General features: G+C 33.2%; 2 protein-coding genes across 2 annotated transcripts; one reads left to right on the plus strand and one right to left on the minus strand.

Annotated features, from left to right (window-relative positions):
* Window positions 1–12,329: 12,329 nt before the first annotated feature.
* LOC143084337 (tRNA (guanine-N(7)-)-methyltransferase-like) lies at window positions 12,330–19,368 on the plus strand. The gene is made up of 6 exons (XM_076260749.1): window positions 12,330–12,334; window positions 13,418–13,543; window positions 15,450–15,636; window positions 16,169–16,282; window positions 17,943–18,044; window positions 19,173–19,368. The coding sequence occupies exons 1-6, from the start codon at window positions 12,330–12,332 to the stop codon at window positions 19,320–19,322; spliced, it is 684 nt and encodes a 227-aa protein (XP_076116864.1). The 3' UTR covers window positions 19,323–19,368.
* Window positions 19,369–31,746: 12,378 nt separating this feature from the next.
* On the minus strand, window positions 31,747–117,435 carry LOC143084338 (uncharacterized). Its single transcript, XM_076260750.1, has 15 exons — window positions 117,394–117,435; window positions 116,195–116,296; window positions 112,139–112,231; window positions 110,065–110,140; window positions 94,452–94,694; window positions 93,491–93,979; window positions 91,075–91,181; window positions 88,403–88,856; window positions 84,197–84,969; window positions 83,505–83,535; window positions 81,718–81,989; window positions 78,753–78,780; window positions 76,646–76,969; window positions 34,073–34,372; window positions 31,747–32,445 (listed from the first exon to the last, which is right to left on the minus strand). Exons 1-15 carry the CDS (start codon window positions 117,433–117,435, stop codon window positions 32,111–32,113), a joined length of 3,669 nt encoding a protein of 1,222 aa, XP_076116865.1. The 3' UTR covers window positions 31,747–32,110.
* Between the last annotated feature and the right edge of the window lie 26,744 nt (window positions 117,436–144,179).

Raw genomic sequence — 144,179 nt, forward strand, 5'->3', positions numbered from 1 at the left:
ATACATCGATATCCCTTAATATACAGTATTACCATAATCTAAAACATAGATAATCTAAATGTGTTACTCACTTCTGTCTGCACTCGTAAATTGAAAATTAAGTCAAGCTTATAAACTTCTGTCAAGCATATTCTATAGATTAGTCTAGTCAATTTTACTGCGCTTTATTCAACTTTTGTCTGAAATTCAGGCCAAGTGTTATCCTACTTTTGCTTATTTATTTTGCTTTTGTTTTGTTTTGTTTTCTACATTTCCATTACATACATCTTTGTAATTCAAAAACACAGATTATTGCATGAACACAGACCTTGCTCATTTTTTCAATAATATTACAGTATCACAAGATAAGTGATATCTGATATCATCAACATCTGTTTTTTATTACTGTTTCCCTTTTGTATATATGTTCTGTCAATGTATGTTTTGTTTTGTACTTTATCTCGTCTATGTTTGAGTGTCCTGTTAATCAATGTATACGTCAGCTTTCGGTTTCAAAGATTTGTCCAAAGTGTACATCATGTGCTTATGTTTCACTATATATTCATTATAAGTTTTGATAGTTTTGACTGATCAATGTTTTATTCACAACATAATCCTCCCTAACCTTTAAACAAATGTTTTTATCCTCAGTAGTTTAATACAGTTTTTATTACTGGTTGCTGGAATTGAGCGAAATCCAGGTCCAGGTTAGAGTCACAATTTGAAAATAGTACACAATAATGTTTGTAGTTTACTTCCTAAGTTAGATCTCATTAACAATAAACTACACGAGTATGACATTATTTGTATATTAGAATCTCGTCTTGACAAGTCAATTACTGATGACCAAATTAATCTAAATGGGTTTCATAAACCTATTAGGTTAGATAGAAATAGACATGGCACGTGGAGGTGTGACCATTTATATGAAAAAAATAACTTACATTTTATTATACGGGATGACATATCTGGAAGTAATCTTGAATTACTTTCGGTTAAAGTGAGAAATTGTAGTAATTAAATTTTTTAGTTGGTGTTTTATACCGTCCACCAACCTCAAATTCTAATATATGGGACTTATTTAGTGAGTCAGTAGATAAAGCACTTGATTGTAATTTGCCAATTTTCCTTTGTAGTGATTTCAATTGCGATATGATGTCAAACTCAAGTAACTCTTTTAAAAGTTACTTAACCAGTTAAACTTGGAAAATGGTGTTTGGAAGTCTACCAACTTTACAACCTAAACTGGAACTTGTATTGATTTATGTGTTACTAATCGCAAAAAACGTATTTAAATCAGTATTTGTACATACACCGATATGCAGTTCTCATTCTCCTGTTTCAGTCGAAATTCCATTTAAAACTTTTAAACAACACTCGTTTAAAGAAAAATTCGAGATTTTAAGCGTGCAAATTATGGAGGTCTTAAAAACCAGTTGAATGATACTGACTGTGATGATGTTGTTTTTAATTCAAATAATATAAATGATGTTTATATGAACTTTGTCAAAACATTCGAAAGTACTGTCAATAGATGTATACCTACTAAAACTATAATAGTTAGACCAAATAATAAACCATTTATGAACAACTTGATAAGAAACAAGATAAGACATCGTAATAGAATTCACCACAAAGCGAAAACTTCAAATAATCCAGATCACTGGACAAAAATTAGGGAAATTCGTAATGCAATCATCAGTTTAGTTAGAAAGGCAAAAAATGATTATAATAGTTATCAAAGGTACCAGGATTATAATTTAGTACGCAAGACGCGCGTTTATAAGTGCAAACTGACATCACAACTTATTGACAAAAATATTCCTCCTGGTAAATGGTGGCGCATTGCCAAGTCTGTATCAAATTTTACTAAAAACAGAGACTCCCCCTTTTTTTGGAACATGATGGCCAAATTGTTATTCATCCATTGGACAAATCAGAGATCCTGAACAATCATTTTGCTGATATAGCTAATATTGATATGGAACCAGAAATTACTGATAATAATGAGCCTCATCCATGTCATTTAAACACATTTGTCATCACTGAGAAAGAAATTTTAGACCAGTAAAACATTTTGAATGTTAATAAACCAGCTGGACCTGACGGTATCAGTCATAGAATTTTAAAAGAGGTTGCTAGCTTTATTTCTAAACCATTAACTAAGTTATTTAATATTTCTCTATCAGTTAAACAGGTTCCAATTTTCAAAATTGCACATGTTACATTGTAATCCTATTTTTAAAGGGAAAGGTAGTCCCCATTCAGCTCTAAACTGTCGTCCAATATCTGTTACTAGTATTGTTTGTAAGATTATGGAAACAGTTTTATTTAAACATTTGTATAATTATATGAGGAGTAATAACCTTTTGTCAAAGTTGCAATCTGGATTCCAACCAGGTGATTCTACTGTTAGTCAGTTAATCGAAATAAATCATAAACTTATTAGTAATATGGATAGTGGTAGGGATGTAAGGTTTGTAATTTGTGATGTATCTAGAGCTTTCGATAAAGTTTGACATAACGGGCTTTTATTTAAACTTAAACAATCTGGCTTAAATGACCAGCTCTTTACTTGGATATAAAGTTATCTTTCGGATCGTCAACAAAAGGTAGTTTCAGAAGGCTTTTCGTCAACTCTAAGAAGTGTACATGCAAGTGTCCCCCAGGGATCAGTTTTGGGACCCTTTCTGTTTCCTATTTATATAAATGATATAGCAAATGACATTGCTAATGATATTAGACTTTTTGCAGATGACACCTCTTCATTTGTCATAGAAGATGATGATCATGCTGTAGCGGCTGCTTCTTTGACTGATGACTTGGATGTTATCTCAAATTGGGCAAAATCATGGGCTGTTCAATTTAACTCTAAGAAAACTAAAACTATTGTATTTACCAGAAGGGAAAGGGAGCATCCACCTGTATTTTTCGGGATAAATGACGAGGAAGTTAAGAAAATAAATATTCACTGTTATCTTGGGATAACATTTTAGTCATCAGCTTCATGGAACACGCATATTGATGTTATTTATAAAAAAAGCATGCTCTCGTCTATCTGTGTTTCATCAAGTTAAACACTTATTAGATAGGAGTTCACTTACAATGACTTATACGTATTTATTATGCTTTTATAAGACCTATATTATGTTGTTTGGGGCAATTGCTCCAAGCATGAGACTTAGTTCTTGAAAATATTGAGATAGAAGCTGCTAGAATTATTACAGGATTACGACGTCATTCCTCCAGACAAAAACTTTATATTGAATTAGCATGATTAGGTTTAGAAACTCTGGAGAATAGACGTAATAAACATAAGCTTATACTATTCTATAAAATATTAAATGGGATGACACCTGCATACTTATTTGAGTTAGTCCAGTCATATCTTCGCAGACAAACCATTTATACTTTAAGGAATGAAAATAACACTTTTCAACAGTCTCTTGCTAGAACTACAAATGTACCTCTTATTTTAATAGTTTCATTCCTTCCACTATAAGACTTTGGAATAGTCTTCCTTTGAGTTTACAAATATCACCAGTTTGGGTACATTTAGAAGTGGACTGGATAAGTTTATAGGACTGTTGAAACGTTACGGTATTTCCGTATCTTTTTTAACAAATATTTAAAATACAAAAAAAATAATTTAAACAAACTTCGTCCCCATTCACAGGTAATGCCTGCCTCATTATATAAGTCATTGTCAACTCAGAAATAATGCTAGCAACCATAAATCTCAATTGTATAACCAGTTCTTATCCGAAAACACTTTTTGCACAAACTTAAACCATCCTGTTGAGGATGACCAACATTTCTTTTTTATTTGCCCTAAGTATAATGATGTAAGACAGATCCTACTGATTCCATTTACTCCATTGTTGATAATGTTGACATCAATATTGAATTACTCCTTTTTCGAAACAGATTATTTGCATATGATATGAATATTGCTATTTTTAAATCTGTTCAGAAATATATCAGTGACACTCAACGTTTTGTTTGAAACTAACTTAATTTTTGTTTCATCTAGTTTTATTTTTTTTTTCTACACTCCAACATTAATTCATTTGTTCCACTAAGCAAGCTTAGTGTATCTTTCAAGCCATATATATATATTTCTGATGACTTATACAGGATATTTGCATGTTTCAAGGTACTTTTAATAACTGATGATTAATTGCCTATATATTTAAATATACTTTACACTTAGTAAGTAACACTGTTATACACTGTTATCATATATTTGCTCGTGTGTACTCACAAGTAGCATGCATGTTCCACTATATTGCATTATTTTAAATACAATTGTTGTAATTGAATTATACCTTGTACATGTATTATGGGGAGAGCTTTTATAGGCTGTGCCTGTTGCTCAATCCTTTTCATATCTTAATGAATACAATATGTTTAAAATCAAAATCCTTCTTTTAAGATACTAAATGTGGTGGTGTTAATATATATAAGGAGGTGTGGTATGAGTGCTAATGAGACAACTATCCATCCAAGTCACATGTGTAAAAAATAACAATTATAGGCCAAAGTATGACCTTCAACAAGGAGTTTTTGTTCACGCCGAACAGACGCTATTAAGGGCCCAAAAATGACTACTGTAAAACATTTCAAACAGGAAAATCAATGGTTTAATCTATCTAAAAACGAGAAACACTTATGAACCACACCAACACACGATAACCACTGAACAAAAGGCTCCTGACTAAGATAAGGTGCATACAAATGCAGCAGGTTTATACAATTTAGCAGGTACCAACCTTCGCCCTTACATGAGACAGTAGTGCATACATTACAACATAAGAACAATAAATATCAATTGAAATGGCTTAACTCAAACAAAAACAAGTAAATATACACTGAAGGTGTAATACCACCATTGATTTTTCCCTATTAGTCTTTGTTAAATTGGCACTTTTAAAAAAATCGTACAGTATTTACCTTTATTTCAACCAGAGAAATACTTTGCATGTGTAAAGTTCAATCCTTTCCAGTGATACAGTGAAAATTTCACACTACATTTCATTGCATATAAGAAAGTAACCACCGCCGAGGGTAGACAACCCAATTTTTACACTGTTATTTACTGGTTACCTACTTTGGTAACTATGTAACCTTAACGTTCCAAAATATTTTATAAGACCATCAAATAAAAAAAGAATGATGCTTTCAGACACCCAACATACATATTTACGACTCAGAAAAATTTAAGTGCATTGAAATGCAGGGTTAATTTTCTACAACTGTCAAATTCAAGGGAATATTTTTTTAGGCCTACTTTCGTATGCAACCGGATGTGACGTACCATGATTTGGTGGTATTACACCTGAACGAATAAGTTTGATCTATGACACAATGTTAATACAATATTAATTAAAAATGTAACAATGTCAAAAAGACAACTTTAACATAGGACAAAATGGCGTAAAATAAGATAACGTACACGGGTAAATTTAAATATAATAAGTTTGTTGTTAGGAGTACAGAAACATTTTAAAAAAAAAATAAATAAATTTGTTGATTTCCTTAGCCGTATTTGGCACAACTTTTTTCTGCATTTTCGGTCCTCAATGTCTTTCAACTTTGTAATTGTACTTGACTTGTATTTTGATCTGAGCGTTACTGATGAGTCTTATGTTGACGAAACGCACGCCTGACGTAACAAATTATAATACTGGTACCTTTGATAACTAAGTAGTTTTTGATCAACGATTTTCAAATACACTTCTGTTATTCAATGTTTACTTATTTTGTGTTATATCTCGTCTCAATATTTTTAATATGTACCACCTTTGATAAGTATTTAGTATGACGATATTTTTTCACTTCTGTCCTTGTACTGTGATCATCAAATTTATTTTGTAAAAAATATTTGTTGTACTTCTAACAACCAAATTATTATATTTTAATTCACTTGTGTACATTACTTTATTTAACGCCACTTTGTCTTAGGTTTGATTCGTCTGTTTGACATTGTTACATCTTTTTTATTTATATGATATTGATATTGTGTCATAGATCAAACTTATTCGTTCAGTGGTTATTTTTCTGATTTTGTTTATTCGTCTCTCGAGTTAAGCCATTTCAATTGATGTTTTATCCTGTGTCTTTTTATGTTGTAATGCTACACCACTGTTTCATGTTAGAGTAAAGTTTGGTGCCTGATCAAATGGTTAACCTGTCCTGAGTGAGAAGCCTACTGTTCAGTGGATGTCGTTTGTATGAGTGGTTCATAAGTTTTCTCGTATCACGTTTTTTATATAGATTAGACCGTTGGTTTTCCTGTTTGAATTGTTTTACACTAGTCATTAGGGGTCCTGTATAGCTTGTTGTTCGATGTCAGCCAAGGCTCTGTGTTGAAGGCCGTACTTTGGCCTATAATTGTTTACTTTTTACACATTGTAACATGGGTGTATAGTTGTTTCATAGGCACTCATACCACATCTTTTTATTTATATTAGATTGTATGTACTCTAAAAGATCTTTGGAATATTTTAGCATTCGCATCTGACTCATGCCACATCAAGAATAGGTAGTTTCACAATTACTTTAAAGCCCTGCTTTGATTGCTGATACAATTGATGCTATTAATTTAGAAAGAAGTTTCGTCGAGCACTTGGAAGACCCAGTAATATACCGTTGTTTGTAAGGACACTTATATAGTTTAGGTTTCCCATATAGTGATGAAAGATCTTGTTCATCTTTGGTTGAAATTTGAAGGAACATAGACTAGACCTATGATTATCCAGGATTTCCTCTTTTGTAAGTTTCTTGAGGGTATATCTTGAGTTTCCAAGTGAATTGTTAATACCTAATTCATTTATCAAGCAGCTGATGTAATGTGATTTACACACAAAAGTGATGTTGAGGAAATTTGTGGTGACGAAATTCGTGACTTAATAATCTTCTATCATTGAAATCTACAGACAGGGGTACAGCGAACAAGTTGTGATAAATAAACGCGCTACAGGAACATCGACGCCAGAAAAGGAAAATTAACAATATGGAAAGACAATAGTTTGTTCTTGTAGTGTAAAGTTACAACATTGCCTTAGGTTAAGTGGAGAGCTAATCGTTCACGAAAATGTGTTATCCTATTATATTCTTTATGTTACTATCACGAATCAGTCATTTACGTTGGTTGCTGTTTGTCATAATTACAATTTATCAAAGCTTTTGCAATTGCTAGATAGGAATTTTTCATTTTAAATTTAACGTGTCAGCGTTCTTTTTATGTCGTAATGATTAGTACACATCTTAATTGTTCATTGAATTCAATGTAAACATACATAAGAATCTACGTTAATCATATTCAAACAGGTTTGCAATAATTTAACAGTAATCGCTGATTACTTTACGGAATTTCTTTCTTTTATTTCTTTTGGTAATTATATTTATTATACTTCATGTCAAAATGCCAGATTTTGATTGGCTATTACGATGGTGTCAATTTCAGGGCCGTAACTAGCGTCTTCAAATAGTGAGGCAAAGGCGAACACATTTTGTTGAGGGAACTAGGGCCTCTCAAGGCCCCCAGAAGCTCTGAGAAAAATAACGAAAAATCGTGCATTCTGAGCGTTTCACGGACTCTTTCTGACATTGAAACACAATTCATTTTTAGCTTTTTTTCGACAATATTCTGGTCTGAAAGCAAAAACATAGATTCATTGTTATTAAAGACTTTTAGGTTTTACGGGGACAACATTTAAAGTAGACCGATATGTAGGACAAAGCAAAATTCGTAATTCTCATAATCATTAATACCGGATCTGTCTGTCTGTTTTAGTCTTGTATTGTGTTTAGACTTTGGTGGTATTTTTATGACAAGATTGAAATATAGTGACAGTGCAGTATTATGCTTTAAATACTAGTTCTGCTTAAGTCGACACTAGGGACCATCTTGACCCTGTTTTACGGTATTAATGATTACTTTATTGTTGAAGACCCTCCAGCAACTGTGACCAAATGATTGATCATTAGTATTTTTTTATGCATTGACTTTGTGTGCGATTAGGTTTCGTGCACATTTACTCCTATTCCTTTATTTTCTGTAAAAGGGTCTGAACATGACTTAATGCAAGTTTAACCCATCAATGGAAATGGTCATATGGCAATACATTATTGCTTTTTTTTTCAAATTATTTGATACCGGAAAATTGGTGACCTTACTTTAATATAAACCATGTCAGCTATCTAGTTTTATCAACCAAAAGAAGCCAGTTGTGAATTCTTTGATATCAAATTCAATTCTCCATGCAGAAAAGACCATTTTTTTCTGTGTCTTGTATATTCTTAAAACATTTTCTCACACACTATCTGAACATCGTTGGGCATGCAACATTGCAAATCCACACGTTTACAAATGAAAATCAACACCTAGACTATTGTCATAAAGTACGACGAGTACGACAATAAATGAGCAAAAGACAAACCCGGGACACAGAAGTTCAAACAATAGACCATCAACTCTGAAAACTAAAAATAAGAAAGAAACATGGATCACGAAAAACATGCAGGGGCGACACCAGAGAGTGAAGAGAACTTGCTTTTTGTTAGACACTAATTACCATGAAAACAATTTGATATTAAGACAATCTTTTGTTTCCTTTTTTTTTTTTTAAATTTCTAACATGAGGCATTTGCCTCATTTGCCTCAATGTAGTTACGACCCTGAATTTACTCTATTACCCTTCATGCAGACGCTTGATCAAGTGTGCGCTTTATTAAATACGACTTTATCCTATGGCAAATACTCTATTACCCTTCAAGGAGACGTTTGATCAAGTGTGCGCTTTTTTAAATACGACTCTATCCTATGGCAAATACTATATTACCCTTCACGGAGACGCTTTATTAAATACGGATGGTTGTTATGTACAAGACGTCATAGTTTATTACATTGAATTTGAAATTTAATCGACAGTAATAACAGAACATTCAGTATAATAAATTAAATAACACATAGCTGAGAGGGTGATAGAGCAGATTGTTACCCCTCGAAAAAGACATTGTCAACCTTGGCTTCGCCTCAGTTGACAATGTTTTCTCGGGGTAACAATCTGTTCTATCACCCTCTCAGCTATGTGTTATTTATATAGTCACTGGGGTAAAGCTGATGAAAGTAACTGCATTCACGGTCATCCCAAGATGTCGGATGAAAAATTAGGTCAGTATCTGTATTGTCTGTTACAGTGTTTCTATATCATTCTCTTTACAAATTATACATTGATACGATGTAAATTCATAAAAGATTCACACAGAAATCACAAATTATTACCGAAATTGTTCAGGAAACTCGAAATTAAATTTGAAAAAATCGCTAAGATGCCCGTAAATAATTGTCAAAATATTTTCAAGATGACCGTAACATAAAACAAGGATGACCGTAATTGGTAAACTTGTGAAAGATGACCGTAATTTGTAAAGATTGACTGTAATTTATAAAGGATGATCGTAACTTTTAAGAACATACGATACAGTTACAGGGGAGGGAATGACGTTGCTAACGTAAAATGTTATTTTCGCGACGTCAAACTGTGACATATCGGGAAAAGATGCATTTTCGACTGATTTTTATCATTCAAACTGATTTAATTTGAAAAAGAGTGCATGGACCCCTATTTTTTAAAACTACGTTTTGTTTCATTTTGCAGGGAGATTATGTGGACCAAGTTTGATAAAACTGTTAATAGTGCAATTTTTTTTAATTTTGATAAATATAAAGCAAAAATGACGTTTTTGTTTCTTAATTCATGACCATTTGATAAATATGAGTTATTTCTGAATAATAAATCAATACATTTTTATGATACTTATTAAATACAGAAATTACAAATTACTTAACAAAAAACAATTTGTGTTTATCTTTTAAAACAAAAAGTTAAGGCTTTCTTAAGAAAGTAAATATACGGCCACAAATCCGAATTTTGAGCAAATATACAAAATTTCTACCTCATTTAACTCAAAAAGTAGCACATGAAGGTATATTTTTTTTACATTTTTGATTTAAAAATAGCCTATATGGCATTTTTCATCAAACTGTAAATACGGGATCAAAACTGTATCGTATGCCCTTAAATGATGACCCTCAATTCTAAGAATATCCGTATTTGTATTCATAGCTTTTTGTTGTGTTTGTCTCAATAGAGGTTCCCCGATTTGCTACGTATCGGGTACGGTAGGGTACGTAACTCAACGGTTGCTGTTGTTTTGGAGAAATCATTTAATGAATGAGATCATTTTATTCATCATAATAAAATCAAAAGAATTGAAATGCATATCAGCAAAAAACTAGCTTAACGTTTTATTTGATAACGATTTCAACGTCTCTATAACACTTTGTTTATGATTCCTTATGAAATTATTTAGTTATGCATAAGAGCATGAATCACACAGACCTTAAACAAACTGAGTTGACATGACCTTGATATCCTAAATATAGATTTGCTTTTTGTTTTTGGTATTCGGGTATTGTTTTTGTTTCGTGTATTTATAGAAAGTAAAATATTTTGTTTCTTATTTATATTCGTTAGCGTGTCAAAATTGTGCTATTAATTTCATTGTATAATTAGTTTTTGCATAGTTTGAAATTAGACATTTATATTAAATAACGAATTTCAATCGTTTCATCAACATTTTTTTTTTAGATGATTGGAAACCTGAGATTTTGCAATGAGTGAGAAAAGGGCACTCTTCTAATATTTTTTTTTTATCAACAACTTGAGATATTTTTTTTTGAAATGCATTCTAAACTGAAAATGTATTGATAAATAAGACATATTTCCCTATTCTGTTGTCGAAAAAAAAATATTTAAAAAGGAAGATATGATATGATTGCCAATAAGACAACTCTCCACCACCACAGGCACAAATACGTTTGTTAACAATTCATAAAACATACGTTGATATTAAGGGCATACCATGCATTATTTAAAAAATTTCAATGACGGCTCCCAGTTCGTACTACGATTGGTACGGGAAACCTCTACTATATAGGGGCTTAGTTAGCGGATATAAACATGTTTCATCAATTTATTTTTAACTATTTGCCGTATTTTGAGTTCATGACAATGAAAATAAATTGCAAGTTTCTCGTAAACAATGAAATATTTATTGATAACGACTTTAAAATTAATTTTAATACAAATTGACAGAGATACGACGGAAAGTTGAAGAAACAAGAACGTGTCCCTCTGAGGTGTCTCTAGTACATGCCTCATCTACACTATAATTTTCTATGTTTAGTGGACCGTTAAAATGGGGGGAAAACTGTAATTTGGCATTATGATTAGAAAGATCATCTCATAGAAAACATGTGTACTAAGTTTCAAGTTGATTGGACTTCAACGTCATCAAAAACCTCCTCGACCTAAAACTTTAACCTGAGGTGGGACAGACGGACGAACGACCAGACGAACGGACGAACAAACAAACGGACGCACAGACCAGAAAACATAATGCCCATGAATGGAGTATAAAAAACACTAATCAAACATATGAATATCCGGTAATAGAGCCTGTGTGTAAGGTTCCAGAGGAAGCAGATTAAAATCTTAAGTGTGTCTTTATATATGAATAACATTGCTGTATATACAAATTGACAAGGTTCCCCTCAGTGGTGGATCCAGGGGGGGGTCCGGGGTTGGAACCTCCTTTTTATTCACCGATCAGTCCATTTGAATGAGGACACATAGTTGGAACCCCTTTACCCTGGGTTGGGACCCCTTTTTTTAAATGGCTTAATCTGCCCCTGCCCCTTGTGATACGCTATACGCACAAGACTAATTTAAGGATCTATTTTGCTGGAGCTCGCCATCACTAGTTTGGTCGTAGTATTTTAAAAACAGGTTCTGTTATTTTACTTGCAAGACAAAATAGAAGACAAATAAAAGACGATATAATATCAATGGGTGTACATCCATTGGCATTTAAAAAAAAGTTCATTTATTAAATGTCATTACAAAGAATTCCAAAAACAAAAAAAAAATCTTTTGCCTTTAGTTGGAGGCTGTGCAGCACAGTTTTTTTTATTATACTTGTAAGGTGTCATTTAATCACGGTTTTGTTGCATGTTTTCCAAACTTTTTCATGTGCATGTTTTGTTGTATGTTCATTTTAAAAATTATATCCTCTACCGTCAAAAAAGATATATATGGTGACATTTGTATGTAAAGCACGTCTTATTTTCTCCTACTCTCATATAAATACGTTTTATATTTTTTTTCATCCGACATCTTGGAATGCAGTTACGGTCATCAGCTTTACCCCAGTAATAGTGTTGATCTCTTAAAAAACTTTCCACTCTTCGTATTGGACAACGTGACCGCAGCGTGATTGGAATGAGGTCAGCTGCGAAATTACAGATTTGAATACAACTTGGTTACACTGTGGCAGCAGTATCAAAGCATGTCCAATTGACATATTGTTTTTTGTTTATTGTTACTAAAAATGACCTAAAACAGTTAGAACATTTATATTCACATTCTGACTTTTTAAATGCCCATTTGATTAGGTCTGTGAATTTTTTTTCTTAATGAGAATGTGAGGCAATGTGGTTTATAGGGTAGAAAAATCAAAACTTTGAACAGATTCAAAATCACCAATATAAGCATGCAATTTATCAAGTACTTTCAACGAGTTCTTGACACTCCAAAAGTAATTAATTTAACTATTTTCGAAGACCTTATTTGAACACGGTATGTATTGACTGGGATGGAAATCTATTGAAATTAATTTTTATATAACATGGTGACTGATGCAAGATTTTTTCTTTGTTGTTATGTGGGCCATCTTAGATGTTCAAGCATGGCTGAGACACTGCTTTGATAGCTGTATTAGTTAAGTGTATACCTGGCAGCTCTTCTTTGTACCATTTAACTTTTTTTGTATTTGTTGATTCTGCCAGGGATCCCAGACGACACTACAGTATTCTATTTTTGGTCTTACGTATGTTTTGTAAGCCAGTTCTTTTGTTTTTATGCTGTTGGTTTTGACGTTTCTTTTAATAAATCTGAGTGATACATTTGCTTTGTTTGTGATGTCATTTATTTGAGAATTCCATGTCAGATCGTTTGTGATGGAAACGCCCGGATATTTTGCTTTGTCTGTTGATTTTAAAATATGATCATGTTATGGTATTTAGAGAGGATTGGTTGATGTTTTCTTGTTATGTGGATGATTTCACATTTGTCTGGGTTAAATAACCTATATATATATATATATGAGTGTATATAGTTTTAGTTATTTTGTTAGTATTAACGTTTTTGTCAATGGAGAAGCCTCCTGTTTTTACCGAGCGGTGTTAGTTTTTCATTCAAATATAAGGTCAACTCCTTAACGGAAGAAGAAGAGTAATTATTTCCATGGATAGAAAACAAGTGACTGTGGGACTATGTCAAAAGTGACTTCAGCTGTAGTTTTCACACAGCCACAGGACATTGTCTTTTTCAAGTTTTTGGTCAGACATTTACCCACAATTCTCTAGTAAAAATGGAGGTGATGAAAATAAATTGGTAGAATTTGCAGACATAGGTTGTGGATATGGTGGATTATTAGATACTTAGATATAAGTAAATTATAAACCAGTTGCAGATCCAGAACTTTTCACAATAGGCACTGACTGCCTAAGAGGAGGTCTGGTCTAGTCATGCTCCAGTATTTTCCTATATAATATCCCCAGAAAAGGTAGGGCCAGGGCCCCTTGACACACCCCCCCCCCCTAAATCCGCCTTTGGAACCTATAGTTGAGTATTCAAACCAAGAGATGTGGTAAATATAACATTAATGGTATCAATTTTGCTGCACCAGATGCACATTTCGAAAAACTAAGGATTTTCTTATCCGAGAAATAGATTACCTTAGCCGTATTTGGCACAACTTTTTGGAATTTTGGGTCCTCAATGCTCTTCAACTTTGTACTCATTTGGCTTTACAATTATTTTGATCTGAGCATCACTGATGAGTCTTATGTAGACAAAACGTGCGTCTGGCGTATTAAATTATAATCCTGGTACCTTTGATAACAATTCGACAAGCAATGTCTCTATAGTGATATTTAAGGCCAAAATATCTTAAAATCCAATGCTTATTTAAAGGATGAAGAGCTATTAACCAAAAAGGTAAAACAAAGTATAGCCAAAACCAGACAAGGAATCAGAGATTTGCATGAGGGTGATACATCATACATCCCTTAATTTTAAATAATTTCAAAAATTTCGTAACCTTAAATTTTAATAACACAATTTGTTTCATGTAAGTACTTAAGAACTAGCTACTCGGATGGTGATACACTTTGGGACTTTAAGTTCACTAGCAGAGGCATCGATCTAGTGGTAGTAATAACATAAACAGTAACAATTTTTCTGCAAATGACAGAATGTCAACCTGAAACTCACTAACTCTCTCAAGGGATGAAGATCATGCAGATGTTAACATCTATACATTGAAGGTCACCATACAGAATTTTGTCAATGAGCATTTATAGCAAACTATCAAACATTGTTGTATAAGGGACGACATAAAAAGTTCAATGTAGGATAAAAAAAACTTAATTCATATATTTTTTTCATTGACCCCCTACCTCCCTCTTAACCTAATTTGTGAAAAATTGATAGACCAATAAGGATTTATATAAAATTGATGTCAATTAAACAAAACTTGCAGCAATTTTGACCCCCAACACAAAATTATTTGAATTAAGCTTTTTATCCTTCATTGATTTTTTTATGTTGTCCCTAACCTTTTGCAAAATAATTAAAACGAGAAAACCAACCGTCCAATTAATGCCATAAACAATAAATGATAAACAGACATGACAGATAGTCATCAAAGACAACCACTGAACTACAGGCTCATGACTAAGGTAAAAAACACTGGGCTAACACTAAAGTACAAGAGAGAGAAAAGATACCAAAGGGACATTCCATCATAGGTCAAAAACAAACTGATAATGGCATGACAAAAAAACATAACAATTTACAAAAAGACAAAGAACAGTCTTTAAAACACAACCTAGAAAACCAAAGACTTAGCAACATGAACTAAGCCAAACATCAAGGTGCGATTTCATTCAAGCTGAGTTTTCGATCAAACTGACTTGATTTTTATATGAAATATCTTTCAACATTAATAAATTTTTATATACTATATACATGTATATCATGTGAATGTATATATGTTAGTTGATTTTTCATTCAGTAACTATTTAGCTTGATGGAAAATTGATTTTATAGTTTTTAATCAATGCAAAATTAAGTCAATAAGGAATGACTAAAATAGGCAGAATTTCGAAAGATAATGAAGAGAATTAAATAACAAATGTAAAGAATGCCAAGGTCAAACATTAGCCAAGGTCAAACATTAACCATGTTAAGTTTTAAATACATTTTGTACTGTCAAGTTTTGGTAAAAACTGTCATTAAAAACTTTTATTTGAAAAAGGTTAGATTATTTTGTTTTTCAGTCGATTTATCCCCCATGTTTCCTGACACTCTGATGGTTGGCATGAAGATCAGAGTTAAAGTTTCTGATTATGTTAAAGACCGCATCCAAGCTTTAAGAACACAGAACCCTGGGAAATACCAGAATATAGCATGTATTAGAACAAATGACATGAAATTTTTACCTAATTTCTTCAGAAAAGGACAAGTAAGTTTCTTCAAACTAGTTTTATTATAACTGTATATACATTGCACCTTAAAATTATATATTAAATAATTATGATTAAACATTCATTGCTTGTTAAAACTATATATGAAATGATTATAATTATACATTCATCGCACGTTAAAATTATATATGAAATAATTATAATTATACATACATTGCACGTTAAAACTATACATGAAATAATTATAATTATACATACATTGCGCGTTAAAATTATATATGAAATAATTATAATTATACATACATTGCATTTTACAAGACTATTATTTATTACATACCGTATAGCGGTTTTTTTTCGAGGGTGCGAAATTTAACGATTTCCATTGAATAAGGTAAACAAAATATTTTCGCAGTTATTATTTTGGTGGATTAGAAACTTTTATCAATACCTTTGCATGTACACTTTTAAATTGGCGGAATTTATTTTGGCGATTTTATTCTATCCGCAAAAATAAGGGAAAATTTATACTCCCCGATAAAGATCCACTATAAGGTATTCTGTATTTTATAGTTAAAGAAAATGTTGTTCTTGCTTTCTGATCCACATTTTAAAAGGACTAAACACAAATGGAGAATTATAAGCCAGACCTTGTTAGCAGAGTATGCTTATGTTATAGCTGTTTGGGTTAGTGACTAATCACAGACCAATCACATTCAAGTATTTGTAAAAACGAAAAATCATTCAATATTATAAATACAGTAATCATCTAAGAAATTGCACCTCTAAAGACACTAATCACAAGGGCGTCTAGAGGGCATCATGCAGTCTTTCACAATTTACAGGTGTAGAGTGGGGTGCTCATTTTCGCCACATCTTTTCATGTTTTCTACAGTTTATGGTCAGGTCTAAATGTTTTTGAAGTATACTGATATTTCTAAATGAAGATAACTTCAAATGCAAAATATTCTTAAACTTGAAAACGTGTTTGTTTGAATATAATCATCTGAAAAGTTGGATTAATGGGTGTTTGAAATTTCCTGATTTTTGTCAATGGGGGACACATATTCGCCGTTTTTACACATCTATTTAAAACCAAAAAAATGCAGCTTTAAACAACATTGATCAAATCAATTTCATTATCGATAAATAGCAGACATTTCAAAGGTGTTAAAAGAACTGAAATTTAGGGCATTCAGTCAAAGAATTACTTAGAAATACTTCTTTGAATTTGTGTTTTTCTTTAGGAAATTGGCCGAAAATTTTGTCTCAGTATTAAAAAATAATCATATTTGTTATATAATATCAATTACCGGTATATGTCTTCCATTTCAGCCTTCCAATGAAGTTTTTACACCTCAAAATCATAAAACCGCGAAATTGTGTCCCCGGCGAATATGGGCACCCCACTCTATTTGTCTTTACAATAATACTGTATTTGGCCATGTATAGTAAGTATAGTACGCATCCCCTTTTAATCTAAAAATAATCTTGAAAAAAAGTTTAGTAAAAAAGAAGAAAAAAGAAAAGATAAAATAAAATAAAAGAGATCTCATGTATGAAACATTTACTGATATTACAATTTATCTTACCTCCTATAGATTTATAGAGATATGATCGTTAACGGAGTTCAGTTAGTGACTTGATATTTGATATAGGGTGTCCTAAAAAATATAGGGTTAGTTACCATACATGGTTAGTTACCATACATGGTTAGTTACCATATAGGTTTAGTAAGGAGTTACTTCCCTTTCAAAACAAAATAGATGCCACAACCCTTTATAAAAACAACACTGTGTTGAGGAATAATCTGAACGGATTCAACAGACGAAGACATTGATGATGAAAGGTTGAAATAAGTTAATAAAACATAATTAAAGCTAACAAGTTGTTATTGTTGGCATTACAGAGTTACTTCCCTTTCAAACAAACAAAAAAGAAATCTGAAAGGATTCAACAGACGAAGAAATTGATATATGTAATGATTGATTGAAATAAATCCACAAAACAAATTCAAAGCTGAAAAGTTGTTATTGTTGGCATTTGTTTTCTGTATAGACAAATGGTGGTAGGATCTTAATACTAAGTATTTAAATAGACTTGATCACTTTGATAGGCCACTAGTTAAAATACCACATGTGAAGATAGTAAGATAAATTTGTTATATGGTGTGCTAGTGACCTAATATGATATATATGGTATTAGGTCACTAACACATCATGTAACTAATAATATAATCTCATATTTGTTTTACATTCTTCATAAATTGTTACAATAAATGCTGCAAAGATTTCAGAATTTGGTTTTTTTTGTAAGTTCATGTTTTTGGACATTTTTACTGTTTTAGGGTATAGTGTATACTATCACTGATGTTAAAGATCTTCATGACTGGATGGTCAGCCATTTTGATGAGTTTCCATTGTTAAAAAGAATTCCTGATACTGAATTGGTAAGGTTAACTTTTAACTCAGTGCTAAAATAACATCTGTTTTTTGTAAACAAATCCAATTATGTTTGAAAGACTTTTCAAATGTTTAATTTGGGTCCAGTGGCTTCTAGTTCATGCATATTCAGGACAAGACACCAATTTTTTTTTTTTTTATTCAAGACAAGATACTAGTTAAAGAAAAATCAATTTGAGATGAAAAAACCCAAAAACTCTAGAAAGATAACTGCTGAAAAAGACAAATCAGACATTCAAACACAGTTACCTTCCCTTCCTATAAACTCATCATATATACCAGGATTAAATTTTGTTTTTAAGCCAGACTCATGTTTCGTCTTCAAAAGGCTCGATCAGTGACGTTCAAATCCCAAAAAGTTAAAAAGGCCAAAATATAGTACGAAATTAAAGAGCATTGAGGACCAAAATTCTAAATAAAGGCAACAGTAGTATACCGCTGTTCTAAATTCATAAATCGATAGAGAAAAAAACAAATCCTTGTTACAAACTTAAACTGAGGACAACACATCAAATATAAGAGAACTACGACACAACGGAAACACAACATTAAAATTACCATTTTCCTGACTTGGTACAGAGCATTTTAAGAAAAAATTGTTGGGTTGCACCTGGTTTTGTGGCATGCAATACCTCCCGCTTTAATGGCAATGTTAATTTTAACATTAAAATGACGACAATACATTACCTAAATATTTTGCGGAATACAGCTATAAGATTGTAACATAAATATATAGCAGGAGAAGATAACTCTGACAGCATACATTATATTAGAAACAAAAAAGTAGGCATCTGAGAAAAATGTATAAATAGTAGAAACTTCTATGGTATAAGTTTCTGGAACCATGTCTTATACCTGAAAAGATAGTGTATTTTGTGTACTATAAGATAAAAAAAATCACCCTTTTGCTCAACATGTGTTAGAATTGACAATGTATATCTTTTGGTCACATGATGATGGAAGTCACATGACATATTCAACTAATAACCGTATTCTTGGAACTGGACTATTTAACCACAATTTTATGGAGGACTAACTAGACATAGTGTTATACAACAAGGAGTTTTATGGAATAATTTTTTCTTTAAAACTAAGTTTCTATAAACGTTTTGCAGGAGTCTGACCAAGTTGTAGAAAAATTGTACATCAGCACAGAGGAAGGTCAAAAGGTCACAAGAAACAAAGGGGACAACTTATTGGCAGTGTATAGACGAATTGTAGATCCTTATCAACAGAAAGACAAAAATAACATGGATAAGTCATAACATAGGGAGATAATGGGATAGAAATATCAAATTATGAAAACTTAATCGGTGTATTACAGAAATTGTGTCATTAATATAAATTATTATGATTTACTGTAAACCAACAAGTTGTAGAGATTGAATTATTTCAATTACTTTGCAAGAAGGATGAGTAGAAAATAATGTGAAATAAAACATCATGTGAAGGTCCATTTACTTTGATCTTTGTATATAAATGCATACATCAGCAGAGTTAAGAGAACATATTTAGAAATAAAATTTGGCAAGAAAAGGTTTAACTATTCTAAGAGCTCTCAAGGGCCTGTGTCGCTCACCTGTGTCTCTTGTGATTTTGGAAACCATGTAAAATAAGGTAAAAATCATAATAATTAGAATAAGATACCCCAATAATGATTGAGACCAAGTTTGGTTTAATTTTTCCCAGTAGTTAAATTAAAGGCAGGTCATCCCATTGTAGTGTAATTAAAGACCCCTTGATCAGTATTTAAATTAGCTTTCAATTGAACATGTAACATTTGCCCATAGACTTCTCCCGGTCAGAAGGGGTGAGAAATTTTTCTCATCACTTCGCAACCAACAATGTCTTTTGTCCTTGAAACTACTCGGCAACCAAACGTTTCCAAATTTTTTCGTTATAGTAGCTACTACAAATATGCGTCCACTGATCCCACCTTGCCACAAACATGGCCGACATCGCTAAAAAAAGACCATCTGGATACAATGCAAGTTTTGTCTATTATCTTTCTTATACTAATAAAAACTGCTATAAACAGAGAAAATCTGACAGGAACAGATATGTTCAAAATGATGGGATCTACCTATTGTAAATTTCATCAAGACTGTCCCACGACCTGTTATAAGTGTTCTTTTTTTTGCCCTTAAGGGGGTAGGCCTTGGTAACACTAACATTTTCCTCTCATTTAATTTTTCTTATAATTACATCATTGAAAAAGTAGGGGTTCATGCATCATCTGCCAAAGTCTTAAGGACATTCACCGTTTTATTTTATTTTTTAAGGGTAAATTGAATATGACCAGTTTTGGGGTACCCTAAAATCAAAGAGCAGAATAGCTCTGAGGGGAAAGAAGGCCCTTGTTTCTTTTCTTTTTTTTTTTGGGGGGGGGGTATCTTTTGATATTCGTTATATAAAGAATGAAAAAAAGAACAGCTAGAACATTTAGAAAGGTTGACAATATTGAAGTCAATTTTTGTTTAATGTTATTTTATTTCCTTAGTTTAGAATTCAATTTGGACCAATGGAAGAGATCTGCATCTTCTAAATCTAAACATTCAATTAAAGTTGATAGTAAATTATGTAAAATTTAACTGAAGTCTGTCATTTAAGAACAACTACAATGTTTTCTGAAATCTTAATTGTGTACCGCTGAACTGCAGGCTATGCCATTTTCCAATTTTTTGTGACAGTATTTTTTTTTTCCATTACAATGATTTATTTGTTGGTACACACAATTTAGTTTTTAATGGAAGACTACAAATCATATTCTAAACGTCACATTTTAAGTTTTATTTTAGTGGATAATTACTCATCAATTGAGTTGATCCTGATTTGGAGGAAGATTCACAAAACAGAATTTTACAGAAAAAATGAAAAAAATCGTTTCTCTCCCCAATCTCATGTATCTCCACGGACTTTGTTTACTTTGAAAGTTGTTGACCTACAAATTAAAGTATTGCATGTTGATGTTTGAATCATCTACATCAAACATAATTATGTTAAAATTTAACAAATACTAATTTAAAATTAGTGCACTAACTCTAAGAATGATTTAAATAACCAGTGAAGGATATCCCTGCTTCTGCGTAGTGTGGCATTCCAACAATGACATCATATAAAATATAATGTAGGTTGGATATATTTAGAATATCTCGTCAACTGATTTTTTCGGATTGTAAAAGAAACGTAAATAGTGTAAAGGAGAGCTCTAAATATGATAATTTCGCTAGAAATAGAAGGGAAATGTGTAAAAAAAAGTGTTTAAAGTCAATCTATTCATTTGTGTCTTCTTCTCATCAATCTCAGTAAGATTTTTTTGTTTTTTTTCCATACTATAAAAACAAAATGAATGATGTGAGGGGATGTCACTCTGGTCAACCCCATAGGGGATTGACGGCTCGAAGCCGTCTTTCCCCAAAAAACCGTCGAAAACACTTGTAGGTAAAAATCATTGATTGTTTCTGCACATGTTATTAGAAATACCCCTGACTGTTAAATTACATTGAAGAAAAATATTCTAAAGTAAATCTGAAACATGGTATTACAAATAGCCTGCATGTAAAAAAACAATGGTTTTTAGTAATTTATATGGCAAAAAGTCTGGACGGCTCAAGTGACTCATTTTTTTTCAAATTTAGCCAGAAAAAAAATTTGTTGTTTAATTCCTGCAAAAAAATGTTTAAATATTTATTGGTTATTAATCTTTAAAATTACAAAATTTTATAGAATCTGACCATTTGAAATTTTCAAAATTTTTCTACAAGTAGGCTTACTAGGCACACGAAAAAAGTAGAATTTTGGAACAAAATTCATTTTCCCCTTACAAAACCTCCTACAGACTGTCTTTGCATTCTTTTAATGTGTAATAGTCAAAGAAGTACTGTTCCAATAATAATTGTAATCAATTTTATATATATATGGAAAAAAACAGTAATATTCAATATGGGACGAGTTGACATGACTTTTTATCACAGCTATTTATTGGTTTCTTTCCCCTGACTACAAAATGCCCCGGTCATCAATAGCAGACACTTTCAGAATTTATTGTTTTCACAGTCTGTCACTATCTAAATACTATCTTTGTGTTAATGCAGATTATCTATTAGCATATGCTTGTACTAGGATTGATGTTCAGATCATATCTTCTGTTTAGTGCCTTTTATATTGGAAAAAAACCAAACACAAACAGTAAGTACAAACTCTGTTTTAATGACTTAGCACTAAAACCATAAATACTTCAGTATTTCCCAAAACTTCTAAACAAATATTATATTAAAATGATGCCACAAGGTCCTTTAGTCAGTATAGTTGCTCCAGAACTCCACAGACTCAGTTCATTGGCGTTTTTTACGCATTTCATGTAAGAATGGTAATGTTCTACTCAAATTCATCCACATCATTAAAAAAAGATGTTCTTTAGTTTAATGTTTGGTGGTGTAAAACATGTACAGCTTACTGGATCTGTCTGCATCATGCCCACAGCTAAATGTAAACAACATAATTGCTTGATCACTGTTTAATTTACTGCTCTGTTAAAACGCACTAATGACTTTCCTACATGTGAAAGAGTTGTCTCCCATATACCAGGTCTACCCCTTAAATGACAAATTTTACCAATTTTCTTTTGTATTAGTCTATAATCTTGAAAATTGTAAGATAAAGAGAAACGTTAAACATTGACCAGCTTGTATTCTCACAAGGAAGCATAATAGAATACCACATTATTTATAATTATTTGTCGAAAAGGCGTGAATCATTTCCAGAGAAAATGAGTTTTCATTCCGTTTTAATGAAACATCATAAACCATATATCTTCATTTACAGTTAACAAATTTGTGTCCCAAACGCACAATAAATGGAAGATTTAGACTTATTAAGTTTACAATGTTTTATTGTTAGCCTTTATGTAAACTTTCTGACAGCCATGGGGACCTTGCAAGTAATGTACATACATTGGGGACTTGTAAAAATAACCAATGAATCGCTGCAAAGGAACTTTTATTTTCATCAGATCTTCTTCATATTTAAATGAAGGTTTCTACTGAAAACATGAAGTTGAAACAAAGTATACCCCGTTCATTGTCATTGTAGTTTTTTTATGTTGCATTTTGTAAACTGTTGTTTGCCTTTTAGTCGTATTTTTGTGCCTGGAGTTTTCAGCATGTCTTTGTCTCATGAGTTTAAATATGACTTTGGTATTATTTACTTTATTTATTTATTTGTTATATTTTGTGGATGGTTTGACTGTCATGCTCAGCGTGTCGATGCTGCTTTGATTTCTTGACAAAATAAATAAGAACAAGAACATGTATGTAGTTTTGTTTTTACCTTTAAGGGTAGTAGAATGCACACACAGTTTATACATATATACAAATATAACTCTTATAGTGCCACAATAATCAATACAACAAAAGACACAACTTTATCATAGCATATTTAATTTTTAATTTACAAGGTGTCAGTATATAAGGTAGCACAATACAAAGATTTTGTACCTCCAATTTCCCAGTTTTAAAATACTGTAACTTTCTTTATAATGCTTCAACATTTATAAAAGTGGTCTTTATGGATAGCTAACAGATTACTCTTTAAAATTAATGCAAGTTAGTATTATACAACAATTATGTAATCAATTACAATTTTAATTGTGTCTACCAAAGACATTTTCACTTTCAATTTAAATTAGCTTTTTCATGGATACCCTGAGAGGGTTGATTTTATAACATGTTGTTCCTAGAGCCATAATCTACAAAAGGGTGTCTCAAGATTTTGGATAAAATGTACAGATAAAATTTTACACTTAATCAAACATTATCTACGTTTGTGTGGTAAGGATGTTTACACTAATTACAGATTTATGAGAGAATGGAATACGATAGTGATAATTTGAGACACTCTTTTGTAGCTCTTGCTGTGTTGATTAAGATAATGCTAAAATTTCTTGTGTAGTTTAATTGAGATGTCAGAGCTAAATTCATTCGAGTGAACTGACCAAGATTTTGCCATAAATTGCATTATAATTGACTACATAATGATTGCATAACACAAATATTGCATTCATTTAAAAGATTAATCTTTTATCTATCTTTATTTACCTTTTATTAATTTATATTCAGTCATAAGAAAGTAACAGTAAGGTTAGAGATTGGAAGTAAAACAATCTTTGTATTATGCTACCCTAAAACTAGAGGCTCTCAAGAGCCTGTATCGCTCACCTGATTCTACTTGGGTTTTTGAAATCATATAAAAAAATATAAAATTTGGCTAAAAGTGACAACACAACCTCATTTATAAGGAAAGGAACATGTTTAATTTCATTCAAAAGTCCCCCACTGGCGGCCATCTTGGATGACGGATCGGCTACAAAGTAACAACACTTGGTCAGCACCTCATAAGGAACATTCATGCCATGTTTGGTTTTATTCCATTCAGTGATTCTCTAAAAGAAGTCATTTGTATGCATTTCCCATAGGGTCCTATGTTAAACTAAGTCCCCTGTTGGCGGCCATCTTGGATGATGGATCGGCTACAAAGTAACAACACTTGGTCAGCACCTCATAAGGAACATTCATGCCATGTTTGGTTTTATTCCATTCAGTGGTTTTCTAAAAGAAGTCATTTGTATGCATTTCCCATAGGCTCCTATGTTAAACTAAGTCCCCCGCTGGCGGCAATCTTGGATAATGGATCGGCTACAAAGTAACAACACTTGGTCAGCACCACATTAGGAACATTCATGCCATGTTTGATTTCATTCCATTCAGTGGTTCTCTAAAAGAAGTCATTTGTATGCATTTCCCATAGGGTCCTATGTTAAACTAAGTCCCACGCTGGCGGCCATCTTGAATGATGGATCAGCTACAAAGTAACAACACTTGGTCAGCACCACATAAGGAACATTCATGCCATGTTTGGTTCCATTCCATTCAGTGGTTCACTAGAAGAAGTGATTTGTATGCATTTCCAATAGGGTCATATGTTAAACTAAGTCCCCCGCTGGCGGCCTTCTTGGATAATGGATCAGCTACAAAGTAACAACACTTGGTCAGCACTCCATAAGGAACATTCATGCTATGTTTGGTTTCATTCCATTTAGTGGTTCTCTAGAAGAAGTCATTTGTATGCATTTCCCATAGGGTCCTATGTTAAACTAAGTCCCCCGCTGGCGGCCATCTTGGATGATGGATCGGCTACAAAGTAACAACACTTGGTCAGCATCCCATAAGGAACATTCATGCTATGTTTGGTTTTATTCCATTCAGTGGTTCTCTAAAAGAAGTCATTTGTATGCATTTCCCATAGGGTTCTATGTTAAACTAAGTTCCCTGCTGGCGGCCATCTTTGATGATGGATCGGCTACAAAGTAACAACACTTGGTCAGCACCACATAAGAAACATTCATGCCATGTTTGGTTTCATTCCATTCAGTGGTTCACTAGAAGAAGTCATTTGTATGCATTTCCAATAGGGTCCTATGTTAAACTAAGTCCCCGCTGGTGGCCATCTTGGATAATGGATCGGCTACAAAGTAACAACACTTGGTCAGCACTCCATAAGGAACATTCATGCTATGTTTGGTTTCATTCCATTTAGTGGTTCTCTAAAAGAAGTCATTTGTATGCATTTCCCATAGGGTCCTATGTTAAACTAAGTCCCCCGCTGGCGGCCATCTTGGATGATGGATCGGCAACAAAGTAACAACACTTGATCAGCACCTCATAAGGAACATTCATGCCATGTTTAATTTCATTCCATTAAATGGTTCTCTAAAAGAAGTCATTTGTATGTATTTCCCGTAGCGTCCTATGTTAAACTAAGTCCCCCGCTGGCGGCCATCTTGGATGATGGATCGGCTACAAAGTAACAACACTTGGTCAGCACCTCATAAGGAACATTCATGCCATGTTTGGTTCCATTCCATTCAGTGGTTCTCTAGAAGAAGTTCAAAATGTAAATTGTTAACGACGACGACGACGGATGACGGACGCCAAGTGGTGAGAAAAGCTCAATTGGCCCTTCGGGCCAGGTGAGCTAAAAAACCAGATCTGCTAATTTATTGATTACAGTTTGAAAACAAAATGTATTCCCATTGGAAAAGGTTGACAAATTGATGAATAATCAGGCATATGATTTTATATACACGTCTGGGGGTTTGAGTACTAGGAAAAAATTATCAAGCTCTGGCTATTTTTACTGTTACAAAATCTAATCACTATTGAATATTATTGAATATTTAAACATGTTCATATAAAACCAATAAACACAGATAACATTGGAGTTAAAGAATAAGTGGAAGAAAATGAAATAAATAATGAAACACTGTCCTATGATAGGGGAATACTGAGCGTTCGTTTGTTTATGTGTTACATTAACCCCACCACATTCTTTATTTGTCTGTCCCAAGTCATGAGCCTGTAGTTCAGTGTTTGTTGTTGTTTCATGTCTGTCTTATTTGTTTTTCGTAAATTATTTTGTTATGAATTGTGCTGTTGGTTTTTTAAATTGAATTGTTTCATTTTTGTCATGTCAGGGTCTTTTATAGCTGACTATACGTTTTTGGTTTTTATCAATGTTGAAGGCCGTACAGTTGCCTGTAATTACTTACATCTACTTTATTATCGTTCACCAAAAATATGAAATAACAAAAATACCGACACATTTCCTTATCATGCTTATCAAATGGCAAAATCTAAAGTTCAAACACACCAAAACAAATGGATCACAACTGTCATATTTTTGACTCGATTCAGGTATTTTATTATGTAGAAATGGTGGAATAAACCTGGTTTTATAGCTAGCTAAACCTCTCAATGGTATGATAGCCACATGCAGGAGCTATTATCTGGACAACTATGTTTTGAACAAAACAAACAGACTTGATAGATAAGACTGAAGGTAACAAAAAGGGCAGTACATTGTGTTATAATCTTAATCACTATAAAATGAAGAAAAAAAATATGTCAACAAAGAAAAACAATATGGCATATAGACCAAAGCACATAAGCAAAAATGAAAGACATGCATACAAAAATGACAATAGCACAATAACACAATGTGCGATGTTTTAGTACCGAGCCACACCACAAGGATATAACCAAAACAGCATAAACATGATACATTAAAAGTAATTTACAAAGACGAATAAAACAGCATAAACATGATACATTAAAAGTAATTTACAAAGACAAATAAAACAGCATAAACATGATACATTAAAAGTAATTTACAAAGACAAATAAAACAGCATAACATGATACATTAAAAGTAATTTACAAAGACAAATAAAACAGCATAAACATGATACATTAAAAGTAATTTACAAAGACATAAACATGATACATTAAAAGTAATTTACAAAGACATAAACATGATACATTAAAAGTAATTTACAAAGACAAATACAAGAACACTATCACACATAATTAGGATGATAAACAACATCAGTAACTTAAATCTACACTCCAAGACTACCATGTATTATTTGTGCAGTTGATAAGGAATACGTATCAAGAATGTCTTGGTATCTTAAAATTAATTTTAGCAAAAGACTCATTAAACAATGACAATCGAAAAAAATGTGTAAAGGAAAATCAAGTAGGATGATGTATAGCATTGCGCTAAAACACAAACAAAAAACACATGGTGCAGATAGCATGACTTGGTAGATGCCCTACATTTGATCGGGTGTAGGTCCATAAATGTTTGTTTGACATTTAATATATTCTCAAAACACTTTCAAATATTTGATTATATTACATATGGTGTAGACTTCTCCTAATTTCATTGGATATTACGATCACGTGCTACAAAGGTTGTTTTATAAATCTGTTTCTATTTTAAATTGTATTAATGGTGTTCAAAATTACTATACATTATGATGTCACACATAACAACAATGCAAGAAGCACAACTGCAGATAAAAAGAAAATTTACAAGTTTGTCAGAGAAAAATATCTATGGTATGATGTTAAATGCTAACGCTAAAATATATATTTAATCAATTCAATTGAAATATATATTGTCATCTAAACTCTGAACAGTAAATTTGTGACAGATAGTATAAACATACACAAAATACATTTAACAAACAAAACTATAAAAGCATAACAAGAAGAATACAAGAATGCTAACGCACCAAGCTGTGAAGTTGTTGGAAGACTATTTATATTTTCACTGGCATGTTAACAATCTTTAAACAAACATCTTAAAATACACAGGAAAAACATTTGAGTCCATTTTCATAACACATTATTTAAATATGTGATACATTAAAAATTCGGTTTTCTGATAGATGAAAGATGGGTTCGTTGAACAAAACAGAGGCGTTATGTCAAATACAAAAAAAAGTTGTGAAATACCATGTTATGTAGAAACAACTATATATACATAATAAGAGCATGTCATTGCATTTTTGTTCAAAACTATATTTATGAAGAGCCATTTTTATTTACAAATGTACAAAAACAAGAGGAGCCTGAATCGCTCACCTTAATTTTTTTGGTTAAATCTCTCATCAATGATTATTTTGGCTTTTCAATTTATTTAAATGTTCTTTGAATCGTCCTATTTTCTTCAAAAGCAAAAAAAAAATCATTTTCTTCTATGTTCTATTTTAGCCATAGGAGCTATGTTTCTGACATACAAGGAAATGAAATATAAAATTTATACTAGATACTCTGAAACTCATTTAGCCTAAGTTTGGCTGAAATTGATACAGCAGTTTCAAAGGAGAAGATTTTTAAAAGTAAGTCAACATGATGAACAAATTGTGAAAAAAGTCTTTAAAGGGCAATTACTCCTTAAGGGGTCAATTGACAATTTTGGTCAAATTAACTTATTTGTAGATCTTACTTTGCTTAACATTTTTGCTATTAACAGTTTATCTGTATCTATAATAATATTCAAGATAATAACCAAAAACTGCAAAATTTCTTTAAAATCATCAATTCAGGGGCATTATACCTGAAAAACCAGTTACCCAATTCGGCTGAAAATTTCAGGACAGGTAGACCTTGACCTAATAAATACTTTAACTTCTTGTCGTATTTGCTCTAAATGCTGGAGTTTTTGAGATATAAGCCAAAAACTGCATTTTACCCTGTGTTCTATTTTTAGCCATGACGGCCATGTTTTTTGACGAAATAAAAAATAAAGCACAAACTTTATTTTATACACCCTACTGATCATTCAGTTGGTTTGGTTGAATTTGGTTTAGTAGTTTTAGAGGAGAAGATTTTTAAAAGTTAGCAAATATGATGAACAAATTGTGAAAAATTGTCATTAAAGGACAATAACCCCTTAAGGGGTCAATTGACAATTTTGATCATATTAACTTATTTGTAGATCTTACTTTGCTGATCATTTTTGCTGTTTACAGTTTATCTTTATCTATAATAATATTCAAGATAATGACCAAAAACTGCAAAATTTCCTTAAAATTACCAATTAAGTGGCAGCAACCCAACAATGGTTTGTTTGATTCATCTGAAAATTTCAGGGCTGATAGATCTTGACCTAATGAACATTTTTACCCCGTCAGATTTGCTCTAAATGCTTTCGTTTTTGAGATATATATTTGACCCCTATGTTCTATTTTAAGTAACGGCGGCCATGTTTTTTTGACGGATCAAAAATCGAAGCACACACTTTGTGCAGGATAATCTAAGGAACAATCATGCTAAGTTTCATTCAAATCCATTCAGTAGTTTCAGAGGAGAAGATGTTTGAAAAATTGTTAACGACGACGACGACGACGTCGACGGACGCCAAGTGATGAGAAAAGCTCACATGGCATTTTAGGCCAGGTGAGCTAAAAAGTAGCTGTCTGATAAACTCCATTTACAACAAGCTACTGTCAAATAAAGGCAACAGTAGTTTACCGCTGTTCAAAGCTCATAAATCCATGGACAAAAAACAAAATCGGGGTAACAAACTAAAACCGAGGGAAACGCATTAAAAATTAAAATCAAAAATTCATAAACACTATAAAGACATGAAAACAGTCTCTGAATTAGTTATTTCATATGTACATACTTTATAATTCATTAGAATTACAATTTAGACCTACATTCACTATTAAGGTAACATTCACCATCTTATGAGATTAACATACACAGCTATGACTGAAATTAAAATGTGTAATAACCTAAATAGAGCTATCACTAGTATATTGTATCAAGCTATGACATTACCTTGCACTTTGTAAATACATGTGTTTCACAAACCACGCCTCTTTTGGGATATATACTATTGCTAGATGTTTTGTTTACCTACTGGTTTCCAGATATGATATGTATGTTGCATCTGAAATAGACTTTACATGGGAACTTAACTAATATGAATGCGCATAGATAGTGGTCAAATTGAATATGAGAAGGACCAAATTTTAAGTAAGAGGAAGTACATAGTTCCGGAATAGGTTTAAATTCTTGAAAGTTAGAGTCATATATTTTATATTTATACCTGTCAACCTCTGAAACCTTCAAAGAAGGAGATCTCCCCTCAGCTATAACAGCTGAGTGAGATATTTTGCACGAACAACATTTTATATGACCTGTTTATTTATTCATCTACAAAACACAGATACAAGTTAATAGATATACTTTATTTCTTTAAATAAGGTTATATCTTATACTAGTTGTGTAGTTTGTTTCTTTACTTTTTCATCATCTTTGACATATGCCTCCCATCAGGACACCTTTGTAATACGTTATCTCTACTTCGATTTCAACCATATTGTCATAAATGGTGCATTATGTGTATCTGTATTCACTTTTCATTAATTGTGGTTCAATACATTTCTTATAAATTTCAATTCAAACATTGAATATAAGCATAATTCTGTAAATGGATTTTTAAAATATAATAATTTTTTGTGTCTTAATTGACAATAGTTGTGGAAGATGTGACTTGCCATCCTTTTGTTATTCTTTGTTCAATTTTTATTTTATTTTTATTGTTTTATCAATTCACATTGTTTTAAGAAGGATAACTAAAAACAGGACCAAACTTGAGAAGTAACTAGAAATTTCTTTGAAGTGTTTTTAATAACACAAAGCTTAATAAGTACGAAGTTTGACACCCAAGCTGTCAAGTGAAGCCATTTGATTTCTCATGGTCTGTGATTTACATGTTACATAACCCTTATCAGTGACACAAAAACGTAGTAAATGATGACTTGTCATTCAAGATTAAAATATCCAAAATAGGGAGATTCTATAGTATTCTATTCTATATATTCTATTCGAAATTTGAGCAGGAGTCTCCCGCTCAGAACGAGAGGGTTGGCAGGTATAAATATAAATATATATCGCACAGCCAAATTATTTCAGCTTTGAGAAAATAGCAGTGCATATGAACTTTCCAATTACTTGTTTCCAATAATCGTATTAAAATTCAATAAAATTATTTTCTTGAACAAAATATGTTTTTACTGCTTCATTATTATCCTATCTGTTTACGAACGAACACTCAAAAGGGGATTTGTGTTAAGGAATGAACACCCGCAAAAGGGATTAGTATATATTTTCGCTTTTTCCGTGCCATGTATGACACTAAACCATGAAAAAGTAAAATCACAAAAATACTGAACTTAGAGGAAGATCAATTGGGAAAGTCCATAATCACATGGCAAAATCAAATAACAAAACGCATCAAAAACGAATGGACAAGAACTGTCATATTCATGAAATTTGTTTAATATAAATGAAGGCAACAGTAGTATACTGTTGTTTAAAAGTCAAGCATTGATTTAGATAAAATCAATCTGAATTACAAATAACAACTGCGGGATACACATCAAGTATAAGAGGAAACAATAGAACAACAGAAACACTGGACTGCAACAAAAACTAACTCCAACATACATGATATAATAAAAAAAATGTCACTAGTATATTGTGACCCATTTTAGTATAAGAGATGGTTTAAGTGACCATATCATTGAACATTGGATCGACTATAAACTCTTCCTACTAACTGTTTACAGGTGTTTGTATTGGATGTCTTTACCATGTTATGTACAGGTTTTTTTCTGAAAGAAAATATATTCATCCTATTTCAAGCATTTACGGAGGGTTGCCATATCTCTGCTTGTTACGTCAGTCTTTTCTATTTGATCTGCTAGATCTGCATAAACTGAATCTTTTCGTAGGGCTTTGATAAATTCATTAAAGTCCTGTTCAGTTTTACGCAACATAATGTCCATTACATTCCTGTTCTTTTCCTGCGTGGTTTTACCAGATTCTATCTTTTCCCATTCATCAACTGACACTACCTCTCTTGATATTAGATGATCTACTATATTCGCATGTTGTATACTAGTGATAACCTTGAGGTAATTCTTTTGTAGACGAACTTTATACAATGGAACATTCCATTCTGATAAGCCTACAAAATATCAAGAGATTTGTTTTTAGTTTGGTGCTATTGACTTTTCATGAATAATGATGAAGCTCAATAGTTGGTACTTTGGTACTATACTGACCTGATTTAAAACAAACCTTTCTTAAATGTGTGTTTATAGATTTTAAAATTATGAAAGAACTAAGGTTTCAACTCAGTCTAAAAAAAATTGGCCTTAAATGGATTTGGCTATTTTGAAGCTCCGTTTTAGGTACGTACCTCTTCTACTGTTTCGGTTTTATTCATCATTGTCTTAAATCTTATGTTTCATGAATAAGATATATGCCCACATAGAATGTAGTATTGATTGATCATATATTTCTTCAAATAACTTGCATATACTGAATTAAGAAGCGGTTAAACATACATACTCCCAATTTATTGTTAATTGTCAATTTGTTTGTTGTTCTTTTTTCTTTCACTTTGATTTTTTTTTTATTGTTGACCAAAACTAATGCCTTTGCATTATATATGTTCACGCTACTTTTCTATAGTTGAATCTAAGAAGAGAAACTCATCTGAGGTCATAAACCGTCATATTTGCCTGATTCTTACAGGTACTTAATGAACTGCAACTTCATATAACTGTAGAAAAGAATCTTGATCTCAATGTCTGAAATCATGATTACTCAATGTCAAAATGTCGAAGATCAAAGTTACACAAACACAAAGTGAAATTCGTCCTGTAAGAATCATCTTATATGCAGGTAAAAAAAATGAAAACACCATGTTTAATAATTTCATTCGTCCGAAGCGCTTTCTTGGATTTACCTTAAGGTGGTACCCAACACCTGAACTAAAATTAATTTGGCTCGTTTAATTTTCTTTAAATTTTGACAAAGTATTTACTTTGTCCTTAAGACAAAAATATAAGAATTTCAAAAATATTTGAACCAACCGTTTAATCAGAAAAAAATACACTGGTTATATAGCAGTTTGACAAACACTTATTTTGATCATTGAGAAGCTTAATATTACCTTAACAACACAACGTAATTAAAACGTTTTGCTGATTTTACAGAGTTATCTCCCTGTAGTGTTAGGTACCACCTTAAGGAACGCTTAAAGCCAAATGATGTGTAAGTACCGAAACCGTTGAAGAGCTTTATAACAAAAATACCTTAAACAAATAACAAATTCATCTCAAGTTAACTTTGTCTGAGGATGATGAAACCTTAGTTTTTTAATAATTAAAAAAATTATAAACGGCCAATTTTAGACAGTTTGTCAAATCATGCCTGAGTACTGAAGTACTGCCTACTGAGTTGATGATACTCTCAGTAACAACAATTGGTATGCAAGAACAGTGGTATACTGATGATAAATTAAATACGACGCAAATGACCTGCTGGATAGTCTTTAGAATCAAAAACATTATATCTATTTTAAATAAATATGTAACAAGATTTAGAATGATTTGAAAATGCCTGTGCCAAGTCAGGAATATAACAGATGTTGTCCAATCATTTGATGTTTTTCATCATTCGATTGTACCATTTGAATAGGGTTTTCCTGTTTTGAATTTTCCTTGGAGTTCAGTATTGTTGTGAGTTGACTTTTTTCAGTATAAAACCTTCTTTTCTTGTGTTAATAATAAACCCTGCAGCCATACCTGCGGTTTCAGTATATGCTGATGTTGTACTTGGATTAATTTCGTCTAAATTACATTTCAAATCATTAGCGATATCTTCGTATCCATAATTACGTAATCCATCAACAAACACACTGTAAGTAGGTTCTCTCCTTTTAATCACAATATCCAGCAATGCTTTGTTCTGGTCATTTTGTCGAGGATAATGTTCAATATCACGTCTGTCGTCTGCTGATATCACCAGATGTGTCATCATATGATCTAAAATCTGGCTGATTTGTATGTCTTGTATGATTCTGTCTGCAGTATCTCTGATTCTATCTGTAATCATACAGATTCAAAATTCATTAGATATTAATCGTATGACTGTTTTACATATGTTACACTTGTCAGAGTAAAGTAGGATATAGATTCCTTTCAAACTGTCTTTTTGTATTGAAATTATTATTACCCAAATATAAGGCATCTGCGTGCAAAGGATTTCGTATGTAGGTCTTCTACTTATTGAAATATACAGCTCTTTACAAAAAGTTACTCTGCCACCCCTGTACAATAATCCCTATGTGTTTTATTATGCACATGTAATCTAGGCGAGAGTAATTGTAAAACATTTATATACCAAATGCAGACAAAATAAAAATATATACAAGGTTCTACCTTTCAGTACTTGTGTCGTCTGTTTTTAGGACTTAAGCTTATGATTTTTGGTTACATTTTGGTAAATTTTCACCTTTTTGTTAAAAGAAACACATCATATTGGGAAAACAGTACTTGGCAAGTTTTAATGGCTGTTTGAATATGTTTTACAGGAGTTTGTATAAATCATCGAACAAGTGAAAATGTCTGGCAATCCACATATTAGCTACATCACAGTAACGACTATGCTTTGATTTGCTATTTAAAGTGTTTCTTTATAAATATTTCTATTTGTAGTTTTTTGGACCATGTCTGCTTGCTGTTGGTAAATTCTACTTCAAACTATAGAGCCCATTGGTGACTTTGGTAACATTAATTTTCGACTGGTATAGCACGATAGACACAACATGATGTGAAAACCTTTCTGAGATTTTGATATTAAAATCAAGAGTCTCATGCGACTCTAAAATGCCTGTACTTCAAAAATATTTCATTTGGATATCTGTTTTTATTATTTCACCCACTTATGTGTCCTTATTTATAGTTAATGTCATATGATTTGTCTATATCTTTTATTGATAATGATGTTTAATGTTTCGTCCTTTTTTTTTTACATTTTATTAGCTTCGAGATGAGTAACAAAAACCCTGATATTAGTTGAGAATCATGATTTAAGGCTAATTATTACTTGAAAAATTATCAGATGAGTTTAGTCAGATTGATAAATTTGTATCGCTAAGCATTTTAATTCTCTGTAAACTGGTTTTCACTATCTTTCATAGTTTTAAAGATGAAAGGCAAAATTACGAAAAAGAGTAAACAAACATCTTCTTAGTAGCATATTAATCCATTGTAATGAAAATTCATAATGTTTAATAAGATTTGTAGATTTAGCTAACAAAGTCCTTATATTTGTATAAAGTAACATTCGTTTATAGTGGAAAATTATTTTAACATTAAGCTACAATTAAAAAATGCTTCCTAGTCCCCCTCTGTGATTAATACTAGATCACTCTGGTGAATCTCCCAATAAATCTATCATGAAGGAGAGATATATAATTTGACTCTCATTTATGGTCTAAATAGTTAAGATCCGACTAAATACCGATATCCCGATATCGTCAGGTATACAAACATGTTCTAAGAGCGCCAGCTCCTGTGAAGAATCATCAAGTGTGCTGTGTAATACTGCGATCTTTATAGATCTTGTACTGCTTATATTTGTTTTATTAACGTTATACATGTTTACAAATTATTAAACAAAAAAAATGTAAGCTATTACAATTTAAGTGCAATATATATATATATAGCTCTTTATGGAGTCATCTGATTTTGGTGAAATATGGAGGAAGTTTATGGCCCGAGAACACAGTTATTTCGTAGTGCATTTCTTTTAGACAATAAATTCAAATTAAAAAAATCGCACCTGCTCTTTCTCAAAAAGATTTTTACAGTGTAGTGTACTACCAGTGAGACAAATAATATCAAAATTATAGAAACTTCTACCAGCTCTAACTCAAAATGATGTACAAAGCTCTTCACATTTTACATACATCTATTAGGCCGTTCGACCATGGCCGTGAATACAAAATATCTGCACTTTTTTCTGTGATAATCTACTTTTCTTTATATCCAGAGTTCACAAATGGTTAATTAATTTTGATTTAATCATAGAAACACAAATATCAGGAACAAAAAAGCTGTCAGATAGAAAGTCAGCATGCCTCTTAGGCATAAAATGTAAACTGCTTTAAAATGCTTATTATAGCCGTAAAATGCCAAAATGGCACATTTTAACAGAATTCCTGTAAACCAAAGATGTAAATCCTTTACTTTGATTGAGTTTGACAAACTGAAACAAGCAAATCATTCAGGAAAGTTGCCAAAGTACAGAATCTAGATTTCAGGAATCCATCTCTTAGGCCCGAGAACACAGTTATTTCGTAGTGCATTTCTTTTAGACAATAAATTCAAATTAAAAAAATCGCACCTGCTCTTTCTCAAAAAGATTTTTACAGTGTAGTGTACTACCAGTGAGACAAATAATATCAAAATTATAGAAACTTCTACCAGCTCTAACTCAAAATATTGACAATTCTGTGTTAAGGGGGTGTAAAATTCAGTTTGACAGCTTCAGACGTGATAAAATTTGACCTTTTGGAACTGGACCAAATCACTACTTAACATAAAGATTCAGCACCCAAATTTTTTAAACATGTAATTACATCCCCCTACTTAATAGGTAGGCACTTAAAGTTAACCATCGAGAGACGTTAACCACCGAGAGTCGGTTTTTAGACCCGCCCAGTGCACCTAAGCACGCCTACTTTTGGAGCTCTTTAGTATGAAGATAAGAAAAATATACGAAATTACGGAACTGTATACCCTGTTTTATCCTTGTTGTTGGTGTTTCTTGCGCATGCGCACAAAGCACGGTGATAGTTACGGTTACTGACTCAGGAACCTTGTATATTATATACGTTTAATAAACTGGATCCTTGTGTTCAGTTATCGATACACTACGATGGAATTACGGACCAGTTTAACATAAACATGGTAAATAGATAGACAGCTGATAATCATAATTGATTAAGAAATAACCTGGAAGAAGAAATGAGTTAACTATTGATTACAACAGAGACGAGAATGCCATCGTGTTTGTTCTGCTAAAAAAAGCAGGAACATTGGAGTTTATGGTTAGATTTTAAATATTTATTGTCTCCAAACTGGGTAAATTTGATATAGTAACACCCCCCCCTTTTTTTTTAAATAACTCGAGAACCACACATCTCGCTCGCTTAACAAAGTAACAATAAGAAATAATTATTGTTAGTTTCAAGAATAATTAATCGTCAAAACTTATCCCCTCCCCGACATCAAAGGAAGTTAAATGTATTATCCCAAAATTAGACCAAATTTTTATGATATAAGGACGTCTTGACAGGCTATTATTTTATTTTGTTTTGTTGGGTTTTTTTTTGCTTTGACGTCTTCCTCCTGTATGAAAAAAAAACATAATAGACCCCCCCCCTTTTTCCCCATAATATAGCTTTTTAAGAAGTCATAACTATTTGGACTACCCCTGAATATATTTCAGACAGACTCTTCTCTAAAAAAATGTAAACATGATTTGAGAGAAATCTTTGAAATAGTTTTTTAAATGATTTAATTATTATGTCATGTATATAATTGACATTAACATAGTTATAAACTGAGACTACTAGTATAACACATAGTGTTATAGTAGTCTCAGATATAAACTTTCCATTGTATTGACCAATATGACTAACTCATATGCTCTTTCCCATAATTGTCACAATATCAATATATTACAGTAAAACTGATAGTTTGATGACATTGTTTAAGACTATTGACCTCAGGTCAGCCTAAACTGAGTTTAAAACTGTAATTTATTCATTAAAACAGTTCAAGACATGTACCTTCTGAAATGTGATTGCATCAAAATTAAACCTAAGGCATAACATACTTAGTATGCAGGAAGTGCCACCAAATAAATACTGATTTGTAAAATTAGATGATGATATTTGTGAAGTCAAAGATATTATAGCTAGTTATAACTGGTTTTAGATATAAATCTGAGTAAAAGGTTGATTTATATGTGCTCTTTCATATGTTTAGATTATAATTTAAATTTAATCTTTTGAAGTTTTTTTTATAATATTAAGACATTAAAATCACAATTATTTATTTATACACAAAAAAATAATTTTTGTCCTTTTTTAGTTGAATGACTGTACACAAACATTATACACACATAATTTTGATAATTCTGTAATGTTTTTTTTCTATAGCCCCAGAATGTGACAAAAGACTTATTAATCCAGATTTACAAAAAATAGAAATAGTTCAGCTACCATAAGACTGCTATGACAAAAATTTTGCAGTTTCCAGAATTTGAGGTAGAGTATAGTTAGGAATAGTTTGATTATGCAGATGCTTAGTTTGCCATAAACAATTATGCCCTTGATACAAAAGCAGAGGAAACAAAAAAGTATGAAAATAGTTGAAAAAAGTAATCATTATTACCTAGTCATATACTGTAAATAGAAAAAGAGAAAAGCACTGGTTATGATTTGGTATTTTTAATAGCATTATCATTTGTCCATAACTTGGAATATATACTGGATTGAGCTTGACATTTATTTAATATCATTGACACATGGTTGCAAGAAATGAAAGATGGTAATTTAAACCTAGCAATTTTATTAAGATTTAAAAAAAAAGCTTTTGATTTGGTAGAATATGACTTTCTTTGTTTAAAGCTCGACATGTATGGATTTAGTGAGACTACTGTTAGTTTTTTTAAGTCGTACATGAATAACAAAAGGTATACATTTGTAATGTGAACTCTGAACAACAACATGTAAAATTTGGTGTTCCCCAATGTTCTATACCTTGTCCTCTATTGTTTGTGCTATTTATAAATGACCTTCCCTTATGCATTAAAAATTGTGAAACAGACCTATATCGTTGTATATGCTGATGACACCACTATTCATAAATCAGGGGGAAACATCTAGAAAAAATAAATTATGATGTTCAAGACGATTTATACAGGGTTGAAGAGTGGTGTAAAATGAATAACATGTTCATAGATGCAAATGAAACAAAATGTTTGATTACTGGAACAAAGCAGAAACTATTCAGACTTTTCAACCAAACTTGATAATAAATTAAAGTATTGCAAAATTCATCATGTGAAAAAATATTAGTTTCAAAATTGACAGCCAACTAAGTAACTGGAGAAATCAAATTGACCAAGGTTGTGCTAATATATCATCCAGAATATACCATCTTTCTTAAATACATTTTTTTTTATATAACTGCAAGAAAACATAATACAATGGGTGTTCTGCCCCTAATTGACTACTGTTGTATTATTTGGGATGAATGTAAAAATTGAGGGATAACAAGAATTTTAAAAATCCAAAAAAAGGGCAGCATGATAAATTCTAGATGCAGATCCGTTATCCCTCTTGGTATATAGGAGCACTATATTGTATGTTAACCATCGACGGTAGGTATAGACAAATACTGTTGATAGATGATATATAGGAGCACTATATTGTATGTTAACTACCGACGGTAGGTATAGACAAATACTGTTGATAGACAGTATATAGGAGCACTATATTATATGTTAACTACCGACAGTAGGTATAGACACATACTGTTGATACAAGGTATATAGGAGCACTATATTGTATGTTAACTACCGACGGTAGGTATAGACAAATACTGTTGATAGACGGTATATTGGAGCACTATTTTGTATGTTAACCACCGACGGTAGGTATAGACATATACTGTTGATAGATGGTATATAGGAGCACTATATTGTATGTTAACTACCGACAGTAGGTAAAGACAAATACTGTTGATAGACGGTTTATGGGAGCACTATATTGTATGTTAACCACCGACGGTACGTATAGACAAATTCTGTTGATAGACGGTATATAGGAGCACTATATTGTATGTTAACTACCGACGGCAGGTATAGACAAATACTGTTGATAGACGGTATATGGGAGCACTGTATTGTATGTTAACCACCGACAGTAGGTATAGACAAATACTGTTGATAGACGGTATATATATAGGAGCACTATATTGTATGTTAACCACCGACGGTAGGTATAGACAAATACTGTTGATAGACGGTTTATGGGAGCACTATATTGTATGTTAACCACCGACGGTAGGTATAGACATATACTGTTGATAGACGGTATATAGAAGCACTATATTGTATGTTAACTACCGACAGTAGGTATAGACAAATACTGTTGATAGACGGTTTATGGGAGCACTATATTGTATGTTAACCACCGACGGTAGGTATAGACATATACTGTTGATAGACGGTATATAGGAGCACTATATTGTATGTTAACTACCGACGGTAGGTATAGACAAATACTGTTGATAGACGGTATTTAGGAGCACTATATTGTATGTTAACTACCGACAGTAGGTATAGACAAATACTGTTGATAGACGGTATATGGGAGCACTATGTTGTATGTTAACCACCGGCGGTAGGTATAGACAAATACTGTTGATAGACGGTATATACATTGTAGGAGCACTATATTGTATGTTAACCACCGACGGTAGGTATAGACAAATACTGTTGATAGACGGTATATAGAAGCACTATATTGTATGTTAACTACCGACAGTAGGTATAGACAAATACTGTTGATAGACAGTATATAGGAGCATTATATTGTATGTTAACCACCGACGGTAGGTATAGACATATACTGTTGATAGATGGTATATAGGAGCACTATATTGTATGTTAACCACCGACGGTATGTATAGCCAAATACTGTTGATGGACGGTATATAGGAGCACTATATATTATGTTAACCACCGACGGTAGGTATAGACAAATACTGGTGATAGACGGTATATAGGAGCACTATATCTGATGTTAACCACCGACGGTAGGTATAGACAAATACTGGTGATAGACGGTATATAGGAGCAACTACCGACAGTAGGAATAGACAGAAACTGTTGATAGACGGTATCAAAGAGCACTATATTGTATGTAAACCAGCGACGGTAGGTATAGACAAATACTGTTGATAAACGATATATAGGAGCAATATATTGTATGTTAACTACCGACAGTAGGTATAGACAAATACTGTTGATAGACGGTATATAGAAGCACTATATTGTATGTTAACTACCGACAGTAGGTATAGACAAATACTGTTGATAGACGGTTTATGGGAGCACTATATTGTATGTTAACCACCGACGGTAGGTATAGACATATACTGTTGATAGACGGTATATAGGAGCACTATATTGTATGTTAACCACTGACGGTAGGTATAGACAAATACTGTTGAAAGACGGTATATAGGAGCACTATATTGTATGTTAACTACCGACGGTAGGTATAGACAAATACTGTTGATAGACGGTATTTAGGAGCACTATATTGTATGTTAACTACCGACAGTAGGTATAGACAAATACTGTTGATAGACGGTTTATGGGAGCACTATATTGTATGTTAACCACCGACGGTAGGTATAGACAAATTCTGTTGATAGACGGTATATAGGAGCACTATATTGTATGTTAACCACCGACGGTAGGTATAGACAAATACTGTTGATAGACGGTATATAGGAGCACTATATTGTATGTTAACTACCGACGGTAGGTATAGACAAATACTGTTGATAGACGGTATATAGGATCACTATATTGTATGTTAACTACCGACAGTAGGTATAGACAAATACTGTTGATAGACGGTATATATGAGTACTATTTTGTATGTTAACAACCGACGGTAGGTATAGACAAATACTGTTGATAGATGGTATATAGGAGCACTAAATTGTATGTTAACCACCGACGGTAGGTATAGACAAATTCTGTTGATAGACGGTATATAGGAGCACTATATTGTATGTTAACCACCGACGGTAGGTATAGACAAATACTGTTGATAGATGGTATATAGGAGCACTAAATTGTATGTTAACTACCGACGGTAGGTATAGACAAATACTGTTGATAGACAGTATATAGGCGCACTATATTGTATGTTAACTACCGACAGCAGGTATAGACAAATACTGTTGATAGACGGTATATAGGAGCACTATATTGTATGTTAACAACCGACGGTAGGTATAGACAAATACTGTTGATAGACGGTATATATATAGGAGCACTATATTGTATGTTAACCACCGACGGTAGGTATAGATAAATACTGTTGATAGACGGTTTATGGGAGCACTATATTGTATGTTAACCACCGACGGTAGGTATAGACATATACTGTTGATAGACGGTATATAGAAGCACTATATTGTATGTTAACTACCGACAGTAGGTATAGACAAATACTGTTGATAGACGGTTTATGGGAGCACTATATTGTATGTTAACCACCGACGGTAGGTATAGACATATACTGTTGATAGACGGTATATAGGAGCACTCTATTGTATGTTAACTACCGACGGTAGGTATAGACAAATACTGTTGATAGACGGTATTTAGGAGCACTATATTGTATGTTAACTACCGACAGTAGGTATAGACAAATACTGTTGATAGACGGTATATGGGAGCACTATGTTGTATGTTAACCACCTGCGGTAGGTATAGACAAATACTGTTGATAGACGGTATAAACATTGTAGGAGCACTATATTGTATGTTAACCACCGACGGTAGGTATAGACAAATACTGTTGATAGACGGTATATAGAAGCACTATATTGTATGTTAACCACCGACAGTAGGTATAGACAAATATTGTTGATAGACGGTATTTAGGAGCACTATATTGTATGTTAACTACCGACAGTAGGTATAGACAAATACTGTTGATAGACGGTATATGGGAGCACTATGTTGTATGTTAACCACCGACGGTAGGTATACACAAATACTGTTGATAGACGGTATATACATTGTAGGAGCACTATATTGTATGTTAACCACCGACGGTAGGTATAGACAAATACTGTTGATAGACGGTATATAGAAGCACTATATTGTATGTTAACCACCGACAGTAGGTATAGACAAATATTGTTGATAGACGGTATATAGGAGCATTATATTGTATGTTAACCACCGACGGTAGGTATAGACATATACTGTTGATAGATGGTATATAGGAGCACTATATTGTATGTTAACTACCGACAATAGGTATAGACAAATACTGTTGATACACGGTATATAGGAGCACAATATTGTATGTTAACTACCGACGGTAGGTTTAGACAAATACTGTTGATAGACGGTATTTAGGAGCACTATATTGTATGTTAACCACCGACAGTAGGTAAAATATTTACAAACATTTATTTACGCTGATTTACGTGTGTGCACATATAACTATATAAACACGTGTTGACTACAAGCCGGTCATCATGGTAGATTTAGGCAAATTGAAAATTGACCTATCGATGGACAAAACCATTAATGACTATCCTCTTTCATCTCTCCCATCAAAGCAAAACAAGAGGACTGGTAAAGCAAAATTAAGCCTTTTCGAGCAAATTGACCCGAACTTGTATGATGAACATGCTAAAATCATCACATTCTACACAAACCTTGACAGAATCCAACCATGGATAAAAACACTAGATATTTACTATTATGACAATCTTGGAAAGGAACCTGATTATGATATTGAATGGTATGACGAACCCAAAATATGGGAAAACCGAAACAACAGTGGAAATTCTGTGATGATTGAAGTATTAAAAAAGGGGGAACTTCAATTTAATATTACATTTTTTGTCACAACAGGAACAATAAGAGTACAAGGCAGTCATTATTATGAGTTTGTGGATATTCATTTTCCAATTCTGAAAGATATTCTTGATAAAGTTCTTACAAACATATCACAAACCAGTCCTACTAATACATGTATTTCACACGAATGTCATGATGACAATAACAATACACACATTAATGAATTATGCCCTGTTGACAAGGTCACTTGTGTATTACCTGACTCCCAGACTGGGTTAAAATCAGTACTAGTACAAGAAGATCAACCTCAAAAAGATGATTTTCAAAGGCTTGAATTAAATTTAGTTGACACGCTGGCTAAAATAGAACACAGTCACAATGAAAACTTCAGCAAAGTATTAACTGCTGTTAAACAATGCAATGATGATGTTCTAGTCTTGGGAAAAGGTAGAAAAGACGACAATGAGATATCAACATTACAATTAAAATATAAAACCGTACAAACAGAAAAACAGACTTTGGAAGTTAAATTAAAACACGAGCAAAGCAATATTATGTTAATTAAAGCTCAACATGAAGATCAAATGAAATGTCACAATCAAATACTGGAGGAGACTAGAGCAGAAATGAAAAAGGTATTAACTACTTCAAACTCTGAGATCGACTTTCTATCGGTAAGCCTACAAACCAAAAATGAAGAAATTGACAAACTAACTGATACTCTAAAACGACATACTCAACACTTGGAGAAATTACAAGAAGAAAATATCTCTCCGCTCCCAAATGATTTCTCGATTTGAAGATTTTCATCTTGTTAATGCAGACACGAAATATATTGACAAATCTAAACTTGACATTGATAACAAACCAACAATTATTTTAATTGGTACATCCAATACCAAACGTATCAATGCAGAGAAGCTATCGCCATCATTTACAACCAATAAGGTTACTGCTTTCAATTTAGAAGAAACTAAACAAGCTATTTTGGAGATATCGGATATAATTCCAAATCTAGTAGTGTTTCATTCCCTGACGAATGATTTGAAAACAAAATCACCACAGCAATGTGTAGAAGAAATACAAGATATTGTCAAGCTTGCACTTCAAAAATGGCAAAATAGTGGTTGCATCATCTCTCTTACAACTCCTCGACTCGACAGTGTAATTTTTAACACAAATGGACAAATCATAAATGCCTTGTTGAAACAAATATATGATGACAATAAAGATGTTCTACTTGTTGATCATGGCAATATGTTGCGAAATGGAAACCCAATTGCAGAGCTACTAAGTCAAGATAAATTTCATCTCTCTGACTCTGGCGTGTCTCAGCTATCGGCAAACTTAAAGCGTGGAATACACACTGCCTTAAACATTCCCATGCCAAATTCAAGAGGTAGATCCAAATCGCGCAACACAAGAGGACGTGGACGTGGCAGAGGTCATCATGAATAACTTGTTTTTTAATATTATACATATTACCATATCATTATGTTGACTTCCTTTAACATGTTTAAAGTCATTTACATATAATTTATATATACATGTACAACTTTATATATTTCTTCTTTTTTGGGGGGGCTGATAAATTCATATTCTCATTTGAATAGATTTTTCAAATGAAACAGCCATTATGTGAAGAAGTCACACTATTACATGGTCATATATATGTAACCTCTGCTAGGTATAAAAGTTCGCCTTTTTTATTTTATTTTATTCATTTTTATTTTTAGTTTTCACATTTGAATCATACTTTTGATCTTGAATTAACCCAGGATATCAGGTTATTCAACCCAAATCAGTTTAATAGTTATTCAGTTAAAAGAGGATAAATAGAAAAGAAATTATCTGTCATTATATCATAGACTATTTGTATTTAGAAAACCATTGTAAAAACTATCCTCTAAATAAATCTACTTATTTCAAATATTTACATTTCTGAATATTTTCCTTGTTGTCTCTTCCTTTTATTTAGAGACAAATTTTTATTATTTTTTTTTTTATAGATAGAAAATCTATTCTATTATTTATACCAGATTTAATTGTATCAACCAAAATGCCAAAATCAAACCAATCATCTGTAAAATTTGGTTATTGGAATATAGGTGGCTTATTTTCAAAGGGCATGAATAAAGCAGAGGATTCCCTTTTTCTGAAACATATAGAGAATTACGACATTGTTTTTTTAGTCGAAACTCATGTGGGATATAATTCCCAAATACACAATATTGGCAAATTTCATTATCATCCAATATGTAGAAAATTATCAAATAATAACCGTCATTTTGGGGGTATAGCAATTCTACAGAAAAGTCACGTTAAACCTCATGTCAAAATATTGATTAACAGTAATCCAGATTATCAATGGATTAAATTAGAAAAATCCTTTTTTGGATTTAAAAGTGACCTATTTATTTGTGTACTGTACAACCCCCCTGTTACGTCTAAATATACCCAAGAACTCTCTTTTGATGTTTTTGAATGCATAGAAAAAGATATCTTTCAGTATAAAAAAATAGGTGAAATTTTGTTATGTGGAGATTTTAATGCCAGAATAGGCTCTGAAAATGACTTTATAGTAAACGATGATTCAAAATTTACTCCAATTTTTGATACATACCCTACTGACAAAAACATTATGACAAGAAAAAGTCGAGACCAAAAAATTGATCAAAGAGGCAAAGAAGTTTTGGATTTTTGCATTAGTAAACAAATAAGAATTTTAAATGGCAGAGTTCTTGGTGATACATTTGGTAATTTTACTTGCTATACCCCCAATGGTGCAAGTGTGGTTGATTATGTTGCTGTGTCGGAAGAAATTCTTGAAAATGTACTGTATTTTAAAGTATCCAGATTTATTCCCACATTATCTGATTGTCATTGTAAACTTGAGTGGGAATTATCTGCAAAATATTGTGTTCCTGGAGAAAATGATATTCCAATCCAGTTGAAAAATATGACACCTAATTATATCTGGACTGACTGTTCAGCAATAAAATTTCAAGAAACACTTTCTTCAGATACACTACAAAACTACATACTAGAATTCAACAACAGCATAATTCAATTTACTCAGACATCAGTAGATGACGCATCATCAAAACTTTCAAACATCTTTTTATCAGCAGCAAATCTATCACTTAAACGACCTTTAAAAAAACACACAAACAAACAAAAAAACAAAAAGTGGTTTGACGCAAGTTTACAACAAGCTCGAACTAACTTGCTTAATTATGGAAAAATTTATTCAAGATTTCCATATGATCCAATTATCAAAAATCACTTTTATAAACTGAATCGTGAATACTCCAAACTAAGGAAATATAGATACAAACAATACAAACAATCATTGATTAGTCAGCTGGACTCCTTGCACGAAGAGAATCCAAAACTGTATTGGAACTTAATTAATGAACTACAGGAAAAAAATGAAACTAAAAAAAAATGTGGAGTACAACCATCAACTTTGATATCACATTTCCAAAAGTTGTCACAACTGAAAGGTGAATTTCAAAGTAGATATACAGAGCTATGTGAAAAACTGAAACAGTTAGAAAACTCAAAATGTTTCAACGAGTTGGACTCCTTTATCACTGAGTCTGAAATATCCAAAGCCATTTCACACTTAAAATGCAATAAATCATCAGGCTTGGATAACATTAGTAATAATATGATAAAGAATGGACAGACTTTCCTTTTAAAAAGTTTTCAACAGATGTTTAATACTTGTCTGTCTTCAGGTATATACCCAACATCTTGGGCTGAAGGTTATATTACACCAATTTTTAAAAGCAACGATACAAGTGACCCTAACAATTATAGAGGAATAACAATAACAAGTGCAATTGGAAAGCTTTTTAATAGAATATTAAGTCTAAGACTGGACAAATTTCTTCAGGAACATAATATTATACATGATAGTCAAATTGGATTCACAAGGAAAGTCAGAACTGCAGATCATATGTTTATTTTAAACTGTCTTATTAACAAATACTGTAATTCAAAAGAAGGTAGACTGTTTGCCTGTTTTGTTGATTTTCAGAAGGCTTTTGATACTGTTATACATACAGGGATCAAGATTAAACTACTAGATATTGGGGCTGGGTCTTATTTTTATAACATTATTAAAAGTATGTATGAAATTAGCAAATCATGTGTCAAAATTCAAAATCAAGTAAGTGATTTTTTCCCATTAGATATTGGAGTCAAACAAGGTGACAACCTCAGTCCGAATTTATTCAAGATATTCATAAATGATTTGCCCAGATATTTGTCAGATACTAGAGACCCAGTTAATGTCAATGACAAAGATCTACATTGTTTAATGTATGCTGATGATATTGTTTTATTATCTACATCAGCTGAAGGACTACGAGAAAAGCTGGGAATGCTTGATAAATTTTGCAAAGATTTGTGTCTCAATGTGAATACTAATAAGACAAAGGTGCTGATTTTCAACAAGGCAGGCAGACATGTAAAACAGATATTCACATTTCAGAATATAAATCTGGAATGTGTTTTAAAATACAAATACCTAGGTTTATATTTAAGCTCATCTGGTTCATTCAGTTATGCTCAAAATGAACTATACAAAAAATCCCTGAAAGCTCATTTCAAATTAAGGAAAGATCTTTTATCACTTAATCCTGTTGTAAAAACAAGTATTCATGTTTTTGACCACACTGTAAAACCTATTTTATTATATGGTAGCGAAATATGGGGGATGTTTAATTCTCTTTCCTCTAAATGTAAGAAGGAAGATATATCTTTTGAAAAATTATATTCAGGTTTACCCTGTGAGAAACTTCATATAAAATTTTGTAAATTTATACTTGGGGTACACAAGAAAACAACAAATGCTGCAGTGTTATCTGAACTTGGAAGATTTCCAATATATTTTAATATTATAAAAGGAATGTTATTGTACTGGTATAGATTAGAGAATTTAGGTAATAATTTTCCTCTATTAAAAGAGGCATATACACAATCAAAGACACTACATCACATGAATATAACATCATGGTATGGTTCAATAAATGTTGTTTTTAAAATACTTGGTATTGACTATACAAATGCCATAAATGCTCCATTTTGTGAATCCTTATACAAATTTAAGAAATATATACAAACCAAGCTATCAATATTGTTTATTAGCTGTTGGAAAAAACAAATAGATAAATTTTCAGACAGTAAACTGAAAACCTACCTTTTATATAAAACAAATTTTGGTTTTGAAAAATATCTAACATTGATCAAAAATTTTGAACTTAGAAGAAGTTTTACTAAATTACGTGTATCTTCTCATAGATTACAAATAGAATTAGGTAGATATCAGGGTATTCCCCGAATTAACAGAATATGTAATAAATGTTCTTCCAATACTGTCGAAGATGAGGCTCATTTTCTGTTTGATTGTAACAAATTTGAGGATGATAGAAATTGTATGTTAGCTAGTATTGCACAATATAATTCTTATTTTAATCATATGAACAGTCAAAGCAAAATTATCTGGTTATTTAGTGTAGAAAATGTTGAGTTACTTAAAATAATCTGTAATTTTATATACAAACATCTTCCTTAGTGAAGATTAGTTAAAGGAAATCTATGTGTGTATATACATTTGATTGGACATAGAAAATTATATTCATCTGAATATCACAAACATACTAGCCGATTAAAAAAAAAAATAATTGTTAATATATATTATTTATTCAAATGTTCTCTTATATCCTTGAGGCATCGTCCCCTGGTATCAACTGCATTCAAGTTACCTATGATGCTTCCTTGTTTGCTTTTGATACAGGTAGGAAAGAGACATTTACACACATTTTACATGCCTATGGCCCATAAGGTATCGTCCCCTGGTGTCAGCTGCCTTTAGGAAACCATAATGCTTTCCTATTTGCTGCTGACACAGGATGAGTCATGGACATGTTTAATTTCTACTTTCTTTTTGGCTAATTATTATATATTTAATTGATCCAACTTTTTGTGTACTATACATATGTGGATATCTATTTTTCTTTTTTTCTTTTCTTTTTGGGCTGCTTGTTTGTTATCTATATCAACCACACTTGTAATAAAATGCATTAGTATTAAAAAAAACCAACATACTATAGATTCTTTATCTACGTATTCTTTAAGAACTTAAATAGTTCTCGTTTAACTTTTTTTTTTTTTTTTATCTCATTGTTTGTATTGTATTATGAAAAAATTATTGATGTTGTAATGTTTATGCCCTTTGGGGCCCATAATTGGAAAATAAAAATATCTATCTATCTATCTATCTATACTGTTGATAGACGGTATATAGAAGCACTATATTGTATGTTAACTACCGACAGTAGGTATAGACAAATACTGTTGATAGACGGTTTATGGGAGCACTATATTGTATGTTAACCACCGACGGTAGGTATAGACAAATTCTGTTGATAGACGGTATATAGGAGCACTATATTGTATGTTAACCACCGACGGTAGGTATAGACAAATACTGTTGATAGCCGGTTTATGGGAGCACTATATTGTATGTTAACAACCGACGGTAGGTATAGACAAATACTGTTGATAGATGGTATATAGGAGCACTAAATTGTATGTTAACCACCGACGGTAGGTATAGACAAATTCTGTTGATAGACGGTATATAGGAGCACTATATTGTATGTTAACCACCGACGGTAGGTATAGACAAATACTGTTGATAGATGGTATATAGGAGCACTAAATTGTATGTTAACTACCGACGGATGGATAGACAAATACTGTTGATAGACAGTATATAGGAGCACTATATTGTATGTTAACTACCGACAGTAGGTATAGACAAATACTGTTGATAGACCGTATATAGGAGCACTATATTGTATGTTAACAACCGACGGTAGGTATAGACAAATACTGTTGATAGACGGTATATATATAGGAGCACTATATTGTATGTTAACCACCGACGGTAGGTATAGACAAATACTGTTGATAGACGGTTTATGGGAGCACTATATTGTATGTTAACCACCGACGGTAGGTATAGACATATACTGTTGATAGACGGTATATAGGAGCACTATATTGTATGTTAACTACCGACGGTAGGTATAGACAAATACTGTTGATAGACGGTATTTAGGAGCACTATATTGTATGTTAACTACCGACAGTAGGTATAGACAAATACTGTTGATAGACGGTATATGGGAGCACTATGTTGTATGTTAACCACCGGCGGTAGGTATAGACAAATACTGTTGATAGACGGTATATACATTGTAGGAGCACTATATTGTATGTTAACCACCGACGGTAGGTATAGACAAATACTGTTGATAGACGGTATATAGAAGCACTATATTGTATGTTAACCACCGACAGTAGGTATAGACAAATATTGTTGATAGACGGTATTTAGGAGCACTATATTGTATGTTAACTACCGACAGTAGGTATAGACAAATACTGTTGATAGGCGGTATATGGGAGCACTATGTTGTATGTTAACCACCGACGGTAGGTATACACAAATACTGTTGATAGACGGTATATACATTGTAGGAGCACTATATTGTATGTTAACCACCGACGGTAGGTATAGACAAATACTGTTGATAGACGGTATATAGAAGCACTATATTGTATGTTAACCACCGACAGTAGGTATAGACAAATATTGTTGATAGACGGTATATAGGAGCATTATATTGTATGTTAACCACCGACGGTAGGTATAGACATATACTGTTGATAGATGGTATATAGGAGCACTATATTGTATGTTAACTACCGACGGTAGGTATAGACAAATACTGTTGATAGATGGTATATAGGAGCACTAAATTGTATGTTAACCACCGACGGTAGGTATAGACAAATTCTGTTGATAGACGGTATATAGGAGCACTATATTGTATGTTAACCACCGACGGTAGGTATAGACAAATACTGTTGATAGATGGTATATAGGAGCACTAAATTGTATGTTAACTACCGACGGATGGATAGACAAATACTGTTGATAGACAGTATATAGGAGCACTATATTGTATGTTAACTACCGACAGTAGGTATAGACAAATACTGTTGATAGACCGTATATAGGAGCACTATATTGTATGTTAACAACCGACGGTAGGTATAGACAAATACTGTTGATAGACGGTATATATATAGGAGCACTATATTGTATGTTAACCACCGACGGTAGGTATAGACAAATACTGTTGATAGACGGTTTATGGGAGCACTATATTGTATGTTAACCACCGACGGTAGGTATAGACATATACTGTTGATAGACGGTATATAGGAGCACTATATTGTATGTTAACTACCGACGGTAGGTATAGACAAATACTGTTGATAGACGGTATTTAGGAGCACTATATTGTATGTTAACTACCGACAGTAGGTATAGACAAATACTGTTGATAGACGGTATATGGGAGCACTATGTTGTATGTTAACCACCGGCGGTAGGTATAGACAAATACTGTTGATAGACGGTATATACATTGTAGGAGCACTATATTGTATGTTAACCACCGACGGTAGGTATAGACAAATACTGTTGATAGACGGTATATAGAAGCACTATATTGTATGTTAACCACCGACAGTAGGTATAGACAAATATTGTTGATAGACGGTATATAGGAGCATTATATTGTATGTTAACCACCGACGGTAGGTATAGACATATACTGTTGATAGATGGTATATAGGAGCACTATATTGTATGTTAACTACCGACAATAGGTATAGACAAATACTGTTGATACACGGTATATAGGAGCACTATATTGTATGTTAACTACCGACGGTAGGTATAGACAAATACTGTTGATAGACGGTATTTAGGAGCACTATATTGTATGTTAACTACCGACAGTAGGTATAGACAAATACTGTTGATAGACGGTATATGGGAGCACTATGTTGTATGTTAACCACCGACGGTAGGTATACACAAATACTGTTGATAGACGGTATATACATTGTAGGAGCACTATATTGTATGTTAACCACCGACGGTAGGTATAGACAAATACTGTTGATAGACGGTATATAGAAGCACTATATTGTATGTTAACTACCGACAGTAGGTATAGACAAATACTGTTGATAGACGGTATATAGGAGCATTATATTGTATGTTAACCACCGACGGTAGGTATAGACATATACTGTTGATAGATGGTATATAGGAGCACTATATTGTATGTTAACTACCGACAATAGGTATAGACAAATACTGTTGATACACGGTATATAGGAGCACTATATTGTATGTTAACTACCGACGGTAGGTATAGACAAATACTGTTGATAGACGGTATTTAGGAGCACTATATTGTATGTTAACCACCGACAGTAGGTATAGACAAATACTGTTGATAGACGGTATATGGGAGCACTATGTTGTATGTTAACCACCGACGGTAGGTATAGACAAATACTGTTGATAGACGGTTTATGGGAGCACTATATTGTATGTTAACCACCGACGGTAGGTATAGACATATACTGTTGATAGACGGTATATAGAAGCACTATATTGTATGTTAACTACCGACAGTAGGTATAGACAAATACTGTTGATAGACGGTTTATGGGAGCACTATATTGTATGTTAACCACCGACGGTAGGTATAGACAAATTCTGTTGATAGACGGTATATAGGAGCACTATATTGTATGTTAACCACCGACGGTAGGTATAGACAAATACTGTTGATAGCCGGTTTATGGGAGCACTATATTGTATGTTAACAACCGACGGTAGGTATAGACAAATACTGTTGATAGATGATATATAGGAGCACTAAATTGTATGTTAACCACCGACGGTAGGTATAGACAAATTCTGTTGATAGACGGTATATAGGAGCACTATATTGTATGTTAACCACCGACGGTAGGTATAGACAAATACTGTTGATAGATGGTATATAGGAGCACTAAATTGTATGTTAACTACCGACGGTAGGTATAGACAAATACTGTTGATAGACAGTATATAGGAGCACTATATTGTATGTTAACTACCGACAGTAGGTATAGACAAATACTGTTGATAGACCGTATATAGGAGCACTATATTGTATGTTAACAACCGACGGTAGGTATAGACAAATACTGTTGATAGACGGTATATATATAGGAGCACTATATTGTATGTTAACCACCGACGGTAGGTATAGACAAATACTGTTGATAGACGGTTTATGGGAGCACTATATTGTATGTTAACCACCGACGGTAGGTATAGACATATACTGTTGATAGACGGTATATAGGAGCACTATATTGTATGTTAACTACCGACGGTAGGTATAGACAAATACTGTTGATAGACGGTATTTAGGAGCACTATATTGTATGTTAACCACCGACAGTAGGTATAGACAAATACTGTTTATAGACGGTATATGGGAGCACTATGTTGTATGTTAACCACCGACGGTAGGTATACACAAATACTGTTGATGGACGGTGCAAAGGAGTACTATATCGTATGTTAACCACCGACGGTAGGTAAAGACAAATACTGTTGATAGACGGTATTTAGGAGCACTATATTGTACGTTAACCACCGACAGTAGGTATAGACAAATACTGTTTATAGACGGTATATGGGAGCACTATGTTGTATGTTAACCACCGACGGTAGGTATACACAAATACTGTTGATGGACGGTGCAAAGGAGTACTATATCGTATGTTAACCACCGACGGTAGGTATAGACAAATACTGTTGATATACGGTATATAGGAGTATTGTATTTTATGTCAAACATCGACGATAGGTATGGACAAAATCCGACAAATACTGTATACAGACAGTGTATAGAAGTACTGTATTGTATGGTAAACACTGACGGTTGGTATGGACAATTTCTGTATCATGCATCAATTGTAAATAAAAGTATCATGTGAGTGACACAGGCTCATTGAAGCCTCTAGTTTTAATATAATAATGTGGAGATCTGGTCTAATTTATCATTTTCTCTATTACATGCATGATAACTGCAACAATTGAATTGAAATAAAAGTGATAATATTTCTATTGTAGGTTATCAAGATTTAGTGTTTCCATACAAGTGACAAAGATTGAACAACAAAAACATCTCAAACTTAACAGGACAGAGTAGACTTTTTTCACTGTGCTTAGTTTTGTCTTTATGTCTAAATTATGATACCTTTGAAAAAACCAATAAAATATGGAATAACATTTATTTCTATCTTATAAAGTGGAGTGAAGAAATAAGGGGTCATTGAAAACATAAGAATATATTGCTATCATATATGCAGATCAGCAGCCCATACATTTGCTATAGCACATAAATATGGGACCAATAATTTCAAGTTGCCTTTTAAAAAAGACCTTATTAATGTTATGCGAGATACCACCAAAGACCACTAGGTGTTGATCAAATGATATTGTAAATAAGAGGGTTGTCCAAAATATTTCCATCAGCTGTTTGATATACACTACCTTAATCAAACCACAATGGTAAAAAAACAGTTTTGGTCAGTCTTAAAAGAAGCAAATATAATTTAGAAAAAGTGCAAGCTGTTGATAAAAACTACAAATAACTGCCAGTCCTAAATGTGGGTGGAGATTACCATTTAGCACAAATGAGTTTCTGGACTAAAGAAAGTAATTTAGGCACAAACCGATTATACCCTTTCAAAAACTATGTGTAGTCCCTTTTATAAAAGTGGCAGATTATCTTTCTATCTAGAGTATCTATGACAACTAACTGCTGCTCCTAGTGACGTTAGTATTTGGTTTTTGAAAAGATTGGATATATTGTCACAATTCTTTTCTAAGGTACCGGTCTGATAAACAGGAAGTAGCCAGATTAGCTACTAAATATATGCACACTGAAATATAGTCCCTTAAAATTCCCATGGCTGTGTACATGTTCAGATACGAACTATGAAAATTTTGTTTATATCTTTAGAGAAGTAAAATCAAGTATGTATGTCTTTAGTTTTGTCAAATTACTGTCTTGTTTTGTCCTGTTATTAGGTAACAGTACTGATACAATACTGTAAAAATACGGAGATGTGGTATGATTGCCAATGAGACACCTACATGTATCCACTCAAGTTCAAATAAAGTGGATGTAAGCAGTTATATGCAACCATACAGCCTTCAACAATGAGAAAAATCATATCAAATAGACCCTTGTAAATAGGTGTTGATCAAATGATATTGTAAATAAGAGGGTTGTATATTTCATGACGGTATAATACTAAACCCCTAACAGGAGGGATTGTGCCTGATATTCATATGATGAAGACATAATCTTTCAATCAGTTTAATTAAGGTCTGGTTCTGGCATGTCAATAACTGCTAGTAGTCTGTTGTTATTTATGTATTATTGTCATTTTGTTTATTTTCTTTTGTTTCATATTCTGACATCGGACTCGGACTTCTCTTAAACTGAGTTTTACTGTGCGTATTGTTTCGCGTTTGTTTATTCTACATTGGCTACAGGTATAGGGGAGGGTTGAGATCTCAAAAAACATGTTTAATCCCGCCGCAATTTTGCGCCTGTCCCAAGTTAGGAGCCTCTGACCTTTGTTAGTCTTGTATGATATATAATTTTAGTTTCTTGTGTATAATTCGGAGCTTAGTATGACGTCCATTATCACTGAACTAGTATACATATTTGTTTAGGGGCCAGCTGACGGACACCTCCGTGTGCGGGAGTTTCTCGCTACATTGAAGATCTATCGGTGGCCTTCGGCTGTTGTCTGCTCTATGGTCGGGTTGTTGTCTTCTTGACACATTCCCCATTTCCATACTCAATTTTATAGTATGATTTACATCTGCAATAATCACGAAACAATCAGAGACAAGTTTGGGTCTAAATCTGTATGTCCCACATAATCAAATTGACCGAAGAGATAGGCGAAAGATACTAAAGGCTTATTCAAACACATAAGTCAATAATAAACTGACAAAACCACGGCAAAAAAAAGAGAAAGATTAAAAAACAAACAACAGAATGCAAAACACAACAAAGAACATCACAGACTGAAAAAAACGAACCTCGCCAAAAAACTGGTGTGACCAAATGACTAATTTATCTCAGCCTTACATTATTTAGCAGACCCTTTATTATACCAAACCAATCAAAGTTCTTTATGGTACAATGTTTTTGATCCATCGGTCTGTCAGTCCTGTTCTCGTTATTGCAACTCCTCTGAAACCAAAATCACATAACATAGTTTTATAAATCTTTGTAGATAATGAGGAAATTATGAAATTATCAATTCATTGATTTCCTATATACTCCTACAACAGTTTGTCATAAAATCTGTCTAAAGACCACAACAGAGTTTCATGAATTTTTTAGATAGTTAGGACATGCTATGTAAATGTGCATATTGGCAGAAAATCATGATTAATTTTTTTATGCCCCACCTACGATAGTAAATGGGCATTTGTTTTCCGGTCTATGCGTCTGCTCCTTCGTCCGTTTTCTCGCTTCAGGTTAAATGTTTTGGTCAAGGTAGTTTTTGTTGAAGGTCAGGTCCAATAAACTTGAAACTTAGTACATATGTTTCCAATAATATGTTTTTTTCTAAGCTTAATGCCAAAGAAGGTTTTTTTCCCTATTTCACGGTCCACTGAACAAAGAAAATGATAGGGCAAGTGGGGAACGGTGTACGATGGACACATTCTTGTTTTTGTCGAGCCTGCGACTTTTGTCGCAGAAAGCTCGACATAGGAATGGTGATCCGGCGGCGGCGGCGACAGCGTTAGTTCACTTCTTAAAAGCTTTATATTTTAGACGGCGAACGACCTGGATGCTCCATACTTTAAATGCAGATGCCTTAAGTTTGGAAGTTTCCGTCTGTCACATGTCCATTGTCCTTGAACTCATTTTCATGGTTCAGTGACTACTTGAAAAAAAGTTAAAGTTTTTTGTAATTTCTCTCATATTATGGGTAACTATGTTTAGTATTTGCGTACCTTGGTCAGCATGCCCATCAGACAGTTTTCACTTGACCTCGCCATCATTTCATGGATCAATGAAAAGGGTTAAGTTTTTGGTGGTCAAGTCTATATCTCAGATATTATATGAAATATGTCTTGTATATTTGGTGTATGGAAGGATTGTAAGGTGTACATGTCCAACTGACAGGTGTCATCTGATCTTGACCTCATTTCCTTGGTTCAATGGTCAAAGTTAAGCTTTTGAGTTTTGTTCGTTTTTTCTAATACTATATGCAATAGGTCAACTTTATTTGGTGTCTGGAAATATCTTATGATGTCAGCCTCGCAAGTCTCATTTGACCTTGACCTCATTTTCGAGGTTCATTGTTCAGTGTTTAGTTTTTGTGCCAAGTGTCATCTGACCTTGACCTGATTTGTATTGAATGATTGTAAGGTGTAAATGTATTCCTCATTTTGGTCATATGACCTTGATCTCATTTTCTTTGGTCATGTTATTAATAAGTTTATGTGATAATTGTAGTAAAACTTTATATTTAGGTCAATCAACATAAATAAGGCGAGAAATTTCAACGTGTGTACTCTTGTTAGGAATTAGGAACTATGCCTTCTGAACTTAGAATTTCGGCCTAAATATACTTCTGCATATCTTCTGAAATTACACAACAGAATTTCATGCGTGTTTGAACTAAATAATCTGTTGAAATTTTGTTTGCTTAGTGACAATGTCGGGCTGTGAAGTATGTGAGCGTGCTCACAAAGGTTCTTTGATTACACACAGTCAATGCATTGTCTGTGCTTCCCAGATACAGTCTGTATGCATTTTCTTTGTTGTAAATTAAATTAAGTTTATGTATTGTACGTCGTTCTTAGTCTTTATACATTGTTTATATGCTTTGACTATGAGTCTAAGATACTTCTATTGTCGGTATATCTTAGATTTGGTCGGTTAACACTGTCTATGGATCAGAGACACAGTATGTATGCATTGTAAGTTGTTCCAAGTTGAAATAAAAGTCTGTATGTTTTGCCTGTTACTGCAAGATAAAGTGTGTGCACTGCCTGTGGCTCTTATATGCAGTCTGTATGCATTTTCTGTATGCTTTATCTATGGGTCTAATTTTTAGATTCAGTCTGTATACAAACTGTATCTCTGACCCATATACAGTGTCCAAAAAAAACTCTGTTTTAAGATCTCTAACCCATATACAGTGTGACAAGAGTGCACACGCTGAAATGTCTCGCCTTCTATACTAATCATTGATATTATGTTGATAGTCCTAAGTATAAAGCTAAGCTTTATTACAACTGTCACATAAACTTAACATTAACCAAGATAACTAAACAAAGACCAATGAACCTTGAAAAAGAGGTCCAGGTCAGATGAACCATGCCAGGCAGACAGGTACAGCTAACAATGCTTCTATACAACATATATAGTTGACACATTACTTATAGTTTAAGAAAAATAGACCAAAACACAAAAACTTAACACTGTGCAATGAACCGTGAAAATGTGGTCACGGTTAAATAAAACCTGCTCGACTGACATAAAGATCATAAAATATTTCCATACACCAAATATAGTTGACCTATGGCATATAGTATTAGATAAAAAGACCAAAACTCAAAAACTTAACTTTGACCACTGAACCATGAAAATGAGGTCAAGGTCACATGACATCTGCCCGCTGGACATGTACACTTAACAATCATTCCATACAACAAATATAGTAGACCTATTGCATATGGTATGAGAAAAACAGACCAAAACACAAAAATTTAACTATAACCACTGAACCATGAAAATGAGGTCAAGGTCAGATGACACCTGCCAGTTGGACATGTACACCTTACAGTCCTTCCATACACCGAATATACTAGCCCTATTGCTTATAGTATCTGAGATATGGACTTGACCACCAAAACTTAACCTTGTTCACTGATCCATGAAATGAGGTCGAGGTCAAGTGAAAACTGTCTGACAGACAAGAGGACCTTGCAAGGTACGCACATATCAAATATAGTTATCCTATTACTTATAATAAGAGAGAATTCAACATTACAAAAATTTGAACTTTTTTTTCAAGTGGTCACTGAACCATGAAAATGAGGTCAAGGACATTGGACATGTGACTGACGGAAACTTCGTAACATGAAGCATCTATATACAAAGTATGAAGCATCCAGGTCTTCCACCTTCTAAAATATAAAGCTTTTAAGAAGTGAGCTAACGCCGCCGCCGCCGTAGCCGCCGCCGGATCACTATCCCTATGTCGAGCTTTCTGCAACAAAAGTTGCAGGCTCGACAAAAATGATCTTTGGTTCTAAGATGCATTTTGTTTGATTGGCTGAATGCTTAGTACATATTGGTTTCGATATATGGTCTGTATGTATTGTATGAATCTTATATATTTGTATTTTTTTCCATCTGATGAGTAAGCCTTTTTCAACTGATTTTTATAGTTCGTTCTTATGTTGTACTGTTACACCAAAGTCCCAGGTTTTTGGAGGTTTGGGATCCCGCTAACATGTTTAACCCCGCCACATTCTGTATGTATGTGCCTGTCCCAAGTTAGGAGACTGTAATTCAGTGGTTGTCGTTTGTTTATATGTTACATATTTGTTTTTCGTTCATTTTTTGTATATAAATTAGGTCGTTAGTTTTTTCGTTTAAATTGTTTCACATTGTCATTTCGGGACTTGTTATAGGTGACTATGCGGTATGGGCTGTGCTCATTGTTGAAGGCCGTACGGTGACCTATAGTTATTAATTTCTGTGCCATTTTGGTCTCTTGTGGAGAGTTGTCAGTAGTGTTTGTGGGACAGAATGAACCCATAAAGGTGGAAGTCGGACGCTGACGCTATATTTGGACCTGGGTGTGAACGCCGACGCCATATTTGGGCCTTAACGCGGACGCCATGGTCGACCATGAAATCGGGACGCGAATTTGAGGTTGGACTGTATGATTCGGACATCGAGACACCGACGTCATATTTGGGCTTTAAACTTGGACGCTATACCTTAATGTTGCATCAGACTACCCTTTAAAGTGACGTCATACCCTTAAAAGTGGACGGTATATTCTCGAAAATGGACGAGAATTTGTCTTTGATAAACGCTTACCCAACCCCTAGGTAATAAGTCTGTGATAATTCTGAAAAGAATCTTCTACCTCTTAAATAATTAACTGCTTATACATGTTTATAACAACTGTAAGAATTCTCCAAGATATACTATTTATATTAATCAGAAAAACTGTCACTCAATGCAGTAGGCGGAACTATTCCCGTGTAAAGAGAATTGGATTAAAATGTTTGATATCAATACATAAAATATTTGTCTTTATCTTTTTAATTTTTGGATTTCTTATCTTATTAACATGACAATCGTGAAACATTCAGTAGTATTGCTTTCTACGGAAGCCCATTTAGGACCTCCCAAAAATATAAAATTATTTGAATTCGAAATCACGAATTTAAATTGTTATCTCGAATTTTATAATTCGTTTTAACAGATTAAATTTGTGATAATGAATTGGTGAAAATCGTTATAACAGATCTTGTAATTCGTTATTAAGAATTAAATTCCTTATCACAATTTTTTGTAATTTGTGATAACGATAAATTCGTTATAACGATTTTATCGTTATAACGAATTGTAGAATTTGTTTAAAGTGATTAAATTTGTGATAACGAATTTGTGGAATTCGTTATCACAGTTTTTATTGTAATTGGTAATTTCAGATTAAAATTCATTATCACAGATTTTTAGCTCACATGGCACACAGAATAAAGAGAGCTTTCTTCCTCACTCTGCACCCATCGCTGTTTATTACTTTTACAAAAATCTTCTTCATTAAAACCTTTTTGACAAAGTGAAACAAACTTGACCGCAATCAATTTAGTTTTAACGCATTTTACACTATACCTAGAAATTTTTGTCGTGTAAACGGGTGGGTTTATTAGCCAGTGACCCAATTTACACACCGAAACTCTCCGGGGGAAAATATGTCTAATTCTCATATTTCTTGACCGAAATATTTTTATTTTTTATTTTCTACCAAAGTTTTTTTAAGCGGTGAATATCATTCGTGTGTGTACCTGGATACATTTTACACAGATGCAACGGAAATAGTTTCGCCAACATGGTTTATCGAAATGTAAACCTAGGGATGAAAATCTTAGGTATTACACTTCGATTAACCATGTTGCCGAAACTAATTCTTTTGCTTCTGTGTAAAATATATTAATTGGCGATACACACGAAGGAAATCGCCTGTCTGAGAAGACTTTAAATTAAGAAAAAGGAATACAAATGTTACTGTCACGAATTATGGGTATCAAACACATTTTTTATGCCCCCGCCGCTAGGCGTGGGAGAAGTTTAGTCTAGCCCTTGTCCGTCAGTCCAGTCCGTTTGTCGGGTACGTTCCCAGAAATGGTTTCCGTTTGCCTCAACCAAATGTTATAAATTCAACTTATACACTATGCCAATTACTAAAACACACAGATAAAATTTGAAATTGAAGGGCGTCTCTTTTATAGTTCGTGAGTTATGCCCCTTTACAAATGGTCAAAGACGTAGTGTTTATTCTGTAATTTCCGCTCTCTACATTTAGTTTGCCTCAACCAAATGTTATTGAATTAATACACAATGTTTATTAACACAAAACACTGAGTCTGATGATCAAGTTTGAAATTGGGTGACGTCACTTTTACCGTTCTGAACTTGTGCCCATTCAGCGCTAATTTACAAAAACAAAACAAAACCAACAAACAACCAAATTAAGTGTCCAATCAATTTTGCTAATTTTTAAAATAGAAATCGTTTAAACTAAATTGCTCGTGGTCAAGTTTGTTTAAAAGAGGGACGAAAGATACCAAAGGGACAGTCAAACTCATAAATCTAAAACAAACTGACAACGCCATGGCTAAAAATGAAAAAGACAAACAGAAAAACAATAGTACACATGACACAACATAGAAAACTAAAGAATAAAAAACACGAACCCCACCAAAAACTAGGGGTGATCTCAGGTGCTCCGGAAGGGTAAGCAGATCCTGCTCCACATGCGGCACCCGTCGTGTTGCTTATGTGATTACAAATCCGGTAAATAGTCTAATTAGGTAGGTCAAATTCATGAAAGGGAAGGGGATTGTAGTTACGACGTGAGGAACATATCCGATATCATTTGTGAAATGGTTATTCCATAACGGTCAACCAACTCGTGATGGCGTCCGTAAAATTTACGAAGGGATGATTTCAACTTCACCATTTGGAACTCTTGATTTAATAGCTTCCTTGTGAGCAGTAACCCTCTATCAAGAAAATCATGATAGGAAATGCAAGCACGGGAATATCGTATCAATTGAGAGATATATACCCCGTATGCAGGTGCTGCTGGAATGTTGCTATTTAGAAATGGAAAGTTCACAATTGGAAAGCTGAAATCATCTCTTTTGTCGTAAAGTTTTGTCTTCAACCGACCCTCATTGTCAATTTCTAGATGTAAGTCAAGATATGAAGCTGACTTAACTGTATCTGTAGTATCCTTTATCTCCAATTCGATGGGATAGATGCGTTCCACATAGTCACCAAATTTTGAATTGTTTAGTGAAAGAACGTCATCTATATAGCGGAAAGTAGAGTTAAAGGATATTGCTAACTTCTTATCTTTCTTCCTAAGAAGTTCCTGCATGAAGTCAGCCTCATAATAATAAAGAAACAAGTCAGCAAGTAGAGGGGCACAGTTTGTTCCCATTGGTATGCCGACAGTCTGTTGAAAAACACGTCCTCCGAACGTAACAAATATGTTGTCAATCAAGAAATCAAGCATCTTGATAATATCGATTTCAGAGAATTTTTTGTTTGAATCAGAGTGATTCTTTACAAAGTAGGATTTATCCCTCCCTAAGACAAGATACTTGTATCTACGTTGGCCATTCTTTTTTATGAAGCAAAGTAATACCAACTCTTTTAATTTGTCTTTAAGTTTGGAATGTGGAATACTTGTGTAAAGAGTAGAGAAGTCAAATGTTTTAATACTGTTACAAGATGAAAGAGAGTTAGATTGTATGTACTCTAAAAGATCTTTGGAATTTTTAAGTATCCACATCTGATTCACGCCACCTCTAGAATAGGCAGTTTCACAATAACTTTGAAGCCCGTCTTTGATTGCTGATAAAATGGATGTTAATAATTTAGAAAGAGGTTTTGTGGAGCATTTGGAAGACCCAGCAATATACCGCTGTTTGTAAGGACACTTATGTAGTTTAGGTATCCAATACAGTGATGGAAGATCCAGTTCTTCATCTTTGGTTGAAATACCAAAGGAACAAAGAACAGACCTATGATTATCCAGGATTTCCTCTTTGGTAAGTGTCGTGAGGGTATATGTTGAGTTTCCAAGTGAATTGTCTATACCTAATTCGTTTATCAAGCAATTAATGTAATGACTTTTACAGACTTTGACCAAAAGGTTTCAGTAAAGAGAAAAAAGCTAACTTAACCCTGTGTGCCAGGTGAGGTAGTTCAAATTTAGGTGAAAATGTTTTTAATCTGGAATCACAAATTACATTAAAAAAAAATGTGATAACAAATTCCACAAATTCGTTATCACGAATTTAATCCGTAATAACCATTTATACAATTCGTTATGACGATTTTAATTCGGTATCACACATTACAAAAAATTGTGATAACGAATTTAATTCGTAATAATTCGTAACGAATTACAAAATCTGATATAACGATTTCCAACAATTCGTTCCCACAAATTTAAGCTGTTATAACGAATTATAAAATTCGTAATAACGATTTAAATTCGTGATTTCGAATTCAAATTATATTTGTGGGAGGTCCTATGGGCGTCCGTAGCTTTCCGACTTATTTGAACCACTTAATTAATATCCTATGGTCCTCTTTAACATGACATCTCAAATAATTAGATTAAGAGATAAAGCACATGTGGTGATTAAAAATAAGTATCTTTATACACTTTCTTTCAATAACATGTTTACAGGTGTACACTTTTTTATTTGGTTCTAATTAACGGACACCAATTATAAAAATATAGTCTGTGACATTAAATAATTATCTTTATCTTTTAGATAAGAATGACAGATAGATAGATAGATAGTTTATTAACGTCTCACCATTAATATACACAATACAATATTTACATATATCATAAAACATAAATATATATTAATGCCATTCTTAAAAGAATTATGAGAGACAAAAAGTAAAATTTCATCAAACAATAAAAGGACTTTATAAAACTATGTACATGCACTTATTAAAATTTCTAAAACAAATTACAAAAATTTAACAGTCTAAAAAAAATTATCGATATAAAAAACGTCTCCCTCTGTCTAAAATAGATTTGCAGGTTTTGGCACATTTGTAAATAACATTAACGTTTTGGCATCCCAACACAAAAGACAGATAAGAATGACAACTGTAAACATTGAGTAGTATTGCATTCCAACTCATTTCAACCACATATAATTACTATCATATGATTAGGATTACAACCCAAATGATTAACTAAAACCACGTCTGGTCATTTAAAATTGTTTCTCATTTAACATAATCTTAACTATATATTTGAAAATTCCACGGTCGTAGTTGGTTTTTATCTTCAAAAATACACGGATAATATATTTAATCAATCAATATTTATATACAAGGAGTTTGGATTGGGTTTACAGAATAGAGAATAATGGACGAAAAAATAAATAAAGAATGATATGGGCGAGAAAAATAAAGAATAAAGAAATATGACCAAAATAAATATAAAGAATAGTGAAATAGGGACTGGTAAAATATATCGAATAGAGAAATATACGGCTGCTTAAATATAAGGAATTAAAAATTATGGGATGTTAAACTAAATTATAAAGGAATACAAACAAATACGACTGTTACAGTATATAATTACAGTAGCATTTTTTGTTTGTTTGTGCACGTGCAAGAATTATGTCCGTGCAGAGAAACAAGAACCGGTTTGAACCGGTATAAATGAGATGATTCTGGCTCTGTAGGTGGCCGGCTCTTAGCATACGGTCCAATCAAACAAGTTTTATGTCTATATAGTCCTTAACATAAAATTATGATGAAGATTACTAAATGCTTAAGGAAGAAAGATGATCAGGAGGATTCATTAATTATACAGAAACACAAAAAATTGTATTGACTATAAAAATTATTTCAACCGTATAGAAGATAAATTAGTCTACTGTACTTATACACAACACATTTTAGCCTATTGCAAGGCAAAATTTATGTTCCTATCCAATATACCCTTTATCCCGCGGGGTGGCCTCTTTTACAAGACCTATACCTATTGTATTTATGGTTAACGTGTTCTAAACATTCATGAATTATTTGCCACTGGACGTTAAGCAATCAATTACTATTTCCGTTTATTTCCTTAAATACGGATTTGAGTATAACAAAGCTGTAAGAGAGATACTAAAGGTTTCACTGGAATTAACACTATGGACGAGTTTTGTTTATTTATTAATAGCGAAAACTCGCTTTCATCCATCGTTTGAAAATAACGTACGTGGCAATTTCAAAGTGCGCCTTGCAAAACGCTATACGTTGGATGGATCGTGGGAATGTGCATTGAAGGTGTCGTTCATACCGGAATTAGAAGCCTAAACGAGACGTATGCACTAATTGCAATATTTGCTGTAAAGTGTATGTGTGGCCGCACGATCTTCAAAGACATATAAGGAGTAAGCATTCTTCCGATGAACCACTATACCACCCAGGTGTTACCCAGCAGCAGCAAAAGCAGTAACAGCAGCCGCAGAAAAAGAAGCAGCAGCAGCAAAAGCAGCAGCAGAAGGCTTTCGTGTTTAGACACCCTTTCACCATGATTGTGTCCGGTCCAACCTCCTGCGATAAAACTTATTTTATTTTATTTGTTTCAACACATAAAAAAACTGTGAAGTCCTAGTCCAGACAGGATCGTTTGGTTGTATAAAAGGTGGCAACCTCTTTACGAGGAAATACAACGAACATGCAGTGCTTCCACGCGTTGAATTCATTCGTGGAATTCCTTTTGATCTCGAAAGGGACGATTTTTTCGATCCCAACATTCGAAACATAATCCTATTAGATGACCTCATGTCGACATCGGACAAAGACTCCAGAATAAATGATTTGTTTACGGAAGGGTGTCACCATAGGAATTTATCGGTCGTCGTTTTAAATCAGAATTTATACTTTGGCAAAGACCCCACCCAGAGACGAAACTGTCATTATCTCATTCTCTTTAATAACCCCATTGATCGACAGCCCATCGTGACTCTTGGCCGACAGATGTATCCTTCTCGAGGGGACTTCTTTCTCCGGAAATTTGAAGAGGCAAAGAGGACACCTTTCGGGTACTTTCTTGTTGACCTAAAAGCTAGAACCCCAGAAGCCTCCAGATTGCACACAGAGGTCTTGCAGGTCAGTCAAGGAGAGACACCAGACGGACAGAGGGATGACGACCGTCTCTCGAATACTTTTGAAGACGATAGTTCGGTCTCATCAGACGAAGATATTGCCGACGAGACAACACATATTTCGTCAGAGGATGCTGAAACACGGAAAGATCTCATCGCCTGTCAGGATTGCGGAGTACTTAGTGTTTGCTCACCTACGTGGATGAGAAGCCCAACGTCAGCAAGGTTGTGGGAATAAAAACGGCATTGCCTTTAACGATGACCGGGAAAGATGTAGAGGATGCTTTGAGTGGATTGCCCGTGACCGTTTGCTGTGCAGAAGACTTGCCTAGATATGTGAGCGACAGGTGTAGAAGGTTTGTGGTCAATACGGACAACTGTGATCAAAAGGGGAGTCATTGGGTTGCATTTCATTTCCCCGCATCGGGTCCATCAGAATTTTTCGACTCCTTAGGACGATTACCGGAAAAGTACCAACGCTATTTCAGAAATGTACTCATCGTCAATGGACCGAAATACTGTGTGGTTTGCAATCAAATCCAACCCGATGATTCAGATACATGTGGCCTGTATTGCATTTATTACGTCAAATTGAGATGTCGGGACTCGAGATGAAGGACATTATCAACAACTTTTCATCCACTGACACGATTCAGAATGACAGTAAACTCGTAGCACTATTTGGTTAAATGAAAAATAATGATACAAAAAAAAATAATGAAAAAAGAAAGAAAAAAAAACAGAAGAAAAGAAAAAAAAATCTTAAAACACCTACATGGATGTATAGCAGGTCTCAAGTCTTGAAAAACTCTTTCTAGGGTCACTAAAAGTATTCACCCTGGAGGGTAGCCTGGTCAAACATTAAGATATAGCGTCCAGGATTTAAGCCCAAATATGGCGTCGGCGTCTCGATGTCCGAGTAACATGGCCCAACCCGAAGTTTGCGTCTTGATTTCAGGGTCGACTATGGCGTCCGCTTTAAGGCCCAAATATGGCGTCGGCGTCTGCGCCAACTTTCGAATATGGCGTCAGCGTCCGACGTCCACCTTAATGGGGGTCATTCTGTCCCACAAACTCTACTGTTGTCTCATTGACAATCATACAACATCTACTTTTTTATATTATATATGTATTATCTATACGTATATATTTTCTATATACGAATTTTACATGTTTAGATGATGCAATGAAAATTCAGAAGATATGTGGTAATATTGCCAATGGAAAACTTATCCACCAAAGACAAACGAATGTGAATCAGCCATGAGTTACACATATGTATTCATGTAAAATGCAATTAAAGCCCATTCCTGACTAGATGTGACGAAAAACGAAGACTAACAGCCCGATTAATGCTGAAACGATCAACGTAAAATTAATATCAAAGACAGCAACCAATAACAATACAGTGCTCCTATATATCGTCTACCAACAGTATTTATCTATACCTACCGTCGGTGGTTAACATGCAATACAGTACTCCTATTTACCGTTTATCAACAGTATTTGTCTGTACCTACCGTCAGTGGTTAACATACAATATAGTGTTCCTATATACCGTCTATCAACAGTATTTGTCTATACCTTCTGTCGATAGTTAACATACAGTATAGTGCTCCTATACACCGTATATCAACAGTATTTGTCTGTACCTACCGTCGGTGGTTAACATACAATACAGTGCTCCATTACACAGTCTATTGACAGTTGTCTATACCTACCGTCGGTGATTAACATGCAATATAGTGCTCCTATATACCGTCTATCAACATAATTTGTCTATACCTACCGTCGGTGATTAACATGCAATAAAATGCTCCTACATGTATATACCGTCTATTATTTTTTTTTTCTAAAGCTACCTTCGGTAGTTTACATGCGATATAGTGCTCCTATATTCCGTCTACCAACAGTATTTATCCATATCTACCGTCGGTGGTTAACATGCAATACAGTACTCCCTATTCACCGTATATCAACAGTATTTGTCTATACCTACCGTCGGTGGTTAACATACAATATAGTGCTCCTATATAACGTCTATCAACAGTATTTGTCTATACCTACTGTCGGTAGTTAACATACAATATAGTGCTCCTATATACCGTCTATCAACAGTATGTGTCTATACCTACTGTCGGTAGTTAACATACAATATAGTGCTCCTATATACCGTCTATCAACAGTATTTGTCTATACCTACTGTAGGTAGTTAACATACAATATAGTGCTCCTATATACCGTCTATCAACAGTATTTGTCTATACCTACCGTCGGTGATTAACATACGATATAGTGCTATTACACATACCGTCTATCAAAAGTTTTAGTCTTTACCTACTGTTGGTACTTAACATACAATATAGTGCTCCTATATACCGTCTATCAACAGTATTTGTCTATACCTACTGTCGGTAGTTAACATACAATATAGTGCTCCTACATGTGTATATACCGTCTATCAACAGTATTTGTCTATACCTACTGTCGGTAGTTAACAGTCAATATAGTGCTCCTATATACCGTCTATCAACAGTATTTGTCTAATACCTACTGTCGGTAGTTAACATACAATATAGTGCTCCTATATACCGTCTATCAACAGTATGTGTCTATACCTACCGTCGGTAGTTAACATACAATATAGAGCTCCTATTTACCGTCTATCAACAGTATTTGTCTATACCTACTGTCGGTAGTTAACATACAGTATAGTGCTCCTATACACCGTATATCAACAGTATTTGTCTGTACATACCGTCGGTGGTTAACATACAATACAGTGCTCCATTACACAGTCTATTGACAGTTGTCTATACCTACCGTCGGTGATTAACATGCAAGATAGTGCTCCTATATACCGTCTATCAACAGAATTTATCTATACCTACCGTCGGTGATTAACATGCAATAAAATGCTCCTATATACCGTCTATCATATTTTTTTTTCTAAACCTACCGTCGGTAGTTAACATGCGATATAGTGCTCCTATATACCGTCTACCAACAGTATTTATCTATACCTACTGTCGGTGGTTAACATGCAATACAGTACTCCTATTCACCGTATATCAACAGTATTTGTCTATACCTACCGTCGGTGGTTAACATACAATATACTGCTCCTATATAACGTCTATCAACAGTATTTGTCTATACCTACTGTCGGTAGTTAACATACAATATAGTGCTCCTATATACCGTCTATCAACAGTATTTGTCTATACCTACTGTCGGTAGTTAGCGTACAATATAGTGCTCCTATATACCGTCTATCACCAGTATTTGTCTATACCTACCGTCGGTAGTTAACATACAATATAGTGCTCCTATATACAGTCTATCAACAGTATTTGTCTATACCTACTGTCGGTAGTTAACATACAATATAGTGCTCCTATATACCGTCTATCACCAGTATTTGTCAATACCTACTGTCGGTAGTTAACATACAATATAGTGCTCCTATATACCGTCTATCAACAGTATTTGTCTATACCTACCGTCGATGATTAACATACGATATAGTGCTACTATATATACCGTCTATCAAGAGTTTTAGTCTATACCTACTGTTCGTAGTTAACATACAATATAGTTCTCCTATATACCGTCTATCAACAGTATGTGTCTATACCTACTGTCGGTAGTTAAAATACAATATAGTGCTCCTATATACCGTCTATCAACAGTATTTGTTTATACCTACCGTCGGTGGTTAACATACAATATAGTGCTCCTATATACAGTCTATCAAGAGTTTTAGTCTATACCTACTGTTGGTAGTTAACGTACAATGTAGTGCTCCTATATACCGTCTATCAACAGTATTAGTCTATACCTACTGTCGGTAGTTAACATACAACATAGAGCTCCTATATACCGTCTATCAACAGTATTTGTCTATACCTACTGTCGGTGGTTAACATACAATTTAGTGCTCCTATAAACCGTCTATCAACAGTATTTGTCTATACCTACTGTCGGTAGTTAACATACAATATAGTGTTCCTATATACAGTCTATCAACAGTATTTGTCTATACCTACCGTCGGTGGTTAACATACAATATAGTGCTCCTATATACCGTCAATCAAGAGTTTTAGTCTATACCTACTGTCGGTAGTTAACATACAATATAGTGCTCCTATATACAGTCTATCACCAGTATTTGTCTATACATACTGTCGGTAGTTAACATACAATATTTTGTTCCTATATACCGTCTATCAACAGTATTTGTCTATACCTACTGTCGGAAGGTAACATACAATATAGTGCACCTTTATACTGTCTATCAACAGTATTTGTCTATACCTACCGTCGGTGGTTAACATACAATATAGTGCTCCTATATACCGTCTATCAGCAGTATTTGTCTATACCTACCGTCGGTGGTTAACATACAATATAGTGCTCCTATATACCGTCTATCAGCAGCATTTGTCTATACCTACTGTCTGTAGTTAACATACAATATAGTGCTCCTATATTCCGTCTATCACAAGTATTTGTCTATACCTACCGTCGGTGATTAACATACTATATAGTGCTATTACATATACCGTCTATCTAGAGTTTTAGTCTTTACCTACTGTTGGTAGTTCACATACAATATAGTGCTCCTATATACCGTCTATCAACAGTATTTGTCTATACCTACTGTCGGTAGTTAACATACAATATAGTGCTCCTACATGTGTATATACCGTCTATCAACAGTATTTGTCTATACCTACCGTCGGTGGTTAACATACAATATATTGCTCCTATATACCGTCTATCAAGAGTTTTAGTCTATACCTACTGTTGGTAGTTAACATACAATATAGTGCTCCTATATACCGTCTATAAACAGTATTTGTCTATACCTACCGTCGGTGGTTAACATGCAATATAGTCATCCTATATACTGTCTATCAACAGTATTTGTCTATACCTACCGTTGGTGGTTAACATGCCATACAGTACTCCTATATATCGTCTATCAACAGTATTTGTCTGTACCTACCGTCGGTGGTTAACATACCATACAGTACTCCTATATACCGTATATCAACAGTACCTGTCTATACCTACCATCGGTGGTTAACAGGCATTACAGTACTCCTATATACCGTCTATCAATACTTTTTTTCTCTACCTACCGTCGGTGGTTAACATATAATACAGTGCACCTATATACCGTCTATTATCAGTATTTTTCTAAACCTATCATAGGTGGTTAATATGCAATATAGTGCTCCTATATACCGTCTATCAACACTATGTTTCTAACCTGTTTCTATACCCACCGTCGGTGGTTAACATGCAATACAGTGCACCTATATACCGTATATCAACAGTATTTGTCTATACCTATCGTCGGTGGTTAACATGCAATATAGTCCTCCTATATACTGTCTATCAACAGTATTTAGTCTATACCTACCGTCGGTGGTTAACGTGACATATAGTACTCCTATATACCGTATATCAACAGTACCTGTTTATACCTACCATCGGTGGTTAACAAGCAATACAGTACTCCTATATACCGTATATCAAAAGTATTTGTCTATACCTACCGTCGGTGGTTAATGTAAAATATAGTGCTGTCTATTAAAATTATGTGTCTATACATACTGTCGGTGGTTAACATACAATAAAGTGCTCCTATAAACCGTCTATCAACAGTTTTCATTTATACCTACCGTCGATGGTCAATATAACGTATTATATGGTCCGTATATAGTGCTCATATATACCGTCTGTCAAAAGTATCTGAATTTACCTACCGTCGGTGGTTAACATACAATATAGTGCTCCTATATACCGTCTATTAACAGTATTTCTTTATACCTACCGTCGGTGGTTAACGTAAAATATAGTGCTCCTTTATATACCGTCTTTCAATAGTATTTCTTTATACCTACTGTCGGTTGTTAACATAGAATTTAGTGCTCCTATATACCGTCTATCAACCGTATTTGTCTATACCTACCGGCGGTTGTTATCAAAACAAACTATTTTCAATCGACAGTCCAAAGTTTCGTATCTATACTTCACTCTGAATGACTGATGACATTTATTTGACCAGTAACATTCCCTATTGTATTCATTATTTAGTTTTCTCCCTGAACTTGTCTGAAATATTTGCGGCTGTACTGATGGCAAACAACAATCAATCAATTTCTTAAAGTACTTCTTAATCTAAATAATATATTATTTTTTAATCTAACCAGTAATATGTGATCGGTGAATGTACGTATGACAATTACGCCAATTTTGAAAAAAGCATATTTTTTTTCATTTGCGCACATTGACATTTTTTAATTTGCGCCAAATTGATTCGAAAGGTTAGGTCTGATAAATTTAGATGATAAAATTTAACTTGTTTAACCAAACGCAGCAATTCAATGAACACAAGCTACAATATAGATAAATGTGTGTATAGACACATGTTGAGCTCATGGGTATCATCATTTAATCACACTTCTGGTAACCGAACATTTACTTTCATATATGGAACCGATGCCATAAAGAAAAAAAACAGGCTTTAACTTATAAAAATTTTGATAAAAAAGGGGATGCTTTATTGTAGGGAAGATATCACAAGGTTGCAGTTCAACAGAAGTGTTGCATGACAATACTCAGTTAAAAAAGATTTGTGCATATGCAAATGTGCTTTTTATGTCAAACTGTTACAATCTTATTTTATAAAGTGCTACTTCAAGTGTGATGTACACTTGCAATAAACTGCAATAAACTTATCCTGCTTTCAATCCCCCTCCTCCTCCTCGTCACGTGTGAGCAAGTGGCAGGTGGCAAAAGGCCAGAAGGAATATTTTTGTTATTATATAAATAAATTCTGTACATCTTATATGCCTCATGACTTGTGTTTACCTGTTAATTTGTGCAAATGAAGAAAATAAATTTGGCGCAAAGAAATAAAAAAAAATAGGCGCTATAATTAAGTGCAGATTGGCGCAAATGGAAAAAGCCGAAGCAAATCTTTTCTCGTATCAAGATTTCAAGATTTTATTCATAACCTCAGACACATACTTGTGTACAAGAGGACAATAATATATACAACCATATTAAGATAATACATAGCGAGACAGGACAAACGAAACACAAATACATAGTATATTTTAAAAGACAATTGGTATAATTAGATTAAGTATTTTATGATTTTTTCACGAAAATTGATAATTTCCTTTGAACTTGTACGTTACATATAGACAACAAGCCAGTGAATTTCTTCTTGCTTGGATTCATTACATAGTAATTTGGTACAAACTTTGATCTAAGAGCAGAAACATCAGCATTTTTACAGGTAAACAATATATGAAACTCATCCCCTATTCCCTCATTACATAATGTACATATTCTATTTTCCCTCGCGATCCCCGCCCATCTACCCGTCTCAATAGGTAACTTCAAATTCGAGCATCGAAGTTCAGATATGTAATATCTGTCCTTGGGTAATAATCGCAATAGATACGGTTCCAAACCAAACTCGAGTTTGAATTAATAAAGAATAGAATTCACCCCTATCAGATCAAATTGGTGTTTTCTTTCTTTTTTTCGTTCAGTTTCATCTAGTCCATTTGTTCATTTGACTCTGTCTCCATCACGACTAGGATGCATTTTAATTTATAATGTAAAGTCGTTCAGGTTTTTGTTTTATTATATAAAAAAAAGAAGATATAGCATGATTGCCAATGAGACAACTCTCTAAAAGAGACAAAGTGACACCGGAATTAACTATTAAAAAAAAACCTTTAACAGATCGCGGTACGCTGACGGTACAGATGTCTGTAAATTCAGAAATTAATGCGAGGTTTTTATTATTGCGACAATAATTAAGACTCGCATTTTGAAGTATTGCGTTTGAATTTTTTCTTAATCGTTGTAATCAAAATCTCATTTCAGGCTATAATGACACTCATCGCATTAAACATTTAACAATTGCACGCAACAAATTTACATTCAAAAGACTATGAATTTGATGTATATTTGACAAGATTAGTTCGTTTAAGTTGCTAAAAATTCTATAATTAGTGTATTATTCTCCCAAGTTTATTTGAAAAGGTATAATTCCTCTATACAAATGGCAAAATCTTTCATAAAATATCCAGTAAGTTGGATAAACTTTACCAAATCATCCCAATACAGTTTGATTTATATATTCACTTTGCTATTCCGTTCTTGCACAGTGATATAGTTCATTTTGCGTCATCCCATATTCTAGCAAAGGGAGATTATCTCAGCATCACCGTTACATTAGTAATAGCTGTCGTACATAAAATAGTTAGCTCGAACTGTATGATCCTGTGTGAATCTGATCTTTATATTAAAAGTGCATAAATGGTTCACATATGAGTCTTATTTAAACATTAAACAGTATCAAAACAATTAGTGCATTATAATATAACCAAATAGGCATGCAAAAAAGAATCAATAGGCAAAATATGCTTGTCTACCGTCTAATTCTAATTGCTAATATTTACTGTATTGTACATAGCTCAATTCCATTCCATTCCATTCCATTCCATTCAATTTTATTTATTTTTTAATTTTCAGCAGAAAACAGTATTTCTAACAATTAAATTGAATTAATTTGATATGACGTTGACACACGGTAATCACTCTCATGTTTTTATTTACATCGCTGTCAATCATCCGGTAAAGATGAATATTCATTACTACCCTCGGTAGTTAACGTCCCTCGATGGTTAACTTTAAGTGCCTACCTACTTAATATTTCATGCATTTAATATCAAGAAATAACTTGAGAAAGTGTATCAAATAAAACATGCAAGTTATACACTGTTTACACTAGGGACTATATTCGTAGACAATGAAAACCAAAGGACGATAACTGTGTCCTTGGACCTTATGGACATTCTGGGCAGATTATCTCTATCTATTGATGGATACATCTTATATGGTCCTCATAACTGAAACGGATTATAAGATACATTAAGCTTGCACAGTCTGAGAAGCCTTCAAATATTGAAAGAATCTTGTAGATTTTCGATTGAATATTTTGAGTTCAAATGTTTATTTTTTGTTGTAGGTTAGATTCAAAAATAGCAAATCTTCTGATTTTGCCTGCTTAGTTTAAAATACATGTAACATAAACATCATGTTTAAAAGTTGTACCGAACATAATTCATATTTCAATTGAGCTTATATGTTATTTCATTCAAATGACTACAAGACATATACAATGCAGAATAGTTAGAGTTACCTGTAATGGTTTCTACAGCTCTTAATGTTTTAGGATCAACACTCTTTACAACTTCCTCTAGACACCGTGCACCTTTTCTACTATTTACCAAAGCTTGTTCAAGGACACGTATTGTAGGTCTAACTAATCTGTCTCTCCTCCACCTAAATAAAACTTCTTTACTCTGGGCGGTCAAGTCACAATTACATTTGTCTATGTTCTCTAAATCTGCTATTGAAAATCCAAGTTCTATTCCGAGTTGAAAGACCATTTTACCAATATGTGGGGATATGTTATCTATTATTTCATCAGTAGGAATTGAATCTAAGATATCGTCTGGAATACCTTTAAGAGAAAGACATGAATTATGCTTTGAAAAGCAGAAATTAGGTAAACATTCGTAAATAATGTCTATGCAATATTTAAAACCAACTAAATATTTTGAAAATATTATAGATTTTACTAATGTAATCACTGCATCACTGCATAATTACCAAATCAGAAATTTCGTTACGATAACCATAAAGTACTAAAAACAATTAAACCGTGTTCTTTATTACTTCATAGATACAAAGATTTGTTTAGTAAATTTGACTGTAGAAAACTCATTAAAACGATGTTTCAAACCCAAAATTTTACAGTAATCTTGTACTAAAAGGGCGTATTAATCACTATGTGATCCATGTAAATTCGTCGAACACAGTCATTAGTAAAGCAAATTAAAAAATAACCAAATCTATATGTTTTTCAAGCGTGATGTATAAATACACATTCACATTAATTTGTCTTTATAGAGGTTAACTCCTAACTATCCTACAGCTTATCGATACATTTATTTTTGGCATTGCACAAATCATATCTTTTTTTTACTGTGCATGACGTTAAAATACTAATCCCCAGGATTTTAATCCTAATATGTAAATATTGAATAACAAAAACCAATACAATTGTATCAACAGTTTAAATTGACACGAAAGTATGAGTAGTTAAAAACCATAATTAATTTTTCAAAAATATTTCCATTCTCTATTTATACTGTATACTTTACAACGCGTTTAATTTTCTTTTACCTGGCAAGGGTTATAGCTAACTTTCTGACATTATTTAATATCTCACAGTGGTATACTACTGTTACCGTTATTTATTCACCCCTTATTTTATTGATTGTGTATTAACATTTTGTTATAGATCAAATTTATTCGTTCATTGTATGTACACTTGTGAAAATATGTCTTTTGATGAAGTAAAACATTTTTATTGATAATCTGTAGAGTTTTATTCTATTTTGTGATGCACACTATTGTTTCGGTTAAAGATGAAGGTTAGTACCCGTTAAAACGTTTAAACCCGTTACTTTTGTTGGCACCTGTCCAAAGTCAGGACTCTGATGTTCAATATTTGTAGATTGTTGATGTAATTCTTTAGTGTTTCTCGTTTCTTGTTTATTATATAGATTAGATTGTTTGTGTTCCCATTTGATTGGTTTTAAACTAGTCTTTTTGGGAGACCTTTATAACTTGCTATTTGGTATGAGCCAACTTGAAGGCTCTGTGTTGAAGACTGTTCTAACAAAACCAGGTTCATCATTTTGCTTGATACCCAAAAAACCAATTATGTGTAAAAATTGCTAAACAAACAAAAAAAAAACGGAAGTTCATAGGTCAAGGTCATCAATAACCTTTGAACTTTGGTAATGTATTTTAATGCACAACATGTCTCACGTGATTTTGATCCTTTATCTGTCACTGTTTTTGAGCAATTCTATTATAAATGTCAAATTCATTTTACAAAATAACAATCAAATGCTTCGCTGAGTTCAGCCTGATATGACTGCAGAGGTAAAACCCTAAACAGTTGAGGTACTTTGGACACAATTTTCAAGCTTGATACTATCTGAATTTGGATTGCGATCAATTGTTGACATACATGTAATATTGGCTTTTGACAAACACGAAAAATGTGGTCAAAGTTTTTTCTTGAAATTTAAAAAAAAATTGATATTTGAAAAATTGAAAAAAAATAATTAATCACACCCCACCTCCTTCGAAATTTTGTAATCCCCCATTGGAACAGTCACAATCATACTCAATCCCATTCTTTCGTTTGTATAGTTTTAACAAGCACTTACTAGATATAACTTGTTTTCTCCTCCTCATCTGAAAAGGAATAGGTATAGATTATCCGATGTTTTACACATTGATATCGTAAAATATCAGCCGCGAGCCACAATGTGAACCTTTTGGTGAGTAACCTGATTGCCCTCTACCAACGATTTGCCAAAAAAAAAATTACGCACACATTCATATTTACAACAAATAAATAAGCTGGACAAAGCATAAACCTAATACATAAATTGCTTTTGTATACTTGTAGGCTTTATTCTCAAACAATTCAGCAGAATTTTCAGAAACAAAGGGAGTACATAACAAATTTACCGGAAATGATGCATATTGGAAATGAACTGGATAAAAGGACTCTGATGGTCTAGTGTTTTATCAATGAATATATTTCAGTTTAATCATTCTTTATTATTAAGTCAAAGTCAAAGTCAAAAAATTGTAAAAAATGTCTTTGAAATTAGCCTAACCATTAAAACGATACGTTGTAAGATGAGAAAAAGATACAATTCAACTAAACATTGTCAGACTGCAATTATTACATCCACTTATTAGTTGGCCTATTGTGAATATCATCGTAGAATCAGACCATACAACACAATGTATATTTTCAGCAATAAACAATGAAAATGAGGTAAATGGTCAGATAAACCTTTGAGATATATATCAACCCCTAACATGTATTCCAGATATTAAAAAAAGGTAACTTATTGCTTATAGTTTCAGACAAAAGTCAATACACAAAAACTTGAAAATGAACCATGAAAATGATGACAAGGCCATCAACCTACTAGACAAGGATGCTAACTTGATTATCATTCCATACAATTAAAGTCGACCTATTCCCTTTTAATATCTCAGAAACATCTCTGTACAAGGTTTGAAGCACCTTCTGAAATATTAATCTTGATATACATAGTTTACGCCATCGATAAAGGATTACTATTTACAACATTCTTTTTTCGCAGGAAAGAAAATACAATAAAATCTCAAATGAAGAAGATTAACTCTGGGAGTGGGTCGCTCCTTATGAAAGTTAACTTAGTGTTAGTTTTGATGTTAAAAAAAACAGTTGAAGTTAATTCTTTTTTGTGAAATAAAAAAAACCATGTCGAGTTACAATGGTCAATGAAGGTCTTGAACTTAATTTTCTATTTTGAATCAAAATTATCAATGGAAAGGGTATAACTTAAACCCAAACTATTGTATTTATATATATCCAATCTAAAATCAGGGGCAAAATCAAATACATTTGACTTGAGTTGTAAAAGAGGGACGAGAGATACCAAAGGGACAGTCAAACTCATAAATCTAAAACAAACTGACAACGCCATGGCTAAAAATGAAAAAGACAAACAAACAACAGCACACACGACACAACATAGAAAACTAAAGAATAAACAACACGAACCCCACCAAAAAACTAGGGGTGATCTCATGTGCTCCGGAAGGGTAAGCAGATCCTGCTCCACATGCGGCACCCGTCGTGTTGCTTATGTGATAACAAATCCGGCAAATAGTCTAATTCGGTAGGTCACATTCAGGAAAGGGAAGGGGATTGTAGTTACGACGTAAGGAACATATCCGATATCATTTGTGATACCGTTATTCCATAACGGTCAACCAACTCGTGATGGCGTCCGTAAAATTTACGAAGGGATGATTTCAACTTCACCATTTGGAACTCTTGGTTTAATAGCTTCCTTGTGAGCAGCAACCCTCTATCAAGAAAATCATGATAGGAAATGCAAGCACGGGAATATCGTATCAATTGGGAGATATATACCCCGTATGCAGGTGCTGCTGGAATGTTGCTACTTAGAAATGGAAAGTTCACAATTGGAAAGCTGAAATCATCTCTTTTGTCGTAAAGTTTTGTTTTCAACCGACCCTCATTGTCAATTTCTAGATGTAAGTCAAGATATGAGGCTGACTTAACTGTATCTGTAGTATCCTTTATCTCTAGCTCGATTGGATAGATGCGTTCCACAAGTTATGCAAAAGTTATGCAAAATATGTCCTTCCCTTTTTTCCTATAGTACATAAAGAATGCTAGAAATGGCTGTACCCAATGCTATGAAATACGCGTGCGTGAAGCTGTTATTCTTTTTTGAACAAAACTAAGGTTTTACTTTGCAAGCTATTAAACCATTTAATAAAAAATAACACCCGTAAAATAACAAGAAAAATGGTAGTCAAACTGACTTGAACTGTTCTGTAATGAACAAAAACTGTTCCATGAGAACATCTGTTAATATCTGCAATTAAGTTTATGAAAGGTTGTTGGCATTCCTTTATACATTTACTATATTCCTCTAGTTGCAGACTTTGTCCTGTGTTGTTATGAATAACAGTGTATAGATAAACTCGGTAACTCTATCTGATTTTTTTTTAAATTGCCTATACCTTGATTACATTATTCCACATATCAGCAACTTTCTAAGTTTACTTGAAAATTTACCTGAGGGAACTAACTTACAAATTACAATATTTTTTTCTTCATTTTCATATTCAGGTTTCGCATCGATATATATCTATACAATATATTTGCAAGATGTTATTTCATTCGTACAAACATTAACATAAATATATGCATTGGTTGTAATGGTGCAAAAACAAATTCCCCAAAATCAGCTATTGATTAAAAAACCAATTATATTGAATTTAGTATTCTATTGTTTCAAAACACACAAAAGTATTGCCATGGATACAAATTTACTCTAATTGAAAATTGTGCTTCACACTGGCATTGAAAATATAATTATTCAGAATTATAACTTCGTACAAATATTTTTTCTTAATCATAAGTTATTCTCATCAAATAATAATGTAAATAAGTTATTTGAAAAAGAAAACACAAAGAGTACATAAGACGCAATTATCCAGAATCTTCTGGGTAAAGGTGGCAAAAAAGAAAAACCAGAAAAAAAAAACACGAAGAGAAGGAGTAATTCATCAGTATCATACATAGCTTACCATACATAAGGTATGCGTTGTTATCTTCATTTCTCTTAAGCCTTTGTCCAAATCTCTAAAACGTATTCCATTGTTTTCTCTCAAATCAATAAGTGTTAAAAACTTGACCATTTGTGTATTTCTTGGGTAATTCTCTACCATATCACTCCATTCTGATTCCTCCATGTCAAGATGAAGAGCTAAATCATGTATCATGCGTGTCGCACAATTAACAGACAAACGAAGCAACTCTGTGTTACTTGGGATCTGAGATAATGCATCTTCGCTCAAACCTTAAATTAATATATAACAAATATATATGACCATTCTTTACACACTACATAAACATACAGGTTTAACAACATATGACATATTTATATAGTTATAATTATCATATTTCCTACGAAAATTGTTAAACCTGTTTTATAGTAAGATAAATCTCCCATTCAATTGACAGTTGTTAACAACCGCATCATATAGACATAAATTTGATAAGAAACCAAAATATAGATAATTGGTAAAATTGATAATAATTTGTCATTAGTGTATCCAGCAGTCAAAGGATCTTCTCACCAATTTACTTACATTATTTAAAAGATCTGAGTATTGATAATAACATGAAAGTAGATAAAATATTATACTTGTTCTGGATAACGCAACTTTTCACAAATTTGAATAAAACGCTGTATATATAACTTTCTCAATTTGTGATACAAAAAAACCACCAAAAAACTTGTTTTCATGGAATTATATATTAACATACAAAATGTCTTCTGAACTGTAATTTACCAATTGCTCCCTATTCTATTATGCAATTTTAACTGAATTCACATTTGATTGGTGAATCATGCTTTCTTTTTTTGACATCTGGTATCGTTCCGCTTTGAGCTCCAGAGATTTTCTTATGATTTGATTTGTTTCAAAAATTCAACACCAGTAATCAGCAATTGTCTTTAATTTAAAGCGGATATGTAGTTCATATATATGACTGTTTTTAACGAGAAAAAAAAACTTCATTTAATGTCCCCCTTATGTATAATGCATAGATATGTATGCATGATCTGCAATGATAGTCCACACTGTCAAAATGTCACATTTGGTTAAATGACACATTTAATGACTATTTTGGTTTGTATATTATATGAAATAAATAAATGTTGCAAAAATATTTTCTTGTTGTCTATGAAAATGTTCTATGAATTATGAATCATATGATTACAATAACAGATCGCCCATTAGTGATGCATAGGACCGATGCATATACAGACGACCGATAGTTATTGATTCCTTCCCATATCTAGCCTCTGAGGGAATAGTCTCAATGTATATTTTTAGCATGTTGATTTTATTTTCAGTGTATTTATTTTTAATATCATATGAGAAGGTTGATGTCATCTTCAGATTATATTTGGTTGAGATTATAGCAGGTATTTCTTCAAAAACTCAAAAAATTGTGCGACCAATAAACAAGAAATTTGTTTATATCATTCCAATTTTTGTAAAACAAAATCATTGTTTAATGAAAAGATTACTGTGAATTGGGAATCGAACTTGGTATGAATCAGTGTCTAATAAAATCAAAAGTTAAATAGTGAAAGAAGTTTATGAAGAAACCCAAAACCATTGACATCCAAACAATTTAATGTGTTGTTTCATATACACCTCAGGTATCCAGGGGGATTGAAACCTTAGTGGTAAGATAAGATCAATGAGATATAAAGGAAGTTTTACTGCCATATCATGTTAAGTCATTATCATCTTCTATCAATAACAAAACACGAAGTTAAATACAAAACACATAACTATACCTGTACAATCCGGATCACACTGCTTTTGTTTCTATTAAAGGAAAACATATATAATTGTAAATTCAACATTCACAAAAAACAGCACTGCAGATACTAATTGTAACAAAACATACACTAAACACAACAATTTGGACTCTTAACAGTAACTATGACCCGAATTTGATTGATTAACATTGACATATCTTTCTGTAAATATCTTATTATTAAATAACTGCAAACCGGAGAGCTGAAATGAAACACAATAAGGTACCTCATCCTTGTGCAATGTAACTTATGTCTTGAAATTTATTTTTGACAAGTTGTACACATACTAGTATATTTCAATGGATACAACGTTTTCTCATGTAAAAACCAGAAATTTTTGAAATACAGTAGTTTGACCTTAAGTAACCTGTTAAGCGAATCGATTTTTTTTTTATTTGTTTGCTTTCTATTTCATGATTTTCTTTTCTGTTGGTGTTCTCGTCACATGCTTTAATAAGATAACAAGCATGTTTCCATAGTATACAGATGCTCCACTCGCATTATCATTTTATGAGCTCAGTGGACCATGAACTTTTGGTAAAAACACTAAGTTTGCATTTCTATTAGAAAGATCATATGAAACGGAGCTTTGTGTTGATTGGACTTCAACTGCATCTTGTCATTGTGGTATTAAGGGAAATTAAGTGATTCAATGTTAGTATACAAACCTGTTCCTGGTTCCAAACCTTCCAGTTGATTTTAATGTTGTCACCATGGTTACAAACGCACTCATCAGTTTTTAAAGCTAACCTTTCTACTGGAATGTAACAGATTAATCTAGAGCATGAATACTCAGTGTGGAATGGGAGGTCACAGTTAACTTTTTGCTGGACAGTGGACTGATAAAATTCTGAAATCCTCTCCAATGTTAAATGCAAGCATTCTCTGACACTGGTGGCTATCTCAGGTATTATCAGACCCTTGGAACGCTTGTGGACTAGGTACAGTAATATTTTGTTACCTTCTACAAAGACAACAATATCATGCTCTTTATCAAATGATAACCCAACAAACCCAGAAAACAAAAGTTTCCTTCCACGGTATTGTTTTAATGTCCACATACTCAGACATGCACATATGAGACGATTCGGTAAGGCTGGAGGTACGATGGTTCCTTTGAAAACAAAGGCCAAACTTACAGTCCTCTCTGGTGTACATTCTTGTGTCAAGTAATCTGTATTATTTCTTTGTGTTAGCATACAGGGTACAAAGAAATTTTCTATTTGTAGGCGACTTCCTGTTTTTGTATCATATCTACGCTGTTCAGACACGATATCTAGGTGTATCAGCATATCAAATATGTACTCTTTAAATGGTAAAATCTGACGGAATTCTTCTTGCTCCCAAATCTGGTAGAGGTCTACTTTTTTTATCATTCCATTTTCAGACATCTTTTTGAAGGTTTTCCTTGTTTTATCTTCTTTTGGCCAGAATTCCACATCTATGTTATGAAAATAAACAAATGTTATCTTAAGACATGAAATAAAAGTAAAAAATATTGATAAGGCTCACCTAGAGCAGCACAGGAAACAAACTAGTCTTGTTAATTGAATTAAATGTCCTATTGCAAAACAAATTTTTATTCCTCATTATGTATTCAAATCATTTGAGTATAAAAAATGAATATTTTTGCATTAGGAAAAATATTACCACAAACAATTTTGAAGGGAACCCAGTGTCTCGCCTACTTTTGCTGTTAATCGCAGGCCCAACACAAATGAGGAAAACAATTAATATAATGTTCCTCTCGAAACTATCTTTTTATTATTAGAAGCTTCTGTCCATGTTTGACAAAAATCCAGTATAGTTTTAATAATGTTTTAAAAACTTTAACTGCAGACTATGTTATGTTAACTGTAAGAAAAACTAAGTTTATTTACAAGTAAAATACAGAAAAAAAAGAATAAAATTTTAACAAAATTTTCGTCTAGCTACTATCTTTGGATAATAAACAAGCTTCTGTCAAAGTTTGGTATAAGTATAAATCCAGGATAATGTCAGATAGTTATTAACATTTTTAAAACTTTAACCACAGAGTGAATATAATTTTTTTGTGGCAGAAAAACTAAGTTCATTTGTAAAAAAAAAAAAAACTTCTGAATACTTTGTAATGATCATAAACAAAAAGTAAAATCACAAAAATAAAAAACTTAGAAGAAAATCATTTGGAAAGTACATAATCACATGGCAAAATCAAACAATAAAACACGTCAAAAACAAAAGCTTCTGTCCAAGTTTTGTAGAAATCTAGGATAGTTTAAGTTTTTGTGTGGACGTAGCACACGTCTGGTGTATAAAAATATTTTTTAACCTGTTACCTTTGGATGGCTATTATTTGTTTGTTTCTCTGTCCTTTATTTTCTCCCATTCATCTGTTTATTTATTGTTACTCTGTCATGTAATGTTGTCATTTTAATGTTATAATCAACACTGCCATTAAAGCGAGTGGTTTGGCATTCCACAAAACCAGCTATGTCTCGCTTTTTCAACAAAAGTCCAAGGCTCGACAAAAAGGCATGCGCATGTATTTAATAATGTGTGAACATGCGTTTTGTACGAGCAACATAAATGACAATGATGGAATGTGGTTTGAATGTATCGTTCAAAACTGCTCCTTTTCGTGATGGAAAATTGAATTTATTTAGTGATGAAGTCCCTAACCACCTTTTTGCATTTTTCTGAATGATTTTGTTGGGTTTAACAATCATTGGTATACTGTAAGTGACTGTTTATTTGAAGGCAGATAGTCATTAATAATTCTGATTGATTTTGTTGGGTTTAACAATCATTGGTATACTGTAAGTGACTGTTTATTTGAAGGCAGATAGTCGTTATTAATTCTGAATGATTTTGTTGGGTTTAACAATCATTGGTGTACTGTAAGTGACTGTTTATTTGAAGGCAGATAGTCGTTATTAAATCTGAATGATTTTGTTGGGTTTAACAATCATTGGTGTACTGTAAGTGACTGTTTATTTGAAGGCAGATAGTCGTTATTAATTTTTCTGAATGATTTTGTTGGGTTTAACAATCATTGGTATACTGTAAGTGACTGTTTATTTGAAGGCAGATAGTCATTAATAATTCTGATTGATTTTGTTGGGTTTAACAATCATTGGTATACTGTAAGTGACTGTTTATTTGAAGGCAGATAGTCGTTATTAAATCTGAATGATTTTGTTGGGTTTAACAATCATTGGTATACTGTAAATGACTGTTTATTTGAAGGCAGATAGTCGTTATTAAACCAATATATGGTTGTTTTCATTAAATTTCAACTTTGGTAAAAAATTCAATATATTGGGTAGAAGACAATCGTATAGCAATGATGCAAGTCTTGACGAATGTGTTACCATTATGACAATAACCTTAATATATTATGCCAAGTTTCACTTCAGAGTTACAAAAGATGATATTTAGCAGTAACTCATGATGACACTTTGTCAGTCAATTGTTGTCTTTGATACTAATGTTATGTTCATTTATTTAGTTGTTTTTTGGGTAAAGTTAACTACTTCAAGTACTGTAAATTCAGAAATTATTGCGAGGTTTTTATTATTGCGAATAATGCGACTGAGTTGTAAACGCAATAATTAAGACTCGCAATTTGTAATATTTTAACTGAATTAAGCATGACTTTTCTCAAAATCGTAAAAATTAAAATCGCATTCAAGTGTAAAATGACAAAATCGCAATAATAAATGCACGCAATAATTTCTGAATTTACAGTATACTAGTATTCTAGTGGAAACTTTTTTTTTTAAGAGTTTGACTTGATCTAAATAAGACATTCCATTCCTTTTGGTAAAGTTTTAGTTTTATTTTACAGAAATTGTATGTGATATTTCAACAGCTGATTACTGGATTAATCGCAGGCAGTGTAATTCTAATAGACAAATAGGATATTAACTTTACAAGGAATTGATGTTCCATTGTTAAGGTTTAGATTTCTGGATGAGATTTCTTTCTCCCAATACAACTAGAAAGTGAGTAGAGTTATACTTTTGACATTGGCAAACAATACTCCCTTAGAGTTGCGGTATGAATATAACAACGACATATTGTCTCAAAACATAATTGTGTTGGTACTAATAATTTAAAACAGGGTAGGAATACTTGCATTCTAAAAGTTTGGTGAAGCATTGTTTTAATGAATTTTAAATTAATAAGTTAGGTAGTTCTATACTTATACCTAAATATTTTAGCATATTTATTATCTGTTTCAGTTTAAGCCAACGAAACTTTTTTTCTTCAAAATTTGCAATTGTGTTTTTACAAAACAAACGTTAAAACAGACATCTTTTTTCAAATTTTTAACAACAGAATAAAACAAATGTGTGCACTTCAAAAATATTAACGCTGTGAGGACAAAAGTATAAATGTTTTAAAGCTCTGACAAACCAACAAGAACATTTGTATAGGGCACTGTTCAATTGTCCCAAGTGCTTTTAAAAATGGCTGATCAACAATATTAATTTTGGACATTTTGTTTGGACATTGGCAAACAATACTCCCTTAGGTGTAAGAGTTGCGGTATGAATATAACAACGACATATTGTCTCAAAACATAATTGTGTTGGTACTAATAATTTAAAACAGGGTAGGAATACAATGTACTTGCATTCTAAAAGTTTGGTTAAGCATTAACAGAATAAAACAAATGTGTGCACTTCAAAAATATTAACGCTGTGAGGAAAAAAGTATAAAATTAATGTTTTTAAACATGCTAAAGCTCTGACAAACCAACAAGAAGATTCGTATAGGGCACCGTTCAATTGTCCCAAGTGCTTTTAAAAATGGCTGATCAACAATATTTGGCATATTGTTTTTTTAACCAGCAAAAGCATCACTACTCAATGAAAATATATACACACCTGTAATGAAAGATCTCATAACTTCCACCATAAGAAGGGGACTTATGATAACATTATCTCTCAGCTGTGGTGTGTCAAAATAAACAATCTTCCCAAGAGAGTGTTGATAATGAAGGAAATCAGTCAGCTGCTCAGGAGACAGGACAGACACCTCGCTGATGGCATTTAATTCTTCAACTTCAACCAATGACACAATTTGTTTTCCTTCTGCTACTAATTCGGCGATCTCGAGCTCTAGTGGTACACATGCATTAGGCATTCTCTCTCCCCAACATGGGTGGCTGAATGTTAGCTCTGTGATTGTTTTCTTTAGAACTTCTATTTCTGGGTCACCTTGATCTTTGGCATTGACAAATATTAGAGGCTTAAGGACCAGATGATGTTTTCCCTCGTGGTCTTTAAACAACTCCTCAATTCCACTGTAAAGTTCTTCACGTCGTGCATCAACATTCTCCTATTAAAATATTAAGATTTGCCATATAAATACATATAAATGAGGCTTAAAGAGCATGTATCGCACACCATGATTCATGTGCATCTTCAATGATGGAACAATCCAACTAGACTATCATTAGATTTATCGTAAATTTTCAGAATAGATACATCTACTCTTAAAGGTTAAATTTCTCTAGAATACTTACATTCTCAAAGTTTTGTTAATCATTGTTTTAATAAATTTTCAATTAAGAAATTATGAAGTTCTATAGTTGTATGCTGGGTCGATGCCTCTGCTGGTTGACTGTTAGTCCCCAAGGGTATCACCAGCCCAGTAGCCAGTAAATCAGATTTTTTTGGTGTTATTAAAATTTGCTGTTACAAATTGTTAGAAATTATTATAAATTAAGGAATGTATCTCCCTCATGCGAAGCTCTGATTCCTTTAACGAATTTGGCTTAACTTTTTGGACCTTTTGGATTATAGCTCTTCATCTTTTATTTAATCTTTGGATTTCAAATATTTTGGCTACAAGCATCACTGAAGAGACATGTATTGTCAAAATGCGCATCTGGTGCAGGAAAATTGGTACAGTTAATGTCATTACTACCACTGGGTCGATGCCTCTGCTAGTGGACTGTTAGTTCCTGAGGGTATCACCAGCCCAGTAGCCAGTACTTTGGTACTGGCATGAAAATACAGATTTTTTTTTGTGTTATTAAAATTTGCTGTTACAAATTGTTAGAAATTATTATAAATTAAGGAATGTATCTCCCTCATGCAAAGCTCTGATTCCTTTAACGGATTTGGCTTAACTTTTTGGACCTTTTGGATTATAGCTCTTCATCTTCAATTAAGCTTTGGATTTCAAATATTTTGGCTACGAGCATCACTGTAGAGACATGTATTGTTGAAATGCGCATCTGGTGCAGGAAAATTGGTACAGTTAATGTCATTACTACCACTGGGTCGATGCCTCTGCTAGTGGACTGTTAGTTCCCAAGGTATCACCAGCCCAATAGCCAGTACTTCAGTACTGGCTGGCATGAAAATACAGATTTTTTTTTTGTGTTATTAAAATTTGCTGTTACAAATTGTTAGAAATTATTATAAATTAAGGAATGTATCTCCCTCATTCAAAGCTCTGATTCCTTTCACGGATTTGGCTAAACATTTTGGACCTTTCGGATTATAGCTTTTCATCTTTCATTTAAGCTTTGGATTTCAAATATTTTGGCTACGAGCATCACTGAAGAGACATGTATTGTCGCAATGCGCATCTGGTGCAGGAAAATTGGTACCGTTAATGTTATTGTATCTAAATGTAAATCTTTCAAAATATTAAATATTTTTTTTAGTTTAAACTAACAAAACTTTTTTTGTGATTTTACAAAACGAACGTTAACACAGACATCTTTTTCAAATTTTTAACAACTTGCTATTGCATTTTTTTTTGGTGTAATTTACACTGTATAACCAGCTTTTGGAAACACTAGTAAAAATAAGTAACATTATAATGAATCTTCAACAAATCTAAAACAGGGCTACTAATAGCATAGTACCCAGTACCCAGTATTTCGGTATTTGCGTGAAAATACAGATATTGTATATTTTTAAAATTGTAGTTATAAAAGATTAGACTTATTTTTAAAAAAAAAATGTATTGTCCTCGTGCATTCATTCTACAGTTTTGGCTGTATTGTTGGTCAATTTTATTTGTGTATTATGTTTTGGACTTTTAAACATTTTGGCCTCTTGCATCCTTGAAATGTATTGTTGAAAAATGCTTCTGGTGCAGTACAACTAAATGCTAAAGTTTCTTCCTGACAACATATTCGTTGAAATAAAACTACTCAAATACAAACTAACTTTAACATATAAACTGAGCAATTGTTGTAGTCAATAGACCATTACTGAGAATGGTGTGGCCAAATGAGCTCCATGAAAATGAGATATATCAAATTGAATATTGATTATTTACCTATCTACTAGTGGTTCTTCATATTTTCTACTATATTTAATGGCCCCGTAATATGACCTTAAGTGTACTACCTACAAATCAATAGGGATCTTATTCTTTCAATTTGTAATTTCACAACAATGCAGGTCAAGTTGATACATATGGTCATGACATCATTATGTAAGCATAATGTTTTATTAGGCAAATTTGTACACACTATTAAAGTATTACAAATAGCAATAACTCACTATTAAAAAGCTAACAAGATATCGCTTACCCTTGATACTTTATCCTTGTGAGTGGCAACAAACAAGATCTTAGGAATGCCTGCATGTACAACCTTACAATAGGTCAGGATGGAATTAACCCAATATTGCAAGAATACTGCAAAATAAAATCAAATCGGTCGTAAAAGAAGTATAAAAAAGTATATACATTCTGCATTTTTAAAAGTTGTGATCCTATAAAAGTTTTGCATTGTCTTTTGTCTTGTTAACCCGTTATTGAAAAAAATAATGAAAAAATTAAAAAATTACACCTGCTATATCTAAAAAATCTATAGCTCTACCTCAAATATAGAAAATGTCAGGTTAAGGTTCTATAATAAAATTTGACAGCTTTATTTGTATACATTAAATTTGACCTGTTCAAACTCGACCAAATCACTACTTTACCAAAATGGATGTCCGAAATTATTTTTACATGTAATTTCATCCCCCTACTTACTTTTTTTATGCATAAAATATAAGGAAATACATTTAACAGGTTGTATGGAAACCATTTGCAAGTTGAACACTGTCCATATTAGAGTCTATATTTAACTGTGTCCCTTGACTTGATAACAGATATTTAAGCAAGGTACTATAGTTGATAAGTGGTCTACATTTCCTAAGATTTATTTTGATTTTTTTTAAGAAGTCAAAACGGAAAACTAAAATATCAAGCATTTTTTCAAGAATTTGATCTTATCTAAATATTTCATATTAATTTTGACTAATTTTAATCAGTTATAAGAAGGTAACATTGTATATAAATATTAAATTCTATGAAATAACTGGAAACATGGATACAGAATGTGGGTTTCTAACGATATATGTTGTTCAGTACAGATTCAATAATACTTAAATCATGTAGTGAACAAAGTTCCATAACTCTGGAATTATATCATTTGAAAATTATATAAATCAATAAGAAGCTTTATTCCTTCAATTACAATATACGTAAAAGAACTGATAAAAAGAAAATTTGACTTTTGTATGAAATGTTGATGGATCAAACTACAATATATCATATGCTATGATTTGTCTAAGACAGGTTAATATGAAAGGGTTAGGTTTTGGTTCAGGCAAAGCAACACCTTCAAAATACCAACGTAATGATCTTTAGTCTTTGGGTCGATATTTTGAGAAATCAGTATTTTTTTAAAATTATCACCTTGCTGTTATAGAAAGATATAAAGATACCCTACTTGCATTATCGGTCAGTTAATATGGCCAACATTAAAAATATCTTTGTTTCCCCTCCCCGACTGAGGTTATCAGGGTATGGGTAGGTAGGTAAGCAAATTATTTTATTTTATTTCTTGATATAATTTTTCTATATTGAATTCAAATGGCAAGATAAGTCAAGAAAAGTGGGGTATTCCCTGTATTCATTGTACACCCCAGTTTTTTGGTGTTAAAAACAGTATACAGGGACCTCCTTTTTCTTATGATTCATTTTATGGTATGAATTCTACAAAAACACACATTCTTCATGTGATAACAATGTTTAATGAAAGCAAGTATTTAATTGCTTAAAAATCAAGCTTATTTCAAGTCTAATTTGATGCATAACTCACAACAAAACAATTCCTGTGTTCACCAATTCATACCTTGATCATCAATTATGAGATGACAAAAAGATATGTTAATGACTTGGAAATTAAAATTTAATGAATGAAAATTTTCAATAGAAGTGAACATAATTCAGTTATGTTCAGTTACACCTGGATCATGCAGCTTGGTCAATTAATTCCTAAACAAAAGATTTGTATGTTTTTCGAGTTCTAGAAAAAACAAGGCTTCACATATATGTTTTGTTGTTCCTAGAATACTTGAAGTATTTACAAATTCAACTCATGCAGTTATAACTTAAAACGTGCCCTTTTGTAAATTTCATGCCATAAATTGAAAAGTAAAATCACATTTAAACTGGTCTTGTTTACACCAGAAATCAGGGAGATTCCCTGAAAGCAGGGAATTCACGTATCCAACATTTTCTGACTTGTGTCCAACCTGTTCGAAGTCGAAGACAAAGTAGATTGATTCAAAGCACGATTCAGACCATTTTTACTCAAAGATTTTATCCTTTAAACAGGAACAGAGGTAACAGACATAGCCAATCAAGGTGCACTCAGTTGGTTGAAAGATGCTTCAGATGTTTAATTTTCAAATATCAAATCGTGTGGTAAGGCATTATGTTTGTTATCTTCCTTGATTCCGAATCATATAGACGCTCCAATGCAAAAATGCCTTGATTTAAAACGCTTGTTGAATACAGCATCGGAAAGATATCACCAAAAACCAACATAGCAAAAAAAAAATTTGGACAAGAATGGCCAGTAATATTTTTCGAGTCGCGGCTATTTTTCCGGGTCGGTGGTGGAAGGGGAAACAAATAATATTTTATTTTTGGCCTAACATGCTTATTACCTGCTGGAGTTGGCGTCATGTGTTGCCCTGGAAAACACATCACATCAGGGACCTGTTCATGCAAATCTTTGCTCCCATCAAATACTACAAGAAACAATGCACGAAACGTCATAAAGGTCTGGTGTGTTGTTAGATAAACATATTGTCCACCAAAGTCCCAGAAGATAAGACGTCCAACTTTCATCTTATACTTTCCACTTTTGAGGACCTTTTCCATTTTCCTTCTTATTTCCTCTTTAGTCATTCTTGTTCTCATTTTCTTTTCCATCTGTTTTACCGTGAGAGGCACATTGAAGGATTTTTTAGGTGGTAGAGATTGTGCTGTTGCAGCCTGCTCTGAGTGCAAAGAGGAAAGTGTGGCTTTGGTATAACCAGTTGGGCTTGTATCTGAAGTTTTGTTGAATTTTACGGTTCGTTCACTTTCCTCCTCTTCTTCCAGAGAGGTCATTAATACTTTATTATACACAACATCCAGGGCATTATAAGAGTCTGAAATTATATTTAATACATCATGAGCAATCCAAAACAGCTGCAGACTGTCAAAACCAAGTAAAGAATGTAAGAAAATTAGAATTAAGATAAATCATATCGTATCAGGTGTAACACTCACATAATGCTATTAACATATTTCAAAGAGAGTCATAGTTTAACTGATTGATTGATGACACTATTGATTATGGAAAATAAATGTTAATTCATCGCATAATTCTAACATTTAAATTCAATTTCAATATATAAAATCTTAACATCCTTTTAATAAGATTAATACTGATGTTAAGATTTTCATACACAAATAAGATTTTATATTGAATTAATATGGTGCGTGAATAGAAGGCACAAAATAAATGGCTACAGTGTGCTACTATTAATTCAGTGCTTTAACATGTCTGCTGATGGTGCGGTTAACAAAGTAGCGCTTTTTGAAATGTGGTCAGATATTTTTACTCATGAATTTTCTCACCTGGATCAATACAAATCCACTCTTTCGTCTCAACGTCAAGGCCACAGCGACCTTCAACGAGAGAAATGCCGTCAGTCGGCTGTCGACCATCTGGTATACAATCTCCAGCTAACAGCTTTACAAGAGTCGATTTCCCAACGGAAAACTGGCCGGTTACCATGCATCTCATATCAAATGATTCATAGCTGCCCTTCCCTAATAAACGATTTAACATGGCAGACTGTTGATATTTTCCGATGGGATCTGAAAAAAAAAATTGAAATTTAAATTTCGTTATGTTTTAGAATAAAAATGTATGCATTCACACACTCGAAGATAATTTCTCCACTTTTTGTCCATCAAACTGGACAATGTCAAAGACAAATTTTCTTCATCTTGAAAAACGTTTTGTTTCAACAAATTTATCTTAAGGTGAAGTGTACGTAATTAAACTACACAACAGATTTTTTTCAAATTTCACATATGAATTCTGCTTGTAAATTTACACCAGAAAATGATGTTTTTTTTTAAATAGGAGCCGTTGAAATTAACAGCATGACATCCCAAAAATACAAAGGATATATAGGGAAAATCATCAAAATTAGCAGATATTTTTACATTATCAAGATCTCCTATTTTGTAGGTCAATAGATTTTTTTTTAAATTGATATACGCTTCAAAAATGAAAGACAAATTCATCTGTGCAAAGAAAGTCCTTAGCAACCATGCTAGTTTTTATGCTACTCCTTATTGAAGTTTTTTTTTTTTTGGCCGTAACATTAAAATTATCCGGCGACATCATTGTCTACAGTAACATCGACACAACTTCTACGTCGTAACTTTATTATACCGTGCAATGTCGTAGCAATGACTGCGTGAGTATTACCCATCTTCATATGTATTACAAATTTAAATGATCTAGTGTTATAAATTGATAAGGAAATAAACTAACTAATTTTAAAGAATATTTCCGTCATAAGTTTGTAATTAAATTTACCGCAAATTATTGTAGACTTTAACTTCATCTTTTCTATATTAGAGTGGTTTCTGCACCTTTTATAATGCTTGCATGGATTGTTAAAAAAAAATTATGAATCAAATATTAAGTTTGAATTTATCCTGGTATACACAGAATAAATCGATCGGTTTTAATATTAGGCTCAGATATACACCTCGTTTTCAATCTCACTTCTGCATGTTTATCTAAAAAAGTAGACCTATTTTCTGCATATTTTCATCTTCGTCATTTCTGCATGGTTTTAATATGAGGATTTGCACACAATATAGTCTACATTATAAACTTATTTCACAAGTCTTGTTTACACACATGCTCGTGACGCACTTCTGCCCGTCTCAATCACTTTCCCTTTCTTTAACTAAATGACAAAGAATGATGCAATGTTTGCTGAATGGAGTTTCAGTAAGTTAACATAAAAAAATATTTGTTTGTTAAATGCACTTTTTTTTTTAAATCCACATACAAGGATTTACATTGATTGATTGATTGTTGGTTGCTTAACGCCCAGTGGCAAATATTTCATGCATTTTCAGGACGAGAACACATTAACAATAAATACAATAGGGAGGTTTGGTCATAAAAGAGGTCATCCGGGGTGATGGTCTGGAAAAAGTGGAATGCGGGTATATTGGATAGGGACAGAAATTTTGCCGTGCAAAAGGCCACCTACGGACCCCTCAACGAGTTGTTAGAAGGGTTCTTAACGTCCAAAGAGCGTGGCCCTCTGTTTACACGATGCATCCGATTTAACATCCCCATTTTGACCGGACGTGACGACGAATTTAATACATCCCGCACAGCCAAACGGACGCCACACTTCGGCAAGTATTTCACTGCCATTCGGGAGAACACCAAAGTGACCATATTTCGTTTCCCCAGTCACCCACGGGGTAACAAGGATTTAAACAATAAGCATAATGCATACTATGGCTCTTCAACTATATCGGTTCTTATACATCCGTGGCTTTGAAATGTTCGGCCTTTAGTGTTCATTAATTATCAAGGTTAATCCAGAGAAGCGCTTCGGACGCTTGAAATTTTAAAACGTGTTGATTTCATTTAAACTTCAGAATTTTCTAGGCCGCAATGCAGGCATGGGGTAATCGTAATTAGTAATCGTAAGCAGCTGTAATCGATTACATTTTGCAGTGTAATCCTATGTAATCAGTAAGCATGCCATTTCTGATTACAAGTAATCGCAATGTAATCGATTACATTGCAAAAAACAGGTGTAATCATGATTACTTTTAGATTACTTTTAAGATTACTTTCATATGATTACTTGCTGATTACAAATCTTGTATATATATGAAAATAGTTTTTGATAGATAAGATGAAAATAAGAAAATGTAAAGCTTGAATGAAAAATCATGAAACTAGTATTCACAATGATGGGACCTTAGTAAATTGTATCATCTATATAACAAATTTGTATAACCAAGTGTTTTATTTTGTTAACAGTTTACTAAAGGAAATTGCCTCTCCAATATTTCGTTGTGAGATTGATCTTTTATGATACAAGAATGTGCCTTGAAAGCATTTTTTTTCCTTGATTGAAAACTTCTAATATTCACTCCAATTTCATATAAGTTTACCCAATATTTTTTACATAACTACATTGAAATTTCAAATGCAGAAAACATTTAGTTCCTATTTGACTTTGATAGACGACAGAAATATATGAGCCCACCTAATTCAAAATGGAAGTTAAAACTATTTCATTTAATGACAAATTGAATAAATTTTGTTTTCCATAAATTTGTGTATAATAAGTGCTTTCTAATTTTTTTTTCTTTATTAACTTTAAACCTTAAAGTATAAACAAGTACATGTACAATGTACATACATATGGCATAAAATTACCAACAATATGCATAGTAAACAATAGGTGACGTCAGAGGTTTCATCAATACAAAATATCTTTTATTACAATAAACTGTTTTTTAATTTAAAGAGAAATGTATATAATTTCCTAAGTTACAAAGTTGTTTTGTGTTTTCACCTGACAAAAACTATTAATTATCAACTAGATCAAGTATTCAAAATTTTCAAACAAATAATGACAATCAACCACTTTTAACTTTATTGATATTGTCATGAAGACAATTAAAATTTTATACCCAAGCTCACCTATTGTTTGTTAAAAAAAATGCAAGTAGTGATTAACACCTGTATTAAAAAACATTAATGGATGTGTCAATTGTGTCCCAACAGACAATAAAACTATACTTTACTAATTTTTTATTATTTGTTCAAAATTTTTGTTAATTAGGCAGATGGTTAAAATTTGTAGAAAAAATAAAGTTATATATCTTTTACATAGAGAAAGAACACTTGTCTATTGGTATTTATTACACATGTTACACTGCACTTGTTTATAAATTCTTTTAAATAAGATAAATAAATTAAGGCTTTTAAAAAAATCCCCCAAATTAGCTTTTTGTGAGGTTAAAAAGTTATAAACAAAACTTTGATATTGCAATATACAATGTAATCATAAGTAATCTAAAGTAATCATATGTAATCGATTACATATGAAATAGGGTGTAATTGGAATGTAATCAATTACATTTTATTAGCAAAGTAATTGTAATTTAATCGATTACATTTTAAAGTAATTGACCCCATCCCTGCCGCAATGAGGTGAAAAAGAAGGACTCGCTTATACATTTGAACAAAATAGAAAAGGTCAGAGTATTTGATATAACTTCCCGTCGTAGATATTTCATACATGTTTATTCAATTTCATGAAAACATACACCTAATATGATACTTTTGAGATCAACATACCTTGTGCAATTACGACAGGAGTATACCGAGTGTTATGCAATAACATTGTGTATAGGGAAATGCTTTAACAATGTATATATAGTGTAATGCTTTAACTGGTGTAAAATTAATGATATAAGAATGTACCAAAGGCGACCTTATGAGAATGTACCCAGTTCAATGCTTTAAAAATTTAACTAATAAAATTTTATAAGAATGCACCAAGATTATTTATAAGGTATTGCTACACGGGTTTACCTAGCGTAGTGCCGTACGAATATAACCTCTGCATAATACAAATGATTGATTGATTGATTGTTGGTTGCTTTACGCCGCATTAGCACATAATACAAATGCATAGCTTTCCTATTTATATAATATAGAAAAAATAAGGAGATGTAATATAGAAAAAAATAAGGAAATGTTATATGAAAAAAACAAGTGAAACTGCGAGCTACTGCTTACTGATGATACTCCCACCGCAAGTGGATACTATTAATAGTGTTCAGTAAACAGGAAGTTATCGAGTGATTACTCTGAAAACGCATCACACGGTATAGCCGACTTATATAAACCCTGAAACCAAATTTCAGAAATCCTTGTATTGTAGTTCCTGAGAAAATTGTGACGAAAATTTTCAACTTGGCTATCATGTGTAAAATCATACAAGTGTTTGGTAAACAGGAAGTTGTCAAGTGATGAATCTGAAAACGCATCACAAGGTATAGCTGACTTATATAAACCCTGAAACCAAATTTCAGAAATCCTTGTATTGTAGTTCCTGAGAAAAATGTGACGAAAATTTTCAACTTGGCTATCATGTGTAAAATCATACAAGTGTTCGGTAAACAGGAAGTTGGCGAGTGATGAATCTGAAAACGCATCACACGGTATAGCTGACTTATATCAAGCCTGAAACCAAATTTCAGAAATCCTTGTAGTGTTGTTTCTGAGAAAGATGTGACGAAAAATATTCATGGGACGGACGGACTGACAGACTTACGGACTGATGGACTGACGCACTGACGGAAGGACAGACAGAGATAAAACAGTATACCCCCCTTTTTTCAAAGCGGGGGTATAATAAGCAGATGTAATATAGAAAAAATAAGGAGATGTGGTATGACTTCCAATGAGGCAACTACCCGTTACTGGTTAAATGAAGTCGATGTAAGCAATAACTAACTAGAGGCTCTAAAGAGCCTGTGTCGCTCACCTTGGTCTATGTGAATATTAAACAAAGGAAGCAGATTGAAAATTGACTACAAAGGTCAATTACTCCTACAGGGGTCAATTGACCATTTTGTTCATGTTGACTTATTTGTAGATCTTACTTTGCTGAACATTATTGCTGTTTACAGTTTACCTATATCTATAATAATATTCAATATAATAACCAAAAACAGCAAAATTTCCTTAAAATTACCAATTCAGGGGCCGCAACCCCAAAACAGGTTGTCCAATTCATCTGAAAATTTCAGGGCAGATAGATCTTGACCTGATTAACAATTTTACTTCATGTCAGATTTTCTCTAAATTATTTGGTTTTTGAGTTATAAGCCAAAAACTGCATTTTACCCCTATGTTCTATTTTTAGCCGTGGCGGCCATCTTGGTTTGATGGCCAGGTCACCAGACACATTTTTTAAACAAGAAACCCCAAAGATGATTGTGGCCAAGTTTGGATCAATTTGGCACAGCAGTTTCAGAGAAGAAGATTTTAGTAAAAGATATATAAAATTTACGAAAAATGGTTAAAAATTAACTTTAAAGGGCAATAACTCCTAAAGAGGTCAACTGACCATTTTGGTCATGTTGACTTATTTGTAAATCTGACCTTGCTGAACATTATTGCTGTTTACAGTTTACCTATATCTATAATAATATTCAATATAATAACCAAAAACAGCAAAATTTCCTTAAAATTACCAATTCAGGGGCCGCAACCCAAAAACAGGTTGTCCAATTCATCTGAAAATTTCAGGGCAGATAGATCTTCACCTGATTAACAATTTTACCCACGTCAGATTTGCTCTAAATGCTTTGGTTTTTGAGTTATAAGCCAAAAACTGCATTTTACCCCTATGTTCTATTTATAGCCATGGCGGTCATCTTGGTTAGTTGGCGGGGTCACCGGACACAATTTTTAAACTAGATACCCCAATGATGATTGTGGCCAAGTTTCAAATAATTTGGCCCAGCAGTTTCAGAGGAGAAGATTTTTCTAAAAGATTACTAAGATTTACGAAAAATGGTTAAAAATTGACTATAAAGGGCAATTACTCCTAAAGTGGTCAACTGATCATTTTGGTCATGTTGACTTATTTGTAGATCTTACTTTGCTGAACATTATTGCTGTTTACAGTTTATCTCTATCTAAAATAATATTCAAGATAATGACCAAAAACAACAAAATTTCCTTAAAATTACCAATTCAGGGGCAGCAACCTAACAACGGAATGTCAGATTCATCTGAAAATTTCAGGGCAGATAGATCTTAACCTGATTAACAATATTACCCCATGTCAGATTTTCCCTAAATGCTTTGGTTTTTGAGTTATAAGCCAAAAACTGCATTTTACCACTATGTTCTATTTATAGCCATGGCGGCCATCTTGGTTAGTTGGCGGGGTCACCGGACACAATTTTTAAACTAGATACCCCAATGATGATTGTGGCCAAGTTTGGTTTAATTTGGCCTAGTAGTTTCAGAGGAGAAGATTTTTGTAAAAGTTAACGCCGGACGCAGGACGACGACGACGGACGACGACGCCGGACGCCGGACGCCAAGTGATGAGAAAAGCTCACTTGGCCCTTCGGGCCAGGTGAGCTAAAAATTAAAACAACCATACTGTTTTCAACAATTGAAGGAAAAAACAGATAATGTGTAGGCCACAAAAGACTCAGCGGACATGAAAAATGCGAAAAATTTCAAACGAAAAAATCAACGGGCCTTATTTATAATTTTTTTTTTTACGGAAAACAAATACCAGATGTGAAGTGACGGACTTAAACCAAAGAGAACAACAAACAGTAAACCACTAGTTCTATAATATAAGACTTTATAGTTGCATATCATGTACATACAACGTTTTTTATCGGATTTTTTTTTGGGGGGGGGGGGCGGGGGCAATATTGATAGTAAAAAAGAATATTTGATAAAAAACATTGAATGTAAATGATGTGAAACTCCAAAGTCTTACATTATTAGACTATTAAACCGCAGGCTTCTCAATTATTGTATAATCATGAACTAGGTTCAAGCATAGAGCTGACCGAGTGCAAGATCCTCATTGAAAATCACTGAGGTCTTTAAGCATCCTTTGCAGTATACTTTGGTAAAATTTAAAAAAAAAAAATCTTTAAAATGCTATCAAAATGTCACAGTCTGAACTCATTTCACCTCTCATTCCACTAAATATTAAATTGCACTTACAAGCTAGTGTAACAAAACTTTCCTGACCTATTTTCTTTAATCTTTTTATACTATATTCTATTCATTCATAATCTTTAATTGATACTTGAGAATAAAATGTTACTTCAAAATTACATTCTCTAATTTTGAATGATACACACAGGCACAATAAAAGACAACAAATTTCGCTATCTTCTCGAAATTGGAATTTGATAAAAAAGAAATGACATGTTATAATTTTATCTTACAAGTGTACTTTCAATTTCAATTTGGTTCTAAATTTAGATTTAGCTTTCCCATCAATTGCGGACGGAATAGAAGACACTTGTTTATTTTCTGCACATGTAGAAAAAGTTGAAAACTGGGAGTAGAATGACTAAGTTTATACTTATTTTAAGATAAATGTAAGAGTGAGACAACTTTAACATTACTGAGTATTTATTTTTTTAGCCCAATTTGTTTATTTTTTGTTTGATTTCCGTCTTTGTTCTTCGAACTTGAAAGTGTTGCATTAGGGGAAATTCTCTTGGTATCGTCTAATTTTTTGTATGAATATAAATCATGTCCTAAAAATTTTAATTACACAAAAGACAAACATGTTAACATCTTTCTAATTCAACAATTAAATTCACATGTCCTTCATCAATTATTCGTAATATTTACCAAGTTTACGATGAGTACTTTGTGTTTTTCGTTCAAAACTATGGCTTTTTAAGACGATATTGTAGGGTAAATTCAGGTTTCATTTTAATTAATTTGATATCAATAGAAGTAGAATTGTTACATGTTTATTTGTTTTTTGTTTATAATTTTGTTGTGAGACGTTTTTACTTTCTGTTGATATCATAAAAACGAAAAGCCTTCTCCTACGCATCTAAAACAAAACCAATGTATTAAAGTCAGGTTGCACAAAACAATAGAATACTTATATTTCTAATTGGAGTAAATCAGATAATTTCTATGAGGTTTTAAGACAGTGCTAATGTTGGATTCATGATAGACCGCAAAAAGTAGTTTCTCTTTCGTGTGTCCTTTCTTGGAGTAAGGAAGATAACTTGTGTTACTAACGATGAACGTTTTTAATCCTGTATTCCGCTAGAGGCTTGCAATTACGTACACTTCGCCTTAAATAATGCAATTTGATAATGATAGATATGTATTATTGTAATACAGGAGATGTGTGATATGCAGCAATGCTTTGTGACATATTTCCTATAAAGTCACAGTGGTCTTATTCTCATGATACAGGAGATGTGTGATTTACAGCAATGCCTTGTGACATATTTCCTATAAAGACACTGTGGTCTTATTCTCATGGTACAGGAGATGTGTGATTTACAGCAATGCCTTGTGACATATTTCCTATAAAGACACTGTGGTCTTATTCTCATGGTACAGGAGATGTGTGATTTACAGCAATGCATTGTGACATATTTCCTATAAAGACACTGTGGTCTTATTCTCATGGTACAGGAGATGTGTGATATACAGTAATGCCTTGTGACATATTTCCTATAAAGTCACAGTAGTCTTAATAGCCTTAATTTGTAGTTTGGTGCCAGTAATCTCTCTGTCATTAAAATAATAAATGAGTATGTTAATGTTTTGATCAGTTAGAGTTTTGATATGTCAATGTGTTGATGTATCAGTCAATACTTGTGTTAATACCTCCATGTGTTGATGTATAAGTATGTTAATATGTTGATATGTCAGTGGTGTAAATTTGTGATGCTTGAATACATTAATGTGCTGATATGGCAGTGTGTTGGTATGTCAATGTTTCGATATATCATTTTTTTATGTAAGAGTCTGGTAATATGTGGTTCTGTCAATGAGTCGATGTATGCGGTATGGGCTTTGCTCATTGTTGAAGGCCGTACAATGACCTATAGTTGTTAATGTCTGTGTCATTTTGGTCTTTTGTGGATAGCTGTCTCATTGGCAATCATACGACATCTTCTTTTTATATGAGTATTAATGTGTTGATTTATCAGTGTGTCTATATGCCAATGTAGGAATGTATGATTCTGTTAATGTTTCGATATGTCAACTTGTTGATGTTTAAGTGTGTTGATTTGTTGATTTGTTAGTGTGTCACTATATTTAGGTGTTGATGTTTCAGTTGGTTAATATGTTAGTGGTTCAATATGGCAATGTGTTAAATCTGTCATGAGTGTCTATATGTCTATATATTGATATATGAGCCTGTTTATGTGTTGATCTGGCGAGTGCTGATGTAGAAGTATGTTAATGTGTTGATCTGTCAATGTGATGATGTATGATCCTATTAATAAGTTGATAGGTCACTGTGACGATGTAGAAGTCTGTTAATGTGTCGATGTATGATCCTGTTAATGTGTTGATCTGTCAGTGTGATGATGTGGAAGTCTGTTAGTGTGTTGATCTGTCAGTGTGATGATTTATAAGTCTGTTAATGTGTTGATCTGTCAGTGTGATGATTTAGAAGTCTGTTAATGTGGTAATCTGTCAGTGTTGATGTAGAAGTATGTTAATATGTTGATCTGTCAGTGTGATGATTTAGAAGTCTGTTAGTGTGTTGATCTGTCAGTGTGATGATTTATAAGTCTGTTAATGTGGTAATCTGTCAGTGTTGATGTAGAAGTATGTTTAAGAAATAATTCATGGAAGCCATAGATTTGTTGGAAATTTACACATGGCCTGGGCCATGATATTCGAATTTTATCCTGAGCGTTAGCGAGGGATAAAATTAACGAATATCACGGCCCAGGCCATGTGTAAATTTACAACAAATCTATGGCTTCCATGAATTATTTCGATTCTAATAGGACAAATACGATCATTAAAAAACTGAAGCGATGATGGGTATACCGTGTGTGTGGCTGTTCTATTTTACCCACTGTTCGATAAATGTAAAACAAATCTAATAAACCTGCATGAATGATTTCTTAACTAACCGCTAGAAAAAATGTGATTACTTTTTTTACTTCTCAGTAAACCCAACATTTGCAATTTTAGATTTGCATTTTTTATCGTAAGTTACCGTCAAATTCACTGTTGACACGTTGTAACCAAGGAGCCGCCATGTTGACTTGCTGAAATCAGTAAATGTGCGAATATTGCAATAGAACAGAAAACTAGCAACACCTACCTCAATACTTTATTTTAATGCAATTGTATCCGAGTTTAGAAGGTAAACGCAATAGAAAAACCTTCAGCTTTGACGTTTTCATTCGTATGACGTCATGTTTTGAGATGACGTTCATGCGCAAAAATCATTACTGGAATTTCGCGGAATTTTAATTTGTTTTGTTTTTGTCCATTTTTCCGTTCTCTAATGTGTAAATTCTTTTTGTTATGCATCAGAATCAGAATAAATGTTCTGTAGGGTTTTATTCAATTGTAATTGTTAACACAGCGAAATCCACAACCGTTTACACATAGGTTACGATACATGTGGATTTACGTGGGAGGCATATTTAAACAGCCATTTGTGTACATCTTGGAGTCTGCGCTAAGTATAGATATATCTAGAATTTTATCACGGTGTTGTTTACAAAGCGAAAGAAGCACGTCATATTAGAATAATGTGTTAATCTGTCAGTGAGATGATGTTGAAGTATGTTAATGTGTTAATCTGTCAGTGAGATGATGTAGAAGTCTGTTAATGTGTTGATCTGTCAGTGTGATGATGTAGAAGTATGTTAATATGTTGATCTGTCAGTGTGATGATGTAGAAGTCTGTTAATGGGTTGATATATCAGTGAGATGCTATAGAAGTCTGTTAATATGTTGATCTGTCAGTGTGATGATGTGGAAGTCTGTTAGTGTGTTGATCTGTCAGTGTGATGATGTAGAAGTCTGTTAATGTGTTGATCTGTCAGTGTGGTGATGTAGAAGTCTGTTAATGGGTTGATATGTCAGTGAGATGCTATAGAAGTCTGTTAATATGTTGATCTGTCAGTGTGATGATGTAGAAGAAGTCTGTTAATGTGGTAATCTGTCAGTGTTGATGTAGAAGTCTGTTAATATGTTGATCTGTCAGTGTAATGATGTAGAAGCATGTGTACGTGTTGATCTGTCAGTTTGTCGGTATGTCCATATGTTGATGCATGAATCTTTTTATGTATTGATATGTCAGTGTGATAATGTAGAAGTATTTTAATGCTTTGAAAAATGAATCTGTTAATATGTTCATTTGTCAATGTGTTGATATGTCTCCATGTTGATGTACGAGTCTGTTAATGTGTAGATATCTTAATGTGTCCCTGTGTCAATGTGTATAAAGCTTTAGAATTGTCAATGTATTAATATGTCAGATTATCAATTTGTTAACTGGTCACTATGTCCATATGTCTATGTGTCAATGTTTGAATTTGATACTCTTTTGATATGTTAATCTGCCAATTTATTATTATGTTGATTTTTTAATAGGTCAACTTGTCAATGTGTCTATCTGTCTATGTGTCAATGTCTTTATATGTCAACCAGATGCTCCACAGGGCGCTGCTTTATACAACCGCAGAAGTTGAAATCTGAACGGTTGGGGCAAGTATGGACACAACATTTAAGCTGCATTCAGCTCTAAATTTGAATTGTGATTAAATAGTTGACACAGCATAGGTTTCTGACACAGAATGAATGTGGTCTAATGAACTTAAAATATTTTTTTTGCCTTTGAGCAATTCACTATGCTGTTGAATATTAATCCTCTCAAAAAAATGTTTGAAGAAATTTTCTTTTTATTTATGAAATTTGAAATGAGAAAAATTTAACCCCTCCCCCCTCCATTTTTTTTCACATCCCCCTTTCCCTTTTTCCAAAACTGATCTCAATTCAAATTTCTAATAGAGTTTGCAACAATAACTACTCATTTAAATACATCATAAAATATTAAAATGTAAAATAAAGTGCTTAAATTGTTATCACTAAATGGTAAAGATTGTTTTAATTTATCAGTTGGTAGTAAAAGTGAATATACATTGTATATTGTATAAAACAATGATTTAAGTTGATTCAACTACTATTCTTGACAAAGAAAGATAACTCCAATTGAAAATTTCTTGCTATTGCACAATACTGTGCAATTGAAGATTTCTTGCTATTGCTGAATGTTGTGCCATTGAAAATTTCTTGCTATTGCACAATACTTAATATAATAATTTTGGATCCTGAGTTGAACCAACTTGAAAACTTGGCCCATAATCAAAAATCTAAGTACATGTTTAGATTCAGCATATCAGGACCCTTTGGACTTTAATGTAGACCAATTTGAAAACGGGACCAAAAATTAAGAATCTACATCAGATACAAAGTTAGATTTGGCATATCAAAGAACCCCAATTATTCAATTTTTGATGAAATCAAAGTTTAATTTTGGACCCTGATCTGGACCAACTTGAAAACTGGGCCACTAATCAAAAATCTTAGTACATTTTTAGATTCAGCATATCAAAGAACCCCAAGGATTAATTTTTTGATAAAATCAAACTAAGTTTAATTTTGGACCCTTTGGACCTTAATGTTGATCAATTTTAAAAACGGGACCAAAAATTAAGAATCTACATACACAGTTAGATTCAGCATATCAAAGAACCCCAATTATTCAATTTTTGATGAAATCAAACAAAGTTCAATTTTGGACCCTTCGGGCCCCTTATTCCTAAACTGTTGGGACCAAAACTTCCAAAGTCAAACCCAACCTTCCTTTTATGGTCATAAACCTTGTGTTTAAATTTCATAGATTTCTATTTACTTATACTAAAGTTATTATTATTTTTACATAAAACGCAGATATCAAGGTTTCCATTCATTAGAATTAAGCAACTATAAATTATTCCAGTGTTCAAATGACAAATATTAACTAGAGGCTCTCAAGAGCCTGTATCGCTCACCTGATTCTACTTGGGTTTTTGAAATCATATAAAAAAATATAAATTTGGCTAAAAGTGACAACACAACCTCATACGGAAAGGAACATTCAGGCTATGTTTAATTTCATTCAAAAGTCCCCCACTGGTGGCCATCTTGATCGGCTACAAAGTAAGCACCTGGTCAGCACCTCATAAGGAACATTCATGCCATGTTTGGTTTTATTCCATTCAGTGGTTCTCTAAAAGAAGTCATTTGTATGCATTTCCCATAGGGTCCTATATTAAACTAACTCCCCCACTGGCGGCCATCTTGGATAATGGATCGGCTACAAAGTAACAGCACTTGGTCAGCACCTCATAAGGAACATTCATGCCATGTTTGGTTTCATTCCATTCAGTGGTTCTCTAAAAGAAGTCATTTGTATGCATTTACCATAGGGTCCCATGTTAAACTAAGTCCCCCGCTGGCTGCCATCTTGGATGATGGATCAGCTACATAGTAACAACACTTGGTCGGCACCTCATAAGGACCATTCATGCCATGTTTGGTTTCATTCCATTCAGTGGTTCTCAAAAGAAGTCATTTGTATGCATTTCCCATAGGGTCCTATGTTAAACTAAGTCCCCTGCTGGCGGCCATCTTGGATAATGGATCAGCTACAAAGTAACAACACTTGGTCAGCACCACATTAGGAACATTCATGCCATGTTCGATTTCATTCCATTCAGTGGTTCTCTAAAAGAGGTCATTTGTATGCATTTCCCATAGGGTCCTATGTTAAACTAAGTCCCCCGCTGGTGGCCATCTTGGATGATGGATCAGCTACATAGTAACAACACTTGGTCAGCACCTCATAAGGAACATTCATGCCATGTTTGGTTTTATTCCATTCAGTGGTTCTCTAAAAGAAGTCATTTGTATGCATTTCCCATAGGGTCCTATGTTAAACTAACTCCCCCACTGGCGGCCTTCTTGAATAATGGATCGGCTACAAAGTAACAGCACTTGGTCAGCACCTCATAAGGAACATTCATGCCATGTTTGGTTTCATTCCATTCAGTGGTTCTCTAAAAGAAGTCATTTGTATGCATTTACCATAGGGTCCTATGTCAAACTAAGTCCCCCACTGGCGGCCATCTTGGATGATGGATCAGCTACAAAGTAACAACACTTGGTCGGCACCTCTTAAGGAACATTCATGCCATGTTTGGTTTCATTCCATTTAGTGGTTCTCTAAAAGAAGTCATTTGTATGCATTTCCCATAGAGTCCTATGTTAAACTAAGTCCCCCGCTGGCGGCCATCTTTGATAATGGATCGGCTACAAAGTAACAACACTTGGTCAGCACCACATTAGGAACATTCATGCCATGTTTGATTTCATTCCATTCAGTGGTTCTCTAAAAGAAGTCATTTGTATGCATTTCCCATAGGGTCCTATGTTAAACTAAGTCCCCAGCTGGCAGCCATCTTGGATGATGGATCAGCTACATAGTAACAACACTTGGTCGGCACCTCATAAGGAACATTCATGCCATGTTTGGTTTTATTCCATTCAGTGGTTCTCTAAAAGAAGTCATTTGTATGCATTTCCAATAGGGTCCCATGTTAAACTAAGTCCCACGCTGGCGGCCATCTTGGATTATGGATCAGCTACAAAGTAACAACACTTGGTCAGCACCTCATAAGGAACATTCATGCTATGTTTGGTTTCATTCCATTTAGTGGTTCTCTAGAAGAAGTCATTTGTATGCATTTCCCATAGGGTCCTATGTTAAACTAAGTCCCCCGCTGGCGGCCATCTTGGATAATGGATCGGCTACAAAGTAACAACACTTGGTCAGCACCACATTAGGAACATTCATGCCATGTTTGATTTCATTCCATTCAGTGGTTCTCTAAAAGAAGTCATTTGTATGCATTTCCCATAGGGTCCTATGTTAAACTAAGTCCCCCCGCTGGCGGCCATCTTGGATGATGGATCGACTACAAAGTAACAACACTTGGTCAGCACCTCATAAGGAACATTCATGCCATGTTTGGTTTCATTCCATTCAGTGGTTCTCTAGAAGAAGTTCAAAATGTAAAAAGTTAACGACGACGACGACGGACGACGACGATGGACGACGGACGCCAAGTGGTGAGAAAAGCTCACTTGGCCCTTCGGGCCAGGTGAGCTAAAAATAAGTTAACTTTAAATCATTCCAGTGTCCATATATTAGAAATAAGTAACTTTAAATCATTCCAGCCAGTATACATAATAATTAACATTAGATGATTGCCTTGTGTGATGAACCAGTAGGAATGGTAGTACCGCGCCATTGTAAGCAGACATCGAGGTTTCCATACATTAGAAACAAGTAACTATAAATCATTCCAGTGTCTATATATTAGAAATAAGTAACTTTAAATCATTCCAGCCAGTATACATAATAATTAACATTAGATGATAGACTTGTGTGTGATGAAGCAGTAGGAATGATAGTACCACCATTATAAGCAGACATCGAGGTTTCCATATATTAGAAACAAGTAATTATAATTTCAGCCAGTATCTGAATAATTAATATTAGATTATTACCTCCAACTACTGGTGCTGCATGTTCCTGTGATTGGGTGTCAGGAGTAACTTTTGGAGGTGTCTTTGACATGACAGTCTACAAAAAGACCCATCTATTAAACTATCATGCCTCATGTGAAAACTTGTCAAATAGCTTCATTGAAGGATGTACAGTGACTTATCGTTGTTAAATTCTGTGTCATTTTGTCTCTTGTGAAGAGTTGTCTCATTGGCAATCGATACCACATCTTACATCTTTTTTTGCCACTGACAATAAAGATTGTAAGAACAATTACAAATTTGCCCATAATTTGCATATAATGTTTGGAAATGCACTAGATCAAGAAATACACACGTCAGACAAAGCAGTCTTTATGGAGAAGGTGGGGATAAAAGACCACAGACATGTTTGTTACGGCGATTGGGGTCATCAATCTGTTTATCTAAAATAATGGACGACAAATAAAATTTTAGTTAATTTTGTAATATTCTTTCTTTTTAACATGTTTAAGATAATTAATATGTTTATTTTATTTATTTATTTTGATTTCTCTCAGAAGCAGCTATTGCCAAGTTCAAAAACAGTAATGGTATCAACCACAATCATAATGGAGAAAATACACAATTTCATATTGTTTTTCTATTTCTCCCATTGTTTAATTGCAAAAAAGCACAAATTCTGGTGTAATAAAATTGAGAATGGAAATGGGGAATGTGTCAAAGAGACAACAACCTGACCAAATAAAAAACAACAGCAGAGGGTCACCAACAGGTCTTCAATGTAGCGAGAAATTCCCGCACCCGGAGGCGTCCTTCAGCTGGCCCCTCAACAAATATATACTAGTTCAGTGATAATGAACGCCATACTAATTTCCAAATTGTACACAAGAAACTAAAATTAAAATAATTCAAGACTAACAAAGGCCAGAGGCTTCTGACTTGGGACAGGCGCAAAAATGCGGCGGGGTTAAACATGTTTGTGAGATCTCAACCCTCCCCCTATACCTCTAACCAATGTAGAAAAGTAAACGCATAACAATACGCACAGTAAGGCTGTTTTCTGATTTTTGTGATATCATGTCATTGCTTTAAGGGTGTCAGACCTCTAATTGGAAATCCCTGTCTATTACAACAATTTTTACAACTTTCACAGCCTTATAATATTTTTACATAATTATAACTTCATAGAACGTAGGTGTATACTGAATTGTACATGTATCATATATCTACCTGCCAATTATAATTCATGTTTAATGTCTTGTAGTAAAATACCAACGACCGAATGTAACTATTAAACATAGCCCCTGGTTTTTCTGGAAATCTTAAATAAATATAGTATGGAGCGCATTAATCCTCAATTTTTTTTTAATGGAAACTCATGAACAAGTAAATTATGTCTAAAAATGCTTTAAATATATTTCTCTTTCACCAAAAATTTCATTTCTGCAAATATTTTGGTTAGTTTAAGTACTAACATCTTACCACATGTTTAATCGCCACAGTAATTGATTTCCTTCTATGGCATATTGCACGTGAGTAAAATTAACAGCAAACTGCCTAATTAATGATGATGTGATTGATTTATTTTTGTATATAATTTAAAAAGGTTGTGCAGGAAAGTTAATGTTTCTGAGTTTACTTATTTCATAGAGCTTTTATCTATGTAGGTGAATTTGTCTACCTGCGACATACTGAAAGGTTTATAATATATGCACAGGTTGACAGCATACTAAACATTTTGTCAAGATGTGTTTTTTGTTTTAATATATGATTATTATATATTTGCATAAACATGTAAATCAACCTTTCTGTACAGAGATACATATTATGTCTACATAAAAGAAGATGATGTGATGTATATACCTGGAGACAGGAAACTAATGACACAAAAAAAAACCAGATGAGACACTGATTTCAAACATTTGTCTTTCAACATCTATATTAGGCAACAAGCTTGGAATTGTCAACTTACTGGGTACATTGTTAACTGACAACAAATACTACAATGACATTGAAAACAACAGGCAACCGTTGTGTCTCTAACAATCTGTGACTATTTGTAAACATCTCTTTTTGATTATGACAGAATATTTACCTTTAGGAAGTCCATCACTTCTTTCTTCTTCTTCCTTTTTTCCTCTTCAAAATCATAGCTTTCTATTGTTACCAAATCATAAGGAGTCTCACCCTGAAATACAATCAAAAACTCTTTTATCAATCATACAAATATACATCTTCTTTAAATAATAGGCAATTGTTGTACTAATTTTACCTATACAATACTTGATATAAAACCAGTCAACCTAAACAAACAACAAATATGAAGTGACATAATAAAGAGATAAATGAACCAATAATTGAGATTTTACTGTTTAAGAACATGAATAAACTAGACATCATTGAGATCGGAGCCATCTCTGTGGGCCCAGCTGTAAATAATGTGTGGTAAAAAATTTGTATCTTTACCATAGGACATGGAGATGTCAACTGAAACCAAATTTTTTAACCTTGACTTTTAACCAAGGAAGTTGTACACACTTTATAACATATCATCTGGTGTTGGTTAAAATACATGTCAAGTATAAACATTGAAAGCATAACGGTTCTCAATAATTAGAGCGAACACGATCTTGACCATAGGACATGGGGTTGTCAACTGAAACCAGTTTTTGACCTTGACCTTTGAGCTAGGTAGTTGTTCATAGATTATGACACACCCTCTGGTGATGGTTAATATACATGTCAAGTATAAACTTTGAAATCACAATGGCTCTCATCTCAAGATATAGAGTGATCACAATCTTTACCATAGTATATGGGGTTGTCAACTGAAACTAAAGTTTTTGACTTCCAACTTTGACCTAGAAAGTTGTACAAACATTATGACACACCCTCTGGTGTTGGTTAATAAATGGTCAAGTATAAAGTATTAAAATATAACCGTTCTCTGGATATATAGAGGATACAATTTGTTATGGGCGGACGGACAGACAGACGGTCGGACAGACAGACTGATCACTATAGGGTGACCCGTCAATAGGTGGGGCCTAAATTAGTGTAGGATGTAAATTATTACATTAAAACCAAACATACTGAAACTAGATATCATTGAGATGGGAGCCATCTCTGTGGGCCCCGCTGTGAATAATGTGCATTAAAAAATTGTATCTTTACCATAGGACATGGGTTTGTCAACTGAAATCAAAGTTTTTGACCTTGACCTTTGACCTAGGAAGTTGTAAATAAATTATGACACACCCTTTGGTGTTGGTTTATAAACATGTCAAGTATAAACTTTGAAATGATAACGGTTCTCAAGATATAGAGCGGACACGATCTTTACCATAGGACATGGGGTTGTCAACTGAAACCAAAGTTTTTGACCTTGACCTTTGACCTAGGAAGTTGCACATAAATTATGACACACCCTTTGGTGTTGGTTTATATACATGTCAAGTATAAACTTTGAAATGATAACGGTTCTCAAGATATAGAGCGGACACAATCTTTACCATAGGACATGGGGTTGTCAACTGAAACCAAAGTTTTTGACCTTGAACTTTGCCCTAGGCAGTCGTTCATAAATTATGACACACCCTCTGGTGTTGGTTCATATACATGTCAAGTATAAACTTTGAAATCATAACGGTTCTCAAGATATAGAGCGGACACGATCTTCACCACAGGACACAGGGTTGTCAACTGAAACCAAAGTTTTTGACCTTGACCTTTGACCTAGGAAGTTTTACATACATCATGACACACCCTCTGGTGTTGGTTAAAATGGATGTCAAGTATAAACTTTGAAATCATAACGGTTTTTAAGATATAGAGCGGACACAAAGTTAAAGTGTTACGGACGGACGGACAGATGGACGGACGGACAGACGGACGGACAGACGGACGGACGGACAGACTGATCACTATAGGGCGACCCGCCTTAGTCGGCGGGGCCCTAATAATAAAGTTATATCTATTATAATTCAACCATCTGTTTCAATTGACCCTATCCAACGTGTTTAATCAACCAACCAACCAACCAACCAATTAATCAATCAATCAATAAATCAATCAATCAATAAATCAATCAATCAATCAACCAACTAATCAAACATTTGCGTGCATGTTTCCGTCTCGTGTTTATTACGGGGTCCAAGGTCTCATTTGTTTTTTCGCTTGTTTCAAGAGACCCTATCCCAAGTGTTTAAGTTATAAATCAATCAATCAATCAATCAATCAATCAATCAATCTGTATGACAGTTTATTTATGACAGTATATGATCAGCAGGGCATACATGTACTAAAAGTTCATAAAACAATGTGGTGCAGCTACCTCTCAAGAATTTTCCTAGAGAAAAGAAATGGCAATGCCGTAAAAATCGCTTGCTAGGTCCGTAAATCTCAGTGAAATCCTGCAATAAAATGTCCGCTCCTAGATTGAAATACTTATCTGTGTTACAAACTGGTGCTGAAAAATGTACATTATAAGAAAATAATCCTTAAACGTGTTTTAAAATTACACCAGATCAATTAAATCCAAATCATGCACTGCTGGTGAACTGTAATCAAAATGTCAATTTCCTACAATGACAAAAGAAATTACATTGTGTGCATTCCGTCTCTATACATGTTGTCTGTTCAACGTCCCCACCTAAAAAGGAATAAATATACTAAGTTTTCGTTATTATAAACCCGCGTCACGTGATGTCTCCTCAATCTGGCGGCGAGAGTCGCACACTGGATCTGAAATAAAATAGAAACTTTCCAAACTAAACATGAAATTTCTCCGGTAACACAATAATATAGACCCCTAAAACAAACAAACAAACAAACACACATATATCAAACAATCAAGTTTCAAAGGGGGGGGGAGACCGTTTACAATTGCTTTTCAAAAGCAATTGATTATATTGTAAAACGGCAATTTTAACCATTATGTTCCGTTTATATAAAGAAAAAAAACCTCCCTTGGACCCCCTTTTGCCCCCCCTTTTTTTTACCCTCCACTTACAAATGCATGTAGCTTGTGTGCTAACCATCCTATCAAAGGAAAAGAACAGCAACTCCAGTTTTTTCCCTATTATTAGGTCTTTCAACCTTTCGGTTGGTAGAAGGTATGTTGTAGTGTATGATTGGTGGAAGGTATGTTTGTAGATATATATAGTGTATGAATGGTGGAAGGTATGTTGGTAGTTTATGATTGGTGGAAGGTATGTTGGTAGTGTATGATTGGTGGAAGGTATGTTGGTAGTGTATGTTTGGTGGAAGGAATGTTTGTAGTGTATGATTAGTGGAAGGTGTGTTGGTAGCGTATGATTGATAGTGTATGATTGGTGGAAGGTATGTTGGTAGTGTATGTTTGGTGGGAAGGTATGTTGGTAGTGTATGTTTGGTGGGAAGGTATGTTGGTAGTGCATGATTGGTGGAAGTTATGTTGTTAGTGCATGATTGGTGGAAGTTATGTTGGTATTGTATGATTGGTGGAAGGTATGTTAGCAGTGTATGATAGGTGTGTGATATGTTGGTAGTGTATGATTGGTGGAAGGTATGTTGGCAATGAATGATTGGTGGAAAGGTATGTTGGTAGTGTAAGCCAACAAACGACACACATCAATAATAAAATTTAACAAGATTTATTATGTATATACACAAGTAAACAATTTGATTGGTTATCATTCAGTTGAAAAGATTGTATTATTTATCTTTGTGTTGATATTGTTTGAATTGTGGTTTATCAGTTTTACGACTTATGTTAATAATTGATAATCCCTACACCATTTTAAATACTTGGTTTGCATCATATCAAGTGAATTTTTTGTTCTATATATGAATTAAAAAAATATACATTTTTTGTTGATATAGTCCATCCATGTAAACGTGAAGCACCAGACTGATTCTTCATATTTAGTTTAACTGTTTATTATATAGGTATGTCATCATAAAGATGTACTATATTTTACATTATTGTACTGCATCTCTTTACACTCAACTATTGTATTTGTATATATATTGTACTTTCTCTGATGGCTTGTATTTGTATTTATATTCATTTGTTATTCTACTTTCTCTGTTGACTGGTATCTCTGTTGACTTGTATTTATTCTTTAGAGAATAAAGTGTCTGTCTTAAAAGAAGAAAAAATAAATGTTACCTGTTTTGTTTTCACCCAAGGACTGCATCCTTGATCTGTTAGCCATTTTGTTACATCAATCTGTCCATACTGAGCAGCAAGATGTAAAACTGTGTATCCACTCTATAACAATATAAAATATAAACATGTTAATAGAGTGTGATAACAAATCAAGAGAGGAGTCAAACAATTTATCAAAATGTAAGAAATATAACATCGAGTAAAACAATAAATGTTAGTTTAAAATATATAAACTAAAAAATATTTTCTGATTAAGGAGGGTCTGGAGGGGGGTCTCTCATTCTGTAAACATTTAATTTTCACCCCTTTTTTCTGTAATCTTCAAAAAATTAACCCCTTTTTTCTCTAATCTTCAAAAAGTAGACCATGCATTTCTCATGTTTCTCTAATCTTCATTTTTTGTGCCCGTTATTCTTTAATTTTTTAAAGGCATTATTCTTTAATCATTTAACCCCATCCAAACCCTCATTAAGTTCAACAAAACAAGTAAACAAATAGTAACCTCTTAATTATATAAGTATAACAAGTGAAATAAATTAAGCAAGTATTTGTTGTCCATTTAACATGTTTGATTTACAACCTGATTTTGTTTAGAATCAGTATAAAGATCAAAGTTGAAAAAAAAACTTTTTGCAAGGAACATCAAAACGAGTTATATTTTCTGATTCAGTACGAAGAGACAAGAAAAATAAGACCCCACTTTATATAATTCTCTCAAATATTAGGTCTCCATTAAACCTGTCTGATTAACAATGATTCAGTAGAATGATCAAAGTGAGAAAAAAAAACTTTTTTCAAGAAACATTAAAACGAGTTATATTTTCTGATTCAGTACGAAGAGACAGGAAAAATAAGACCCCACTTTATATAATTCTGTCAAGTATTTGTTATTTTTAAAAGATGTTTTACATTAGATCTGTAGAATTAACATTATAGACTAAAGATGTTAACACAACTTGTTCTCATCAACTTCTCATTCAAATCAGATGTTAACAAAATAATTATTCGTCAGGAAACAAAATAAAACCTTTACTATCTGATTCAGTTCTGTGTTACGAATAAAATGAGGCCCCACTTTATATAATTCTAACAAATATTTGTTGTCCATTAAACCTGTCTGATTAACAACATGATTTTGTGTAGATTCTGTATAAAGTGGTGTTTGGTCAGAGTAAGGTGATTATATCTATCATTACCACGGATGTGGCCTCTAACTGACTTCCCTGACTGGCGAGACACATCACTACCTCCAGGTGTCCTCCCCCAGCCGCCAACATTAATGGTGTCCTTCCAAACTGTAATATCAACATATAACAGACATCAAAACTTGTGTCATAAACTGGACAATGTCGTGTAATAAATATAAACAAAATATATATCACATGAATCAGTGGTCAAAACTGAATAAAATGACCAGTCACATTTGTATTTATATTCTACATAAACAACAAATAAACAACATGTTTTATTGTGAGATGTCAGAACTTCCATCAGAACTGTCAGGTTAAAAAAATAACTTTTTTCAAGAAACATAAACAATATTTATATCAATGGACTCAGCTGGACAAGACAATTAAAATGAGACCCCACTTTATATAATTCTGTCAAGTATTTCTTATCTATTAAATTTGTCAGATTAACAATGATTAAGTAGAATGATCAACAACATGATTTTGTTTAGAATCAGTATAAAGAAAAGTTAAAAAAATTTTTTTTTCAAGAAACATTAAAACGAGTTATATTTTCTGATTCAGTATGAAGAGACAAGAAAAATAAGACCCCACTTTATATAATTCTGTCAAGTATTTGTTATTTTCAAAAGATGTTTTACATTAGATCTGTAGAATTAACATTATCTGACTAAAGATGTTAACACAACTTGTTCTCATCAACTTCTCATTAAAATCAGATGTTAACAAAATAATTTTTCGTCAGGAAACAAAATAAAACCTTTACTATCTGATTCAGTTCTGTGTTACAAATAAAATGAGACCCCACTTTATATAATTCTAACAAATATTTGTTGTCCATTAAACCTGTCTGATTAACAGTATTTTGTGTCGATTCAAAATAATGATCAAAGCTTAGAAAGTATTTAGTGGTGTTTCTGTGTAAAATGTTGGTGTATATCAGCTGCTTCATATCATATGAGCTGTTATAAGCGTAATGTAACAATGGTGTATGTTTGTGTTGAGTATAAGTGAAGAACTGCAATAAGCCATGTTTGTATTTGTTTCAAGTTTGCATTGCCTATAAAAGGTGTCACTCGTTTGTGATGAGCGTGAGAATGTCATTGCAATGTCACATGTTGGTGTTGAGTAAAAGTGTGTCATTGCTAGGTCACATGTTGGTGTTGAGTAAAAGTGTGTCATTGCTAGGTCACATGTTGGTGTTGAATAAAAGAGTGTCATTGCTAGGTCACATGATGGTGTTGAATAAAAAAGTGTCATTGCTAGGTCACATGATGGTGTTGAATAAAAGAGTGTCATTGCTAGGTCACATGATGGTGTTGAATAAAAGAGTGTCATTGCTAGGTCACATGATGGTGTTGAATAAAAGAGTCATTGCAAGGTCACATGATGGTGTTGAATAAAAGAGTGTCATTGCTAGGTCACATGATGGTGTTGAGTATAAGAGTGTCATTGATAGGTCACATGTTGGTGTTGAATAAAAGAATGTCATTGCTAGGTCACATGTTGGTGTTGAGTAAAAGTGTGTCATTGCTAGGTCACATGTTGGTGTTGAATAAAAGAGTGTCATTGCTAGGTCACATGATGGTGTTGAATAAAAGAGTGTCATTGCTAGGTCACATGATGGTGTTGAATAAAAGAGTCATTGCAAGGTCACATGATGGTGTTGAATAAAAGAGTGTCATTGCTAGGTCACATGATGGTGTTGAGTATAAGAGTGTCATTGATAGGTCACATGTTGGTGTTGAATAAAAGAATGTCATTGCTAGGTCACATGTTGGTGTTGAGTAAAAGTGTGTCATTGCTAGGTCACATGTTGGTGTTGAATAAAAGAGTGTCATTGCTAGGTCACAAGATGGTGTTGAATAAAAGAGTGTCATTGCTAGGTCACATGATGGTGTTGAATAAAAGAGTGTCATTGCTAGGTCACATGATGGTGTTGAATAAAAGAGTGTCATTGCTAGGTCACATGATGGTGTTGAATAAAAGAGTCATTGCTAGGTCACATGATGGTGTTGAATAAAAGAGTGTCATTGCTAGGTCACATGATGGTGTTGAGTATAAGAGTGTCATTGATAGGTCACATGTTGGTGTTAAGTGTAAGAGTGTTTTGGCTATGCCTTCTGTTTGTGCTGAGTGTAAGAGTGTCATTGCTATGTAGCAAATTGATGTTGAGTATAATAATGTCACTGCTACATTTTATGTCACATGTTGGTGTATAGTATAAGGGAAATTTCTATGTCACATGTTGGTGTTGAGTATAAGAGAAATTTCTATGTCACATGTTGGTGTTGAGTATAAGAGTAATTGCTATGTCACATGTTGGTGTTGAGTATAAGAGAAATTTCTATGTCACATGTTGGTGTTGGGTATAAGAGAAATTTCTATGTCACATGTTGGTGTTGAGTATAAGAGTAATTGCTATGTCACATGTTGGTGTTGGGTATAAGAGTGTCATGGTTATGACAGAGGTTGGTGTTGGGTATAAGAGTGTCATGGTTATGACAGAGGTTGGTGTTGGGTATAAGATTGACGTTGTTATGTCATATGTTGGTGCTTAATAAAGAGTGGCATTGCTTTATCACATGTTGATTTTGAGCACATGATGGAGTTGAGATGCTGTTGGGTAAAAGAACGTTATTGTTATGTTATATCTTGGTGATGAGTATAAGAGTAATTTCTATGTCACATGTTGCTGTTAAGTTTATAAGTAATTGCTATGTCACATGTTGGTGTTGGGTATAAGAGTAATTTCTATGTCTCATGTTGCTGTTAAGTTTATAAGTAATTGCTATGTCACATGTTGGTGTTGGGTATAAGAGTGTCATGGTTATGACAGAGGTGGGTGTTGGGTATAAGATTGATGTTGTTATGTCATATGTTGGTGCTTAATAAAGAGTGGCATTGCTTTATCACATGTTGATTTTGAGCACATGATGGAGTTGAGATGCTGTTGGGTAAAAGAACGTTATTGTTATGTTATATCTTGGTGTTGAGTATAAGAGTAATTTCTATGTCACATGTTGCTGTTAAGTTTATAAGTAATTGCTTTATCACATGTTAATTTTGAGCACATGATGGAGTTGAGATGCTGTTGGGTAAAAGAACGTTATTGTTATGTTATATGTTGGTGTTGAGTATGCAAGTGTCATTGCTATGTCATATTATAAGATTGAGTAATAGAGTGTCATTGCTAGGTCACTTGTTGGTGTTGCGTATAAAAATATCAATGTTATGTCATATGTTTGTATGGGGAATAAGAATGACATATTTATGTCAATATTGGTGTGAGTGTTAAAAGTGTTATTGCTATGTTACACGTCGGTATAAAAGTAGAAGAGTGTCATTGTTGTCACATCAATGTTGAATGATCAAGTCATGTTCAGTGAAAGAGGTAAATAAATGTTGAATGAGCAGGTGACACATGTTATATTCAGAACAAGAGCGGTAAATTAGTGTTGTATGAAAGGTGGCACATGTCATGTTCAGAAGAGGAGTGGTAAACGAATACTGTATGATCAGGTGTCACATGTCATGTTCAGTACAGGAGTGGTAAATGAATGTTGAATGAGCAGGTCTCACATGCATGTTCAGTAGAGGAGTGGTAAATTCACGTTGTATGATCAGGTGTCACATGTCATGTTGAGTACAGTAGTGGTAATTGAATGTTGTATGAAAATTAGGTGTCACATGTCATGGTCAGTACAAGAGTGGTAAATGAATATTGTATGATCAGGTGTCACATGTCATGTTCAGGTCAAGAGTGGTATATGTATGTTGTATGATCAGGTGTCATATGCCATGCTCATGATATTGGGTACATGAGTGGTATGTAAATGTTGTATAATCAGGTGACACATGTCATGTTCAGTACAGGAGTGGTAAATCAATGTTGTATGATCAGGTGTCACATGTCATGTTCAGTACAGGAGTGGTAAATAAATGTTGTATAATCAGGTGTCACATGTCATGTTCACTACAGGAGTGGTAAATGAATATTGTATGATCAGGTGTGACATGTCATGTTCAGTACAGGAGTGGAAAATGTATATTGTATGATCAGGTGTCACATGTCACATTCAACAGAGGAGTGGTTTATGTATGTTGTATAATCAGGTGTCACATGTTATTTTCAGTACTGGAATGGTATATGAATATTGTATGATCAGGTGACACATGTTATGTTCAGTACAGAAGTGGAATATGTATATTGTATGATCAGGTGTCCCAGGTCATGTTCAGTACAAGGAGTGGTAAATGAATGTTATATGATCAGGTGTCACATGTCATGTTTAGTATAGAAGCTGTAAATGAATGTTGTATGATCAGGTGTCACATGTCATGTTCAGTACAGGAGTGGTAAATGAATGTTGTATGATTAGGTGTCGCATGTCATGTTCAGTACAAGAGTGAATGAATGTTGTATGATCAGGTGTCCCATGCCATGTTCAGTACAACATGTACAAGAGTGGTAAATTAGTGTTGTATGATTTTATGGACATGTCATGTTCATTACAGGAGTGGTAAATGCATGTTGTATGATCATGTGTCACATGTCATGTTCAGTACAGGAGAGGTAAACGATTGTAGTATGATCAGGTTTCACATGTCATGTTCATTACAAGAGTGGTAAATGCATGTTGTATGATCATGTGTCACATGTCATGTTCAGTACTGGAATGGTAAATGCATGTTCTATGATCAGGTGTCACATGGCATGTTCAGTACAGGAGTGGTAAAATGAATGTTGTATGATCATGTGGCAAATGTCATGTTCAGTACAGGAGTTGTAAATGCATATTGTATAGTCAGATGTCACATGGCACGTTCAGTACAGGAGTGGTAAGTAAATGTTGCATGATCAGATGTCACATGTCATTTTCAGTACAGAAGTGGAAAATGCATGTTGTATAATCAGGTGACACAGTCTTGATCAGTGCAGAAATGGTAAATGAATGTTGTATATTCAGATGCCACATGTCATGTTCAGTAGAGCAGTGGTAAATAAATGTTGTATAATCAGGCGTCACATGTCATGTTCAGTACAAAAGTGGTGAATGAATGTTGTATAATCAGGTGTCATATGTCATGTTCAGTACAGGAGTGGTAAATGTATGTTGTATAATCAGGTGTCACATGTCATGTTCAGTACAGGAGTGGTACATGCATGTTGTATAATCAGGTGTCCTATGTCATGTTCAGTACAGGAGTGGTAAATGTATGTTGTATGATCAGGTGTCACATGTCATGTTCAGTACAGGAGTGGTAAATGCATGTTGTATGATCAGGTGTCACATGTCATGTTCAGTACAGGAGTGGTAAATGTATGTTGTATAATCAGGTGTCACATGTCATGTTCAGTACAGGAGTGGTACATGCATGTTGTATAATCAGGTGTCACATATCATGTTCAGTACAGGAGTGGTAAATGTATGTTGTATAATCAGGTGTCACATGTCATGTTCAGTACAGGAGTGGTACATGCATGTTGTATAATCAGGTGTCCTATGTCATGTTCAGTACAGGAGTGGTAAATGTATGTTGTATGATCAGGTGTCACATGTCATGTTCAGTACAGGAGTGGTAAATGCATGTTGTATGATCAGGTGTCACGTCATGTTCAGTACAGGTGTGGTACATGAATGTTGTATAATCAGTTGTCACATGTCATGTTCAGTACAGGAGTGGTAAATGCATGTTGTATGATCCAGTGTCACATGTAGAGGTATGGTAAATCAGTATTAGTTTGTATTATTGAGGTATAAAATGTTGTGTGCTTAGTATGACAAAGTTGTTAGTAAAGTGTTTATATGTTAAGAACAGAATTGGTTTACATAAGTATTGTATAAGGAAGAACTGATATATCTCATGTCTTGTGTTATGATGTATTGTGTTAGGAAGAACTGATATATCTCATGTCATGTGTTATGATGTATTGTGTAAGGAAGAACTGATATATCTCATGTCTTGTGTTATGATGAATATTGTATAAGGAAGAACTGATATATCTCATGTCTTGTGTTATGATGTATTGTGTAAGGAAGAACTGATATATCTCATGTCTTGTGTTATGATGTATTGTGTAAGGAAGAACTGATATATCTCATGTCTTGTGTTATGATGTATTGTGTAAGGAAGAACTGATATATCTCATGTCTTGTGTTATGATGCATTGTGTTAGGAAGAACTGATATAGTTCATGTCATGTGTTATGATGTATTGTGTAAGGAAGAACTGATATATATCATGTATTGTGTAATGATGTATTGTGTAAAGAAGAACTGATATATCTCATGTCTTGTGTTATGATGTATTGTGTTAGGAAGAACCGATATAGTTCATGTCATGTGTTATGATGTATTGTGTAAGGAAGAACTGATATATATCATGTATTGTGTAATGATGTATTGTGTAAGGAAGAACTGATATATCTCATGTCTTGTGTTATGATGTATTGTGTTAGGAAGAACTGATATATCTCATGTCTTGTGTTATGATGTATTGTGTAAGGAAGAACTGATATATCTCATGTCATGTGTTATGATGTATTGTGTAAGGAAGAACTGGTATATCTCATGTCTTGTGTTATGATGTATTGTGTAAGGAAGAACTGATATATCTCATGTCTTGTGTTATGATGTATTGTATAAGGAAGAACCGATATAGTTCATGTCATGTGTTATGATGTATTGTGTAAGGAAGAACTGATATATCTCATGTCTTGTGTTATGATGTAATGTGTAAGGAAGAACTGATATGTCTCATGTCTTGTGTTATGATGTATTGTGTAAGGAAGAACTGATATATCTCATGTCTTGTGTTATGATGTATTGTGTAAGGAAGAACTGATATATCTCATGTCTTGTGTTATGATGTATTGTGTAAGGAAGAACTGATATATCTCATGTCTTGTGTTATGATGTATTGTGTAAGGAAGAACTGATATATCTCATGTCTTGTGTTATGATGTATTGTGTAAGGAAGAACCGATATATCTCATATCTTGTGTTATGATGTATTGTGTAAGGAAGAACCGATATATCTCATGTCTTGTGTTATGATGTATTGTGTAAGGAAGAACTGATATATCTCATGTCTTGTGTTATGATGTATTGTGTAAGGAAGAACTGATATGTCTCATGTCTTGTGTTATGATGTATTGTGTAAGGAAGAACTGATATATCTCATGTCTTGTGTTATGATGTATTGTGTAAGGAAGAACTGGTATATCTCATGTCATGTGTTATGATGTATTGTGTAAGGAAGAACTGATATATCTCATGTCTTGTGTTATGATGTATTGTGTAAGGAAGGACTGATATATCTCACGTCTTGTGTTATGATGTATTGTGTAAGGAAGAACTGATATATCTCATGTCTTGTGTTATGATGTATTGTGTAAGGAAGAACTGATATATCTCATGTCTTGTGTTATGATGTATTGTGTAAGGAAGAACTGATATATATCATGTCTTGTGTTATGATGTATTGTGTAAGGAAGAACTGATATATCTCATGTCTTGTGTTATGATGTATTGTGTAAGGACGAACTGATATATCTCATGTCATGTGTTATGATGTATTGTGTAAGGAAGGACTGGTATATTTCATGTCATGTGTTATGATGTATTGTGTAAGGAAGAACTGGTATATCTCATGTCTTGTGTTATGATGTATTGTGTAAGGAAGAACTGATATATCTCATGTCTTGTGTTATGATGTATTGTGTAAGGAAGAACTGATATATCTCATGTCTTGTGTTATGATGTATTGTGTAAGGAAGAACTGATATATCTCATGTCTTGTGTTATGATGTATTGTGTTAGGAAGAACTGATATATCTCATGTCTTGTGTTATGATGTATTGTGTAAGGAAGAACTGGTATATCTCATGTCATGTGTTATGATGTATTGTGTAAGGAAGAACTGATATATCTCATGTCTTGTGTTATGATGTATTGTGTAAGGAAGAACTGGTATATCTCATGTCTTGTGTTATGATGTATTGTATAAGGAAGAACTGATATATCTCATGTCTTGTATTATGATGTATTGTGTTAGGAAGAACTGATATATCTCATGTCTTGTGTTATGATGTATTGTGTAAGGAAGAACTGGTATATCTCATGTCATGTGTTATGATGTATTGTGTAAGGAAGAACTGATATATCTCATGTCTTGTGTTATGATGTATTGTGTAAGGAAGAACTGGTATATCTCATGTCTTGTGTTATGATGTATTGTATAAGGAAGAACTGATATATCTCATGTCTTGTGTTATGATGTATTGTGTAAGGAAGAACTGATATGTCTCATGTCTTGTGTTATGATGTTTGCAATGTTTTTAGAAATCCAAAGTGATATTTGTGTAGAGTATAGGAGTGCATGTGAAGTATAATGAAACGCATTACAATTTATATAATTATGAATTTTGGAGACAGCAACCCAGTGACATAAAAGTGTAATGACATATTGTATGTTTTTTTTAGTTGCTCTGTGTAGTGTGTAATGACATATTTATGGTTTTTTTTAGTTGTTCTGTGTAGTATGTAATGATATATTTTATGTTTTTTTGAGTTGCTCTGTGTAGTGTGTAATGACATATTTTATGTTTTTTTTTAGCTGCTCTGTGTAGTGTGTAATGTCATATTTCATGTTTTTTTTAGTTGCTCTGTGTAGTGTGTAATGACATATTTTATGTTTTTTTGAGCTGCTCTGTGTAGTGTGTAATGACATATTTTATGTTTTTTTTAGTTGCTCTGTGTAGTGTGTAATGACATATTTTATGTTTTTTTGAGTTGCTTTGTGTAGTGTGTAATGTCATATTTCATGTTTTTTTTAGTTGCTCTGTGTAGTGTGTAATGACATATTTTATGTTTTTTTTAGTTGCTCTGTGTAGTGTGTAATGACATATTTATGGTTTTTTTTAGTTGTTCTGTGTAGTGTGTAATGACATATTTTATGTTTTTTTTAGCTGCTCTGTGTAGTGTGTAATGACATATTTATGGTTTTTTTTAGCTGCTCTGTGTAGTATGTAATGATATATTTTATGTTTTTATGAGCTGCTCCGTGTAGTGTGTAATGATATATTTTATGCTTTTTTGAGCTGCTCTGTGTAGTGTGTAATGACATATTTTATGCTTTTTTGAGCTGCTCTGTGTAGTATGTAATGACATATTTTATGTTTTTTTGAGCTGCTCTGTGTAGTGTGTAATGATATATTTTATGCTTTTTTGAGCTGCTCTGTGTAGTGTGTAATGACATATTTTATGCTTTTTTGAGCTGCTCTGTGTAGTGTGTAATGACATATTTTATGTTTTTTTGAGTTGCTCTGTGTAGTGTGTAATGACATATTTTATGTTTTTTTGAGCTGCTCTGTGTAGTGTGTAATGACATATTTTATGTTTTTTTGAGTTGCTCTGTGTAGTGTGTAATGACATATTTTATGGTTTTTTGAGTTGCTCTGTGTAGTGTGTAATGACATATTTTATGTTTTTAAGTTGCTCTGTGTAGTGTGTAATGACATATTTTATGTTTTTTTAGTTGCTCTGTGTAGTGTGTAATGACATATTTTATGGTTTTTTTAGTTGCTCTGTGTAGTGTGTAATGACATATTTAATGTTTTTTTGAGTTGCTCTGTGTAGTGTGTAATGACATATTTTATGTTTTTAAGTTGCTCTGTGTAGTGTGTAATGACATATTTTATGTTTTTTTAGTTGCTCTGTGTAGTGTGTAATGACATATTTTATGGTTTTTTGAGTTGCTCTGTGTAGTGTGTAATGACATATTTTATGTTTTTAAGTTGCTCTGTGTAGTGTGTAATGACATATTTTATGTTTTTTTAGTTGCTCTGTGTAGTGTGTAATGACATATCTTATGTTTTTTTAGTTGCTCTGTGTAGTGTGTTATGACATATTTTATGTTTTTAAGTTGCTCTGTGTAGTGTGTAATGACATATTTTATGTTTTTTTAGTTGCTCTGTGTAGTGTGTAATGACATATTTTATGTTTTTTTAGTTGCTCTGTGTAGTGTGTAATGACATATTTTATGTTTTTTTAGTTGCTCTGTGTAGTGTGTAATGACATATCTTATGTTTTTTTAGTTGCTCTGTGTAGTGTGTTATGACATATTTTATGTTTTTAAGTTGCTCTGTGTAGTGTGTAATGACATATTTTATGTTTTTTTAGTTGCTCTGTGTAGTGTGTAATGACATATCTTATGTTTTTTTAGTTGCTCTGTGTAGTGTGTTATGACATATTTTATGTTTTTAAGTTGCTTTGTGTAGTGTGTTATGACATATTTTATGTTTTTAAGTTGCTCTGTGTAGTGTGTAATGACATATTTTATGTTTTTTTAGATGCTCTGTGTAGTGTGTAATGACATATTTTATGCTTTTTTGAGTTGCTCTGTGTAGTGTGTAATGATATATTTTATGCTTTTTTGAGTTGCTCTGTGTAGTGTGTAATGACATATTTATGGTTTTTTTTAGTTGTTCTGTGTAGTATGTAATGATATATTTTATGTTTTTTTTGTGTTGCTTTGTGTAGTGTGTAATGACATATTTTATGTTTTTTTGTGTTGCTTTGTGTAGTGTGTAATGACATATTTTATGTTTTTTTGAGCTGCTCTGTGTAGTGTGTAATGACATATTTTATGTTTTTTTTTAGCTGTTCTGTGTAGTGTGTAATGACATATTTTATGTTTTTTTTAGTTGCTCTGTGTAGTGTGTAATGACATATTTTATGTTTTTTTAGCTGCTCTGTGTAGTGTGTAATGACATATTTTATGTTTTTTTTTAGCTGTTCTGTGTAGTGTGTAATGACATATTTTATGTTTTTTTTAGTTGCTCTGTGTAGTGTGTAATGACATATTTTATGTTTTTTTAGCTGCTCTGTGTAGTGTGTAATGACATATTTTATGTTTTTTTAGCTGCTCTGTGTAGTGTGTAATGACATATTTTATGTTTTTTTAGCTGCTCTGTGTAGTGTGTAATGACATATTTTATGTTTTTTTGAGTTGCTCTGTGTAGTGTGTAATGACATATTTTATGTTTTTTTAGCTGCTCTGTGTAGTGTGTAATGACATATTTTATGTTTTTTTAGCTGCTCTGTGTAGTGTGTAATGACATATTTTATGTTTTTTTGAGTTGCTCTGTGTAGTGTGTAATGACATATTTTATGTGTTTTTTTTTAGTTGCTCTGTGTAGTGTGTAATGACATATTTTATGTTTTTGTGTTGCTGTGTGTGGTGTGTAATGACATATTTTATGTTTTTTGAGTTGCTCTGTGTAGTATGTAATGATATATTTTATGTTTTTTTGAGTTGCTCTGTGTAGTGTGTAATGACATATTTTATGTTTTTTTGAGCTGCTCTGTGTAGTGTGTAATGACATATTTTATGTTTTTTTGAGTTGCTCTGTGTAGTGTGTAATGACATATTTTATGTTTTTTTTTTTAGTTGCTCTGTGTAGTGTGTAATGACATATTTTATGTTTTTGTGTTGCTGTGTGTGGTGTGTAATGACATATTTTATGTTTTTTGAGTTGCTCTGTGTAGTATGTAATGATATATTTTATGTTTTTTTGAGTTGCTCTGTGTAGTGTGTAATGACATATTTTATGTTTTTTGAGTTGCTCTGTGTAGTGTGTAATGACATATTTTATGTTTTTGTGTTGCTGTGTGTGGTGTGTAATGACATATTTTATGTTTTTTGAGTTGCTCTGTGTAGTATGTAATGATATATTTTATGTTTTTTTGAGTTGCTCTGTGTAGTGTGTAATGACATATTTTATGGGTTTTTTTTTAGTTGCTCTGTGTAGTGTGTAATGACATATTTTATGTTTTTTTTTTAGTTGCTCTGTGTAGTGTGTAATGACATATTTTATGTTTTTTTTAGTTGCTCTGTGTAGTGTGTAATGACATATTTTATGTTTTTTTAGCTGCTCTGTGTAGTGTGTAATGACATATTTTATGTTTTTTTAGCTGCTCTGTGTAGTGTGTAATGACATATTTTATGTTTTTTTAGTTGCTCTGTGTAGTGTGTAATGACATATTTTATGTTTTTTTGAGTTGCTCTGTGTAGTGTGTAATGACATATTTTATGTTTTTTTAGTTGCTCTGTGTAGTGTGTAATGACATATTTTATGTTTTTTTAGTTGCTCTTTGTAGTGTGTAATGACATATTTTATGTTTTTTTAGTTGCTCTGTATAGTGTGTAATGACATATGTCATGTTTTTTCCTGATACTTTTGTAATTTGATTACCTCCATGGTATTTTATCCACTATTTCCTCTGGTTGATAGGTGTGGTATACATCAATGTTTTGTCAATAAATTTAGTTAGGTGTATTGCTGTTGTGTTACAATGTTTCTTACTCCAGTGTTATGTACAATACAGAAATACCTGTAATAACCAATATTTTCTCTGTTTAACAATGAATCACTCAGAACAAACAAGGAGGATTTATATATGATTCATCTTGTGTGTACTGTCAGTAAATACCTTGATATGTTTTAAATATTTCTACTTCACTTACAAGACTTGTATTTTCCAAATTAGCTCCATTCTTCAAAGATAATTCCACATCTTTAAGATTTCCCTTCCCAGCAGCTGTAGAAAGTCTCTGTAAGTAAAACAAAGCATAAGCATTTCTCTCCTGCACATAATAATGTATGATAAATAAATAAATTCAAATAAACAAACTACTTGTTTATAGTTTTAGTTATTCTGCTTAAGATGTCCGTTTTACAGTTTGCTTTTCAAATGCAACAACTACCAACTGACTAAGACAGTTAAACTGCTGTTTGTAATTTCTGAGTTTTTTCAGAAAGAAGACTTGGTATCATTGTATAATGTATCAGGTTTGCTCCTTCAAATTTTGTACATTGAAATTCTTATAACTAGTGTCATTTTTATTTTTCTCCCATTTCCATCTAATGATTATAATTAACTACACACGTGTATCTATGTGTAGTCTATAGACAACATCGGTCACATGACCTCTGAAATATAAGAACAAAATCTTACCCTATCCCAACTTGCCATTATATCCTGCAAAAAAAGAAATAAAAATTAATTTACAGGAGGTTTTAAATCTCAATAAACTATAAATATATTTCAAGCATTAAGTTAGACATGATGCCATTCTTTTGATTGTTCCAATTTCTTCACCTTGTTAAGTTTAATAAAAGAACAGAGTTCCAATGTCCCCCACGTTGCCCTTATATTTCCAAGGGACATTACTCTTTTAAAAAAGTTGATCGTCCACAATTTTAGAACTTGTCCAAGATACTGCTGATATCAACCTATAGTATAAGTATAAAAAAACTGGCAAGAATTGTACCCGTGAGAGCGCTAATGAGACCATTTTCCATAAATTTAATATTTCCAAGGGGCATAACTCTTTAAAAGAAAGTCGATCGTCCACCACTAAAGAACTTGTCTGAGATATTGCTGATATTAAGCAATTGTATAAGTTTTTTAAAAATCTGACAAGAACTACATCCTTGACAGCGCTAACAAGGCCATTTTCCATAAATTTAACATTTCCAAGGGGCATAACTCAAAAAACAGGTGCTCTGCAGGGCGCAGATTTATACGACCCCAGTGGTTGAACCCTGAACAGTTGGGGCAACTTGCTCACAATATTCACGCTTGAAACTAGAAACATGCTTCTTTTTAGATCTTTTTTGGCCCCTAATTCCTACATATTTTGGGCAATTAACCCAAAAACTTTATCCCAGCCTCCCCTTTGTTATATGGTACATTGTGATACAATTTCAGAGAGATCCATACAATTACACATAAGTTATTGTCTTGAAACTAGAAAACTGTTTGTTTTGACCCCTTTTTGGCCCTTTATTCCTAAACTTTGTCCCCATAACCTCTAAAATGAATTTAAACCTTCTACTTGTGGTTTTAAACATTGCGGTATGATTTCAAAGCAATTGAAATACTTCTACACAAGTTATTATCCTGAAACTAGAAAAATGCATGTTTTGGGCCCCTTATTCCTAATCGGTTGGGACCATCATCCCTAAAATCAATCCCAACTTTCCTTTTGTGGTATTGAACCTTCTGAAAAAAATTCACGAAGATCCATTTACTTAAACTAAAGTTAATATCCGGAAACCAATGCGTCTTTGGATGACGACGACGCAGACGACAACATCATACCATTATACGATCTCCAAACTTTCCATAAATTTAATATTTCCAAGGAACACAACTCTTTTAAAAAGTCGATCTTCCACCATTATAGAACTTGTCTGAGATATTGCGGATATTAAACCTATTGTTTAAGTTTTATAAAAATCTGGCAAGAATTGTACCCGTTAAAGTGCTAACAAGACCAGACAGACGGACGCCCAGGTGTTTCCATGTGCCCCGCAATGTGTTACGCGGGGGACAATTAATATCCATCAAGCTGTTAGGCAGGAGATTTGCTGACAGGGCATAGACATTTTAATCAATAAACAACAACAAGGCACATGGACATATGGACAGTATATTGAAGTCAGTTAATTTGATTATCTCCCCTTTAACATGTTTATCCACCAGAAACAATATCTGTCCACCTGTTACACAAACAAGGTACATGGACATACGGACAGTATACTGAAGAAAGTTGATTTGATTATCTCCCCTTTAACATGTTAGACCACCAGACACAACATCTGTCCAGCAGTTTAACTGACAAGGTACATGGACATATAGACAGTATATAGAAGTAAGTTGATTTGATTACCCCCCGCCTTTAACATATTAGACCACCAGACACAATATCTGTCCAGCTGTTACACAAACAAGGTACATGGACATACGGACAGTATACTGAAGAAAGTTGATTTGATTATCTCCCCTTTAACATGTTAGACCACCAGAAACAATATCTGTCCAGCTGTTTCACTGACAAGGTACATGGACATACAGACAGTATATAGAAGTAATTATAAGTTGATTTAATTATCTCCCTTTTAACATGTTAGACCATCAGAAACAATATCTGTCCAGCTGTTATACTGACAAGGCACATGGACATATAGACAGTATATAGAAGTAAGTTACTTTGATTATCTCCCCTTTTACATGTTAGACCACCAGAAATAATATATGTCCGGATTTGTTCCTTAACAAGGCACATAAACATTTGTATCGTATATTGAAGAAAATTAATTTGATTTCCCCGTTTACATGATAAACATGGTATGCATTGAAAAAAGCATGTGGACTTATAGTCGGTATATATTTGGTTGTCTCCCTTTTAACATCAGTCAGAGCTCAGACATTAACAAGTACTTTTTGGTTACTGACTTACAGAGGTCAAAATATGTATTATCATTTAATGTGTTTACAATTTTGGACCTTACTTGTTGAGGTCAAGGATTTATCTATAAGTGACTTTGAACTAGTTTTCAGTAACTGCATGCAAGTACTCTTATTTTGGTGCTTTCGTGTCTATTATTTAAATGTTTTTAATTTTTGTGCCTTGTAACGATCTTTTGAGTTTAAAAGTCCATTGCAACTTATCTTTATAGTGTGTTCTTATGTTGCTCTGTAACACTACTGTCCAACGTAAGGGGAGGGTTGAACACTCACCAAGATGTTCAACCCCGCCACATTCTTAACGTACCTGTCCAAAGTCAGGAACCTGTAGTTCAGTGGTTGTCGTTGGTTCATGTATCTCATATTTGTTTTTTTGTAAATTGTTTTCTTATAAATCAGGATGTCACTGTGTCAGTTTTCATGTAAATTATTTCACTTTTTAATGTCTGGGACTTTTAAGGCAACTGTACAGTATGGGTTTTTCACATTGTTGAAGGCAGAACAGTTGCATATATTTGCTTACATCCACTTCATTTTGAGCATTGGTGGATAGTTGTCTCATTGGCAATCATATCACACCCACTTTATTTATATTTATATGAGTAATGATTTGACTGAATTATTTTCCTCACATCAAAGTGATTTTTTTCATTTTTTAGTGGTTATCAATAGTTGCATTAGAAAGTGAATGCAGGTGGTCTCCATATTTTTAGACTGTTACTCATATCTTTCTTCAGAAGACAAAGTGTAGCCTAACAATATGGTTACAACTTCATGTTGATGTTTTACATTTCTTTATTTGTACATAGGTCTTGAAATTGGACAATTTTCGCATATTATCGACAGGAAGAAATCAATATTTCTTGTAATTTGCAACATTTTGATTTTGTACTAATTATTTTTTTTCCTTAACAATAATTGACTTGTTATATATGTCATCATTCTGTCATAGTTATATATTTTTCGAATGACACAGATGATTGTGCATTTGTTTTTAGTTCTTGGCACATTCTATCAATGCTTATAACACAGAGATATTTCAAGATTGTGCAATGTTTTTAGTGCTTGGCATATGCCATGTATGCCATCAATGCTAAACAGATATTTCACCATACTTATAAAAAGACTAGACGTAGTGGATGTCTTAAAAGAGACACTTACAGCTATACATTAGAAATATATAATCAACACAATTAAATACCCAAACGGAAATCTGTTGGTTCTAGTTCTGAAACTGTCAATAACTACAAACTATCCTTCATCAAACTTCAATTGCAACTTCATCTTATTTCAAAGGGTGTTTCCATGGCATTAATACCAGCTGCCACAGGTCAATAACAATCTGCAAATAAAGAATAACATAAAATTTAAATCATGTGAAAATAACAGATGTGAGATGAACGAGGGTGTTTTTTTCACTGGGACTTTTAAATTTCTTCTAAGAGAAATTCATCATGCATTGATTTTTATTAAATAACCTGCTACACACTGCGAAGACAATGCTTCAACCTCTTTTCTAAAGATAATGAATCGTTTATGTCTGAATTTCTTTAATTATCAATAAAAAATTGATGTTTCATCAACTTGGTAAAAATTGAAAATGTCCGATGACAGAAGCGACTGAAAGCGAGTATCGTCAAGAACAGGGCGACTTATTTTCACTTTTGGGGGTCGGTGAAAGCGAAGTGACGGTCGGGAAGGCGACTTCTTCGCCCAAGTCGCCTGGTAGCGTGAGCCCTGCCCATTGCTTATACATGTAGTACTTGAAAACAGACCAAAATACAACCAGATGCTCCGCAGGGCACAGTTTTATACGACCGCAGAGGTTGAACCCTGAACGGTTGGGGCAAGTACAGACACAACTTTCAAGCTGGATTGTCAGCTCTAAATTTGGATTGTGATTAAATAGTTGACACAGCATAGGTTTCTGACACAGAAAGAATGTGGTCTAATGAAGTTATAATTTTGTTATGCCTTTGAGCAATTCACTATGCTGTTGAATATTAATCCTGTCAAAAAAATGTTTGAAGAAATTTTCTTTTTATTTATGAAATCTGAAATGAGAAAAATTTAACCCCCCCCCCCTTTTTGGTCTATGTGAATATTAAACAATGGACACAGATGAATTCATGACAAAATTGTGTTTTGGTGATGGTGATGTGTTTGTACATCTTACTTTACTTAACAGTCTTGCTGCTTACAATTATCTCTATCTAAAATGAACTTGGCCCAGTAGTTTCAGGGGAAAATGTTAATAAAAATTTACAAATGTTATGAAAATTGTTAATAATTGACTAGAAAAGGACAATAACTCCTTAGGGGGTCAATTGACCATTTCGGTCATGTTGACTTATTTGTAAATCTTACTTTGCTGAACATTATTGCTGTTTACAGTTTATCTCTATCTATAACTATTAATATTCAAGATAATAACCAAAAACAGCAAAATTTCCTTAAAATACCTATTCAGGGGCAGCAACCCAACAACGGGTTGTCTGATTCATCTGAAAATTTCAGGGCAGATAGATGTTGACCTGATAAACAATGTTATCCCAGTCAGATTTGCTTTAAATGCTTTGGTTTTTGAGTTATAAGCCAAAAACTGCATTTTACCCCTATGTTCTATTTTTAGCTGTGGCAGCCATCTTGATTTGATGGCCGGGTCACCGGACACATTTTTTAAATTATATACCCCAAAGATGATTGTGGCCAAGTTTGGATTAATTTGGCCCAGTAGTTTCAGAGGAGAAGATTTCTGTCAAAGATAACTAAGATTTACGAAAAATGGTTAAAAATTGACTATAAAGGGCAATAACTCCTAAAGGGGTCAACTGACCATTTCGGTCAAGTTGACTTATTTGTAAATCTTACTTTGCTGAACATTATTGCTGTTTACAGTATATCTACAGATCTATATCTATAATAATATTCAAGATAATAACCAAAAACAGCAAAATTTCCTTAAAATTACTGATTCAGGGGCAGTAACCCAATAACGGGTTGTGTGATTCATCTGAAAATTTCAGGGCAGATAGATCCTGACCTGATAAACAATTTTACTCTGACCTGATAAACAATTTTACTCATGTCAGATTTGCTCTAAACATGCTAAATGCTTTGGTTTTTGAGTTATAAGCCAAAAACTGCATTTTACCCCAATGTTCTATTTTTAGCCGTGGCGGCCATCTTGATTTGATGGCCATGTCACCGGACACATTTTTTAAAATAAATACCCCCAACATGATTGTGGCCAAGTTTGGATTAATTTGTCCCAGTAGTTGCAGAGGAGAAGATTTTTGTAAAAGATAACTAAGATTTACGAAAAATGGTTAAAAATGGACTAAAAAGGGCAATAACTCCTAAAGGGGTCAACTGACCATTTCGGTCATGTTGACTTATTTGTAAATCTTACTTTGCTGAACATTATTGCTGTTTACAGTTTATCTCTATCTATAATAATATTCAAGATAATAACCAACTAGAGGCTCTCAAGAGCCTGTGTCGCTCACCTGTTAATGTGTTTACTGATGTCGGCCATCTTCGTTGGTAGGCGGGGTCATTAGACACTTTTAAAAAAAATAGATACCCTAGTATTATGATTGTGGCCAAGTTTGGTTAAATTTGGCCAAGTAGTTTTAGAAAAGATTTTTATATAAGTTACAAAAATGACGAAAAGTTGTTCAATATTGACTATAAAGGGCAATAACTCCTTAAGGGGTCCTCTTACAATTTTGATCATGCTGACTTATTTGTAGATCTTACTTTGCTGAACATAATTGCTGTTTACAGTTAATCTCTATCTATAATAGTCTTTACGATTATAACCAAAAACTGCAAAATTTCCTTAAAATCACCAATTTTAGGACAGCAACCCAACAACAGGTTGTCCGATTCAACTAAAAATTTGGGAGGAGATATATCTTATTCTGATGGACATTTAAATCTTGAAAGATTTGCCCTAAATGTCTTAGTTTCAAAGATATAAAGCAAAAACTGCATTTTACCACTATGTTCTAATTTTAGCCATGTCGGCCATTTTGTTTGGTAGGCTGGGTCATCGGACACATTTTTTAAACTGTAAACCACAATGATAATTGTGGACAAGTTTGGTAAAATTTGGCAAAGTAGTTTTAGAGAAGAAGATTTTTTAGAAAAAAATGACGAAAAGTTGTTAAAAATTTACTATAAAGGGCAATAACTCCTTAAGGGGTCGACTGACAATTTTGATCATGTTGACTTATTTGTAGGTCTTACTTTGCTGAACATTATTGCTGTTTACAGTTTATCTCTATCTATAATAGTATTCAAGATAATAACCAAAAACTGCAAAATTTCCTGAAAATTATCAATTCAGAGGCAGCAACCCAACAACAGGTTGTCCGATTCATCTGAAAATTTCAGGGCAGATAGATCTTGACCTGATAAACAAATTTACCACGTGTCAGATTTGCTCTAAATGCTTTGGTTTTTGAGTTATAAGCCAAAAACTGCATTTTACCCCTATGTTCTATTTTTAGCAATGGCGGCCATCTTAGTTGGTTTGACGGGTCACGCCACAATTTTTAAACTAGATACCCCAAGGATGATTGTGGCCAAGTTTGGTAGAATTTGGCCCAGTAGTTTCAGAGGAGAAGATTTTTGTAAAAGTTAACGACGCCGGACGCCGGACGCAAAGTGATGGGAAAAGCTCACTTGGCCCTTCGGGCCAGGTGAGCTAAAAATTGAAACCCCCCCCCAATTTTATTTTCACATCCCCCTTTCCTTTATTCCAAAACCGATCTCAATTCAAATTTCTAATGGAGTTTGCAACAATAACTACTCATTTAAATACATCATAAAATGTTAAAATGTAAAACTAGAGGCTCTAAAGAGCCTGTGTCGCTCACCTTGGTCTATGTGAATATTAAACAAAGGAAGCAGATGGATTCATGACAAAATTGTGTTTTGGTGATGGTGATGTGATTGTACATCTTACTTTACTTAACAGTCTTGCTGCTTAAAATTATCTCTATCTATAATGAACTTGGCCCAGTAGTTTCAGTGGAATATGTTAATAAAACTTTACAAATTTTATGAAAATTGTTAAAAATTGACTATAAAGGACAATAACTCCTTAGGGGGTCAATTGACCATTTCGGTCATGTTGACTAATTTGTAAATCTTACTTTGCTGAACATTATTGCTGTTTACAGTTTATCTTTATCTATAATAATATTCAAATAACCTAAAACAGCAGAATTTCCTTAAAATTACCAATTCAGGGGCAGCAACTCAACAACGGGTTGTCAGATTTGTCTGAAAATTACAGAGGCAGATAGATCTTGACCTTATAAACAATTTTACCCCATGTCAGATTTGCTCTAAATGCTTTGGTTTTTGAGTTATAAGCCAAAAACTGCATTTTACCCCTATGTTCTATTTTTAGCCGTGGCGGCCATCTTGGTTGGTTGACCGGGTCACGCCACACATTTTTTAAACTAGATACCCCAATGATGATTGTGGCCAAGTTTGGTTTAATTTGGCCCAGTAGTTTCAGAGGAGAAGATTTTTCTAAAAGCTAACGACGACGGACGACGACGGACGCCGGATGACGACGGACGCCGGACGCCAAGTGATGGGAAAAGCTCACTTGGCCCTTTGGGCCAGGTGAGCTAAAAAGTGCTTGTTATCACTGAATGGTAAAGATTGTTTTAATTTATTAGTTGGTAGTAAAAGTGAATATACAATTGTATATTGTATAAAACAATGATTTAAGTTGATTCAACTACTATTCTGGACAGAGAAAGATAACTCCAATTGAAATTTCTTGCTATTGCACAATATTGTGCAATTAGATATTTCTTGCTATTGCGCAATACTGTGAAATTGAAAATACTTGCTATTGCACAATACTGTGCAATTGAAAATTTCTTGCTATTGCACAATACTATGCAATGGAAAATTTCTTGCTATTGTACAATACTTAATATAATAATTTTGGATCCTGATTTGGACCAACTTGAAAACTGGGCCCATTATAATCAAAAATCTAAGTACATGTTTAGATTCAGCATATCAAAGAAGCCCAAGAATTCAATTTTTGTTAAAATCAAACTAAGTTTAATTTTGGACCCTTTGGACTTTAATGTAGACCAATTTGAAAATGGAACCAAAAATTAAGAATCTACATACACAGTTAGATTTGGCATATCAAAGAACCCCAATTATTCAATTTTTCATGAAATCAAACAAAGTTTAATTTTGGACCCTTTGGGCCCCTTATTCCTAAACTGTTGGGACCAAAACTCCCAAAATAAATCCCAACCTGCCTTTTATGGTCATAAACCTTGTGTTTAAATTTCATAGATTTCTATTTACTTATACTAAAGTTATGGTGCGAAAACCAAGAAAAATGCTTATTTGGGCCCCTTTTTGGACCCTAATTCCTAAACTGTTGGGACCTCAACTCCCAAAATCAATACCAACCTTCCTTTTGTGGCCATAAACCTTGTGTTTACATTTCATTGATTTCTTTTTACTTAAACTAGTTATTGTGCAAAAACCAAGAATAATGCATATTTGGGCCCTTTTTTGGCCCCTAATTCCTAAACTGTTAGAACCAAAACTCCCAAAATCAATCCCAACCTTCCTTTAGTGGTCTTAAACCTTGTGTCAATATTTCATAGATTTCTATTTACTTAAACTAAAGTTATAGTGCGAAATCAAAGAAAATGCTTATTTGGGCCCTTTTTGGCCCCTAGTTCCTAAAATGTTGGGACCAAAACTCCCAAAATCGATCCCAACCTTCCTTTTGTGGTCATAAACCTTGTGTTAAAATTTCATAGATTTCTATTCACTTTTACTAAAGTTAGAGTGCGAAAACCAAAAGTATTCGGACAACGACGACGACGCCAACGTGATACCAATATACGACCAAAAAATTTTCAATTTTTGCGGTCGTATAAAAATGATACTCAATGCGAAAAAAATATTGTTATATTACAATTACTATAGAAAAAAGACCCCACCCCCCCTCCTATAGACAGAAAACAATTATTTTTGTCTTGTCGAAAGCAAGGAGGTCTTTAAGATTTATGAGTGAAAAGTAAAATCACAAAAATACTGAACTCAGAGAAAAATCAATTCGGAAAGTCCATAATCACATGGCAAAATCAAATAACAAAACGCATCAAAAACGAATGGACAAGAACTGTCATATTCCTGACTTGGTACAGGCATTTTCAAATGTAGAAAATGGTGGATTGAACCTGGTTTTATAGCTAGCTAAACCTCTCACTTGTATGACAGTCGCATCAAATTCCATTATATAGTCACCGATGCGTGAACAAAACAAACAGACATAATAGGTAAAAATGTCAAAAATAGGGGTACAGCAGTCAACATTGTGTTATCATCTTAATCACTATAAAAACAACAAATGTAACGAAGAAGCACAAAAAGGCATACATCAAATTAACATCCTCATTTTGATTATATTATACGATTATATTTGTCTATGTAAAATGCACCCATCAAGGAAGGAGGGTATGGGTACTGGTGTAAAATTGCGCGTTTGAAATTCGTACAGGTAGACATGAAATAATTTTGTCGTTCAATGTATGACGGGATGCACAAATACAGTCACGCAAAATAGATATAACAAACACTGACTTAGCAGTTAAAGTAATAATAATAAATAAAATAATAGAGTGGTTCAAAGTATGACGTGATACATAAGTACCGAGTCACGTAAAATGTATATCACAAAAAAAGTTGGTTAACAGTAAAAGTAATATTAATGAATAAAATAATTTTGTCATTCAAAGTATGACAAGATACATAGGTACAGAGTCACATCATAAAATAATTTTGTCGTTCAAAGTATGATGGGATATATAAGTACAGAGTTACGTCAAAAGGATATCTCTAAAAACAGACAACAGTAAAAGTAATATTAATAAAGACAAATAAAAGAATAATATAACACGTAATTAAGATGATAAACAACGTCAGTACGCAAAATCTATACTTCAAGACCATCGTGTATTATTTGTGAAGTTGATACGGAATATTTATCAACAAGTTCTGGGTACCTTCCGATGAACTTTTTTAGAAAAAGGACGAGACGTTCTTTGACATACCCCTGGTTCATCAACTTTCTGCTCAGACATTGGTGACGTTTTACAAAGTCTGAGTAGGAGCTGCAAGCTCTTGAATACCGAATAAGTTGGGAAATGTATATTCCATATGCAGGTGAAGTTGGTATGTTGCTACTAAGGTGGGGGAAATTGATAATTTCAAAATCAAAATCGTCTCGTTTGTCATAGATTCTGGTACTAAGATGACTGTGTATGTCAAATTCGAGGTATAAGTCTAAAAATGAGGCGGATGAAGCCGTGTCTGTTGTCTCTTTAATTTCTAGTTCTGGTGGATATATTAATGGAACCCAATCAGAAAAGTTTGGATTGTTAATGGAAAGAACATCATCAATATATCTGAAAGTGAAATTAAATAACCTGGCTTCTTTGATCTTCTTGTTTTTGACAAGTGTCTGAAGGAACTCCGATTCATATGAAAACAAGAAGAGGTCAGCAAGGAGAGGCGCACAGTTCGTTCCCATAGGAATGCCGACAGTTTGTTGAAAAAGTCTACCTCCAAACTCAACAAATATGTTGTCGATAAGAAACTCCAGCATACTGACCACTTGTTCTTTTGTGTAGCAGGTTTTACCTTTTTGTTTGTCACTATTAACGAAATATGCCTTATGAAATCCCAAAGTAATAAATTTATAGCGTATGCTACCGTTTTTATGTTGAAAGGCATTGTGGATTATTTCTTTTAGGCGATTTTTCAATTTCACATGGGGAATGGTGGTATACAGGGTTGAAAAATCAAAAGTTTTGATAGAACTAATTTCAGAAATAGACCGAGATTTAAAATTGTCTAGAAGTTCTTTAGAATTTTTAAGAATCCACATATGGTTAATACCACTACGCGAGTAAACAGTTTCACAGTATTTCTGAAGACCCTCTTTCACTGCGGATAAAATTTTAGTCAATCTAATGGACAATTCTTTAGTGGAACATGAAGATGAGCCAGCAATATACCGTTGTTTGTACGGAATTTTATGAAGCTTTGGTATCCAATACAAACAAGGTAAGTCCTCCGATTTGGTGTTCAATGTAATGTTTATGGAAGCCATGAAGGACTTATGATTTGCTAAAATCTCATCCTTGTCAAATGATATGTCTTTGTATGTGGGATTACCTGATTGCTCCTTTATACCCAATTCTTTTACAAGACATTCGTAGTAATACGATTTACATACAAAGACAATATTATTTGAAGCTTTGTCCGCAGGAACAACAACATACGTATCATGAAGAGATGATAGACATTTCATGGCCTCTTTGTCTCTGAAAATTGACTTTGGTCGATCGTTAACACAGTTTTTCAACTTGTGAATGCGACGTTTTATCAGAGACCTGATAGTTTTAACCCATTCTGACAAAGTGTCCAGTTCAACTTCTTCTCGTTTAGCCCATGCTCTGGCGTAGTCCTCAATGGAATCCATAATTATTTTGAAGTTATGGTTCCAATTGATGTGTTGGGGTTCTCTAAACTTAGGACCATGAGAAATCACCTTTCGGAGATTTTCATGTTGAATTATGTTTAGATCTCCAGTTATAACATGACCAGAGGGGCTGTAATTATAAGGCGAGTGGGAACAGTCACATGTCAGAGGGCTTTTTAAGTATTGTTCTAAGTCAAGGTCCTGCAATGCTTGTTTATAGTTAAATATTTTAGGTGCAATGGTTTTGGTGTAACTGTAGGATACAATAGGAACAGATTGATTTTGAAAATAAATAGGAATTTTAGATGTTACCTCCTTGTGATGTAGAACGTTGCCGAGATTGATTGCATCAATTCCTCTATTGGCAAAATCAACAGGAAGGAATTTCCTCTTTTCCTCATGCAAATAGTTGCCTACTTGGATCTTTTGACATACATCCTTCTTTTTGACAAGTTTCGCGAAAGCGATACTTAGCGATCCTAGATTCCGTCGTCAGCATTCACGACGACTATTTTAGCATACATGCAGGTTCAGTCTGAGGTTTCAGTGATATTGTTTGCCTCAAATTACAGCCGAAATTCGGCCTTTTCCCCTAGAGAAAATTCCCAATTACTAAAAAAATGGCTTGAAATTTCTCCCAAAAAGTTTAACATTTTCCCAAAACAGTGATGGCATTGGTAGTAATGTTTGTAAATTTCGTATTCATGTTATTATTTTGATATTAGAAAGCACTTTTGAGATCCAGTTTTCTGATCAGAATCATCATGGTGTTTTGTAAGACACATGGTTTTCAATGCATTAAGTACCATCATTGTTTTGGTTTCACTCTCCTCTCCGAAAAGTACCTTTCAGGTTGAAAATGTCTGACAACATGGACAACCAAAATATACATGAAAAAAAGTGCAAAAAAGACAGCAAAGGTCAGCAAAAAATCGGAGATGTGTTTAGAATAAAAAATATACAAATTTCCCAATTTCAATAAAAAATATGCAATTTTCCCAATAAAAAACGGTAGAGGTAGTTTTGAAAAAAGACAACAATATCACTGGGTTTAATTTTTGTTTTACATCAAAATCGTTGTCAAAAATAAAGGAATTTCGGGAAATTGAGACAGAAGCTTCTTTCTTTATTTAATTATATTTTTTATTTATTTTCATTTTTCTGTATTTTACTACTAGATGGACTTTGTTTTTCCTGAATAGTTAATTTCATGTTTTGTCTGAGGTTAAAGATTTTCATGCAGTCATCAATAACCGTTTTGTTTAAATCGTCGAGTTGCAAGTTTAATGCATATCCATGCAGGTCAAGATCATGATAATGATATATGAATGTTGAAACTATTTTGTTCTACATTGCGCTGGACTTTTCACTTGTTTGTTCAAAATGCAACAGTCAGAGTAAAGACATTGTATATTATATCTTATTAGTGGGTGTGGCTTTTTTGCTAAGAGTTTAATTCCATATGACAACCTAGCTGTAGTAAAAAAATTAACGGTACCAATTTTCTTGCACCAGATGCGCATTTCGACAATACATATGTCTCTTCAGTGATGCTCGTGGCCAAAATATTTGAAATCCAAAGCTTATATAAAAGATGAAGAGCTATATAATCCAAAAGGTCCAACACGAATAGCCAAATCCGTGAATGGAATCAGAGCTTTGCATGAGGGAGATACATCCTTAATTTATAATAATTTCTATCATTTTGTAACAGCAAATTTTAATAACACAAAAAATCTGTATTTTCATGCCAGTACCGAAGTACTGGCTACTGGGCTGGTGATACCCTCGGGGACTAATAGTCCACCAGCAGAGGCATCGACCCAGTGGTAGTAATAAAAGCTGTTTGATTTAATGGAAACTTATTTTATTATGGTTTGAACAAGGAACATATATACTGTTCCAAGGTTTAACGATCA

The sequence above is a fragment of the Mytilus galloprovincialis genome, chromosome 7 (assembly GCF_965363235.1).
Source record: "Mytilus galloprovincialis chromosome 7, xbMytGall1.hap1.1, whole genome shotgun sequence".
In the NCBI taxonomy this organism is placed as follows: Eukaryota; Metazoa; Mollusca; class Bivalvia; order Mytilida; family Mytilidae; genus Mytilus; species Mytilus galloprovincialis.

What these genes read in the sequence shown, in the direction of transcription:
- LOC143084337 (XM_076260749.1), top strand. An exon ending in ATTTCTTCAGAAAAGGACAA is followed by an intron (nt 15,637 to 16,168) that starts GTAAGTTTCTTC and finishes TGTATTTTATAG; the next exon opens with TTAAAGAAAATGTTGTTCTT. An exon ending in GAATTCCTGATACTGAATTG is followed by an intron (nt 18,045 to 19,172) that starts GTAAGGTTAACT and finishes AACGTTTTGCAG; the next exon opens with GAGTCTGACCAAGTTGTAGA.
- LOC143084338 (XM_076260750.1), bottom strand. Translation starts at nt 117,435, where the DNA reads ATGTGTCTCGCCAGTCAGGGAAGTCAGTTAGAGGCCACATCC. An exon ending in GTCAGTTAGAGGCCACATCC is followed by an intron (nt 116,297 to 117,393) that starts GTGGTAATGATA and finishes ATATTGTTATAG; the next exon opens with AGTGGATACACAGTTTTACA. An exon ending in AAGTGATGGACTTCCTAAAG is followed by an intron (nt 110,141 to 112,138) that starts GTAAATATTCTG and finishes GTCTTTTTGTAG; the next exon opens with ACTGTCATGTCAAAGACACC.